Source organism: Tamandua tetradactyla, chromosome X, assembly GCF_023851605.1.
Source record: "Tamandua tetradactyla isolate mTamTet1 chromosome X, mTamTet1.pri, whole genome shotgun sequence".
NCBI lineage: Eukaryota > Metazoa > Chordata > Mammalia > Pilosa > Myrmecophagidae > Tamandua > Tamandua tetradactyla.
In genome coordinates, this window is record NC_135353.1 from 6898387 (window position 1) to 7041209 (window position 142823).

Here is a 142823-nt window from a genome sequence, read left to right on the forward strand (position 1 = left end):
CTCCCTGCTCTTCTTGCCTGTTTCTGTACGGCCTCTGAACTTCCGGTCTCCCCACGGAAGATGATTTTCAGATGCACAGAAACCACTACGGGGAAGGCTGGTCGTCTGGCTTTTTCTTTTGTGACTTCAATATGTTCGTGTGTCACTATTTCTCCCTCTGATCATTCGGATTTGCTGGCACCACCATGCTTTAAATCAGTGGCTCTGCCCCCAATCTTGGGGTTTGTTCACATGAAACTTAACCCCACAAAAGATACATCAGGTCTACTTAAAATTTAGGCCTTAGAGTCACCCCCAAGAGAGCCTCTTTTGTTGCTCAGATGTGGCCTCTCTCTCCAGCCAACACAACGAGCAGTCTCACCACCCTCCCCCTCTCTGTGTGGGACATGACTCCCAGGGGTGTGGACCTTCCTGGCAACGTGGGACAGAAATCCTAGAATGAGCTGAGACTCAGCATCGAGGGATTGAGAAAACCTTCTCGATCAAAAGGGGGAAGAGCAAAATGAGACAAAATAAAGTGCCAACGGCTGAGAAGTTCCAGAGTCAAGAGGTTATCCTGGAGGTTATTCTTATGCATAATATAGTTATCACCTTTTTAGTTAAGGTGTAATGGAGAGGCTGGAGGGAACTGCCTGAAAATGTGGAGCTGTGTTCCAGTAGCCATGTTTCTTGAAGATGATTGTATAATGATATAGCTTTCACAGTGTGACTGTGTGATTGTGAAAACCTTGTGTCTGATGCTCCTTCTATCTACCTTATCAACAGACGAGTAAAACATATGGAATAAAGATGAATAACAGGAGAAACAAATGTTAAAACAAATTTAGTAGATTGAAATACTAGTGATCAATGAAAGGGAGGGGTAAGGGGTATGGAATGTACGAATTTTTTCTGTTTTCTTTTTATTTCTTTTTCTGAATTGATACAAATGTTCTAAGAAATTATCACGATGATGAATATACAACTATGTGATGATATTGTGAATTATTGATTGTATATGTAGAATGGAAAAACAATTTTTAAAAAACCTGTAGAGAGCAAACTAAATAAATTAAAAAAAAAATCAGTGGCTCTGTTCCCTGGACTTAATCTCTCCCATGGCGGGTAATGGGGTTCAGCAGACTTTCTGCTCTCAGATAAATTGCTTTTGCTGTGACGTGTGTGGCTTCATGTCTCCCAGCCACGTGTCTGCTCCTCCTCAGACAATACACTGGCTCTGACTGCCATCGTCTTGCCAATCTGAAGAGATGTCTTTCCATCTATTTTGTCAGACTTATTTAAGCACTGTGTGTCACTGTCAGTTTGCACTATGCAGCTGGCTGTCTCGTTACTGCTTTGAGCTGTTTGTCGGCATGAAAGTGGGTCAGGAAATGAAAAGTTCTTTGTGGGCTGGGGAGATTTCTGCTCTGCACTGAAACCCCCAAGGCTTGAGATGGCTGACATTTGGTGGCCCCTAAAGATTGCTGCTGGTTGAAAAAATCTTGACATGGCTGTCCCCAAGTTAATTCCTGCCTGCACGGCAACCCTTTCCCTGTCTTCATCTTTCAGTTCACCTTTTATTCCCACACTATCTTGGGAGTAGCCGCGTCTTCTCCATTTGAGTCTCACAGTCAATCTTCAGTTGTTGCATCCAGCTCCTCTGTGTTTGTGGGAAACTGTTCAATACGAGTTTGGACATGCTCAAGTCACTTTGAATGTTCCTGGTTTTGAGTTTGAGCCCTCTTTTCTGATTCACATATTTCCTTCCGGTATTTCTTTACTTTTACACACTTTAGCTTAACTCAGCATTTATCAGGCTGGTTATATTCATAAAGTTTCCTTTCCAGGTCCAATCTCTTCCTTTCACTGCCCCGCGGCCTGTGGTGGAGGGGGCCCAGCTTCTCCCCGTGGGCCCAGCTTCTCCCCGTGGACCCAGCTTCTCCCCGTGGACCCAGCTCCCCAGGGATGTGGACGGTGTGAAGGCCTGGGGCGGCCACATGACCCGCTTGTCCGAGGCAATGCAGCCATCATGCACCGTGGATCTATCTTTTTATTTTTTATCTATATATTTTTACTCATTTGTCCATACCCTGGACAAAGGGAGCATCAGACACAAGGTTTTCACAACCACACACTCACATTGTAAAAGCTATATCTTTATGCAGTCATCTTCAAGAAACATGGCTACTGGAACACAGCTCTAGAGTTCCAGGTACTTCCCTCCAGCCTCTCCACTACACCATAAACTAAACAGAGCTATCTGTACAATGCATAAGAATAACCACCCATAGCCTCTTGACTCTGTTTGAAATCTCTCTTTATTTTGTCTCCTTTCTCTCTTCCCCTTTTGGTCAAGAAGGCTTTCTCAATCCCGTGATGCTGGGTCCCGGCTCATCCCATGAGTCAGGTACCACGCTGGCAGGGAGATTTACACCCCCGGGAGTCATATCCCACGTAGCGGGGAGGGCAGTGAGTTCAGCTGCCGAGTTGGCTTGGAGAGAGCGGCCCCATCTGAGCAACAAAGGAGGTTCTCTGGGGGTGACTCTTAGGTATAATTATAAGTAGGCTTAGCTTCTCCTTTTCAGGAATAAGTTGTGTAGGGGCCAAACCCAAGATCAAGGGCTCAGCCTATTGAATAGCTTGTCCGCACTGCTTGCAAGAATATCAGGAATTCCCCAGACGGGGAAGTTGAATATTTCCTCCTTTCTCCCCAGTCTCCCAAGGCTACTCGGCAAATACACTTTTTATTTTCTGCCCAAATCACTCTGGGATGTAACAGGACATCACGGTAACTGGTACAAACCAACAAGATCTCACTCCCTATTCAAGATTCCATGTAATTATGGTGTTCAAGTAAACTGGCCATACAAGTTCAATTAGGTATTGTGATACCCAATGTATAAATTTCGCACAGAGGTTGAAGTTTGAAAATATGAACGATATCATCCTTTACCCTGTAGTCTGATTTACCTTAGTCCTGTCCAGATCAGCTTCATTCGTATCTCTAGATCAAGTCTGATCATTTTCTTTTTGCTCTGAGCTGTATTTTATTATAATCTTACAAAATATCTTAAAGCAATATCCTCCCTCTCCCTCATAGAAGAAAAAAAGTCATTTTTGAGACCACCTTAAGGAAACCCAAGCAAGACTCCACTTCAAATTTACAAGCATGTACTTAAGAGCCTTTGTCCACTCTCACTGCTACATCCAGGATCGTCCCTTAAGCCGTTCTTCACACTGATCCTGTCGAGCAAATAGAGACCCAACTCCCCTTTCTCGGCCTCTTCCTTGAACTGTTGCATACAGTCCAAGAAAGTCATCATTGCATAATCAAATTTATCATCCAAGAAAACACTCTTCCCCCTGTAACAGAATAATGGCAGTTCAATGGAGTCATCTGTTAACAACCTCAGATAAGAATGGTTTCCACAAGGGACAAGTCGGTACCTCTGAAATTCCAGTCCATTTTTTTTTTTTGGACAGGGCAAGGAGCGGCACAGCTCTCTTTCCCTAAGCAGCATTAATCTCATTCCAGCTCAGAGGGACAGTGGGAAGGCAGCCCAACCTGAAGTTATTGATGGTTCCCAAGGGGCCTTCTTGCTGGATATCAAATGTTGCATTGAAAACATTGGTTTTCTGCCGCCAGTCCAGTTGGGGCTGGGCACAACTTAGCCTGTTGTCCTCACCTGTCTGTGCGTCAAGCATTTCCAGCTGTTGTCACTATAGTCCTTCTGGTGCTGCTTTTCCTGCTGCTCCAGTGCCTTGGTCTCTGCCTGGGCTGCCTTAAGATCTTCTGTTGCTCTCTTACCATTCTTCTCCAGCAACTCCTGCTCTTGGAGCAGTCTGGCTTCCTCCAGTTCCAGGTTCGTCAGCTCCTTCTGCAACATCTCCTTCTCATCTTTCCTCATCAGCTCCATGGTCTCCAAAAAGTATTTGTAGCTCTGATTCTCAAATTCTGTGAAAGCGAGTTGGGTATCCAGTGGTCTAAAAGATTGCTAGTACACTCTTCACACAGGGGGTGATCCACTTCTTTTGTGCCAGTGAGGATGTAAAAAATGTCCCAGCAACTTTCTGGATGCTGCTGAGAGATCGCACAGGGTCAAACTCCCCAAGCAAGGTGAAGCTGTTGGAACTTTCCCAGGAAATCATGCTTTCATCAGGGAGGTATCTGCAAGAAGCACCATCCTGTTGCTTTTCAATATCTGTCTCCTCACTGGAGGTATGACCTACATCCTCTCCTTCTCCTGGTTACCTCTGAACTGAGGCGAGCATTGGAACTGCACATTGTTGGGTGGTGCTGAGGCCCAGGGTCTCCATCAACAGGGGCTGGCTGCAGCGCTGGCACATGAAGCAGATGGAGGATGTGGTGGAAGTTCTGATGCTCCCCTTGATTCTAAGGGTCCCAGTCTGATCACTTTTTGAGCTTTTTAAATGGTTTCTCAGCCATCTGATCTTCTTCTGTGATAGTCTCGCCTTGACCCTGAACTCACAGATGCTTTCCTGACCTCTTCTGCATCCTGTCTGAGGCAGTAGCCTGACATTACAGGGGCACTCTAGGCTATTTTCAGAAATCAGCCCTATCTTCCAGAAGTCAGGCTTGAGTTCTAATACTACTCTCCAACAGAGGAGGCCAGAAGTGCCTGGAATCCACCCATAAATCCTCCCATGCCCTTTGCCAAAAGGTACAAGTTCTGGCTGATGACTAGATAATCAAGCATCTGGGCCTTTAGACCACTCAGCTGGGCAGAGGCACAGGGGGTCAGTGTGGGATGGCTGGATTCACAGCTGGGCATATACCTTCGTGGGGAGTGAAGTCATCTGAGGGCATGTGGCCTCACAAGGACCGCACTACCCATGGCAGTTGGGGTGCTTAATGTGACCACCTTCCCAGCAGGTCAATGAACTTGCAAGCCTGGCACAGTGCTGGTGGAGAAGGTGGACATTTGAAGTTCAGCACAGCTGGGTGCAAGGGAGGGGAGATCAGGGCCATACTTGGTAGGTCTAATTGCAGAAGTTTCTGTGGCTTCTAATGTAAGTGCCCAGCGATGGCCAAGGGAGATGCTTGCAGGGGGATCATAGTGGATTCGGAGGAGCCTCTCTCTTGCCTCTGGCTGGGTCCTTTCTCCACATGAGTCTGAGGTGTCCTGTCCTGACAAGGCCCCTTCTGGGCTTGCAGTTCTCAGGGGGCATACTTGGAGATGAGCTGTGGCAGCATGAGTTTCTGGCCCTCCGTGGGCTGCCCAGAAGCTCACAGAGTGGACGTGGCTGTCTGAAGGTCCGTTTGGGTTGGGCTCCAGCAGGCAATCACATGTGTGGTGTTAGTGCAGCCTCGGTTTGGGGTGTGGAAGAGTTTGGGGCCGGCTAGTACTTTTGACCATAGAACAGGGGTATCCACTGTGGTGGTGGGCTCAGAGGCCTACGAGGGGATTCAGCTGGCTTTTGCTCTAAGTTTGTCAGTGGTAGAGGAAGGAGTGACATGGAAGGGTCTGCCTCGGAACTATGATCACCAGCTTCTTCTTGAGGTGTGAAGTAAACCCCTTGGACAGTGGCTTCGTGGTGGTGGTGGTGAGGTCACTGAGGCTGAGAAGTGAAGCTCTCCACCACCATTACCAAGTGTGGGAAAAGGAGGTGAACTGGGCTGCCTACTTTGGTCAAATGGGGTGGCAGCTCGCATCCTACTGTGGAAAGGACTCCGCTAAAGGTGACATGGGTGTCCACTGGCCAGGGATATCCTACCCTTGCCGTTCTGCTCCCAACCTTCACCGAGTCCACAGGGTGAGCTATGGCTGCTCCTGAGCCCATGGAGTTCCTCTGCTGGAAGCCATATCCATCTTCTCTCGGCCAATCCCAATCCTTTCTTGAAATCCAGCTCAGTTGTTGCGTCTTTCAGGAAGGTTCCCCTGATGCCCCTCCCAGCAGCCCTTACTTCCTCCTGCTCCAGCCCTGACCATGCCAAACGTGAACCAGGCTGCATCCCTGGGTATAAACAGAACCTGGTGGTGCATGGGTCAGGGGTGGTGGGATCCAGAAATATAGTGAAAAGAAAACATTAAATACGCGGTGAGCCCTGGAGCCACCATTTGCCTTTCGGGTATTGTCCCCAAGGCCCTATGGCCTTGAGGAGTACAAGGTGAGAGAAACTGGTGGCATGGGTGTCACAGCAGATAAGAGGCTGCTCTGGGCTTAGAGCTGAGATGCCAACTGACTGTTCTAAGCCTTTACCCAGGGCAGACATCCAGAGCTGAGGTGACACTTGATTTCCCTCAACTGGGTCCTCATGCCTCTCCCTTGGTGTAGATACCCATGGCCGAGGTGCCTCTGACCCAGTGTAGGCACCCACAGCTGAGATGGAAGTTGACTTCCCTCAACTGGGCCCTCATGCCTCGGCCTCGGTGGAGGCACCCAGGGTTGATTTGCCAGTTGACTGTTTTCACCTGGGTTCTCATGTCTCTTTCCCATTTCAGGGAACCGCACTTGGGGTGACACTTTACTGTCCTCACTTGGGCGCTCACACCTCTGTCCCACTGTAGGCACCCAGAGCTGAGGTGACAGCTGACTGCCTTTATTAGAGGCCTTCTGCTCCTACTCCAGTGTAGAACGCAGAGCAGAGGTGATAGTTAACAGACTTCCGTTTGGCTAAGGTGACAGTTGACTGCCATTACTCATGCCTTCATGTTTCTGACCAAGTATAAAAGCCCAGAGTGGAGGGAATATTTGACTGCTCTCATCAGGCGCTTCAGGCTCTGTCCCAGTGTGGTGGCCCAGAGCTGAGATGACAGTTGACTGTCCCCATTGGGGTTGCTGGGCCTCTGCCCCAGTGGAGACATCTAGAGCTCAGTTGCAATTTGACAGCCCTCTCTTAGCCTTTATGGCTCTGCCTCAGCATGAGCACCAAGACCTCAGGGGACACTTGAATGCCCAAAGCAGAGGCCGAGTGCTTCCCCAGTGTAGAAGCTTCTAGGTGCACTGACGAATGCCACTGCTTGCCTGGGCCTCTACCAAGTATAAGCAGTCAGAGTTGCGTGATGATCGAATGTTCTCAAGTGGACCCTCAGACTGCTGCCCCAATGTAAACACCCAGAGTTGAAGTGACAGTTGACTGCCCTCACTTGGGCCTATTGTCTCTGCCCCTGTGTAGGCACTTAGAGCTGAGGTGACATTTGAGTGCCTTCATGTGGCTCCGCAGTATTCTTCCCAGAGTAGATGTATCTACCCCCATAAAAACAGGTTCTTAAATCTAATCCATTCCTGTGGGTTTGATCCCATTGTGAGTGGGACCTTTTGATGAGGCTACTTCGGTTAAGGTGTGGCCCACCTCTCTCAGTTTAGGTCTTAATACTTTTATTGGAGTCCTTTATAAATGAAATGAACAGAGAGGGCAGAGGGAGGTGGGGGGAGGGGGAGAGAGAGAAATAAGAAGTTGACAGCAATGAGACCCAGAAGAGAAGGCAGAGAAGAGCAGATACTGCCATATGCCCTGCCATACGACAGAGGAGCCCAGGATCATGGCAGCTGGTCTTCAGGAAGAAAGCATCACCTTGCTGATGTCTTCATTCGGACATTTTGCCTGTCTCAAAGCTGTTAAGTGAATAAATTCCCATTGTTCAAGCTGAACCATTTCATGGTATTTACTGGAGCAGCCTAGGAAACCTCCCCCAGTGCTTGTGGGGAGCACAGCTGCTGCACAAGCATTTGGAAGGAGTGGAGCTGCCATTCCATCGGGTCCAGGGGACAAAACTTCCATCTATAGATGGCTGTGAGAACTGGAAATCTAATGGAGGGCGCCCTGCAGGGTTTCGGCAGTGTTTTTCCTTTGTCTGTCCCTCCTCTGTATATTGGAAGCAGATAATTTGTTCTGTAGGTTGCACAAGTTCACAGACAGATGGGATTGTGCCTCAGGACAGACCGTACCCATGACCAAATTTCACGAGACTCTGCACTTACTATTATTTATAGAGATGATGTAAAGCTTTTGGGATATTGTGACAATTTTTAAATGTCATTTCTTTCCTGATATATTTTTCAGTTATTTTTTCAGTGGTGGCCCTGGGGATTGCCATTAATATTCTGTTATAAAAAATACAGTTCCAACTAATACCATCTTAATTTCAATGTAAACTTTGCTCCTATGTAGTTCTGTGTCCTCTCTTTAGACCGTTACAGGCACAAATCATATCTTTAATTATTGTGTCCCCATTAACATAGTTTGGTAATTATAGCATTATGCAGCTGTGTTTTAAATCAAATAGGAAAAAAGAGGAGTTATAAGCAAAATATACACCTCTACTGCTTTTTACACTCACCAATGTAGCTACGTTTACCAGTATTGTTTACTTGTTCATATGACTTTGAATTACATTCTAGTGTCTTTTCATTGAAATCTGAAGGACTTGCTTCAGTATTTTTTAAAGGAAGTTCTAGTAGTAACACAATTCTCAGTTTTTGTTTATCTGATAGTGTCTTGTTAATTTCTCATTCAGTTTTACCGGACAGAGCATCCTTTATTTACATTCCCTTTCTCTCTCCCCTGTGAATACGGCATCCCACTGCCTTCTGGCCCCCGGGGGGGCTGCCGGGAGAACTAAGCCGTGGCTCTCAGCTGCCTTACACGGGTTCTGAGCCCTGCTCAGCGCTTCTCTGCCCCGAGTGAGTTCTGATTCAGGCCACTAGACTAGCGCCCTGTCCCTCAGTGGCCCCAGACACTTAGAAGGGACAGACACGGTACAGCTCGAACAAGGGGTGCTCTGCTCCCCGGAACCGGGCCCCGGCCCCCACTGGGACCCGGGCTGCCATCCCCAGTCCTGCTGCCCGCTGGGGAAGGGGTGGGGCCGGGGCAGGTGAGGGCCCCGCTGGGCGCCTCCACCGCTTCTCCCCTGCCTGGTTCTCCATTCGGTTCACTCGGTGGCTGCAAACCTGCGGCTGTTACTGAGAGCTCGGACACTATTTCTCACCGTTTATTCCGTGTGTCTGTGGAAGGGCAGGTGCCTGAGGCTGCCTCCTCAGCCGCTGTGCTGATGTCACTGTTCACCCCAAGTTTTCACAGCAAGAGGGGGCCCCAAAATAATGGTGGTGACAAACCCCCCTTATGTGAGGCCTTGGGAGGGCTGCTGTCACTTCGGGTAGGTGAGCTTTGGGGCCTTCTGATGTGTGTGCGTGCGTGTGTGTGTGTGTGTGTGTGTGTGTGCATGTGTGTGAGCACCACTGTGAGGCAGGGGGCCTGGAAGTTATTTCTTTACCTTATTTTGGGAGTGTGGGGGTGACCCTGCCCCCCTCCCCCACATCACACCTCTCCCCACTTGGGTTCTGGCATCCAAACCCTGATATCATCACACACACACACACACACACACACACACACACACACACATAAAGCCCATTGTCCTCCCAGGCCATGGGTTAAGTTGTTAATCTGGAAATGTGGGGCAGTGACCGTTTCTGACCCATCCTCACCCCCGATGCCTGGCTAACGATGAACCTACAGTCCGGCTCCCAGCTCTCCAGGACCCCACCTTTCTCCCCTCCCTCCCACGGGCCTCCTCCTTTCCTTCCCTCCGTCCCTCTGGTCAGAGACGTGGCAGAGAAACACATATATCTGGACTTGGTGCGATTCAAACTGAGTTTATTCTCATCACCATCTCCTCTTTATCAAGGCTGGCGCGTGCGCGATGGTGGCAGCCTGCATCTGGCTTCAGTTTGAATCTGGCTGCAAGGCTGCGTTGCGGCTGCTCTTTTGACTCAGCTGAGCTTCTGGATTAATTCAGACGCTTCACCTTGGAGACTCATTTCTTGGCACGTGCTGTCTTTCTCTTAGATGTTCCAGGTCGTACTTTCTGTGCCTGGGAGGGAAACAGGATGATTAAGAAAGGTATTGAGTTGGAGGAAGAGAATGGGGACAGGATGAGAAGGGGGTTTCCTGGGAAAGCGCACAGGCTGAGGAGGGGGTTGTGCCAGGAGGGGATAAGGTGGGGGTCCTGCGGGAAGGGGATCCATGGGGTATCAGAGGAAGAGAGGCTATGAGGTGGTCTCACCTTGGCGCCCCGCCTGGATCGGGCCTGGCATGGACGCTTGCTCTTCTTCTTTCCTGCCTTTCTTGATGAGCTTTGCTTTCTGCGGGGGGTTAAGCCGCTTTTGCTCTCTCTACGGAAACGAGCCACGTTGAAGCTGCTGGTGGTCTGGTCAGGGCGCCTGGGCACCCTATATATACCCTCCCAGGGCCCCGCCCTGCAGCTTTGATTGGTCACCTGGGCCCTTACCCCAGCCAATGGGGGCTAAGGGAGGTGCACACGTCACAAAGTTCTATTCCTGACATGCCCTGGGGCTGGGGGTGGGATGTCTCGGAGACCAGGAAGTGGATCTGCCCTTGACATCCCAGCAAGGAGCTTTCCCAAAGTGACCTGCCACCCCTTCTCATCCCGCGTGCACATGCCAGGAGCGGGGTTCCCCCGAGCCCTTCCTCAGGGCCATTCCCATTCTGTGGCTTCTTCTGTTCTCTGCCCCCTTCACCATAACCTGGCATTTTGCATGTTTCACCTAAAATCCCTCCAAGATAATGTGCCCATATAGAAGTTTCTGTGACGTGTGAATCACCCACTGCCCTCCCACACATTGCTCTCACTCATCTTGAACACCACTTGCTTCTCAGCTCCCACCAGGCAGTGTCCCTGTCCATCTCCTTTCCCCACGTGCATGTGGACAGCCCCTGTTTCCATGTTCAGTCTCAGCTGCCTGCCTTTGTCAGGGATCACAACAGAGCTGTCACGGCAGACAGAAAGACAGGGCAACAGAATAGCATTGAAAATCCAGAAAGAAACCCACACGTCTACAGACAATTGATTTTTTTACAAGGGCACCAAGATAATTCCACGGAGGAAAGAATAGTTACTTCAACTAGTGCTGTTTTTACACCTGTATGTGCACAGAGTTTACATAAGGGCTTACTGTTTGTGTTGTACAATTCTATGTTTTCTTAACTTTTATGCTAGTAACATGTATACAACCTAAAATTCTGCCCCCCACCCACCTTTTTTTTTTCTTTTTTAACATTGGCAGGCACCAAAAATTGAACCTGGGTCTCTGGCATGGCAGGTAAGAACTCTGCCACTGAGCCACCATTGCCCACTCTAAAATTTCCCCTTTTAACCACATTCAAGTATATAATTCAGTGGAGCCCTTTACATTTATGGTGTTTTGCTACCATCAGCACCAACCTTTATATGAGCTTTCCCATCACCCCAAACAGAAACTCTGTACCAGTTAAGTATTAACTCCCTGTTCCCCTATCCCCACCCCAGCTCCTGGAACCTGTATTTTAGTTTCTGACTCTTTGAATTTACATATTGTAACTATTTCATTTAAGTGAGATCATACCATAATTGTCCTTTTGCGTCTGACTTATCTCACTCAACATTGTGCCCTCAAGGTTCATCCATGTTGTAGCAAGTATAAGAACTTCATTCCTGTTCAGGACACAATACTATTCCATTGTGTGTGCATAGCACATTTTGTTTAGCCATTCATCTGTTGATAGGCCCTTGGGTTGGATCCATCTTTTAGCAATGCAGATATTGGCACTATGAACATCAGTGTGCAAGTGTCTATTAAAGTCCTTACTTTCAGTTCTTTGGGGTATATGTCTAGAAGTGGGATTGCCAGGTCATGTGGTAATTCTATGCATAAGTTTCTGAGAAAGTGTCAAATTGTTTTCCATAGCAGCTGCACCATGTTGCATTCCCACCAATAATGAACAAGTGTCCCCATTTCTCTACATCCTTGCCAACACTTGTTATTTTCTGTTTCTTTTTAAGAGTAGCCATTCTAGTGGGTGTGAAATGGTATCTCATTGTGGTTTTGATTTGCATTCCCCTATTGGTGAATCACATTGGGCATATTTTCATGTGTTTTGTGGCCACTTGTATGTATTTGGAGAAATGCCTATATGAGTCTTTTCCCATTTTTTTAATTGAGTTGTCTTTTTGTTGTTGGGTTGTAGGATTTCTTCATATATCCTGGATATTAAACCCTTATTGAGCACCTGGTTTCCCAATATTTTCTCCCATTCCATATGTTATCTTTTTATTTTCATGATAAAGTCCTTTGATGCACAAAGGCTTTTAATTTTGACGAGGTCTCGTTTATCTATTTTTTCTTTTGTTCCTCATGCTTTTGGTGTAAAATGCATTACCTAACAGATGGATCTGAAGGTGTTTGTGAGTGTTTTCTTCTGGGAATTTTATGGGTTTGGTTCTCATATTTAGGCCTTTGATCCACTTTGACTTAATTGTCGTATGTGGTGTAATGTAGGATAGCACATCATTCTTTTGCATATGGACATCCAATTTACCCAGCAATGTTTGTTGAAGAGACTACTCTTTTCCCACTGAGTGGACTTGGCACCTGTTTCAGTTTCCCAGATGCTCAAGCAAATTCCATGAAATGGGGTGGGATAAACAATGGAAATTTATATGCTCATGTTTTTTTTTTTTAATTTAAAAATTTTTTAAAAACATAACAACATGCAAACATGAACATTCTTACTATGTGATCATTCCATTCTTGGTATATAATCAGTAACTCTTAATATCATCACATACTTGCATATTCATCATCATAATCATTTCTTAGAGCATTTGCATCAATTCAGAAATAGAAATAAAAAGACAACAGAAAACATTCATACATACTATACCCCTCACCCCTCCCTTTCATTGATCCCTAGAATCTTAATCTACTAAATTTATTTTAACATTTATTCCCTCTATTATTTATTTATTTTTAATCATATGTTTCACTTGTCTGTCGATAAGGTAAATAAAAGGAGCGATAGACACAAGGTTTTCACAATCACACAGTCACGTTGTGAATGTTATATCAGTATACAATCATCTCCAAGAAACATGGCTACTGGAACACAGCTCTACATTTTCAGGCAGTTCCCTCCAGCTTCTCCATTACATCTTGAATAACAAGGTGATATCTACTTAATGCATAAGAATAACCTCCAGGATAACATCTCAACTCTGTTTGGAATCTCTCAGCCATTGACACTTTATTTTGTCTCCTTTCGCTCTTCCTCTTTTGGTGAAGAAGGTTTTCTCAATCCCTTGATGCTGAGTCTCAGCTCATTCTAGGATTTCCGTCCCACGTTGCCAGGAAGGTCCACACCCCTGGGAGTCATGTCCCACGTAAAGAAGGGGAGGGCAGTGAGTTTTCCTATCTTGTTGGCTGAGAGAGAGAGGCCACATCTGAGCCATAAAAGAGGTTCTTTCGGGGGTGACTCTTAGGCCTAATTTTAAGTAGGCTTAGCCTGTCCTTTGTGGGGATAAATTACATATGAACAGACCCCAATAACTGAGGGCTTGGCCTATTGTTTTGGTTGTCCCCACTGCTTGTGAGAATATCAGGAATTCTCCACTTGGGGAAGTTGAAATTTCCCCCTTTCTCGCCATTCCCCCAAGGGAACTTTGCAAATACTTTTTTATTCACTGTTCAAATCACTCTGGGATTTATCGGGGCATCACTCTGGACAAACCTACAAACTCTCACACCCTATTCAAGGTTCCATGTACTTATGGTGTTCAATTAAACTGTCTACATAAGTTACATTAGGAAATGCACTAGTCAAAATATAAATTTTGTATCAAATAAATACTTTTCCTTCAGTCTCACACTAAGTTAAAGTTTTAAAATATGAATTACCATCTACTTTCAACACCCTGCAGTAATGACACTCCTTTGTTTTTCCTCATGCAAAAACAATTTTAAATTTGTATGTTTAGTCACTATCATTATACACTCTAGGCATTCCTGGATTATACCCTCTCAGTCTTTGTCGTCTCTTTTTTGTTCTGATTTCAGTTGTGCCCACCAGGCCTCCTCCCTCTATCATTCTCACATGCAGCTTCACTCAGTGCACTCACATTATTGTATTACACTTAGGTAGTATTGTGCTATCCGTTTCTGAATTTTTGCAATCAGTCCTTTTGCATGATCTGTATCCATTCACCTCCAATTACCCAATATCTGCCCCATTTCTCTCTCCTGATGGTCTCTGTTCTTACCTGAAATTCTCCAAGTTCATTCACTAGTGTTAGTTCATATCAGTGTACGCTCAGGGTTTTGAAGTTAAGAAAAAGGCCCAAATCAAGCATTGTCAATTTGATGCTCTCTCTCCAAAGAGTGGCATTCTGGGGCTGGCTGCTGGCGACCCTGGGTCCTTCGTTTGTCACGACAAGGCACATGGTGGCATCTGCTGATCTCTCCTTTCTCTTCCTGGGTCCATTGATGTCCTGCTTCTGGCAGGTCTGTCTGTGGCTTTCTCTCTGTCTGAATTTCATTCTCTTACAGAGGATTCCAGTAAGAGGATAAAGACCCATCCTGATTGCGGTGGGCCTCACCTTACCTGAAGTAACCGCATCAAAAGGTCCTACTTATAATGGATCCACACCCACAGGAGTAGATTTAAGAACCTGGTTTTCTGGGGGACACCACCACAATTGTCCTCACCTGGGCCTTTCCCCCACTGCAAGTGTCCAATTTTGGTGACCACTGACAGTCCTCATGGCTCCTTGTGCCTCTGCCCCAGTGCAGACCCTCAGAGGTGAGGTGAGAGCTGACTGCCCTCACGCCTCCCCAGTACAGCTATCCAGAACTTAGATGACTGAGAACTGCCCTTACCTGGGCCTTCAGGTCTCTGCCCCAGGGTAGGCCTCCAGGCCCGAGGTGACCATCCTCACCCTGGCCTTCACGACTCTTCCCTACTGTGGCACCTAAAGCTGAGGTCAGTTGGCTTTTGTCACCGGGGTTCTTGTGTCCCATCGATTGTGTAAGCAGATATGAGGTGACAGTTCACTGCCCCCACTAGAGGCCAAGTGCTTGTGGCCCAGTGCATGAACCCAAAATTGAAGTGACAGTCCTCACTTGGGCACTCAATTACCTGACTCATCACAGACACCCAGAGTTGAGGGGACCGCCGACAGTCTTTCCTTGGGCCCTCATGCAGCTGTCCCATAAAGAAACCTACAACTGAGGGAATGGTCGAAAGACTTCCCCTTAGCCCTCATGGTTTGGCCCCAGCATAAGCGCTGAGACCGGAGTGGGCACATGCGCAGTGTAGAAACCTAAAGCTGAAGTGACAAGTTGACTGTCCCCACCTGGACACACTGTTTTGGTCCCAGCGTAGACACTTAGGCTGAGGTGTGAGATGCTTTTCCTCACCTTGGGCCTTCAGGCCTCTGCCGCCTAGCTGTGGCATAGCGGCCATGTTTGAAGCTCCAGCCACTGCTTCTACGTAGCAGCTTCCAGTAGGTCCACCCGGGTGGCGTGCCCTGCCTGTAGGTTCCCCAGGGTCAGGCTGGAGACTGGGTGAACTCTCCCCAGGCAGAAGCTTCTGCTAGATCTACTTGTGGTCCATCAAGGCCGTCGGGGGCTTGGGAGGGTGGCCTTTGAGCCTGCAAGACCCACAGCTGGGTACGGAAAGACCCCCGGGACCCCATTTGGATGTGGTTCTCCGGTGTCTAGGTTTGTCTGTCTGTTCTAATCTTCAGGGTGCTTTCGGTCTTAACCTGGCTCTCGCACGGGGAGCCACCAGAAACATTGGCGAGTGCAGGATTATGGAGGACGCGTCTTCATGGGCCCAGTCGCAGGGCTGATGGCCCGCGGATCAGCCTGAGCCTGTAGCAGAGCCCCATGTGGCCAGCCGCAGTAGGGACAGTGAAAGGAAAGAGCATGTGAAACCACACTGGGCAGCCCCCTGCCTGCCTGCTAGGAGTCTGGGAACAAAGGAGGAAGTCAGTGCCACCCCCTGGGCCACTGCAAGACCCGCTCCATTCATCCTGGGGGGCAGCAGAGGGGGCTGGCCTGGCCACAGGGATCCTTCCATCTTTTTGGGAGCTCCTCCCTCTGCCCTGAGCCTCTGGGGACAAGGGTGCCTAGAGCTGGGGTCACACCCTTGTCCTTCGCACAAAAGTGCCTACTGGCTGAGTCTCCTCGCGCCCTGCGGGTCCCCGGGTGGGCCCTTCCCGGAGGGCTGCCGGCTGCGGGGCCTCTGCGGCCCCTCCAAGCTGTCGCCGCTGTCTCTTTTCCTCCAGGGGGGGCCACCGAGCCTGTGGCTGGGGTCCAGCCTCCAACTTCACTTCCCGGGGAGCCTTCTTGTCTGCTCTGTGCACACCTGGGCTTGGAGAGGCTCACAGGGACAGGGTTCCAGTCCCTCCCGCTCGGTCTAGATGAAGCCCTAGGGGCACCTCCAAACAGGACCCTGGAGTGTGGCCTCAGGCGGGGCCACCTGTCTAATTTATAAGAGGAAATGGGCGAGAAGGGGAAGCAAGCGTGGGGCTGGGGCTGGGGCTGGGCCAGCCCACCCATAGGATGATTCTTTCTCACCCCTTCTATCCAGCGCTTCACCCCCTGTGCCTCTCTTTCCTCACCCAAAACGACAAGCAAGGTGGGAGCGTTGCCATGCCAACTCCGGGGGACCGTGCTCAAGTCCCAGTGGCAGGTGAGGGGAGACCTGTGTGCTTTCAGCCATGAAGCCCTGTACAACTGCCCCTCCTGGGGAGGCTGGGAAACAGAGGGACCACAGGGACTCAGCTGGAGGCCAGGGTCCCCCAGGCCAGGCCAGTGGGGCAGCATACCAGCCAAGGCCGCCCGAGGACCTGGCCAGGTCCCCCTGCCTGAACACCGAGCCCCTGGGACAGCGTGCACCTAGAACACCAAGCCCCTGGGGCCACGTGTCGCTAGAACACTGAGCCCCTGGGACCGTGTCCTCTGTTGGGAACAGTGTGCCCCTCTGCCCCTCCCCAGCTGGAGCTTCTTTCAAGCCCTTTGGTCCCCAGCAGCATGCCCAGCCGCTCCCGGGCCCACCACGCCGTGTCCTGACACCTGTGACACCAGAAGCACCCACTGCTTCTTTGCCCGATACGGCTCAGCTGCCAGAACCCAGGCCCAGGAGGGCAGAGCCCCGTGTGTGGCCCCGCCCCCCTCCAAGGTGCTTAGTTCAGAACTGCCGCTCGGGGAGGGAGGGTGGGTCAGGCGCTGCCTTGAGCCGCTCACGGGGCTGTGGCCTGTGTCGGGAGCAGCGTGCCTGGTTATATGGTGTCCCCTGAATTCAGGTCCACTCAGAACCTCAGGGTGGGGCCTTATTTGGAAAACAGGGTCTTTGTGGGTGAAATCAGCTAAGATGGGGTCATGCTGGAGTAGGATGGCCAGGTGGGGACACAGAGAGCAGGGAGGTCATGTGACAGCGGGTGGTGCAGAGTGGAGTGCCGCGCCTACCAGCCAAGGGGTGGCAAGCGGTGGCCGCAGCCGCCAGCAGCCGGGAGAGAAGCACAGGGTGGAATTCCCACTCAGAGCCTCCTGAAGGGACCAGCCCTGGTGACACCTTGAATTCGGATTTCTGTCTCCAGAAGCGGGAGAGGTGGCATTTCTGCTGTGTCGAGTCTGCAGTACTTGGTTACGGCAGCCGCAGGGAAGGAGAGCAAGTGGGAACCCAGCAAGTTCAGAAATCGGGCCCTGGGATGAAAACTTGGGCAGTGAGAGCTGCAGATGTGGCTGTAGACACTAATAACGGTGCCTGCAGAGCGGACACGTGCATCTCCAAGTGTTATGTGGCCCTGAAGAGGGGGAACCCCCCAAAGCAGCGAGTATCAGTGGAGCAGCTCCCCGTTTATCACACACACCTTCTCCAGTCTACATATGTCGCCAAGACGGCTGGTCGTTTACAGACTTCGTTTCTATCCACGCCAGGACTTGCCTGGTGCCAGGGTGCGCATGTGTTGGTGGAAAATGAATTCAGTCCAATTTGGGAAAAGACGCACATGCTGATCGGAAGAATGTACCTCAAGATTTTCTTCTAGAAACCGGAGTGATTATAGTTTCAGGATTGACAGGCTTGGCTTCGGCCAAGAAAAGGTTCTAGATTTTAAAGAAAAAGGCTTGTCCTCTGGGACTGGCCATTTTAGGAGCAACTGTTCGCCACCCAGTGCAGTCGGTAATCATGGCAAAGGCAGCTGGGGAAAAGAGCCTACCCTGAAAGCCAGCAAATTTACTCAGCCACTAATTCACTGTGGACCAACAATGACAAAGGACAATCTCTCTCTGAATCTAAGGGAAAACCCCCAGAGAGGGAGCTCTACTGAATGGGAAATACCTGTGGTGACAAATGAAGACCCCAAACACTCAGGGCCTCTGCCAAGAGACTTCAGCTCAGAAACAAAGGCCAGGTGCAAGCCCCCTGCCCCCACCCAGGGTGCTGCACAGTTTGTCCTTGACCCCAAGTGTGCAGGTCACAGGCAGTCCCACGTGAAGGGACAGATATGGAGAGCACCGGAGGCCGGGCCAGACTGTGTACAGAATGACAGGATGTGTGAAGATGCAAACGATGTTGGAAAGGTCACAGAACAGACAACTGTGACGTATGGAGCAGACTTAGATTGAGGTTGTCCTTTTCCACCTTCAAATGGCCATCGTGACCAGTTGCACGAGTGACCAACGCCCCAGCTGAGTGCAATCCGAAGGACAGGAAGTGGAGGGAGAAGGGCTGGGAAGCATCTGATGGCTTCTAAGGGCATTTATGGAAGAGTAAAATAGATTAAATGCGTGGCAGACCCTGACAAGATGCAAACCTGAACACGTCTGTTCTTTTATTATATGTATTTAAACTCACGCCCGTGTGTATCTGCTCTAGCTTTTCCGAATTCATGCCAGCTAAGTGGAGAATGGTTTGTGGAAGGGTTCCCTCCATTTTGTGTTGTTAGCATGTCCCAGAGCTGGAATAAACTATGCACATTTTATGGCAAAATAAGAATAATTCTTGACCCATGGCCTTGAAGGAATGGCCTGCCTGGTTCCGGGACACAGCCTCTTCCTTCGGCATGTGCCCCAGGAGCCCCAGGCTAAATGCGTCCCCCTTCTCCTTGCCAAGGTCTCCCCACCCTGGACCGTGATGTCACCCTTCAATGCTGTGCAGGCTGGAAAAGTGGGTGTTGTCTCTGACCATCCCCTCCCCCTTGGCATCTGGCATTGTTCACAAAATCCCGTCACCTCTCCCTAATGACATCTTGCATCTGGACACTGGCAGCCCACATTGATGTCCCACAGCAGGTCCCCTCATGTGCCATGGTGCACAGTGAGAAGAGTCGCGGCCTGCCCTTGTACCCTGAGCTGGTTTCATGACAATGGACATCCGTGGAGCGTGGTGGGTGAAGGGGACGGACGTAAGGGCGATGCATTGAGGGGGTGTGTTCGGAGGGACTTCGCCACAACTGGACGTGGGGGTCAGGGATGAGTGACACCCTGGTCCCTGGCCACCACGTCAGCCGCCTGGGGTCGGAAGCATGGTGGGAGGAAGGACCGCAGAGGGGGCACCGGACCCCAGAGCAGGCGCCGTGGACAATGGATGCTACAGGAGGGATGGGCCGAGACCGGAGACCCCTCCGGCTGGGCCTGAGGTCCAGGGCGCAAGGACAGAAAGGACAGGGCGAGAGGTGAGTTGCTTTGCAGGTTTAATGGCTGGGGTTGAGGTAAAGGGGCGCGGCGGCTGGCTGGGGTTTCCTGTGGCGCGGGTGGCCTTGCCACCCTGGAGTGGCGATGGCCTTGGAGTGGGGAGTGGAGGTGGCTGGGAGAGCTGGTGGGGCAGAGGGCAGACAGGGCAGGGGATGCGGGGAGGGGGGCAGGGTGGCAAGGAGAGGCCTTTCCGGCTGGTGAGCAGGAATGTCAAATGGCGCTCGGGCCTTCTCACAGGGATGTGGGTGCCTCGTGGCCCAGAGTTCCGGGGTGGGGTGGGGCGGGGGGAGCGTGTCTTCGGCCACACGGCTAATTGTGGTGGTGGTGGGGTTTGCCCGCTGCCCCTCCCCATTGTCCCTACTGCCAGTCCTAGGCCGTGCTTAGGGAGGCTGGTCCCCCCACGGCCAGGGAGCCCCAGGAGAGCAGAGGTTGGAGTGAGGAGAGCGGGGTGGCTCAGGTCAGGAAGCCGGGAGCCGGCTCAGAGGAATGTCGCTGGGCTTAGAGCCACATGGCAGCACGGGAGGGGCCCGGGGGGAGCTGGGGAGCCTGGGGGAGCCTGGGGGCGGGGAGGGGGTGCTGGTTGGCCCGAGCCTGGGAATGTGAGGTGGAAGGCCATGGTCCCAAGGTTTTCCCCGAGGGGAGGCGGGGTGCTGTGGGGTCCAAGCAGGGCACGTGGGAAGGGGGGCAGGGGCGGTGGGGAGGGGGCTCAGAGCTTGTGGGGGTTCACCCACTTGTAGGTGCCCTCGTACTGGAAACCCACTTTCTTCATCAGCTCGTCTGCCTCCGTCGGGCCTCGGCTGGAAGGGACGGGCACGGCGTGAGGCCGTGAGGGAGCCTCTCGCCCCCCGCCCCAGTCCCCAAGGCCCCGAGGCCCCGAGGCCCTCACCTGCCGTAAATGTAGGGGATGGGGGTGCGCTTCTCACGCTCGATCTTGTGCAGCAGGGGCGTGAAGATGCGCCAGGCCTCCCGGAGCTCGTCGCTGAGGAGCCGTGGGTGGGTTCAGTGTCGGGATGGGGGACAGGGACCGGAAAGGCGGCTCCCCGTTGCCACCGCCCCGGTGCCCGGGTTGGGTGGGTGGGTGGGCGCCCTCACCTGCGCACGAAGTGCATCTGGCTCCCACAGAAGACGTCCAGGATGAGGCGCTCGTAGGCGTCGGGGAGCTTCACATTCTGGGAGAGAAGCGGGCAGCGGAGGGGCTCGCAGCCACCGCCTCCGTGGACCCTCCCGGCCCCCCGCCCCAACGTCAGCACGGGTGACACCAGCCACTGGTGTCCCCACCCTGCCCGGGCCGGGCACCTTGTATCTGTTGCCATAGGTCAGGTCCAGCTCCGACTCCTCGGGGTTGAAGAACATGCCGGGCTTTTTGGTCATCATCTTCGTGTACACGGCCTCGTTGGGCTGCACGCGGATGACCAGCTCATTCCGCTTGCACTGCTGGTGGAAGATGTCGCCGGCCACGTCGCGGAACTGCAGCCGCACCTCGGCCTTGCGCTCATTCAGAGCCTTGCCGCAGCGCAGGATGAAGGGCACGCCTGGTGCAGGGCGGGGTGCAGGGGGAGGCTGGCCTCAGGATGCTGCACCCCCCACCCCCACCCCCAGTGGCCCTGGCCTCGTCCCGCCCACGCTCCCTCCAGCCCCGCCTGTGCCACCCCGGACCCGCCCTGCCCCTGCCCCACCCCCTGCAGGCCCCCTCAGCAAGAGTCGGAGAGAGTGAGGGCAAGTCGGTTGGAGCTGGCGCGTGTGTGCACACGCGTGAACACACGTGTGAATGTGGGTGCGTGGGGAGTGTGCAAGAGTGAGTGAGCACGTGTGTGGAAGTGAAAGCCTGACTGTGGGAAGGTAAAAGCATCTTTGTGAGTGAATGTGAGCATGCGTGCAAGTGTGTGAGAACGAGGGTGTATGTGCACGAGTGCGTGAGTGAAAGGTGGGTGTGAAGGTGAGAGTATGGAATGAGTGTGTGAATGTGAATGAATGTGAGCAAGATTTAATATGAGTGTGAGATTAGAGACAGCATGTGAGTGAATGTGAGTGACAGCAAGTGTGTGGGTGAGACCATGAGTGTGACAGTGGGTGTGAACGCATGAATGTTGTGACTGTGTGAGGATGAGGATGTACATGTGAATGTGAGTGGATATGTGAGATTGTGAGTGTGAATGGGCAAGAATGCCAGTGCGTAAGTAAGACTGAAAATGTTAACGAGCTGAGTGTGAATGAAATTGTACTGGGAGAACACTTACGAACATGTGAGTGTGTACGTGAATGTGAGTGACAGTGTGAGTGTAAAAGTGTGTGAACGCATGTGAAAGTGAGTGACAGTGTCCTGAGAACATCAGTGAGCATGAGTGAACATAGGTGTGTGAATGAAAGTGAGTGTGAGTGTGTGGGTGAGGGTGAAAGTGAGAGAACACATGTGAAAGTGTGACTGCCATGTGTGAATGGCAGTGAGCAGGAGCGAGTGTGAGCGTGTGAATGAACTTATGTGCATGAGCGTGTGGGTGACTGTGAGATGCCCGTGGAAGTAAGTGTGGCAGTGCATTGTGGGAACAGCAGTGGGTAGGAGGGAGTGTGAGCGTGTAAATGAATGTGTGTGCATGAGTGTGGGTAAGTGTGAGATGCGCGTGCATGTGATTATGACAGCGCAGTGCGGGAACGGCAGCGGGCAGGAGCAGGTGTGGGTGCGAGTGAGCATGTGGGTGTGAGTGTGCCTGGGTGTGCGTGCACGTGGGGAGGCCTCTGCCTGTGGCTCGCTGCCCGGGGTCGGCCCAGCCCTTCCTGAGCGGGGCCCGGGTGTCACCTACCATCCCACCGTTCGTTCTCGACATAGAGGACGGCGGCGGCAAAGGTAGCAGTGAGGGAGCCTCGGGGCACTGTGGGGTCATCCAGGTAGCCCTTCCTGGCTTCACCCTGCCCGTCGGGGTTCCCCACGTACTGCCCCAGGACCACGTTGTCGGCCTGCAACTCTGAGATACACTTCAACACCTTGACCTGGGAGGGGATCGTGGAGGGCCAGGGGGCCCCTGGTTAGGGAAGCAGGTGGCCTGTGTGGGTCGGAGGGCGCCCCCACCTCCTTGGCCACAGCCCCCGGGGCCACCTGCCCTGAGCTCCAGAGGCCCAGAGAGGTCGCCCGCAGACCTGGAACGTGCCCAGGGCTCCCTGACTCCCAGCCCAGTGCTCGGAGCCAGGCACTCCCAGAGAAATAAAGGGTGCCCTCCTGTGCACACCCTCCCCCTGGACTCTTTGTGCCTTGGCCTGGCCCACTTGAGGGTATGGCTGCCTAGTGAGAGGTGGGCCCTGGCAGGGCACACCCGCACCCACCTTTTCGTCACGGACGTCGTCAGAGTCAGTGGAGGCGGGCTTCTCCATGGCGACCAGACACAGCATCTGCAACAGGTGGTTCTGCATCACGTCCCTGGTAGGAAAGCACGTGGAGCTGTGGTCAGCGACCAGGCCCGGAGCGGGAGGGTGGACCCGGCTGGACTAGCCCCGGCCCCTCCTTCCCACCCCAAAGGGCATGAGGTGCCAGAGCTGCTTCCCGATGCACAATGGCTTCCGGGACTCCTTTGGGCAAGGAAGGAAGTCCCATCCAACAGCTCACCAGGCATGTCGCAGGATTCAGACCCTGGGGATGGGAAGGACGTCCCCGCAGGGGGGGCCCTCTCCCCTTGGGCCCCATTTCCCAGCTGCCCCAGGCTCTCACCGGATGATTCCAAATTCATCAAAGTAGCCCCCACGGCCCTCGGTGCCAAAGGGCTCCTTGAAGGTGAGGATGACGCAGGCAATGTTATCCCGATTCCAGATGGGGCCAAAGATCCTGTTGGCAAACCTGGAAGGGTGGGAAGAGAAGGGCTGGTGAGGTGGAGGCAGAGTCCAGGCAGGTGTGCGCAGAGTAGGGCAGAGCCACCCGGGCTCCTCCTTGGCACAGGACCCGCCCCAGGCCGGGGGACTGATGCCCGTCCAAAGGGCAGGATCCCGGCAGCCACCTGAGCACCATGAGGTTTTGCACCATCTCCTTGCCCAGGTAGTGGTCAATGCGGTAGATCTGGTCTTCGCGAAACAGGGAGGAGATGTGGTTGGACAGCTGGTTGGAGCTCTGCAGGTCTTTCCCAAACGGCTTCTCCACGATGATGCGGTTCCAGCCCCTGCCAGGGGACGGGCGCAGGGCTCCAGTCACCTCCCCAGCTCAACCCCACTCCCTGGAGGGCAGGCCCAGGGGCTCTGTACCACTGCCCACCTTAACTTCTTCCCCAGGGAGCAGGGGCCCTGGGCCTTGTGTCGCCTCCCTCTTGACACCCTTCCCAGCGAGCAGGGAGCCTGGGCTCCACCTCTTGCCCCTCCAGCATCTTCCCAGAGGGCAGTGGTCCTGGCTTCACGTCACCCTCTTCCCGGATCTCTCTCCCGGGGGAGGGGGAGGGCCAGGGGGCCGAGGCCTCATGTCACTCGTGCCTTGATGTCTCTTTGGGGCAGGGGTCCCAGGCTGCACATCAGCCCTTCCCCAAGTTCCCTCCCCATCTGCATTCTTGGGGTGACCCAGTGAAGCAGGGCTCTTTGCAGGCCTGGACCCTCGGCTCACAGCACCCTCAGATTTGGAAGCCCTCTCCATCCACACCCCCCCCTCCACTGGCGGGGGCTCAAATTTTCCAGAGGAGCCTTCTGGCCCAGACCAGTAGCCCGCAGTGGGGGTGGGGTGGGGTCAGGGGCGGAGAGGGGTGGGCGCAAAGGCCCCTCTCTCTGCTATTCCCCACGGGGATCTAACAGGGCAGCTAGCTACACTCAACACCAAGACAAAGCGAGGGAGCCGGAAACTGACCCCCGCCCCCACCAGAGACTGAGCCAGCGGCAGTGAGAGTTTGCGCGGAGCGACACCGCCACCTGGTGGTCCAGTTTGGTTAGCGGTTTTCTAGCATATTCCATGGTGAGGCTGGATTTGGCCTACAAATACCCACGGTGGTTTTTTTTTTTTCCCCCAGACAAACCCTCGGGAGGGCTGTCATCCACGTGGCCAGCAAATGGGCTTTGTCTGCCTTTTCAGGCTCCCCAGACCCCCAGCAGTGGCTGGGTGCATCAGGGCAGGGGTGAGGGGCGTGTGGGGGGGTTTGAGGAATGGGGAGGGGGCCAGGCTCACGTCTGGCTCATGCAGCTCTCGTGGATGTTCCTGGTGACAGCCTCGTAGACAGTAGGGGGCAAGGCCAGGTAGAAGAGGCGATTGGCCTGGGGGCCCTGGTGGAGGCTGTTTATGTGGCTGTCCAGGCGCCTGAATGAGGCCACGTCATCGTACTGGCCGGCCACATAGGAGTTCCGGGCAAAGAATGCGTCCAGTTTCGGCTTCTCCTCCGGGGTGGCCTGGAGGGGGGTCGGGTGTGTTTGTGTGTTGGGGGGGAACACAGGGACCGGCGTGGGCCCCTCTGCTGCCGCTCCCTTGGACTCTGGAGGGGGGCAGGTGGGCTCCCTGGGCAGGTGGCCGTGGCTGAGCTCCCGTCCTGGGTTCCGTGCCATCCCCTAGGCTCTGCTGCCCTGGGAGGCAGGTGCCGGCAGCAGGAGCCGTGCAGGGAGGTGGGGAGATGGCACCCGCTGGCCCCAGGAGCAGGGCCGAGGGGTGGGGCCCGGGGATGTGGCCCCGGGGACCTCGTGCCTTAAGCCAGGGGCCCCATTTTGGGGTACTTTCCCCGGGGTGCAGAGCACTGGAGAAAGATTTCTCTCCCGAATCCTGGCATGGGGGACCCTGGGCAGGGCAAGGATAGAGGAGCTGGGGCTTGAGTGGCTCTTGGGGGTGCGGCTGGGGGTGGTGGAAAGGACAGCAGTGGGGGCTGGGGTGCAAGGCCGGGAGCCACTCACTTTGAAGAAGGGCTCGCTCTGTCTGCGGAGGTCGGCCACCGTGAGGGCTGAGCGGGCAAAGCCCACGATGAAGGTGTCTTCGGGCAAAAGGCCATCGCGGAAGAGCCACCTGCCAGTGGAGCATGGGGAGGGCTGAGCGGACCGGGCTGGGCGTGCCCCCCACCCCAAACCGCCTGCTGGGGGTGGGGGAGGAGGCCTTGGGGGTGGGCAGAGGGGGTGGTGGGGGGCGCACTCACCAAATGGTAGGGTAGATCTTCTTCTTCGCCAGGTCACCCTGAGTCAAAGGGAACAAGCGTGGTTAAGGGCAGCTGGAGACGGGAAAGGGGTCCCCCCTCGCCTCTGACCCCGGCCCTGGACGTCATGGAGCTCTAAGCGGATCTATCTCGTCCCCATCTGTAGCCAGAGGGGCCCCGAGGTTAGGGATGGAGCTGGCCCCTGGGGCTGCGTGCCCCCCTGCGCCCGAGCCCACTGCTGTCTCGGACAAAACCAAAGGGCCACCAGCAAACAAAAGGCGACCCCATGCTCCCAATCAACTGCTGAGACAAAGAAGAGCGACCCTAAACGAGCGCCAAGAAACCTACCAGGTAGCAAAATACGTGAGGCATGGCCTTCGAAGTTTAAATTGTAAAGATGCACGGATGACCAGGAAGGGGATAAGGTGAAAAAAATATTAAGAAAATGGAAAACAAACCACCAAATCAGATCGGCCGAACCAAAAGGTGGTGCTTGAAACGGAAGACTCAGAAGAGCGAGCCCTGCAGCAAGAAGGCTTTTTAAAAGGTACACGTAAATAGGATCAGGAAGGAGAAGGGGAGAGAACCACTGACACGCAACCCAGAAGAGGAGCTTATGAACAGCCTTATGCCACGCCCAGCAACCCCACTGAAAGGGATAAGTTTCTAGAAAATTCTGACCTACCAAAATGGACCCCGAGAAGGAGGCGGGGCCCGGGTGTGTTTCACCTATGGGCTCTGCCCAAAAAAAGCAAGGAAGAGAGAATACCAGTGTGCAACAGACTCTTCCTGCAAACAGGAAGGGGAGCAGTCTCTGTTGCAGGTTGAACTGTGCCATCACCCGTCCCCCAAAAAACCAACACCACATAAAGCTATGTTTGAGCTCTAATGCCTGGACCCGTGAATTGTTTGGAAACAGGGCCTTGTGATTTTGGACCTCTGGCCTTCAGGGCTATGACACATGAGAGCGCCATGCAGAGAGTATTGGCAGTGATAGGCGCATTTAAGATGCTTCTGGTGAGGCTCTAGAAGGAAGTGACTGGCGTGACATTCAAGTGGCAGAGAACCTGACTGTATGGGGTCATAGGGTTGGGTTGGGAGTAGAAGCGGGAAGCCATGAACTTCGATGGTTTAGCTGAGGAGCTATCCAAGCAAAGCCGGGACGGCACCTCTGGTTTACTTCTGGCTGCTTCTGGGAAAATGAAAGAAATGAATCGGGGACCGAACCGTCCAACAGAAAGGAGATTTGGAAAATCTCAGCTCAGCTGGGTAGTGTCCCGTGGCGACAGGACTGAGGGGGCGGCTGCATGGCCATCTAACGCAGCAATCGAGGGGTGACTTATCAACCCTATCGACGGCCTCGGCACAAGTCAGGGATTGAGGTGGGGTTATCCAGGAAGGAACTGGGCAGAGAGCCCTCATTTCTAAAGGTGGGTCTTCCATGGAAGGTCGACAAAGTTTTTGAGAATTTTCTACTGGCAGAAACACAGCCAGCTTGGAGTGAAAGGGACAGAGACGGGACAAAATAAAGAAAGGGTGACTCCCGGGCCACCGAGGCCGAGGGGGTGGGCTGCGACCACAGCAGGCTCAGAGGGCAAAGCACGGAGCCATCAAGGACTCTCAGGCCTTGTAATGGAAGCGAATTTGCCCTATGGGGCTGTGAACTTGCTTTCGGCTGCTGACCCCTCCTCCTCCTTCCAGCTCCCCTGTCTCTGAATGGGAATGTCTATCATCTGCCTGACCCACCACTTGTATTTTTGGAAACTTGTTTTCTTAAGTCTTACAGGTTTGTGGACAGGGTGGCGATTTTAGGTCAGCGCTTTACACAATTGAGAAGGTAAACTTTTGGACTGAGCATTGATGGGAGGCCAGGATGGGGTGCATGTATTTGGCACCCAGGAGGGATGTGACTTTTGAGGGGAGGGAGGCTCAGAGAGCAGACTGCTCTGGGTTGGGCCTGTGCCCACTCACCAAATACAAATTCAAGTCCTAAGCCTGGTCCTGCCAACGTGACCTCATTTGGAAATTGGGTCTTTGAAGATGTGGGCAAACTGGACTGCCAGATTGGCCTGGAGCCAATCTGACTGGTGTCCTTATAATAAGAGGAAAATATGGACAAAGAGACAGATAAGACATGAGGGAGAAGACAGCTCTGAGAAGACAGCGGTGGAACTGGGGTGCCACCAAGAGAGCCTTTAGAGGAAGCACCACCCTGCTGACACCTGGATTTCAGACTCGCAGCCTCCAGAATTGAGAGAGAATCTATTTCTGTTGTTTGAAGAATCCCCTCCCCCCAGCCCTGCAAGCTGGTGCCACTTTGTACCTTCAGCCCCAGGAAACTAAAGAAGGCTCCCAATCTTTTTATGTGGCCAGCAGAACTTGGATACTGAAAGCATCGTTCACATGCTCAGATGCAAATGCAAAAATGCCAAAGAAAACATCAGCAGACCCAATCCTGCAATGCTAAAAAATATAATACATCAGAATCCAAGGTGGGTTTATCCTGGAAATAATGGAAGTTATCTTGGAAATACGTTGGCTTGGTATTAAGAAAACAAAAATCAATCTTTGAAAACCACCCCACTGACAGATTAAAGGAGAAAAGAAAACACTAGAAAAAATCTTTGCCTGCTCTATAGGTTGATGTTTTTTTAAACTAGCAACGTTGCTAAACTCAACAGATGTAGAAAAAGTGCTCCAGACAATTAAATATCCAGTCATGATAAAAGCTCTTTTAAATTAGGAAAAAAAAGGAAATTTCCTTAACCGGTTAAAAAAACAAAAAACAAAAAACAACAACCTATGGATGTCATACATAACGTGGAAATGTTGAAATATTTTCTTTTAAGAAACTGGGAACTAGAAAAGAATGCCCACTATTGGCTCTTCTTGTCAATGATGAACTTGTGGTCCTAGCCCGTGCAGTAAGGCAAAAAAATGGAAAAGGTATAGGGATTGGAAAGGAGAAGCCAAACTGGCCTTGATTTGTGGGTGAAAGTCTACCCAAGTGAAAAAACAGAAACTCCCGGCAACCCGCTGATTAATTCACAGAATTAAAGAGAGTTTAGCAAGGTTCTTCCCAGAGGAGAACTAAGTAGAGGGAGCATGTTCTTTCATCTGCCAAAGCTGTAATTAAGAGAGCGTGGGGATTGCGTGGGGGTGAGAAACCCACGCTCCTTTGGAGTGCTTCTAGTCACTGGGGAGAGAATATTCTAAGCAGTGCAGGGGAACTGACAATGATTACCAGAACTTGCATCTTGACTCTTACCAGACCAAAGAACAGACTCCTGGGATTAAGGTCCTGACTATGAAAAGCAAAATTAAGCTTTGAAGCTTCCCTGCAAAGACCTATCTGATTTTAAATGAACCAAACACCCTATCTAACAGGCTATTGTGGAAACAACTTTTCTTTTCCAGGCTTTGAGGCGATTTGGGAGATGTATCTGGCCTGAGCTATCTGATCCTCTCTGAGCTCAAAGGAATGTTCTAGAAGGCAGGTGTAATGACACTCCCCGCCTCAGCCCAGCATTGCCTGTGGAGAGGCTAAGTGCCAACTCATTTCTCCTGCACCCCCACCAGAGGCTTTTAAAAAGTTAAAAGTCACCCTAGACCCCCAAATTAAAATAATGACCTGGCTGGGTCATGGTTTGATGAGTCTACGTCTCTGGGACGGTTGCAAGATGTAGGACCGAAATCAAAAGAATTCCAACCCTGTTAAAATCCCGCCTACCCTGCCCTGCCCGAGATTGGTGGAAAGGTGCTTGGGGGGTTCTCCTGGTGGGGAAGTTTCCACACTGTGCCTCCGCCACACCTGCCAACTACTCACTCTTTCTACCCTGTCTTCAGGCACGAGATGGGTTAGGATGCCCCCGTCAGACCTTCTTGCCCATTGCCTGCCCTCATGGTGGTCCACTGTGGCCAAAGTAGGTGGCCTGCTTTGGGCCTGCTGGGTGGCCCTTGGACTTGCACCTCTGGGGGCACCTCCACCCAGCACATCAGGGGCTGTCCTTGCACCGCCATCCTCTCTGTGTCCCCCAGCACCCGCTGGGGTGCTCCTCAGGACGCACTGGCAGTGTCTGCTGCTGGGGGGCATCTACTCCTATCACGGGGGCTTAGGGTTGTCCCCCCACCCCCAGTTCAGAAAGGACCAGCCCACTGGGAACCAGCACTGTGAACCATGGTCTACAATCATTTCTAAGCCTTACTCACTGTGAGTCTTGTTTGCTTATGATTAAATTCCAATAGGTTGGGAGAAATCAGAAGAGCCTGGGCTATTGCCTGCTGAGTCATAGCCCGCCCCACACCCCGAGCTGTTTGTTCTTGCTGTTCCCTTTGGGATTAACTAGTGATAGAACCTGCTTGCCTTGTTTCGGCTTCAGCCCCTCCAACCCACACCCTGCTTGTCTGCAGTCACCCAACAGAGGAGAGGTAGGATGAGGAGGTGCTGGTGGTGGCGGCGACGGCAGTGGGGGGTGGCCCAGGCAGACCCATACCCCCCTCCTGGCCAGGGGATACAGGGGCCAAGCTGCTCTCCCCAGCCCAGGCTTGGGGGTGTCAGGCCCTCCGCGCTGTCCTGCGCTGACTCTCTCGGGATCCTTTTGGAGGGTCAGACACGGGAAGATGTTAGGAAATCTCACGGCTTGGTTGATAAAATCTTTCTAACCGCAGCCACATGTGGGGGTTGGGGTTAATTGAAGGGTCCATGGTGAGAGGAGGGCGGGAGCTCCCCATCTTTCCCAATCCTCTCATTTTGCCTAAGGACCATGGGGCGGGGGCAGGATATGCCCAAGGCCATGTGGTAAGTTCATGGGAGGACTAGAAGTGATTAGGATGTCAGGCCACATGTTATCTGGCCAGACTGGGGCAAAGGGACCTTGGCCCCCTTTGGTCACTGTTCAAGACTCTGCCTGAGACTTGGCCTCAGCTTCCTGTGGAAGAACCTAAGATAGTTGACCCAAACCACTGCAGATATCTCTCTAGTATTAGGGGTTCAGGGCCCAGAGTGTGGCAGCTAAGAGCCCCAGAGAGCGGCTGCCTGCTGAGACCCATGACCCCTTCCCTCTTTGGGTCATGCAGGTCAGGAAAGAGCCCAGCACTGTGGGGTGGGGCCTTGGCTCAGGCCCAGCTGGCTCCTGATCACCAGGGAGTGAGAACCTGGGGGCTGGCAAGGAAAGTGCCACCCTGGGGCTCGTGAATCACAGGCCTTTGGGGGCGTGCCAACATCATCGTGACACAGCAAGAATTTTATCGGCCCAATGTGTGTGTGTGGGGGGGACTGGCCCAGAAATGTTCCGAGGAAAGGGTGGGGCTGGGGTTGCCAGGGCCATCTCTCCCGGGGCCAGAGTGGGCTGGGTCATGGGCACCCATTCAGTCCTGAGCCCTTGGGATCCAAGTGGGGAAACTGAGGCCCAGAGACGTGAGGAGCTTGTGGAGGAGTTGAACTTGCCCATCCTATTCTCCCCCTCTCCTATTACTCCGTGCCCCACCCCCCTCAATTTGAGGAGGTCCCCTCTAATGGGAAAGGAGGTGCTCTTCAGCCTTGATTAATGTTACTAGTTGGGGGAAGACATAGCCTTCAAGGTCCAGGGTTCTTTCCCCCATGTGGGTCCATAAGGAGAAATAAGCTTCTTCTATTCTAGAGCTTTCTAGACCAGAATCCCTGCCACTGGGACATTTAGCCTCTCTACTCTCACATTGGATTGGGGTGGGGATGGGGAAGGCAGTCCTGAGAAGGGGGGAAGTGGCCACTCGAAGGGGGAACAGCAAGTGGCTCGAAGCCCATTTTGTAACTCATGAGCCGAAGTCAGGCAGTTTCTAGGAAGGAAGCTGGGTAAGCGTTGGGTAAGTGGGGGCAAGGGAGGTGGAAGGGGAAGCTCTTGGCCATGTCGCCGGCCCCCAGGGTGCCTGGCAGCCACCAGCCATCCCTTGCAGCTTGTTCTTGACTTGAGGTTTAGCCTGTGCCCTTGCCTGTCCTCAGGGCACACAATGCTGGGTACAGAAGATGCACTCAGTGGGAGGCCACTGGCGGGATGAATGAGCAGAGAAGTGCTGCTTGCCTAGGGTTGTGGGTTGCAGGAGAACCGGCTCCCAGCACCACTGCAGAGGGAGGAGTGGAGAACGCCCAGGGGTGGGAGCTGTTCTAGGTGCTGCCTGAGCACCGATGCTTTAAGGGAGAGTCCCGCCCATCCTGTTCTGAGAGAGAAAGAGCATAGGCTCCTAGGAGGACCCCGTACCCTTCCCAGGGCTGGGGAGAACAAAGGGAACCTGACTGATGGCTCGAGTCAGAGTTGTGCAATGCCAGGCTGGTCGTGGGAGTCACAAAACTAGCTCGGTGGGGTCCGGGGACCCTTGGTGCTTATTTCAAAAGCCTTCCTCGACTCCCCGGAGATGCTGCGGTTCGAGCAGGGAACACTGCTGGCCCCAGGCCATGTGGCAGGTTTGAGTGCTCTCACTGAGACGTCACAGGGTTGAGGGCCTGGACAAGCCCCAGGACGCTCTCGAGGGGCCCTCAGCTGGTGTCTGGAACCTGGGAGCTCTACTGGGGCATCCGTGTCACCAAGCCAGTATGGGGGCAGGGGATGAGGAGAAAGAATGCCAAGTTACTTTCTCCCTGAACCTGTCTCTTTGACTAAGGGGCTAATGTTTGCAAGCCCCAGTGTTAAGGAGGTGTGGCTCCTTTAAGAAGCCAGAGCCCCAACCCCGCCCAAGCTCCTGGGGTGACAGGGAGTCAGAGGAGAGCACCTGGGGCGGCCCTCCCTTGCCTTTCACTTCCCATCGGTGGAGCCCTTCTCCCTCCCACTGCCTCTTGCCCTGGTTTTTGGCTTGCCTGCCTCCTCCCTTTTGACTCCTGATTCCTGATCAGAAACACACAAGTGGCAGGGAACAGGCTCTGCGGAGGGCAGTGGCAAGTTGTTCTGTGCAAAGAGCCACCAAGTTCCCCCAGCGCCGAGGGGGAAGGAAGCCCGTGACGGAGTTGCAGAGAAATGGCCTCCTGCACCTGCTCGCCGGTTTGGGTCGAAATCTTAATAAATGAACGGTCAAGGCAATTGGTTGACAGTGAACAGGTTCTTGTCACACCTAGGGGTACAAGTGAAAAGGGAAGGGTACTCTGAATTCAAGCAGAAACCCTGGCAGCAGCTCTCAGGCCCTAGGGCTTGCCTCACTGGTCAGCACACCTTGTTTCCATCTGCTCTCAGGGCAAGTAGCTAGGGACAGGGGAGCACGGCTTAACGAGGACTGTACCCCCTGCCTTCCACCTACTTTCAGAGTGCTATGCCTCTGCCTGTGCCTTTATTTTTTGTGGCCTTTCCTATCAAAGCAAAAATGGCAGTTCCCCAAGCAACACGGTCAGGCCAGGCAGGGCTCCTCTGTGGGTTTTAAACGTCGGGGACAAAGAGACCTTAAAACAAACACTAAGCCTTTGTCCCCCAGGAACTTGATGCGGTAGAGGAGAGATGAGGTAGATGTGGGGCCTCAGGTCTCATCTCTGGAACTCATTTACTGGGTGACATCTGTCCAGTCAGTCCCAAACAAGTTTGCAAAACATACCCGGACAGTGAACAGCCTCCCCTGCCCATACTTTTCTCCGTGCAACTAGCCAGTCTCTAAGGACATTCCGGCTACAGGACATGGGTCGACGTCTTACATCTGGGCAAGTGTGTGGAGACTGACTTGTGCTTGGATGGTTGGGTGGCACCTGGGTGAGGCATCACTGGAAAGAACGAAACCTAGCAGAGCCCCCCTGAGGTGCCACCAATCAGCCCAGGAATTTGAGCCACCAAGCGGGAAAGAAAACACCTTGTGGCGATGTCACAGGGTCAACCTGGCTTTTATTCTGTAGGGCCTGGGGGGTGGGGAGAGACTCACCGAGGCACCCATGATGATGAATATGTGCGTGTCCGCCTGGTGGAAGGCATTGCCCTGGTACAGCTCTTCCCGTAGGATCCCGCACACTTGGGTTCGGCTCAGGGCCACCTGCTCTGCCATGGTGCTCTCTGGTGGAAGAAAAGCTCGTTGGCGTGGTGCAGGGACCGAGAAGCCCGGTGATGGGGACCTCTGGGCTCTCACCAGGGTGATGCCTGCTCAATGGAGCCACTGGCTGCAAAGGTGCTACCAGGGGAGGGTGGGTGGGGCTGGTTGGGTTAGAAACTGAGGGCTCTGGCCGTACTCTCCCAGGCTGCTCTCTTGCAGGGAGTACAAGTCTCCCAAAGAATTCGTGGGTGCCAGCTAGAGCCTCAGTCTTGGACCGGCAGAGTTAACTCCGCTGGGTCATCCCACGGCAGAATCAGGACCGTTTTACTCTTAACAACCTGACTCGGACGGAAACTCCGGGTGGAGTTGGGGTTTGCAGATGATGGGAGCGGCAGCTCCAGCTCGACCCCTGCCGCCCTGGGGCGGCCTCCCGGGGGAATCTCAGTGTCCTCGGCGGCCCAAAGGTGGGGGTGGGGGGCTGGGCGGGGAGACCCTTTGGTCTGTTCGGACCCTCCCCATCGTGGCCCGCTTCGAAGTCTGACAAACAAGGCACATGGAAAGCGCGCCGCGCGCGGTGGCGGGTAGCACGCTCTCCGCTCTTCCCGCCGGGTGTGCTCCGCCCGCGCCCCGTTACCTGCGCCGCGCCGCCGCCTGCTGTGCTCGCCACCCCGGAGCGCGCGGCCGTTTCCGGGGGCTGCAACCCGCCGGCCCATTTAACCGGCGGGGCGGGGGCGGGCACCCGGGCTGAGCCGACCGGCCGGGAGGGGGGATGGGCGGGGCCTCGGGCGGCCCCTCCCGCGCAGGGGGCGGGGCGGCGGGAGAGAGACGGCAGGTGCGCGCGCAGCCGCGGCCTACCTCGCCCCGCCCCGCAGGCACCTGTGTCACCCGCCATCTTTTCGGGGCCCGTGCTCGGCGGGCCCACCCAGGTCCCCCCTCCGCGGCGGTTATCCTAGTCCCTGTCTCCCGGCCCGTCTAGTCCCGACTCCCCGGCTGCCCACCCCCCTCCCCCCCGCCCCCAGGCGGCCGTGCGCTCTCGCGGTGGACTCGACTTCCGGCCGGCGGCGAGGCCACGCCTCCTCGGGCGCTGGCCCTTCCCCCTCTCCCAACCCTCCTGGAGCCCCGCCCCCTCTCCGGGTCCGTCGCCCGCTCTCGGGTCAAGCCGGTCCTACTGGGCAGCCTCGCCTTGGCTCCTCCCCCGACAAGGGCGGGGCGGCGGGCGCTCCGAGATTAGATGTGGGCGGGAGGGGGTGCGTAGCCGCGCCGGCCCGGAAAGTAGCGGGTGACGCTAGTCGCTCGGGGAGTGGCCTGCAGGGACCGACGGGCTCGGGCTCCTTCGGGAGCAGGCCGCAGCCTGGGGATGCCCGCGCGCCTCTCGCCATCCTCGGGGTTCCCGGGGGCGGGGCTTGCCTGGTTCACTTCCGGATCCCACGACTGTGACACAGGAAGTCGGAAGTTGGCGGTTTCAGCCGCTGGAGGGAGGAAGGGCGACCGCCGAACCGGGATTTTCTCGGATTGCCGGGGACCTGGGAGTGCCCGTGGCCCGCCGCTCCCGCCCGTCTCACGTCAGACCGCCTCTGCTGACAGGTGTGGTCCTCTTTCCCGAAGTCGGGGTACCATCGGCGGGCCCTTGGCAGCCTCTCGGAGGCTCCCTGGAACGTCCGGGCTCCACCCCTCTCTAGTTGGGCCAGGCCGGTTCCTGCCCCGCGCTGCTGGAGCCCCGGCCAAGGCGGGCCAATTCAGGACCCAGGGGACTGTTTCAGCTCCCCCTCTCCGCTGCCGCCGGTGGTGCGAGGGGGACTTTTCTAGTTTGCCGTACATCAAACTTGAATTTATGTGGGGTTGTTAGATTCTTTTAAAAAGCCTCAAATACAGCTCGGCAGCTAAATCTCTCATCTCACGTGCCTCAGTTTGCCCACATTGCAAAGCCGTTATTATCTACCGGATCTCATACCGTTTCTGTGAGCTGAGGATTAATTAGGTGTGCCTGGCATGTTCGCGCAACAGCAGGGGTGTCATTGTAGCTGGAGCAGAGTGAGCGAGGGAGAGAAGAGTCGTAGGGGAAGGAATGGAGGTGGTGGTGGTGCGGGGAGCAGAAGGTTCGGGGCTGTTTAGGCCGTTGCGGGGAATGTGGCTTTTACCCTGAGGGCAATGGAGAGCCCTTGAACGGTTCTGAGTAGAGGTAGGTCTTGGTCAGAATTACCTTTTAGTGATGCGCGGTAGGGACAATAGACTGTAGGGGGCGGGGCAGGGGTAGAAACAGGGTGACTTGTTACAAAGTTGTTGTAGTGATCCAGGTGAGAGACTGTGGTGCCTTGAGCATTTTATTATGAAAAATTTCACAAATGGACGAAGGTAGAGAGACTAGTAAACCTATGTACCCATCTCCCAGCCTCAACAATTACCAACTGGTGGCTAATCTTGTTTACTTTATAATCCCTGCTCCATTTCCTCCGGGTATTATTTTTAGCAGCAGCTTTGCTGACATATAATTCGCATACCACACAATTCATGCATTTGAAGTGTACAGGTCTATGGTTTTTAGAACATTCACAGATTTGTACAGTCACTATCACTATCTAATTCCAGAATGTTTTCATCACTCTGAAAAAAGAAATCTCATTAGCTTTTCGTTATCATTCCTCATTTTTTACCTTCTTCCCCCAGCCCCTGGAAACCACTGATTTCCTTTTTACATCTATATATTTGCCTATTCTGGATATCACACATAAATGGAATCGTAGCATCTGTAGTCTTTTGTGTCTGGATTCTTTCACTCCGCATAACATTTTCAAGGTTCATCCATGCTGTTGCGTGTATCAGTACTTCAGTCCCTTTTATGGCCAAATAATAGTCCATTGTCTGGATCTACTAGATTTTGTTTATCCATTCACTTGATGGTCGTTCGGGTTGTTTCCACTCTTTGACCATTATAGTAATGCCACTATGAGAATTTGCGTGTGGAGTTGTTTTCATTTCTCTTGGGAATATACCTAGGAGTTCCTCATTATTTTAAAGCAAATTCCAGGCATAATGTAATTTCATGTTTATAAAAGAACTTCGTGTCATCCACAGGATTCTGGGGTATGTTTTGACAAGATTTCCTGATGGGTTTGATAGATTAGATGGGAGATTTTAGAGAAAGAGAGGAGTGGCTCCAAGGTTCTTCCCCTGATAACTGGAAGGACGCATTCCCCAACAGCTGCTAATGGGGAAGGCTGAGGGTGGAACCAGCTTTTGGGGCCTATCTGGAGGGCAGTTGGGGATAGGTTGAGTTTGAGAGGACTCTTTAGATAGGCAAGTAGAGTTTTGAGACTTAATCTGGAGTTCAGGAGACAAGTCTGGGCTGCCTTGCTGCCTCAGGCTGAGGCCCCAGGTCTCACGTTTCAGATTCCTCTCCACGTGTCAGACACCAGGGATCCTCTCTGCCCTACCTCCCCACCCCAACTCCAGGAGACAGGCTCTGAGCAGTCTCACCTTGAAACTCCTTTTAGTAGTTATATTCATTTCCTAGGGACTGCCGTAACAGATGACCACAAATTAGGTGGTTTTAAACAGAAATGCATTCTCTCACAGCTCTGGAGTCCAGAAGCCTGAAAACAAGGTATCAGCAGGACTGCGCTCCCTCCAAAGGATGTAGGGGAGAATCCTTCCTTGTTTCTTCCAGCTTCTGGGGGCTGCAGAGGTTCTTTACTCAGGATCCCTGCTGTCTGTTTCCACATGGCCCCTCCTCTTCCCTGTCTGTATTCTCCTCCCCGGGTCTCTTATAAGGATGCTTGCATTGGATTTGGGGCCCATCCATATAATCCAGGATGATCTGCTCTTGAGATCCTTAATTTTGTTACATCTCCAAAGATCCTTTGTTAGAATGAGGGCACGATCACAGGTTCTGGGTTTAGGACATGGACATATGTTTGGAGGGGGAGGGCTGCCATTCAGCCCACTGTACTCGATGAGGGGCAAGCACTTACCATTCCTGCTTGTGTGTGTTTGTGTGTGTGTGTGTGTGTATGTGTGCTGGTGTGTGTTTGTGGGTGGGTGAGAGTCCCAGCACACTGACACCTCCCTCCAAAGGTAATTCTCTCCCTAATTTCTTATCTCAGGCAAAATTCTTAACTTTATTTTATAGCTCGGAGGTCAGTGCCACGCGGAGAGCTTAGAACCAGTGCTGAACCTGGCCTTTCCCAGTCTTCCATAGGCCTGCTAGGACCTTCCTGGCTTTGGGTGTACTTGCTATCTCTTGTCTTGGGCCTCAGCCTTAACTAGATAAGGTGATCAGCATTCTGCTTAAAATGTGGCCCCAGGGGAAAAAAAAAACAAAAACTCCTTGTCTTGTTGCATAAGTAAATTCTGAAAGGGTCTCATGTGTAAAGCACTTGCCGCCTTTCTCTTCCAGTCTTGGACTTGAATGAGCAGGCATCCTTGGAAGGACCAGCTTTGTGAGATGGTGCAGCCCAGTGGCGGTCCAGCAGGGGACCAGGACGTGCTGGGGGAAGAATCTTCTCTGGGGAAGCCAGCCATGCTCCACCTTCCTTCTGAGCAGGGTACTCCTGAGACCCTCCAGCGGTGTCTGGAGGAGAATCAAGAGCTCCGAGGTGAGAAGGAGAGGGTGGGTGGGTTACAGAAGGATGGTTACCAGAAGGACGCTGGTGGGTGGGTTACAAAGCCAGGGAAGCCAGCCTTGCTGAGGGAAAGGTTTATTCAGCTTATTTCAGCCTCTGCATTTGTGGCACATGGGGCATGGGCAGCTGCCCAGGAGCCAGCCAGCATTTCAGGCTTGGCCAGTCTTTCTCTTTGTTTCACTCTGTGCTTCCCAGAAGTAGACTCCGAGATGAAGAGATGCAGATTAGCAAGTAGGAAGTTTATGTAGAGTGCACCTGGGGAAGGAAGCTAGGAAGGGGAAGGGGAAGGGGAGGGAAAGGGAAAGGAGGGCCGTGCCTGACAACAGCCTTGCCAGCCCTACCCTATAGGGAGTTCTGGAGCTGAAATGACTCTTCCCAGCTGTCCAAGGTAGGGCCAGCCCAACCAGACCTGTATATCTGGGCCTTGATCCGTTATGGGTGTGGGCTGCCATGGGTGTGGGTGGGGCCGCCCTGGGAAGAGTGGCAGATGGCTGTGGGAGGGGTCGTGCCCTGGGAGAGGGTGGAGCTGCCCTGGAAAGAGGCGTGGCCTTCACTGGAAACAGCCTGGCCTTGGGTGAGGTGGCTCTCTGCAGCTGAAGGCTGTCTTCCTACAGTCCTCCCAGCAGCTTGGGGCAAAGTACATTTTTCTTCTTTCCCAGTCCACCTCTTCATATGTGCTCAGGGAGCAGCTTCTCCCAGATTCCAGGGGCCCTTGGTTCCTGCGGGGAGCAGTGAAGAGGCAGGTGGGTGGGACAGCCTGCAGCTCGGCCACTGTAGCCTGGCTTGGGGCCTCCACTAATGTTCACCCGCCCCCTCCTCTCCATCTATTCTGGATTCCCCCCCCCCCAGCTGCACTTCTGCTGGTCTTGTTGGCTTACCTGGTAGTGTGACCCAGACCCTCGTCCCTGAGGGACCTGAGCAGCTGGTTGCCGTGCCCTCTCAACCTGGGGTGCTGCTCTTCCCTTCTCCCTGGTCCCCATGTGTGACAGCTCTCCTCTCTCTTCCTCACGACCATGTCACCACGAGGATCCCCGCTTCTCTCCTGCTCCTTCTTCGGCATGTGTAGCCCTAAGTGTCCACCTGGCAGCTGCAGCTTATACTTCAAGGAACTCTTGCTGTGTTCCCTGGGAGCAGCGTTTCCAGTTTGGGGACCAGGCCTTCCAAACTGCCAAGCCCAGAATTGTGGACGGGAGAGGCACAGATTCCCCAGGCGGGTCAGCAGGAATGATGGGGTCAGGACCACTTGGGCTCCTGTTGGGAGGGGGCACCTTATTAAGTTACATGCCAGTGCTAGTGGATGGACTTCTCCCTGAGCTGGTGCCTCAGTTGGGTCTTCTGTTGTCCCTTCCCTTATTCTAGAAGGGCCTGGGCAGGGTGGCTGTGCCGTATGTGTGGAGGCCCACTCCCCCACCTGCTTCGTCTGCCAGAGGGCTGGTAGAGCAGCCCTGGGCAGGCAGTAAGGCCCATTGGGACCTGGCGAGTCGCAGTCCCTCCTAGAGTGGATGGGATGCTGTGTAGTTACCTTGGCCCCGGAGGGCTGCTTGGACCCTAGAGGTCCGGTGCTAGGTTGGAGACAGTCCTGATTAGAGCATAAGGACTCAACAGGACCCACCTGCCTCTCCTTTGGGGCTGGAGAGTTCTCTGGAGTGGGGGCTGGACCAGGCATTGTAGGATGTTTACCTCTAGTTGCTGAATGTCCCCTGGGGTGAGACCTGCCATGTGGGGATCTTCAAAACACTGATGTATACCTGGGCAGGCAGCCAGGACCGGTGGGAGCATCTGTCTACTCATGTGGCCTCAGGCCAGCCCCAGGTGAACACCTTGGGGCCTGGCTGTTTGGGATGCCATGTGGGGGAAGCGCAGAGACCCTAGCATTGCAGATGGTGCCTCTGACTCTCTGCAGATGTGCGCCCCTGTCCCCACTGAGTGCAGAAGGATGAGGCCTCGAAGCTGTCTTGCTTCCACCCATATTACCTGACCAGACTCACCTCATTTCTGTCAGATGGGTGCTATGTGTGGGGCCCCTTGCTAAGCCCCCTGCGGGCCCTGGAAGTGAGGGTCCAAAGATGCCTGTGATGGTGGGGGTGGGGGATAAGGGAGTGGGGAGAGGCTGCACCAGCTAGGCAGGAGGAGTGAGCAGTCTTGGCTTGGAATGTTCGGGGGAAAAACTTCATAGAGGAAGCTGTATGTACATAGTGTGTGATTCCATTTATGTGAACTGTCCAGTTTAGGTAAACCCGTAGAGGCAAGTCCACCAGTGGCTGCCAGGGGGTGGGGTTGGAGGGTAGGGAAGTGGGGAATGACTGCCGATGGGGCTAAATGGTTTCTTCTTGGGGGGATGGAAACATTCCGTACTGAAATAGCGGCAGTGGTTACACAGCATCGTGAATGTACTAAAAGCTGCTGAATGGGACACCTTAAAATGGTGGAAATGGTGACTTTTATGTTCTGTGAATTTTATCTCAATAGGAAAAAATTAAAAACGAAGCACAAAGAAGTGGCATGTGTGCTGAGCCTTGCTGGCCAGGCGGGTTCCCGCAGGGTGGAGATGGGTGCGCGAGCGTGCCCGGCAGAGGGAGTAGCACGCACAGAGGCACGGAGGCTGAGAGGGCCCATACAAGGTTTTTGATTCGAAGTGACCATGTACTCCTGCTTCATTTGGCTCTGTAGCCCAGAGAGTCCCTCCATGTTGCTGATCATTTTTGTCACCCTGTTCATCTTGGCCTCTTCGGAGCTGGGACTGTTCTTTCTGTCCCTGGGAAGGGGTGGTCCCTGGGTCTGTGACTCTACCCTCCTCTGGCCCCTGCTGACTTCTTGAGATTTGCACGTGCTTGGCCCGGCGAGAGAAGAAGGGGCTTTTCTGTGACTGTGTGCTCTGCTCTGGGCACCTGGCCTGCTTCTTCTCTTGACCCTGCTCATCCTGCAAGATGCGGGATGGGTAATGGTCCCTGTCGAGTATGCAGGCCAGCAGCATCGAGGCCCAGGGAGGCAGGAACTTGCCCACAGGCACCTAAGGACTGTGTGATCACGGAGGTGGGGTCCAGGTTCAAGGCTTCTGGCCCTCCCGGGCTGCAGCCAGCTGTGTTGCAGTGAAGCTGGCCCCGGTGGCCGTCCCTGCAAGTCTGCGGGCTGGTTTTGGGGGACTTCCCAAGCCTGATGCAGCCCTGCCTCAGACCCGACCAGAATCTAGATGAATTCCAGAGTCACTTAAAAAGAAAGTGCCGTCGGTACATCCTTTTCAGTGAAGCTGAAGCGTTCAGTGTCTCATGGGAGATATTTGGGGGCACATCATTTGTGTAATTTATTTTGAAAGTATTAAAGGAGTAGAAAGAAATGCTCAAAAGCCATCTGTCTGGAAGAGGTGCCACGAGGTATTGTGGGCTGAGCACTGTGGTGGTGGCCTGGCTTCTGGCCTCTGACTTCTCAGGCCTCAGGCCCCCACGGGCCCCAGGAGGGGCTGACGGGACAGGCTCCACGCAGCCTGCTAGGGCTCACCTCCTCTTTGCTGTGTCCTCTGCCACCAGATGCCATCCGGCAGAGCAACCAGATGCTACGGGAGCGCTGTGAGGAGCTGCTGCATTTCCAGGCCAGCCAGCGTGAGGAGAAGGCGTTCCTCATGCAGAAATTCCAGGAGGCCAGGAAACTGGTGGAGAGGCTGAGTCTGGAGAAGCTGGACCTGAAGAGGCAGAGGGAGCAGGCCGTGCAGGAGGTGGAGCACCTGAAGAGATGCCAGCAGGTTAGTGGGGGGGGGGGGCTCCTTCCCAGCAGTGGGTAAGCGGGGGTCTCCAGCACCAACCTGTGCCCGAATTTTTAAAGCCACCAGGGATGCCAGTGTTTCCAGAGAGAACGTGTGTTCAGGGGTCCCCAAGGGTACCCTCAGGCTCCATGATTTGCTAGATGTCGCAGGACTTAACAAAGCAATCAGGCTGGCAGTTCTGGTTTGTGACAGCACAAGTATGCAGATTAGAATCTGCAAGGGGAAAAAGCTGCCTAGGGCAGGATCCGGGGGGCCCATTTGTCCCCTTCTGGTGGGGTGGTGCAGCAACCCCCTACTGGCTGCTGTGCATGACAACCCTCACAGGGTCAGGCCACCCAGGGCCACTCACCCAAGCCTCGGTGGCCTGGGTTTGCTGGGGGCGGGCACGTAGGTGGGGGGCTCCAGCCTGGCTGACCTGAGTGACCCAGCCTCTGGCCCCTGCGGGGTCCCAGCTGACCCGGCCTGGCCCAGGGCCCCCACCGGGCATCACGTCCTTGGCCTGGGCTCTCAGGCTGGCCCTGGGCCCCAGGTGTACAGTGAGATTCTTATCAGGCAGGACTGTCCGAGGGCTCAGAGGTCGCCTCCCAGGGCTGGACAAGGGCTGGGTTCTTTGAAACCTTCAGGGTATGGACACCCCAGACCTGCTCTGTTAACCCTTTGCTGCCCAGAACCCCCTCCTCCCCAAGGGGAAGTGTGGTTAGGGCTTGCTGAAGGAGGGCCCTGCTCCCCAGAAGGCAGTGCACTGCCCATTAGGGTCATGGCGGCAGGTGGGTGGAGAGGAACGTCTGCTGTGGGTGCTGGAACCTGCCCCTGCCAGGCTCCACTCCCTTGACGACATGCTTCATCTGTGGAGGGGGATGGGGGCACATCTACGGGCGTGGGGCAGCGGCCTGACTCTCTGGTTAGGAGCTCTTGGCTCAAGGTGTTTGTTTCCCTTTGAGGGAGGATGTGACGCCGGGACTCGACTACAGAGTGGGGTGATGGCTTCGAAGGTCCCCCTTAGTGGTTTGGGGTGGGGCGGTGGGCAGTGTCTGTGCTTCCACAAGCGCATACCCTAGGTTCCTGTGCAGGGCGGGGTGTGGGCATTGCTGTTGGCGAGAGTCTGGCTCGGCTTGCAGAGCCATGTAGGAAGGAGAAGGTGGGGTTTTGGCTCCCGCTGCCTTTGGGGACTTCTTTGCATACATTCTATTTTTGAAGACTTTTTCTATTCAAACAACCACGTGCTAACAGAAGTTGCCAGGAGAGTACAAAGAAGGTTCCCCCACCCCAGAATCGAGGGAGGGTAAGTTGCCGAGGTGATGCTTCACCAGGAGCACTTGAGTTGGTGACTCCTCCAGACAAGGATGTTCTCCTATGCCACCGGGCTGCCAGCATCACAGTCCACACCTAACCCTGGTCGTGGTGTGTTCCAGCTGCTCAGGTCCTCAGACCCCCACGCAGGTGCCACCACCCTCTCCGTCACATCCTTCATGGCAAAAGGCTCCAACGGGACCCACGTTGCGTGTTTCAGCACCACAACTTTTGGCTCCTGCAGTCTAAAACTGTCCTTTAGTCTGTGTACCAGTCTTCTTGTGGATGCCCCTGGGGAGATTTTGTTTTTGGGAGCTGAACTCACAGAGACCGAATGTCATGCATAAGTGATGACAAACCTGGGATGCCATGATCGGGAGCTTAGCCTTGTAATGGCCAATGACACTTGTGCTGGCCGTAGCGCTGGGCAGTGGGGCTCCCTGGGCAGTCCCCCCTGTGTGCTGTGGGCCTTGCTCCCCAAGTATGGGGTGGACAAACCTCCTAGCTCCATCCCCTTGGGGCCTGGAGACAGGGGGCCTGCAGCATAGACCTAAGGGTGGGGTGGCTGGGTCTCAGGACAGACATGCATCACATGTCACTAAAGGCAGTCTCCCATTAGCAACCCTGGAGGGCTGTGTCTCCCCACATTGAGGAGTAAAGTGAAAACTGAGTTTTCTGCTCCTCTGCAAGATGGGCCCACCATTGGGATATCTGCCTGAAAAATGCCCTTTAATATCCTTTGCCCATTTTCGCATTTTCCTATTGGTTTTCTTGTCCTTTTTTTTTTCTGGGTCGGAGGTAAGTTTAAGATGTAGGAATTCTTGGTCTTTTTGGGATATTAATCTATCATGTGTTTTCAGCATTGCAAACATCTCCTACTGGGCTGTCACTGTGGTTGGTGCCCTTGGCTGCCCCCAAATCGTTGCTTTGCACGTGGTCTTGTTGCAGACCTTCCCCCCTCTGTGGGGTCTCACATCTTCCCCACGTGGGTCTGTAATCCAGCTGGACTGTGCCTTGACCTACCAGGACATAGCTTGTGTGCTCTTCGGGTCGTGAGTCTTACAAGCACCGTCTCCCTAACGGTACGTCTTCTCCCCACCAACAGTGAGGTCACATGTTATGTGGTGCAGAGCCACTGTCCGTATCCTTCCAGAGCCGGCCTTTCCTCTCAGGGCCATGCTGCGTGCTGTGCTTGTGGCCTCTGCCTTTCTGTTCTGCAGGGCAGGCCTCCTTTCTTTGCTTTTTGAAAATCAGTGTTGCGCTCTCTGGCCTTTTACTCTTCCATGCACATTTTAGAATATTTTCCTGGGTGCCTCAACAAACAACCGTGCTGGAATCTTTGTTGGAATTGCTTTGAACTCTTCTAGGAGGGAGAATCCACTATTTGTTGCATGAGTCATCCTCTGTGCAAGCAGGCATGTGTCATCTTTCCCTGAGGTCTCGTTAGGGTAACACCTGGGTGCCTCCCGGGGAGTGTTGCCATTGTGGATGATTTAGTTTAGTTATTTCCGCCACTGGAAGAGTGCTGTCGATGTCTGTAAATTGCTTTTGTACCTGGCAGTTTTGCTGAACTCACTTTCGTAAGGGTTCTTTTTTTGCTGAATTTAAAATGTTTATTCTTAAAAAAATTAGTTGCCTTTTATACAGCTATACAAAGTTCTTAAATTTTCTTTAGTGATGGGATATAATAGAATTTTGCAACTATATACAAAAGTTACCGTTACCTAAGAAACAGTGTTTACCTCTTGTACGTAGTTGTCTGAAAATTCTCTACCATCTAACACAACTAAATAATTGACAAAATAAGCTACCTCAAAAGGGAAATTACAGAATTTCCAAAACAAAGACACATACACACAGAAACACACAACCGCCTGTGGCTCAAAACACACCAGCATGGCCCCATCTGTAGGCAACTTCCAATAATTGCCAGTTACAGTTTAGTGATAAGAACAATCTGTTGCTTCCTATTGAAACAGAGCTCGAAGGATATTAAGGAATGATGAGGAAAAAAAGAAAGGAAGAAAGAAAGAAAGATACAGACGGGCTCAGGGGGTCTGAAGCTTGAGTTTACTTCAGACAGACTTCAGACAACTTTATTCTCAACCAGATCCTAGTTATATACCACAGGATGTCAATAGATATGCAGGCATTTCCTGAGGGAGCAAGATTCTTATCTCACAGTGTTCTTCATACTTAACGTAACTGTTTGGGGTAAACATTCTCTTCCTCCCAGACTGCTCTACATAACAATCTCCACAGTTTACCGACGCCATCCTGAGGCCAGCAGTTCCAACAAATTCTGTAGGTCTTGCTTTAAACTCTTGGCTTCTACATTTCCCCCTTTTTATTTTATAAGCTGAGGAAAACAAGAATCACCTTTTTAGGGTGACTATAAGCAGAGGTGACCACGCCTGTCTTAGGTTGCCCTTAGGCTCTGAAGGGTCTTACCCGTCATTGGCTGCCAGTCAAGCTCTCTGACTTTGATTCAGGAGGGAGCCACGAGTTTTTGCAAGAATCACCTTTTTCTTTGTTGTTAAACACAGCTGAGGAGGAAGCGAAGTATAAACAGCCCCAAACCTAAGATTTTTTAGCTCTTGGGTAAGTGATTGTGTAACATTACCTCCATAGGCTACATGTAGATTATTCTAATTTACATTCTAATACCCCTTATTTGTAATTCTAAGATATCAGGACTTAAACTATCTGAAAGCCTTAAAAGATGCCTTTTCCCTTTTCCCATTCTATTTCAGACAGGCCATATGTTAAAAGAGGGTAATACAAAAACTGCTCTCATTCCTTTTACACTTTAAACTTTGTAAAAAATTTAAATTATACATTTGATCTCCAATATGAACCAATGTCATTTCTATATCATTTAGTCTATTATTAGTTTGCTCATCAATGAGATTGTCTATGCCACAGTTCATTGGTGTTTTTCTAACAATGCTGCATCTGTATAGTTTGTTGCAATGCTGTTCCAGCGACTGCAGCCACTGTGATGCTTCCAATGATTCCAATGACAGATGCAATAATGAATCCAATTAGTCTATTAGTCCTTTTTAGATATTCTTTTGCCAAATGGATCAGTATATGTGTTTCTGGAGAGGATTGCAAAGATCTTGACATTTGCACCGGCAGCCAAATACCTCTTCTGCTTGCTGCTATAATTGTCTCATTTTCCTGCAACATAAATGCTTGGGGACAAGTGAATAGAGAATAATTTTCACAATTAGAAGTTTGATTTCTTATATGCATATGAACTTTAACAAGTATATATGGATCTCTAATACATATTTGTATATAGTGTTTATGGCTGCTAAAGAGAAGTTATAGTTACTAGAATTCACTACAAAAATTGGTCCCAGTCCTAGGAAAATTCCCCATAAATTTCTTTGAATAATATATTTATCATCCCAAATCATGGCACAAATTATCCTCCATGAATTAAACCCTGATTTAGCTTGCCTGTCCATATAGTCTCAGTTATCTTCAAGTTAGAGATGAGAGACCCCACAGGGGCTGCATCTCTTACAGTTCCATAGGAATCATTAATTATGATAACTGCTCAATCCATATGACATAACTGTCATCCATTCCAACTTTCTTTCCCATCTAACAGGCAAGTATCCTTTGTATCCATAGAGTTATGCATATAGGTCTTTCTAAAAATGGAATTAAATTTGACACCAGTTTTCTTTTTATTGGACCTAGGAATCTTAAACTTGTATTCAGATTATTTTGGTAAGGTTGAATTGGCCCATGTTAGGGCCCACAGCAGAGGTGGGTTAGGAATATAAACACAATAAGTATGACTATGTCCCTGTCCTTCAGCAATTAAAGTTATATGTCCTATAGTATACATTACCGATTTAGTTATTTTTGTCCGGGTTGACATGTCTGGGTTTTATTCTCTTCGAAGGAATCCAAGCCGAGGTTCCGTCGTCTGCAATGACAAGAGCAAATCCCCTACCCCACACCTTTACCATTCCTGGTTTCCATAAATCATCTTTAACATCTTTCCAATAGATTGGCTGCAGCTGCAGTTCTGTTTGGGATATATCATTTTTCTTTTCCAAATTGCTAAAATGTTGTTCTACTGGAGTCTGTGATGAATTATGATAAATGTTTAAAAAATTTAGAGTAAACAATGCCTTTGCTAATTGATCTTTAGGAGTACTTATTTTCATAACATCATCCTCCTGATCATCGTCTCCCCCTTTTTGTTTTAAAAGCATAGACTTTAGCGTCCGGTTTGCTCGTTCAATAATTCCTTGCCCTGAGGGATTGTGTGGAATTCCTGTAATATGAGTAATATTAAAAGTAGTACAAAATTTATGAAATTGTTTTCCTGTATAAGCAGGACCATTGTCTGTTTTAATAGATTGAGGGCATCCCATAACAGCAAAAGCATTAAGTAAATGTGATCGAACATGGGAGAAACGCTCTCCAGATTGTGCAGTAGCCCAGATGAAATGAGAACAAGTGTCTATGATAACATGTACATATTGCATTTTACCAAAATGTGAAATATGAGTAACATCCATTTGCCATAATTCATTTGCTTTTTGACCTCGAGGATTAACCCCTGATGCAAAGGGGCGTGCATTTAAAGGTCCACAGGTTGGACAAGTCCTAACAATGTCCTGAGCTTGCTGTTTAGATAAAGATGGAAATTTCTTTCGCAGCCCTTTGCTATTGATATGGGTTAATTTGTGAAGTGTTGTGGGATCTTGCAGTACCCCTACAAGAGTATCTGCTTGCTGATTTTGTAATGACAAAGGACCCGGAAGATTGGTATGAGCTCTTATGTGCATGATAAAAAGAGGATTGATTCGACTTCTGACTATTGTTTGTAAATGTAAAAACATTCGGGACAAGTCATCTCTTTCAAACAAAGAAGCTGTCTCAATGTGAGTAACTGTTTTGCAAACATATTCAGAATCAGAAACAATATTAAGAGATTGTGGAAAATTTTGTAAAACTTGAATTACAGCTGCTAATTCAGTACGCTGGGCTGAGGTATAAGGCGTTTTCCAACTTTTTTTTTCCCCTGGGGTGACATACGCAGCCTGTCCATTGCTACTACCGTCAGTGGACAGTAATAGCTCCCTCCAACGGGGAAGCCCTAACTATTTTAGGCAAGATCCATTGTGTTCTTTTTAGAAATTGCAGAAGTTTCGACATAGGCAAATGATTATCAATTTGTCCTTTGAAGTCACTTAATACTATTTGCCAAGAGGTATTGAAAATATGTAGACTTTGAACTTCTTCCTTTGTGAGATCACACACTATGCGATTAGGATCGCAACCTCTTAATTGAAAATATCTTTGGCAACCTCTGGCTATTAAAGAAATGATTTTTTGCAGATATGTATGTAAGCGTTTTTGTTTATTGTTTGGTAAAAAAATCCATTCTAAAACACCATCTTGCCAAAATAGGCCTGTAGAAGATTGTAAGGTAAAGAAAATAATAAAATCAACAGGCTTTTCTATATCTATTTGAACAAGCTGTCCTTCTTGGATGCGTTGTTCAATTAATTGTAACTCTCATTCAGCTGCAGCTGTTAACTGCCTTTTGCTTAATAAATCAGAATCTCCTTGTAAAATATCAAACAAGTTTTGTAACATATAATTAGGAATCCCTAAAGTGGCAGGTAGCAAAAATGAAAGCAGTGTGTCAATAGTGACGTGTACCCATAGTAAATGACCAGATTTTTAAAATTGAATTCATTGGATTGATTGAAAAAGAATGCAAGAATGTGGATTCTTTATACTTGGTTGTGCATTTTTGCTAATTTTAAATTTATTTCATGCAGTTTTTATGATATTTTCTCACAATAGTGGCCAAATTCTGATTTGCTTACATGACCGGGCCCAGTTGGGTCCTCTGGGAACTGGCTAGGGACCAAGAGGAGCTTCCTGGGAACTAGATTATCTTTATTAAAGTACACCTCCTTCTGGGGGGATAGCCAGTCCTCCCAGCTAGAGTGTACATTTAAACTATTTCTTACCAAGGTCATGTGATAGCAATATCAGTTGCATGTAATGGCAACATCAGGTGAACAAAAAAGACTCCACAAGTATATTTTTTCCTTGCATTCAACCCTCAAATCTGATCTGCTTCCAATATAAGCCATGGTTACCTTGGGATAAGTTTAGTTTATACATATATAGTTTATATAAACACTGGACAAAGCATTAAAGTATTTTGGCTTAAAGGAATTTAGGTATTTAAATGATTTGAATATTATTTAGTCAGTAATAGATTCATTTATAGTAATAGTACTTAGATTAATAGATTAAGCCACCTGGTTTAGGGCAAGAAGCAGTTTTTGCCAGTATGATGATACCCAGGAGAAAATCAGTATTTTTTATGCAGATAACAACATGATAAAAGTTAACATAAGTTATTTTGATAAAACACAGACTCTTTGCTTTCTAACTAATTATTTAGAAAAAAATTTTTTTTATATCTTTTCATTAGAATAGCCTAAGAGTCCAAGAAAACATTGTCATTTAAACTCATTAAATCTTTCTTGATTTTAACCAGAATTCATTTTTACAAACCCTCAGCACTTATTATATTAGTTTAGGCTTTGTCCCATATTTTTCTCATTTAGTAACAGTTATTCATTTTAGGATAAAACTATTCTGTTTTCCTATTAATAAAAATACATCTTTCATATTTTTCATACTTAAATCATTACTTTGAACAAATATTTTACCACATATGTAATTACCATCAAAATTAAATTTGTTAGAATGTTAAATACTTAAAATACTTTAGTTAATGTTTCAAATATGCATTAACTATCAATATATAGTTTTTAACAAGAATTTTTAGTTTTAAAGTTCTTAAAATATATTTCTTTTTAAAATATGAATAGGAGCTAAACTCATGGCCAGTTTCCAAACCACTGCCTGTTGAAAATTTAAGCCAACAAAAGAAGATGGGGCTACCATTCCCACTCTCCGTCACAAGACTTTACCTGTAGCATTGGTATAAATCTCATAGAATAATCATTCAGACTAAACAAAGGTAACCTAACAGAATACCTTGAGTCAGAACTACAATCTCGAACTGCACACCCCGTTGGGGACCAACCTGCCGCAGGAACCATCAATGAGCACTGACCCCCGTTTGGTATGGCACCTTTCTCACTGAATACTTTCTGACTCAGGTGTACATGAATCCCTATATAAAGGCAGCCCATCAAGAACAAGCCCAGAAACCAATCTTTCTTTATCCTGCTCTGCCAAAGGCATGGCAAAGAAGCAATTTTTAAAATCTATCATAATAAAGCAGTTCTTAGAAATTACAACTGGTGTGGGCAAGCCAGGCTGCAATGACTCCATAGGCTGAACCACAGTATCAACTTTTATCAAATCAGTCAATATTCTCCATTTTCCTGACCTCCCTCCTGCAATAAATATTGGAGAATTCCAAGAACCACGAGACTCCTCTAAACATCCTGCTCCAAACTGTTCCCAAATCAACCGAGTCAGAGCCTCAAACCTCTCTACAGATAAGGGCCACTGCTCAACTCAAAAAGGCCCGCCTGTAGTATTTGTAGTGGATGTCCCTGGAGCATCTCCTCACTTTATGCTTTAAGAGTTCCCTTATTAGATCCCTGTTCGGGCGCCAATTGCCGAGTCTGGCTCAAGCAACTGTCGAAACAGGGTAAGAAGTGGTAGTGGGAGATTGAGAAGAAACACAACTTAGAGTTTAAGACAAAGCATGAGCCAGGTAGTTCATTGCCTGACTGAACACAATAACCAAATAGAAACAGGAATATTTTCCCCGTTTTGTTATGTTCACTGCAAAGCCTTCATAACCAATTTCCATTACTTAAGATTTAAAACATTATGGCCTTAAGGCTGAAACCAACAACAATGTTTTTGAATGAGATCAAATAAGCTTACTAATTCAGATGTTTTAACAGGCACCCCAGTGGCTTTAACACACACACATACTCCTCCAGCCGCCTATTATGATTACCCGTTACCCTGATGATCCAAGGAAAATGCTTACTTTACCAATATGACTCGAGTCCTCTTCTATCGGCTGGACACACGTGCCTCTAATGAGACTTTTCCTTGGTTCCTTAATATTGATTTGGAGTCTTCTTCTTTGAGCCCCACGTTGGGCGCCAAATGTTGCTTCCTATTGAAACGGAGCTCGAAGGATATTAAGGAATGATGAGAAAGAAAGAAAGGAAGAAAGAAAGAAAGACACAGATGGGCTCAGGGGGTCTGAAGCTTGAGTTTACTTCAGACAGACTTCAGACAACTTTATTCTCAACCAGATCCTAGTTATATACCACAGGATGTCAATAGATATGCAGGCATTTCCTGAGGGAGCAAGATTCTTATCTTACAGTGTTCTTCATACTTAACATAACTGTTTGGGGTAAACATTCTCTTCCTCCCAGACTGCTCTACATAACAATCTCCACAGTTTACCGCCGCCATCCTGAGGCCAGCAGCTTGCAACAAATTCTGTAGGTCTTGCTTTAAACTCTTGGCTTCTACAACAATCCTCTTGGTGTGATGAAAAAATGCGTGTAAGTCCCACTGAAGTATGGCTTTAGGTTAACTGTACATAAGAAATTACTTAACCGTCTGCTATTCCAGATACGTTTAATGCTCATTTTTAAAAACGAGTCCCCCACCCATCCACCTCCAAATAACTGCATTATATCTTTGAAATTAAGCAAAAAAAAAAAAAAACAATAAAAATAAAACCCAGTGTTGGTGACAAATATATAGTGAATTCTTGTTTTCATTCTTTGCAAAGACTAAAACTGATTTCGGGACCATGAAGAGCTAGAAGTTCACCTAGGCTCTTGTTGTCTTTCTTATATTCAAAATCTACAAACTCTCTGCTGCTGCATCCTCCTCTAAATCCGACACAAAATCCTCAAAGGGTGGTAAAGATCCCATTTCTGCCACCACCACGCCCTCTCCCGCAACAGAAACAGAGACCTCCTCTGCCTCTGTACCCACCATGGCCATGGTTGGACAAAGCAGGATTCCAAAGGTTCCAGCATTTAACCTTTCTTCAGCCCAGGTTGGTCTCCGTTCTCTATTATCATCACAAGAAATATTATCAAAGAAGCCTTTAGTTTTGTCATAATAGCAATTAGGTCCAAATGCTTCTTCTTCTTCAGCATTTCCTTCACTGTTTTGGGTATCAACTCCTGAGTCTCCTTTATCTCCACATTTATAGACTTCTCCTGTGTCTCAAGTTTATCTTCTTTTTTTTTTTTCATGGGCAGGCACCAGGAAATGAACCCGGGTCTCCGGCATGGTAGGCAAGAACTCTGCCACTGAGCTACCATGGCTTGCCCAAGTGTATCTTTTAATCTAAGTTTATTATGAAATTCTCTGTCGATTTCCTCCTTATTAAATTGTGCACTCAGTTTCAAAGTCAAAGTCCTTCTCAAATTTCATTGGACCATCTCACTGAATACCGGATCTTCCTCTGCCACCTCGATGACCCCTACATCCTCTCCTTGGAGCTGGAGACGCACCTAGAACTCCTTGCCTCCTATCATTCCTGAGTGGCTCATTTTCTGGCCTTGAGACTTTGTGTGCTTCAGCTCATGTGTGCTCTTGATTCTCTATTACTTTTTGGCTGGTAGATGGCACAGGCCTGGTTGATATAGGGCTCCTTCCAACATGCTGGAGCAGGTAAGTGGGCCAAGGCGACTGTACTGCTTGTTGCATGGTTTGGCTTTTTCTCAAAGGGTCTAACCGAGGGCTTGAACGACCTTGAGATAACTGTTTTTAGAGATCTTGTATCCTGTGTAAAGGCAGAACTGACAGCACTGCTTTGGAATAGGACACCGCTATCTGATGCTTCTGTTCCAAAGGATGTCAAGGAGCTCCCACCAGCACCAACAGCACCCAGTTGCTGCCTGACTTATGAACTTGGCCTGAACTGGCTGTCCGTTGACAGCCTGCCTTTATGCCCTAGGAACCCACTGAGTTGGGATGAAGAAGTAGGTGAGCCTAGTGAAGACTGAGCAATAGCTGGGTCCTGAGGCAAAGAACATTGTAGATTTGGCAGCTCACACACTGTGAGGTCTTTAATATCAATCACTCCCGCAGAATATATATAACATTTTCAAAGACTTCATCTCAAGGTGGTATTGGACTATCTGTTGGTCTGCTCTCTGTACCAAAGGACCGAACTTTGGCAAGAGCTACGCTGGAGTTCTCGGTGTCGATGGTGTAAAAGATGCCCTTCAGGGTTCTTACTTGATTGTGCTGGGTTTTTCATGTGGATAATTATATGATCAGCAAATAATGGCAGTTCCTTCTCAGTCTTCCCCTGCTTGTCACCACCGCTGTCTTCTGTCTCACTGTTTGTCCGGTACTGCTGGACTCCAGTGGGGAAAGGGACACCCTCACCCTAGTCCAGATTTTAACGGAACTTAAGTGCCTTCAATAAGTGGGGTACACATTTGTATGTATTTGGTATTTTGCTTTTATCGTATGTGCTGGTTTGAGATTGTAATGTACCTCAGAAAAGCCATGTTCTTTTGATCTTAATCCAGTCTCATGGGGGCAGGCCCACTGTAGGGCAGGATCGTTTGATTAGATTACTTCTATTGTGGGTGTGGCCTTTTGATGAGATGGAGATGTGACTCCACCCATTCAAAGTGGGTCTTGATTCATTTACTGGAGTCTTTAAGAGAGCTCATGGAGTGAGAAAGCTCAGAACCAGGCATTTGGAGATGCTTGGAGTGCTGACACAGATGTTTTGAGAGCCATTAGAAACCAGAGCCCAGTAGACGTGTGCCTTGCCATGAGATGCTAATCAAGCCAGAAACTGGAGAGAGCCAATACAGAGAAGCTAAGTGAGAGCCCACAGATGCTTGGAGAGGAAGTTACTGGAATCAGAAGCACAAAGCAATGAACCTGGAGCAAGAACCTCAGATGCCAGCCATGTGCCTTCCTGACTGACAGAGAAATCCCAGACACCATTTGGCCTTTCTTTGGAGTACAAATATCTTTCTCTGATGCCTTAGTTTGGACGTTTTTATGGCCTTAGAGCGGTAAACTTGTAACTCAATAAATCCTTTTATAAAAGCTGATCAATTTCTGGTATATTGCATTCCAGCAGTATTAGTAAGCTGAAACACAGGGTAAGGCTATTCCCTATTTTTTTAAACATTTTTTTATTGTGAAATACAACATATATACAAAAAAGCATTAATTTTCAAAGTACATTTTAACAAATAGTTACAGAACAGGTTTGAAAGTTTAGTATGAGTTAACCATTAACATTTTCAGGTTTTTCCCAGTCCACATTTTAATAATTTTCCTTCTAGGTGCTCCAAATCACTGGAAGCTAAAAGCAATATCATTCTATTTATTTAGCAGTCATACTCATTTGTTAAATCCTATGTTCTCTGTTATAATACCTCCTTCTCCCTTGATACTACTCCCATTCTCTAGGAATATTTGGGCTATGCCCATTCTATGCCCATTTTTCAGGTTGGAAAGGGTGTCAACAGTACAGGATAAGGGACTAGAATTAATTGATATTTTTGGAGAGGCTGGCCCCTCTGGGTTTCAGGATTTGTCTGGACTAGAAACCCTCTGGAGGTTATAGATTTCAGGAATGCAAACTTAATGTGTGAAACTTTTGTAGAATCTCAGAGCCCTAAGTGTTTAAGGTTAATGAAAATGCTGTTAGCTGGGGTATGGCAAACCATGGCAATTAGCAATGTCTGCTTGAGGCTTGCATAAGAGTAGCCTGCAGAATAAGCTCTTAGTTCCAACTGAACTAACTCCACTTATTTTGTTACATTTCTCTCCCCCTTTTTAGTCTTGACGGCATTGTCGATCCCATGGTGCTAGGGCCAGGCTCGTCCTTGGACGTCTTGTACCCCATCGTCAGGAAGATTTTCAGCCCTGAGTGCCACGTCCCACGTAGGGGAGAGGGTAATAATTTTCCTTGCAGAGTTTGGCTGAGAGAGAGAGAGAGAGAGAGACACCACATTCTATATGGTGTACAATCAGTGGCTCACAATATTCATCACCATGATTATTTTTTTGAACATTTGTATCTCCAGCAAAAGAAATAAAAAGGAATAAAGAAAAAGCTCACACCTACCAAACCCCTTACCCCGCCCTCTCATTGGCCTCTAGTATTTCAGTCTACTCAGTTTATTTTAACATTTGTTCCCCCATTATTTGTTTATTTTTTATCCATATTTTTTTTACTCATCTTTCCATACCCTAGATAAAAGGAGCATAAGACACAAGGTTTTCACAATCCCACAGTCACATTGTAAAACCTGTATAATTATACAGTCATCTTCAAGAAACATGGCTACTGGAACACAGCTCTGCAGGTTCAGGAACTTCCCTCTAGCCACTCTAATGCACCATAAACTAAAAAGGGGATAGCTGTATAATGTGTAATGATAACCTTCACGATAACCTCTGGACTCTGTTTGAAGTCTCTCAGTCACTGACACTTTATTTTGTCTCATTTTTCTCTTCCCCCTTTTGGCCGAGAAGATTTTCTCAATCCCTTGATGCCGAGTCTTAGCTCATGCCAGGATTTCTGTCCCATGTTGCCAGGGAGGTTTACACCCTTGGGAGTCATGTCCCACGTAGGGTGGGGGAGGGCAGTGAGTTCATTTGCCATGTTGGCTTAGAGAGCGGTCACATCTGAGCCACAAAAGAGATTCTCTGGGGGTGACTCTTAGGCCTAATTTTAAGTAGGCATAGCCTGTCCTTTGCAGGTGTAAGTTTCATAGGGATGAACCCCAAGATCGAGGGCTTGGCCTATTGATTTGATTGTCCCCACTGCTTGCGAGAATATCAGAAATTCTCCACATGGGGAAGTTGAAATTTTCCCCCTTTCTCCCCATTCCCCCAAGGGGACTTTGCAAATACTTCTTTATTCGCTGTTGAAATCACTCTGGGTTTTATCAGGGCATCACACTAACCTGGACAAACCAACAAAACCTCATGCCCTAGGGTTCCATGTAGTTATTCTACCAATACCTTAAAATTATTAGCCTACCATAGTCTGGGATGTCTCTGGGTGTCACATTAAGCTATGCAGAATTACAAGGCCTCGTTCCCATTCTGGGCTTTGTGTGTTTGGGGTTGTCTAAATGAGCTATCCAGACTGGTTGATTTAGGTTGTGTGTTACACAAAATTTAGGTTCTAGTCACAATAAACCTTTCTGCCTTTGGTCTAATACAGTAGATGAAGCTGTAGTGTACATACGTTATCATCTTTTACCTGTGTTCTGGTTTACCTTAGTCCCAACCAGATCAGCTTCATTTTTTGTCTCTAAATGAAGCCTGATCTCTTTTTGATTACTTTAACTTTTATTGTATGTAGCAGTGCTGACTTTCAAACCTGAAGAACTCCAGCTCTGAATCTTAGGTGTCACAAAGGTACTTGAAATTTCAGGGAAATACCAGCTTATATATGCATAGCTCAGTGTCTCAGAATCTAGAAATACACTTACAGTTTTGGACTAAGTATGACTGCTATAAAAGCTTACAATCTAGGCTCCAATTATAAGTATTTTCTGCAAGAGACCATACCATATTTGTTCTTTTGTTCCTGGCTTATTTTGCACAACCCAGTGCCCCAAGCTTTGTTCAGTTTGTTGCATGCCTCATGATATCATCCCTATTTGTAGCCGCACAGTATTCCATCATGCATACACATGCACACACATAGCACGGTTCGCTTTTCAGCTTCTCAATCACTGAACCCTTCGGCCTCCTCCATCCATTGTCATCAAGGATAATGTCCCGAATAAACAAACCATGTCTTATAGTGTCCCACTTGTTATACAAACAGCTGCACTTTCAGTTTTAGACAGTTTTCATTGATCCAGAGAGACAAAGAACCAATAAACATAGCCTCATCAAATATCAAATCAAAACCTCCTCTAATCTCTTGTCCCTTCCCTTCAATTATTTACCTCTGGTAGTGCTTTGGTACTGTTGGCGTCCTCCTGTTAGCTATAGGCCATAGCTTGCAACGTTAGCTTTCACCCTATACCCCTCTATTATTGACTCTTTGCATAAGATCAGATCTTTGAAGGAGTGCATGCAAAAACTTATATATAGACTTAATCAGTGGAATACATGACACTATTCAACCCCTTTCAATCATTTTTACCTTTAATATGGCACTGTTGCTCAAAACCCCACTAATTGGCTACCATCACTTCTAGCCATTCCTTTACACTTAAGTTCAACCTCCTTAGGTAACGTTTCCCCTGTCTCTAGCTTCTGTGTACCTCTAGGTCCCGTTTTCTACAGTGTAAACCTCTGAGATTACCTTTGACAGAGTCATATTAGCAAAATCATACAGTATCTGTCCTTTTGTGTCTGGCTTATTTCATTCAGCATTATATCTTCAAGACTCATCCATCACTTCAGGATATCATTTTGTGTTACTGCTGCATAATATTCCATCGTGTGTGTATATACCACATTTTGTTTATCTACTTATCTGTTTTGGTGGGCATTTGGATTGTTTCTATCTTTTGGAAATTGTGAATAATGCTGCTATGAACATCCGTAAGCAAATGTCTCTGTGCCACTGCTTTCAGCTCTTGTGAGTATCTACTGAGTAGTGGTGTTACCAGGTTATAGGGCAACTTGATACTTAGTTTTTTGAAGAACTGCTAAACTGTCTTCCATTGTGGCTACACCATTATACATTCCCACCAGCAGTGCATAAGTGTCCCAGTTCTCCACATCCTCTCCAGTATCTGCAGTTTTTTGTTTGCTTAATAGTAGCTATTCTTAGAGGTGTGAGGTGACATCTCATTGTAGTCTTGATGTGCATTTCCCTCGTAGCTAATGAAGATGAGCATCTCTTCATATGCTTTTTTAGCCATTTGTATTTGTTCTTTGGAAAAATGTCTATTCATATCTTTTTTTTTGTATGGTGTATGGTAAGGGATCACATTTCATTCTTTTTCCATGTGACTATCCTGTTATTACAGCACCATTTGTTGATTTTGTTTTTTTTTGGGGGGGGGGAGTGCATTGGCTGGAAATCAAACCCAGGCCCCCTGCATGGCAGGTGAGAATTCTACCACTGAACTTCCCTTGCACCCCCTATTCATATCTTTAAATTTTTTTTTTTTACCACACTGAGATACCATATCTTTTTTATAATTGGGTCATTTGTTCTTTTGTTCTTGAGTTGTATGATTTCTTTAAGTATACAGGATATCAAGTCTCTATCTGATATGTGGTTTCCAAATATTTTCTCCCATTGAGTTGGCTACCTCTTCACATTTTTGACAAAGTCCCTTCAGGCGCAGAAACTTTTGATTTTAGGGAGTTCCCATTTATCAATTTTTCTTTTGTTGCTTATGCTTTGGGTATAAAGTTTAAGGAGCTACCTCCTATTATTAGGTCTTGAGGACGTTTCCCTATATATTCTAGGTATTTTGTGATGCTGTCTCTTATATTTAGGGCTTTAATCCATTTTGAATTAATTTTTGCTTAGGGTGTAAGGAAGGGGTCCTCTTTCATTCTTTGGGTTTTTGATATCCAGGTCCCCCATGCCTATTTATTGAAAAGACTATTTTTTCCGAGCTCAGTGGGTGTGGGGGTCTTGTCGAAGATCAGTTGACCATAGATTTGGGGGTCTGTCTCTGTTCTCTTGATTTGATTCCATTGGTTGATACCTCTGTCTTTGTGTCAGTACCATGCTGTTTTGACCACTGTGGCTTTATAGTAAGCTCTAAGTCAGGAACTGTTGCTCTCCCACTTCACTCTTCTTTTTTAGGATACATTAGCTATTCATGGTCTCTTTCCCTTCCGAATAAATTTGATAACTAGCTTTTCCAAGTCTTCAAAGCAGGTTGTTGGAATTGTGATTGGTATTACATTGAATCTGTAGATCAACTTGGGTAAAATTGACATCTTAGTGACATTCAACCTTCCTATCCATGAGTAGGGAATGTCTTTGCATCTATTTAGGTCTTCTTTGATTTGTTTTAGCAATGTTTTCTAGTTTTCTGTGTACAAGTCCTTGACATCCAGGTTAAGCTTATTCCTAGAAACTTGATCCTTTTGGTTGCTATTTTGAGTGGATTTATTCTCGTGTCTGTTTAATTAGGTCATTGCTTGTGTATAGAAACATTACTGATTTTTGTACATTAATCTTGTATCCCTCCACTTTGCTGAATTTGTTTATTAGCTCAGATAGCTTTGCGGTAGATTTCTCAGGGTTTTCCAAGTATAGAATTGTTTTGTCTGCAAATACTGAAAGTTTTACTTCTTCCTTTCCTATTTAGGTGCGTTTTTTATCTTTTTTCCTGCCTGATCACTTTGCTAGCACTCTAGTATAATGTTGAATAATAGTGGTGACACTGGGCATTCTTGTCTCGTTCCTGATTTCAGGGGAAAGGCTTTCAGTCTTTCACTGTTAAGTATGATGCTGCCTGTGGGTTTTACATATATGCCTTTTATGACATTGAGGAAGTTTCCTTTGATTACTACCTTTTGAAGTATTTTAATCAGGAAGGGATGCTGAATTTTGTCAGATGCTTTCTCAGCATCAATTGATGTGATCATGTAATTTTTCCCTTTCGATTTGTTAATGTGCTGTATTACATTGATTGTTGATGGATTTTCTTGTGTTGATCCACCCTTCCTTTCCTGGTATAAACCCCACTTCGTTGTGATGTATAATTCTTTTAATGTGTCATTGGATTCGATAATAGCTAGTATTTTGTTGGGAATTTTTGCATCTATGTTCATTAGGGAGATTGGTCTGTAGTTTTCCTTTGTTATAGCATCTTTTTCTTGTTTTGCTATTAGAGTGATGTTAGCTTCATAAAATGAGTTAGGTAGCATTCCGTTTTCCTCAGTTTTTTTTTGAAGAATTTGAGTAGGTTGGTGTTAGTTCTTTTTTGGAACGTTTGATAAATTTCCCTGTGAAACCATATCTTCCAGGGCCTTTCTTTGTAGGAAGATTTTTGATGACTGATTGAATCTCTTTACTTGAAATTGGTTTGCTGAGATCTTCTATTTCTTCTCCTCAGTGTAGGTAGTTCGTGTGTTTCTAGGAGTTTGTCCATTTCATCTAAGTTGTCTAGTTTATTGGTGTATAGTTGTTCATAGTTTCCTTTGATGATTTTTAAAATTTCTTCAGGACCATGGTAACTATCCCCCTCTCATTTCTGATTTTGTTTATTTGTGTCCTCTCTCTTTTTTTCTTTGTCAGCCGAGCTAGGGTTCAATCAATTTTATTGACTTTCTCAAAGAACCAACTTTTGTTTATTTGAGTCTTTCTATTGTTTGTTTGTTTTTTCCAGTTCGTTTATTTCTGATTCAATCTTTGTTATTTTTCTTCATGTATTCGCTTTGGGCTTAGTTTACTCTTTTCCTTGGTTTCTCCAGATGAGCAGTTAAGTCCTTGATTTTTGCTTGTCCTTTTTTATTTTTTTAAAAAATTTTTTAGTATGTAAAATAAAATATATAAAGAAAAGCAATACATTTCAAAGCACACCACAACAATTAGTTATAGAACAGATTTCAGAGTTTGGTATGGGTTACAATTTACAATTTTTGGTTTTTTCTTCTGTTTGTCTCAAGACACTGGAGACTAAAAGAAATATCAATATGATTCAGCAGTCATATTCATTTGTTAAATCTTATCTTCCCTCTTATAACTCCACCACCTCCTTTGATCTTTCTCCCAATCTTTAGGGGTATTTGGGCTATGCCCATTCTAACTTTTTCATGTTGGAAAGGGGTGACAATAATATGGAATAGGGGGATAGAACTAATGGAGGTTCTGGAGAGGCTGGCCCCTCTGGGTTTCAGGACTTATCTGGCCTAGGTTATGTTTCTGGAAAGTAAGCATAGTACATGGAACCTTTGTAGAATCTCAGATAAAGCCCTCGTATTCTTTAGGGTTAGCAGGAATGGTTTGGTTAGAGTTTGGCATACCATGATAAATAGCAATATCTAGCTGAAGCCTGTGTCAGAGCAGCCTCTTGACTCTATTTGAACTCTCTCAGCCACTGATACCTTATTTGTTACACTTCCCCCTTTTGATCAGAATGGAATTATTGATCCCATGGTGCCAGGGCCAGACTCATCCCTGGGAGTCACCTCCCATGCTGTCAGGGAAACTTTCACCCCTGGGTGTCGTGTCCCACATAGGGGAGAGGGCTATGATTTCACTTACAGGGTTGGGCTTAGAGAGAGTAAGGCCACATCTGAGCAACAAAAGAGGTCCTCCAGAAGTAAATCTTAGGCATAGCTATAGGTAAGTTAAGCTTTTCCACTATATGCATAAACTTCACAAGAGTAAGCCTCAAGATCAAGGGCTTGGCTTATTGATTTGGGTGTCCCTAATGTTTGACCCAGATTCAGGGGTTTCCTCAGTGGTAAACTTTAATAGTGCAATATTTTTTCTCCCATCCTCAAGGGACTTTGCCAATACTTTTTATCTACTCAACATTCTCTTGGATGTATCTAGGCATTTCATTAAGCTATCCAGAATTACAGGCCCTCATTCCCATTCTGGGCTCCACATATTGGGTTGTTTAAATGATCTATCCAGATTGGTTGAGTTAGATTTTGTGCTGTAGAAAATTTAGGTTTTGTACAAAAACCTCTCCCCTTGGTCTTAGGTGAAGTTCTGAAATACAGACAATGTCCTCCTTATGGCTGTATTCTGATTTACTTTTTTCTGAATCCGATGGGCTTCTTCTTTTTTAAAAAATATTTTTATTGTAAAAATTTAACATACAAACATATATTCTTCACATAAAACATTCCATACATGGTGTTCAATCAGTGGCTCACAGTATCATCACATAGTTGTATGTATATTCATCATCATGATCATTTTTTAAACATTTGCATCACTCCAGAGAAAGAATTAAAAAGATTAAAGAAAAAACTCATACATCCCATACCCCTTACCCCTCCCTCTCATTGATCACTAGTGATTCCACTTTCCCAATTTATTTTACACTTTGGCCCCTCTATTATTTATTTATTTATTTTTACCCATATTTTTTACTCATCTGTCCATACCCTGGATGTAAGAGGCATCAGACACAAGGTTCTCATAATCACACAGTCACATTGTAAATGTTATATCTTTATAAAATTGTCTTCAAGAATCCAAGCTACTGGAACACAGCTCAGCAGTTTCAGGTACTTCCTTCTAGCCACTCCAGTACACCATAAACTAAAAAGGCATATCTATATAGTGCATAAAAATAACCTCCAGGATAACCTCTCGATTCTGTTTGAAATCTCTCAGTCACTGAAACTTTATTTTGTCTCATTTCTCTCTTCCCCCTTTTGCTTAAGAAGGCTTTCTCAATCTCTTGATGCCAGGTCCTGGCTTATCCCTGGCTTTCTGTCCCACGTTGCCAGGGAGGTTTACACCCCTTGGAGTCATGTTCCACATAGTGGGGAAGGCAGGGAGTTCACATGCTAAGTTGGCTTAGAGAAAGAGGCCACATCTGAGCAACAAAAGAGGTTCTCTGCAGGTGACTCTTAGGACTAATTTTAAGTAGGCTTAGCCTGTCCTTTGCAGGAATAAGTTTCATAGGGGCAAACCCCAAGATTGAGGACTTGGCCTGTTGATTTGGTTGTCCCCATTGCGTACAAGAATATCAGGAGTTCTCCAAATGGAGAAGTTGAATTTTCCCCCTTCCTCCCCATTCCCCAAAGTAGACTTTGCAAATACTTCTTTATTCACTGTTCAAATCATGCTGGGATTTATTGGGGGCATCAACTAACCTGGAAAAACCTACAAAATCTCATGCCCTGTTCAAGATTCCATGTACATATGGTGTTCAATTAAACTGTCCATGTATGTTAAATTAGGAAATGCAGTAGTCAAAATATAAATTTTATAACAAATAAATATTTCTCACACAGAAGTTGAAGTTTTAAAATATGAATGACCATCTATTTTCAATACCCTGCAATATTGACATTATTTTGTTCTTCCTCATGAAAAAACATTTTTAAATTTGTACATTTAGTCGCTATCATTGTACACTCTAGGCATTCCTAGATTATACCATCTCAGTCTTTCTTGTCTATCTTTCCTTCAGGTTTAATATGTGCCTCTAGCCCTTCTCCCTCTATCAATCTCACATTTAGCTTCATTCAGTGTATTTACGGTATTGTGCTACAGTCAGGTAGTATTGTGCTATCCATTTCTAAATTTTTACAATCAGTCCTGTTGTACAATCTGTATCCCTTCAGTTCCAGTTACCCTATATCTACCCTATTTCTATCTCCTGATGACCTCAATTCTTAACTGAAATTCTCCAGGTTCACTCATTAATGTCAGTTCATATCAATGAAACCCTAAGGTATTTGTCCTTTTGTTTCTGGCTAATCTCACTCAGCATAATGTCCTCTAGGTCTGTCCATGTTGTTACATACTTCATAATTTTATTCCGTCTTGCAGCTGCATAATATTCCATCGTATGTACATGTAAAAACTTGTTTAGCCACTCGTCTGTTGATGGACATTTTGGCTGTTTCCATCTCTTCACAGTTGTAAATAATGCTGCTGTAAACATTGGTGTACAAATGTCGGTTTGTGTCCTTTACCTGACGTCCTCTGAGTAAATACCTAGCAGTGGTTTTGCCGGGTCATATGGCAATACTATACTTGGCTTCCCGGGACCGCCAAACTGCCTTCCACAGTGTTTGTACCATTTGACATTCTCGCCAACGGTGGATAAGTGTGCGTCTTTCTCCACATCCTCTCCAGCACTTGATGTCTTCTCTTTTACTGATAATGCCATTCTGATGGGTGTGAGATGGTATCTCATTGTGGTTTTGATTTGCATTTCCCTAATAGCCAGGGAAGTTGAGCATCTGTTCAAGCACCTTTTAGCCACTTATATTTCCGCTTCTGAGAAATGTCTCTTCATTTCTTTTGCCCATTTTGTAATTGGGTTGTCTTTTTGTTGTTGAGTTGAACAATCTGTTTATATATTCTGAATAGCAGATCCTTATCTGATATGTGACTTCCAAATGTTGTCTCCCTTTGCGTAAGTTGCCTTTTTACTTTCTTTTTTTTTATGCATTCTCTACTCATGGAATTTATTTGTTTTTTTTAAAACATAGCAGTATACAAACCTGAACACTCTTAGCATATGATCATTCCACCCTTGCTGTATAAACAATAACTCATAATATCATCACATAGTTTGTGTATTCATCACACGATCACCTGTCAGAACATTTGCATCAATACAGAAAAAGAAATACGAAAAAAAAATTCGTATATACCATACCCCCTACCCTTCCCCCTCACCGATCACCAGCATTTCAATCTACTAAATTTATTTTAACATATGTGGCTGCCAATGTTTATTTACTTTGAATCCATATGTTTACTTGTCTGTCGATAAGGTAGATTAAAAAAATATGGAATATGAAGTTTCCATGATCACACAGTGACATTGTGACAGCTATGTCATTATGCAGTCATCTTCAAGCAGCATGGCTACTGGAATGCAGCTCTACGTTTTCAGGCAGTTCTCTCCAGCCTCTCTATTACACCTTAAGTAAAAACGTGTTATCTGTGTAGTGCTTAAGAATAACCTGCAGGATAACCTCTCAACTCTGTTTGAAATCTATCTTGACACTTTATTTTGTCTCATTTTGCTCTTCCCCCTTTTGGTAGAGGTTTCCTCAATCCCTTGATGCTGAGTCCCAGCTCATTCTAATTTTCAGTCCTACATTGCCAGGAAGGTCCACACCCTTGGGGGTCATTTCCCACATAGAGAGGGGGATGGCAGTGAGTTTGCTTGTTGTGTTGGATGAGAGAGAGAGAGGCCATATCTGAGCAGCAAAAGAGGTTCTTTTGGGGTGACTCTTTGGCCTAATTTTAAGTGGGCTCAGGGTAGCTTTTGCAGGGTTAACTTTCACATGAAGAAACCCCAAGATTGACGGCTCAGCCTATTGCTTTGGTTACCCTCACTCCTTGTGAGGATATCAAGAATTCTCCCCTTGGGAAAGTTGAATTTCCCCCTTTGTCACCATTTCCCCCTTTGTCACCATTTCCCCCAGGGGCCTTTGTAAATACTTTTTTACTCAGGGTTCAAATCACTCTGGCGAAACCTACAAAATCTCATGCCCTACTCAAGGTTCCATGGACTTATGGTGTTCAATACAGGTGTCCAAATAAGTTATATTTGGAAGTGCACTAGTCAAAATATAAGGTTTGTACCAAATGAACATTTTTTGCTTGAGTCTCACCCGTAAGTTACAGTTTTAAAATATGAATTACTATCTATTTTCAGCACCCTGCAATATTGACATTCCTTTGTTCTTCGTCATGCAGAAACATTTTTTAATTTGCACGTTTAGTCACTATTGTGATACACTCCAGGCATTCCTAGATTATACCGTCTCAGTCTTCATCGTCTATCTTTCGTTCTGATTTCATGTGCGCCCAGGCCTCCTCCCTCTGTCATTCTCACATTCAGCTTCATTCAGTGTTCTAACCTTATTGTATTACAGTTAGGTAGTATTGTGTTATCCATTTCTGTTTTTTCACGATCAGTCCTGTTGTACAATCTTCATCCCTTCAGTTCCAATTACCCAATATGTACCCTTTTCCTACCTCCTGATGGTGTCTTTTCCCAACTGAAATTCTCCAAGTTCATCCACTAATGTCAGTTCATATCAGTGAGAACACACAGTATTTGTCCTTTTCTTTCTGGCTAATCTTACTCAGCGTAACATCCTCAAGGTCCATCCATGTTGTTACATACTTCATAACTTTATTCCGTCTTCCAGCTGCATAATATTCCATCGCATGTATGTACCACAGCTTGTTTAGCCACTTGTCTGTTGATGGACATTTGGGCTGTTTGCATCACTCCAGAATTGTAAATAAGGCTGCCATAAACATTGGTGTAGAAATGTCCGTTTGTGTCCTTTACCTTCCATCCTTTGAGTAGATACATAGCAGCGGTTTTGCTGGGTTATGTGGCAATTCTACACTTAGCTTCCCGAGGAACCGGCAAAGTGCCTGCCACAGTGGTTGTACCATTTGACATTCCCAGCAACAGTGAACAAGTGTGCGTCTTTCTTCACATCCTCTCCAGCACTTGTCGTTTTCTGTTTTATTGAGGATGGCCATTCTGGTGGGTGTGAGATGTTATCTCATTGTGGTTTTGATTTGCATTTCCCTAATAGCCAGGGAAGTTGAGCATCGGTTCATGCGCCTTTTAGCCATTTGTGTTTTCTCTTCTGAGAAATGTACCTTTGTGTCTTTGTCGATTTTGTGATTGGGTTGTTTGTCTTTTTGTTGTTGAGTTGAACAATCTGTTTATATGTTCTGGATAGTAGACCGTTATCTGATGTGTCGTTTCCAGATATTGTCTTCCTTTGCATAGGCTACCTTTTTACTTTTTTTTCTGTATTCTTTCTGTACTCATGGGATTTATTTTTTTTTAGTTCCTTTATTTTTTAAAAATATAGCAATGTACAAACCTGAACATTCTCAGCATATGATCATTCCACTCTTGGTATATTAACAATAAGTCACGATATCATCACATAGTTGTATATTCGTCACCACGATCACCTGTGAGAACATTTGCATGAACCCAGAAAAAGAACTACAAAGTACAAAACAAAAAAGTTTGTATGTACCATATTCCCTACCCTTCCCCCTCACCGATCTCCAACCTTTTAACCTTGTAAATTTATGTTAACATTTATTCCTCCTATTATTTGTTTACTTTGAATCCATATCTTTTCTTGTCTTTTGATCAGATAGATAAAAAGAGCCTCAGACACAAAGTTTTCACAATCACACAGTCACATTGCCAAAGCTGTATCATTATACAATCATCTTCAAGCAACATGGCTACTGGAACACCTCTCTACGTTTTCAGGCAGTTCCCTCCAGCCTCTCCATTACACCTTAAGTAAAAATGTGTTATCTGTGTAGTGCTTAAGAATAACCTGCAGGATAACCTCTCAACTCTGAAATCTATCTTGACACTTTATTTTGTCTCATTTTGCTCTTCCCCCTTTTGGTAGAGGTTTCCTCAATCCCTTGATGCTGAGTCCCAGCTCATTCTACGATTTCTGTCCCACATTGCCAGGATGGTCCACACCCTTGGGAATCATGTGCCATGTAGAGAGGAGGACAGCAGTGAGTTTGCTTGTCATGTTGGATGAGAGAGAGAGAGGCCACATCTGAGCAACAAAAGAGGTTCTTTTGGGGTGACTCTTCGGCCTAATTTTACGTAGGCTTAGGCTAGCCTTTGCGGGGTTAAGTTTCCTATGAAGAAACCCCAGGATTGACGACTCAGCCTATTGCTTTGGTTGCCCTCACTGCTTGTGAGGATATCAGGAATTCTCCCCTTGGGGAAGTTGAATTTTCCCCCTTTGTCACCATTCCCCAAGGGGGCCTTTGCAAATACTCTTTTATTCAGGGTTCAAATCACTGCGATTTATCAGGGCATCACTCTGGAGAAACCTACAAAATCTCATGCCCTACTCAAGGTTCCACGTACTTATGGTGTTCAGTTCAGCTGTGCACGTACAGCTGCCTAACATTCCATCCTGTGTGCATACTACAGCTTGTTTAGCCAGTCGTCTGTTGATAGATTCTTCGGCTTTTTCCATCTCTTCAGCATTGTCAATAATGCTGCCATAAACATTGGTGTGCATATATGTTTGTTTGTGTCCTTTCCCTCATGTCCTCTGTGTAGATACCTAGCAATGGTTTTGCCGGGTCATGTGGCAATTCTATACTTACTTACCAAGGACCCTACAGACTGCCTTCCACATTGGTTGTACCATTTGACATTCCCACCAACATTGATTAAGTGTGCGTCTTTCTCCACATCCTTTCCAGCGTTTGTCATTTTGGTTTATTGATACTGTCTCTTCTGGTGGGTGTGAAATGATATCTCATTGTGGTTTTGATTTGTATTTCCCTAATCACCAGGGAAGTTGAGCATCTTCTCATGTACCTTTTGCCCATTTGTGTTTCCTCTTCTGTGAAGTGTCTGTTCAAGTCTTTTGCCCTTTTTGTAATTGGTTTGTCTGTCTTTTTGTTGTTGAGTTGAACAATCTCTTTATATATTGTGAATGCTAGACCTTTATCTGATATATTGTTTCCAAATATTGTCTCCCATTGTGTAGCCTGCCTTTTTACTTTTTTGACGAAGTTCTTTTATGCACGAAAGTGTTTAATTTTCAGGAGTTCCCATTTCTTTCTTTCTTTCTTTAGTGCTCTTCCTTTGGATGTAATGTGTAGGAAACCGCCTCCTATTATGAGATTTCTAAGATAATTCCCTATATTTTCTTCTAACAGGTTTATGGTATTAGATCTAATATTTAAATCTTTGTTCTGTTTTGCATTAGTTTTTGATAGGGGGTGAGACATCAGTCCTTTTTATTCTTTTGCATATTGATATCCAGTTTTCTAGGCACCATTTATTGAAGAGACTGTCCTGTCCCAAGTGAGTTGGTTTGACTGCCTTATGAAAGATCAATTGTGCACAGATGGGAGGATCTATATCTGAACACTCTGTTCCATTCCATTGGTCAGTATATCTATCTTTATGTCTTGCCATGTTCTTCTGACCACTGTGGCTTTGTAATATGCCTTAAAGTCAGGTAGCATGAGACCTTCAACTTCATTTTCTTTCTCAGTATACATTTAGCTGTTTGGGGCACCCTGCCCTTCCAGATAAATTCGGTTATTGTTTTTCTATTTCTGAAAAGTAAGTTTTTTTTGGTTTTAATTGGTATTGCATTGAATCTGCAAATCAGTTTAGGTAGAATTGACATCTTAACTATACTTCGTCTTCCAGTCCTTGAACACAGTATGCCCTTCCATTTATTTAGGTCTTCTTTGATTTCTTTTAATAATTTCATGAGTTTTCTTTGTATAGGCATTTTGTCTCTTTAGTTAAATTTATTCCTAAGTATTTTATTCTTTTGGTTGCAGTTGTAAATAGAATTTTTTTTTGATTACCCCCTCAGATTGTTCATTATTAGTGTGTAGAAACACTGCAAATTTTTGAGTGTTGATCTTGTAAACCTTCCACTTTGCTGTACTCATTTATTAGCTCTAGTAGTTTTGCTGTGGATTTTTCGGGATTTTTGACATATGGTATCATATCTGCAGACAGTGAGAGTTTTGCTTATTCCTTTCCAATTTTGATGTCTTGTATTTCTTTTTCTTGTCTAATTGCTCTGGCTAGAACTGCCAATGCAGTGTTGAGTAACTGTGGTGATAGTGGATATCCTTGTCTTGTTCCTGATCTTAGGGGGAAAGTTTTCAGTTTTTCCCCTTTGAGGATGATGTTAGCTGTGGGTTTTTCATATATTCTCTTTATCATGTTGAGGAAGTTCCCTTCTATTTCAATCCTTTGAATTGTTTTCAACAGGAAAGGATGTTGGATTTTGTCAAATGCCTTCTCTGCCTCAATCGAGATGATCATGTGGTTTTTCTGCTTTGATTTGTTGAAATGATGTATTATATTAATTGATTTTCTTATGTTGAACCATCCTTGCATACCTGGGATGAATCCTGCTTGGTCATGGTGTATAATTCTTTTAATGTGCTGCTGGTTTCGATTTGCTAGCATTTTGTTGAGGATTTTTACATCTATATTCATAAGAGAGATTGGTCTGTAGTTTTGTTTTTTTCCAATATCTTTGTCTGGCTTTGGTATGAGGGTGATGTTGGCTTCGTAGGAGGAGTTAGGTAGCTTTCTGTCCTCTTCAATTTTTTTGAAGAGTGTGAGCAAGATTGGTACTAATTCCTTCCTGGATGTTTGGTAGAATTCACATGTGAAGCCATCTGGTCCTTGACTTTTCTTTTTGGGAGCTTCTTAATGATTGCTTCAGTTTCTTTACTTGTGATTGGTTTGTTGAGGTCGTCTATTTCTTCTCGAGTCAATATTGGTTGTTCATGCCTTTCTAGAAAGTTATCCGTTTCATCTACATTGTCGATTTTATTTGCATAAAGTTGTTCATAGTATCCACTCATTACTTCCTTTATTTCTCTGGGGTCAGTGGTTATGTCTTCCCTTCCATTTCTGATTTTATTCATTTGCATCCTCTCTCTTCTTGTATTTGTCAACCTCGCTAAGGGTCTATCAATCTTATTGATTTTCTCATAGAACTGACTTCTGGTTTTGTTGATTTTCTCAATTGTTTTCATGTTCCCATTTTCATTTATTTCTGCTCTAATCTTCATTATTACTTTCCTTTTCTTGCTTTGGGGTTAGTTTGCTGTTCTTCTCTAGTTCTTCCAAGTGGACAATTAATTCCTCGATTTTTATTTACTTTCTTTTTTTTGATATAGGCATTTAGGGCAATAATTTTCCCTATTAGCACCTCCTTTGCTGCATCTCATAAATTTTGATATGTTGTGTTTTCATTTTCATTTGCCTCGAGATATTTACTGACTTCTCTTGTAATTTCTTCTTTGACCCACTGGTTGTTTAAGAGTGTGTTGTTGAGCCTCCATATATTTGTGAATTTTCTGGCACACTGCCTGTTATTGATTTCCAACTTCATTCCTTTATGATCTGAGAAAGTGTTTTGTATGATTTCAAACTTTTAAAATTTATTGAGACTTGCTTTGTGACCCAGCATATGGTCTGTCCTTGAGAATGATCCATGAGCACTTGAGAAAAAGGTGTATCCTGCTGTAGTGGGGTGTAATGTTCTATAAATGTCTGTTACATCTATTTCATTTGTTGTATTATTCAAATTCTCTGTTTCTTTATTGATCCTCTGTCTACATGTTCTGTCCATTGATGAGAGTGGGAAATTGAAGTCTCTGACTGTTATGGTAGATGTGTCTATTTCTCTTTTCAGTGTTTTCCTTATGTGTTTTGGAGCACACTGGCTCTGTGCATAAATATTATGATTGTTATGTCTTCTTGTTGAATTGTTCCTTTTATTAATACACAGTGAACTTCTTTGTCTCTTTTAATTGTTTTACATTTGAAGTCTAATTTGTTGGATATTAGTATAGCTACTCCTGCTCTTTTCTGATTGTTGTTGGCATGATATATCTTTTCCCAACCTCTCACTTTCAACCTATTTTTATACTTGGTTCTAAGATGCATTTCCTGTAGACAGCATATTGATAGGTCCTGTTTTTTAATCCATTCTACCAGTCTATGTCTTTTGATTGGGGAGTTTAATCCATTAACATTCAGTGTTATTATTGTAAGGGCAGTACTTTCTTCTACCATTTTGCCTTCATTAGATAAATTAGATAAAAATATCTAATTTTCCTTCTTTTTACCTTTACTGATAGTCTTCATTTCTACACTCTTCTCCACACCTCTTTCTCCTGGCTTTTCATATCTGTCTCTAGTGCTTCCTTTAGTATTTCTTGCAGAGCCGGTCTCTTGGTCACAAATTCTCTCAGTGATTTTTTTGCCTGAAAATGTTTTAATTTCTCCCTCATTTTTGAAGGACAGTTTTGCTGGATATAGAATTCTTGGTTGGCAGTTTTTCTCTTTTATTAATTTAAATATATCATCCCCCTCTCTTCTTGCCTCCATGGTTTCTGCTGAGAAATCTACGCATAGTTGTATTGGGCTTCCCTTGTATATGATGGATTGCTTTTCTCTTGCTGCTTTCAAGATTCTCTCTTTCTCTTTGACATCTGACATTCTGATTAGTAAGTGTCTTGGAGTACGTCTGTTTGGGGTATGCTGCGCTTCTTGGACCTGCAATTTTAAGTCTTTCATAGGGGTTGGAAAATTTTCTGTGATAATTTCCTCCATTAGTTTTTCTCCTCCTTTTCCCTTCTCTTCTCCTTCTGGAATACCCACACACGTATATTCATGCTTTTCATCTTGTCATTTAATTCCCTGAGTCCCTGCTCGTGTTTTTCCATTCTTTTCCCTATATCTTCTTTTGCTTGTTGGATTTCAGATGTCCTGTCCTCCAGTTCACTAATCCTATCTTCTGCCTCTTGAAATCTGACAGTGTAGATTTCCATTGATTTTTTTCATCTCTTCTACTGTGCCTTTCATTCTCATAAGTTCCATGATTTATTTTTTCAGACTTTCGATTTCTTCTTTTTGTTCATCCCTTGCCTTCTTTATCCTCCCTCAATTCACTGATTTGATTTTTTTTTTTACATGGGCAGGCACTGGGAATCGAACCCAGGTCCTCTGGCATGGATGGCAGGCAAGCATTCTTGCCTGTTGAGCCACCGTGGCCCACTGATTTGATTTTTGATAAGGTTTTTCTGCGTCTGTTTGAACATTCTGAATTAATTGTTTCAGCTCCTGTATCTCATTTGAATTGTTGGTTTGTTCCTTCGACTGGGCCATATCTTCAATTTTCCTAGTATGATTGGTTATTTTTTACTGGTGGCTAGGCATTTCATTACTTAATTAGTTTATTCTGGAGATTGTTTTCACTGTTTTTTACCTTGGATTTTCTTTCTGGATGACTTTGTTGTCTGTCTGTTCTTTGACATTCAGTTCAGCTTATTTTGGACCTCTAGCTTAGGTTTTGTTTAACAGATCAGAATTTTTCAGTTCTTATTTTCTTGTTTCTTGCCCTGCCTTTATGGTGCCTTTTTTCCCCCTTAGGAGTGTCTACTTAGGTATTATAGACCCCAGCCAGATTTTCCTAGAACAAACTGGCCTCCTGTTAGGAGGAAAGAATCACCTGCGTCAGTTTTCCCTGAGGGTGCGACGGAGCAGATTGAAAGGCTTTCCTGTGAAGCCTCTGGGCTCTCAGTTTTTCCTATCCTGCCCTGTATGTGGTGCTTGTCTGCCTGCAGATCCCACCAGCATAAGGTGATGCAGTACCTTTAACTTCAGCTAACTCTCCCTGCTGGGGGCGTGGTGGAGACAGAGAAGAGGTTGTAGTCTGATTTTAATTGCATCACTTTTCCAGACCCAGGGGTCTGAACTCCTTGAGGGAGTGATTCCACCTGAGCTGGGCCCCACCCGTCTCCGGGGGAAGGCACAGGCTCCAGACAAACACTCAACAGACTTAATTCTGCCTATTCCTGGGGCAATGGAGCCTGAGAAGCGTTACAGCCGTATTCAAAGAGCAGTCAAGCTGTAGAAACACAGCCACCAAAATCAAAGGGAAAATCCTTTTCAGAGCAGGACCCCCATTCCTTGGGTTTGCCAATCAAGAGCTTAAGTTGGTATGTTGCTTTGTGTATCTCCAGGTCCCATGTGCCCCTCCTTTCCTTCAGGGCCCAGACCTCTTCAGATCCAAAAAAACCTGTTTTGCTTGTTTATTCCTTTTTCTGTGAGCCCTGCCCCCTCTGCGCCAGGGCAAAAACCAGTGACCTCTACTTTTACTCTAGGTTCAGCTGAGCTGGGGGCCTATTTTTAGTAGTCAGAATTTGTTAATTTCACGATTGGCATTTGATTGCACTCAGTTTCTGCTGCTCGTAAACTCTCCTTTCCCCTCTGGGAAGCAACCTGTGGGGGAAGGGCGCTGGCTGCCGCAGTTTGGGGAACTCATGGCTCTGGGTGCGCTTGCAGCCGGTCCAGCTGGTCCAGACTGGTGTACGCTGTGTGTCTGGTCACTGATGTGGCCCCAGCAGTTGTTCTATACTGTTCCTGGCTATTTATTAGCTGCTCTGGGGGATGAACTAAATCCCACACCTTGCTAAGCCGCCACCTTGGCCCCTCCCAGAATGACCTCTTCCTATTTTTTCTTTTGTTGGTTGTGCTTTGGGTGTAAAGTTTAGGAAGCTACCTCATATTACTAGGTCTTGAGAATATTTCCCTACATTTTCTTCTAGAAGCTTTGTGGTGCTAATTCTTATATTTAGGTGTTTGAACCACTTTGAGTTAATTTTTGTGTAGGGTGTAAGAGAGGCGTCCTCTTTCATTCTTTTGGCTATTCATATCCAGTTCTTCCATGCCCAATTATTGAAAAGAGTATTTTGTCCCAGTTTAGAGGATTTAAGGGCTTTGTCAAAAATCAGTTGACCAGGGTGGGCCACAGTGGCTTAGCAGCAGAGTTCCTGCCTGCCATGCCGGAGACCCAGGTTCATTTCCCAGTGCCTGCCCATGCAAAAAAAGAAAAAAGAAAGAAAGAAAGAAAAATCAGTTGACCATAGATTTGGTGGTCTATTTCTGTACTCTCAATTCATTTCCATTGGTCAGTGCTTCTGTCTTTGTGTCAGTACCATGCTCTTTTGACCACTGTGGCTTTATAATAGGTTTTAAAGTCAGGGAGTGTTAATCCTCCCACTTCGTTCCTCTTTTTTAGGATGCTTTTAGCTACTTGGGGTCTCTTTCTCTTCCAGATGAATTTGGTAATTAGCTTTTCCAGATCTTCAAAGTAGGCTGTTGGAATTTTGATTGATACTGTGTTGAATCTGTAGATCAGTTTGGGGAGAATTGACATCTTAACTATATTTAGTCTTCCTATCCATGAGCAGGGAATGTCTTTCCACCTATTTAGAACTCCTTTGATTTCTTTCAGCAGTATCATGTAGTTTTCTGTTTACAAATCCTTTACACCCCTAGTTAAGTTCATTCCTCAGTATTTGATTCTTTTAGTTGCTGTTTTGAATGGAATTTTTTCCTTAACTGACTCCTCAGCTAGCTCATTGCTTGTGTATAGAAATGTTACTGATTTTTGCACATTGATTTTATATCCCACCACCTTGCTGAATTTGTTTATTAGCTCAAGTAACTTTGCTGTAGATTTCTCAGGATCTTTGAAGTATAGTGTCATATCATCTGCAAATAATGAGAGTTTTACATCTTCTTTTCCAATTTGGATGTCTTTTATTTCTTTGTCCTGCCTGATTGCTCTAGCTAGAACTTATAGCACAATGTTGAATAATAGTGGTGGCATTGGGCATCTTGGCTTGTATCTGATCTTAGGTGGGGGGGCTTTCAGTCTCTCTGCATTGAATACAATGTTGTTTATTGGTTTTTCACATATTCCCTTTATCATATTGAGGTAGTTACCTTTGATTCCTATCTTTCGGAGTGTTTTTATCAGAAAATGATGCTGCATTTTGTCAAATGCTTTTTCAGCATCAGTCGAGATGATCATATGATTTTTCCTGTTTGATTTGTTAATGTGCTGTATTACATTAATTGATTTTCTTATGTTGAACCATCCTTGCATTCCTGGTATAAACCCCACTTGGTCATGGTGTATAATTCTTTTAATGCATTGTTGGGATTCGATTTGCTAATATTTTATTGAGAATTTTTGCATCTATGTTCATTAGGGAGATTGGCCTGTAGTTTTCCTTTCTTATAGCATCTTTACCCGGTTTTGGTGTTAAAGTGATATTAGCTTCATAAAATGAGTTAGGTAGACTTCCTTTTTCCTCAATTTTTTGGAAAAGTTTGAGCAGGATTAGTGTTAGTTCTTTATGGAATGTTTTGATAAAATTCCTCTGTGAAGCCTTCTGGCCCTGAGCTTTTCTTTGTAGGAAGATTTTTGATGACTGATTGAATCTCTTTACATTTGATTGGTTTGTTGAGATCTATTTCTTCCTGAGTCACTGTAGTTTGTTTGTGTGTCTCCAGGAATTTGTCTAGGTCATCTAAGTTGTCTAGTTGTTGTTGTATATTTGTTCATTGTATCCTCTTATGATTTCTTTTATTTCTTCAGGGTCTTTGGTAACGCACCCCTTCTCATTTCTGATTTTGTTTATTTGGATCCTCTCTCATTTTTTCTTTGTCAGTCTTATTAATGGGCCATCAATTTTATTGATTTTCTCAAAGTACCACCTTTTGATTTTATTTTTTTGTATTGTTCTTTGTTCTTCCATTCATTATCTCTGCTTTATTCTTTGCTATTTCCCTTCTCCTGTTTGCTTTGGGGTTAGTTTGCTGTTCTTTCTCAAGTTCCTCCAGGTTTACTGTTAAGTCCTTGATTTTTGCTCTTTCCTGTTTTTTAAGATAGGTATTTAAGTCAATAAATTTCCCTCTCAGCACAGCCTTTGCCACATCCCATAAGTTCTGATAAGTTGTATTCTCATTTTCATTCCTCTCCAAATAGCTGGTGATTTCTCTAGCAATTTCTTCTTTGACACACTGGTTGTTTAAGAGTGTGTTATTTAATCTCCATATATTTATGAATGTTCTCATACTTTGGTGGTTATTGAGATCCACCTTCATCCCATTGTGATCAGAGAAAGTGCTTTGAATCATTTCAATATTTTACAATTTATAGAGACCTGTTTTGTGCCCCAGCATATAATCTATCCTGGAGAATGTTCCATGAGCGCTAGAGAATAATTAATCTTGTGTTTTGGGGTGCAATGACCTATATATGTCTGTTAGGTCTAATTCGTTTATCAAGTTATTTAACTTCTCTGTTTCCTTGTTGATCTTCTGTCTGATTGTTCTATGTATAGAGGAGAATGGTGTATTGAGGTCTCCTACTATTATTGTTGAAACTTCTGTTGCTCCCTTCAGTTTTGCCAGTGTTTGTCTCATGCACTTTGGAGCTCCTTGATTGGGAGCATAAACATTTATGATTGTTATATCTTGTGAACTGACCCTTTAATTAGTATATAGTGTCCTTCGTTGTCTCTTGTGATGTCTTTACATTTAAAGTCTATTTTGTCCGATATTAGTATAGCTACTCCTGCTTTTCTTTTTTGGTTACAACCTGCCTGGAAGATCTTTTTCTATCCTTTCACTTTCAGTCTGTTTGTATCCTTGTGTCTAAGATGAGTCTCTTGTAAGCAGCATATAGCTGGATTATGTTTCTTAATCCTTTCTGCCAATCTGTATCTTTTAATTGATAAATTTAGTCCATTAACATTCAGAGTTTTTACTGAAAAGGCGTTTCTTGATTCTGCCATCTTATCTTTTTAATTTTGTCAGCTCTATATATTGTTTTCCCTCTTACTCTTTGTATTCTTTAAATTACCCTTAGTGGTTCTCTTCAATTCTGTGCCCTCCTCCAGACCTCCCTCTCCTGTCCTTTTTTTCCTCAGCCGACAGTACTCCTTTTAGTATTGTATTATTTCTTGTAGTATTGTTTCTTGTTGACAAATTCTTTCAGAACTGCTTTGTCTATGAAAACTTTAATCCTTCCTTCAATTTTAAAGGACATTTTTGCTGGGTCCAGAATTCTTGGCTAGAAGTCTTTCTCTTTCAGCATCTTGAATATATCATACTACTGCCTTCTTGCCTCCAGTATGATAGTTGAGTAGTCTGAACTCAGTCTTATTTGATTTCCATTTTATGTAGTAGATTGTTTTTCTCTTGCCGCTTTCAAGGTTTTCTGCTTCTCTTCAGCAGCTGACAGGCTGATTAGTATGTGCCTTGGGAAGGCCTATTTGGATTTATTCTGTTTGGAGTTCTTTGGGCTTCTTTGACTTGTGTATTTATGTCCTTTATGAGGGTTGAGAAGTTTACCCCCATTATATCCTCAACTACTCTTCTTAGCCCTTTACTCCTCTCTTCTTCTGGGACACCGGTGATTCTTATATTTGTGCACTTTGTTTTGAGTATCATTTCCCTGAGTTCCCATTCAGTTTTTCCCATCTTTTTTGCCATTTGCTGTTTTGAGTCTTTGAAGTCAATTATCCTGTCCTCTATTCTTTCTTATCTCTCTTCAAATTTGGTGCTGTGTACCTCTAGTATGTTTTTCATTTGGTCAGCAGAGTCTTTAATCTCTATGATTTTTGCTATTTTTCTATTTATTCTATCAAATTCCTCTGTGCTCTTCTACTGTCTTCTTGATCTCCTTTATGTCATTTGCTATCCTGCTTATTTTATTAAGTAGAGTTGTATGAACATCTTTGATTAGTTCCAACAACTAATCTGTGTTAGTCTGTGTCTCTTCAGGTATTTTAATTTGGTAATTAGGCAGGGCTATATCTGTCTGCATTGTGACATGCTTAGTGATCTTCTGCTGTCTTTGTTGCATGTAAATATCTTGATTGATTTACTTTGGGAGTTGATTTTTTTTTAGTAATCTAAGGCCTTATGTTTGTGGATAGTTGTACAGTAGGGAGCAGGACATGGGGTGGAACACACAGTATAGTGATTTGTTTCAGGGCAGGTATGGGCACAGGCTGGGGATGTCATGGAGCTGTGCTGATGAGGGTAGTGTGCCCAAGGAATGCAGCCTGGCTTACTTCCTAGTCCCGTGTACCCGTCCATTCACTCCTGTGGGCTCCACAGCTTCCTGCCTCCACACCAGGCTCCAACTTTCTACCTCTCTGTTCCTTGGCATCTGCAACCAGGGCTGCCGCATGTGGTGCAGAAGGCTTTCCCAGGTCAGCTGCATTCCCGAATCACTGCTTCAGTTGTTTTCCTGTCCCTTCTCTAACTTTTCCATGGAGCAGGGCTAATCTCAAGCTGCTGTAGTCGGCCATCTTCCCGGAAGTTCCGGTCACCTGTTCTAAGGGTTTTGTAATTTCCATTAGGGCTTTCCCTTTACCCATAGGTTATATTTATGAGTATTTTTTTTTTTTTTAGTTTTTAGACAGAGGAGTTTTTTTTTAAAGATATCCTTTTAAGGTTTTTTTTTAATTGTGAAATATATATGCAAAAAAGTGATACATTTCCAAGTACATTTTAACAAGTAACTCTGAAACAGATTTCAAAGTTTTGTATGTGTTACAGTTCCACAATTTCAGTTTTTTCCTTCTACCTGCGCCATGATACTGGAGACTGAAAAAATATCAATATAATGATTCAGCAGTCATACTCATTTGTTAAATCCTATCTTCTCTGTTGTAAGTCCCCCTTTTATGCTTCTCCCAGTATTTAGGGGTATTTGAATTATGCCTATTCTAACTTTTTCATGTTGAAAAGATGTGTCGACAGTATGGGGTTGGGGGATGGAACTGGCAAAAAGATACTCTTTTAAAAATTGATTTGTCATATTATTTAACCATGGTCAGAGGACAAAGTTGTACAATGTTGATTCTTTGGGATTTGTTGAGTTTCCTTTGTGGCCTTTTTCATGGGCTGTGTTCTAGTTTGCAAGCTGCTGGAACATGATTACCAGAACTGGAACAGCTTTGAAAAAGGCAAATTTAATAAGTTATACGTTTACAGTTCTAAGCCTATGAAAATGTCCAAACTAAGGCATCCAGGGATAGATACCTTAATTCAAAAAGACTGATGCATCTAAACACCTCTGTCACCTGGGAAGGCATGCTGGTCCTTTGCTCCTGGGCTTTGTGTTTTCAGCCTCTGTTCCTGTGGGGGTTCCTCACTTTGCTTCTCTGGGGCTAGCTTTCACCTCTTGGCTTCCCTTGGCTCTCTCCAGGTTCTGGCTTGCTTAACACCTCATGGTGATGTCTGTTGGGCTCCAAACATCTCCAAGCATCTGTGTCTCTGCCCTCTCTGTTATCTCTGAAGTTTCTGTAGCCTCCTATTATTTCTCCAAAAATATTTCTCTTTTAAAGCATTCCAGTAAACTAATCAGGACCCACCTGGAATGGGTGGAATCACATCTCCATCTAATCAAAGGGTCACACCCACAATTGGGCAGGCCATGTCTCCCTGGAGATAATGCAATAAAAAGTTCCCGTCCTACAATATTTAATCAGGATTAAAAGAAACAACTGCCTCCTACAGGATTGTATCAGGATTAAAACATGGCTCTTTGGGGGGGTACAAAATATTTTCAAACCAGCACAGGCTCTTTTGTGACTGTTCCACATGTACTTAAGAAAAAAAAAGATGTAGTCTCAGGGGCAGATTTCTAAGACCTATTCATGCTTCTTAAACGTGTTATTCAAATCTGTTCTTTGCTTGTGTTTTGTTGGCTCTGTTAGTTTCTGTGGCAGGCTGTTAAGATGTCTGTGGTGGTTTGGAGCTGTATGTACCACAGAAGAAAAACAGTCTTAAAGCTAATCCCCTTCCTGTGGTGTGAACTCATTTTAAGTAGGACCTTTTGAGGAGGCTACTTCAGTTAAGGGGTGGCCCTCCTCAATCAGGATGGATCTTAATCCTATTGATGGAGTCCTTTATAAAGGGAATGAATTCAGATAGACAGAGAAAGCCAAGGAAGCAGGAAACTGAAATCAGTGAAACCCGGAAGAAAAGAGAGAGACCAGCAGACACTACATATGCCTTGCCACGTGGCAGAGGAGCCCAGGGTCGCTGGTAGCTGGTCTTTAGGGAGAAAGTCTTGCCTTGATGATGCCTTGATTTGGACATTTTCCTGGCCTCAAAACCACAGGCAAATAAATTCCCATTATTCAACCTGACCCATTTTGTGGTATTTGCATTGAGTAACCTAGAAAATGAAAACAGTCTCTAATGGCAGGAGTTGATTTCCCAATTTCTCCCGGAGTTGTTGTTTCCTGGAATTCTGGTTGTTCCTTTCCACACTGTGAACTTCTCTTGTAGGCATATTGGTCTGTCCTTAATTCCTCCTCCGCTTGATCTTTTTTATTCTTAAACTTTGTATTTCAGAATAGTGTCACACGTCCAGGACAGTTGCAAAAATAATACAAACCCCATACAAGGTACCACAGCATAACTCCCCCACCAGATGCCCAGATTCACCAAGGTTAACATTTTGCCATATTTGCTGTATCATCTTATCTGTTTGCCCTCTTTTTTTTTTTTTTTTTTTTTCATTGGCAGGCACTGGGAATTGAACCTGGGTCCTCTGGCATGGCAGGCAAGTGCCCTTGCCTGCTGAGCCACCGTGGCCTGCCCTTGTTTGCCCTCTTGATCTTTCTTTTTTCCTTGATGCTGACTCTTTCCTTCCACTTACTTTGATTGGTGTGGAGACTCAGAGCTCTCTACCCTAGTAAAGCATGTTCTTAAACTTAATCTTTTCCCGTGGGACCTTTTGATTTTTTTTTTTAAACAGGACCTTTCCATGGGGGTTACTTCAGTTAGGTTGTAGCCCAGCTAACTCAGGATTAGTCTTAATCCCATTACTGAAGGACTCATAGGGACAATCACAGAGGGAGAAAGCCAGAAGCTGGAAATCAGCGGAAGCAGGTGCCGTGCCTCCTGGCTTCAACACCGTGTACCAGTAAATCCCCATTGTTTAAGCCAGCTCACTGCCTGGTATTGGAGTTAGCAGCCAGGAAACTCAAGCAATCGGTCTGAGAGTTCATCCTCAGGAAGTTGGTGTGTGGCTGCTGCCAGGCACACCCAGCCATGGTTCTGTGGCTTCCCTCCAGCTTTGCAGCAGGACTGGCTCAGCCTTGCACCCTGCCCAGGCTCCACTCTGGCAGGCATAGCTATCCTGGCCTCTTAGGGGCTTTGGAGGGGCTGGTGGGCAGCCCTGACTGGGTTATGCTGTTGAGTGAGCTAGCCCAGCAGTCCCAGGCGCTGCATGCACAAAAGTCTTGCTTCCCATTCAGGTCGGGCCACCACAGGCTGTAGAGGGGAGGCTCCAAGGACCCAGCCAGTGGCAGGCTGCTGGTCCTGGTAGCAGAGGAGAGAGCCGCTCTCCTGTGCTTTGGCTGGGAAATGGCACCCATTCCTTTAGCCCATTGGTTAGAAGGCATCTCACATGCCACTGATTACAGTAGGGTGGGGCTGTGGGCAGGAGCAGATGGGGTGTTTAAGGAGCCCTTCTGTCTGTCCTAAGGGGCTTGTCAGCGAAGGCTCCCTGCCTCACCTGTGGGGCCCTGCTCTGGGGGTCCTCTGGGGGTGGACTGCAGTCCCTGCTGTGCTGGCAGGCACGCTGAGTGGGGCCCAGGGACCCAGGCTTGGACTGGGATTGAGGACAGCAAAGGTGCCATGCCACCGAAGGCCATTCCCTTCCCTGGGAGCAGGGTGAGGCTCAGTTGGGTGAAGCCTTTGCTGGGTGGCTCCCTCTCCATGGCTGGTGGTTCCTGGTTTTCCACATGGTGCAGCCTCACTGGGGGGCTCTTGGGGGTGCAGCTGGGCCCAGGCTCTTTCTGGAACAAAGTAGCAGTTCTGTCAGTCTGCTGCCTTGACCCCTCTGCACCTTTTACCAGGGTCTGGCCTCTGCAGTCCCCCATGGGACCACTGCTTTCTGACTGCCAGTCTGCCTATGCCCTGAACTGAGACTGGCCTGCTTGTGGCCACAGTGGCATCTTTAAACCAACTCTTTCTGGCTTTCCTGGCTTCCAGCACACTCCTGCCTCAATCTCACAGCCAGCTTGGGCTGATTTAGTTTCCCAGGGCTGCCATAATAAATGACCACAAAACAGGGGGCTTAAAATGACAAAACTGTGTTCTCTCCCAGTCGTGAGTCCGGAAGTCCAAAGTCATGGTGTGAATGGGGCTACATGCCCTTTGGAGGCTCCAGGGGAGAAGGCATCCTTGCCTCTTCGAGCTTCTGACATCTGACAGCACTCCTAGGCTTGTGGCCACATAACTTCACGCTCTGCTTCTGTCTTCACGGGTCTCTTATGAGGACACTTGTCATTGGATTTCACACCCATCTAGATAACTCAGGGTGATTGCATCTTGAGGTCCTTGTCTCAATTCCATCTGCCGAGATGCTTTTTCCAAATTAAGTCACACTCACAGGTTCTAGGAGTGAAGGCACAGACATCTTTTTGGGGGGCCACCTTTCAGTCCACAGTCCCAGGTGCTCCATATCTGTCTGCCTCATGGACTGCTCCCCACTTAGTGGCTATGTGACTGAATGCCTGGTTACACATCTGTGACCAGGGCCACTGCGACAGGCCATTGCTAGTTATTCTGTTGGTAGAAGTCAGCAAGTGTGATGGGAGCAGCTGTTGGGGAGATTGTGTCTTCCCATTGCCGTTGAAGTTGAATTTCCTGAGCCCCGTGACCCAGCACCGTCACTCCTAGGCACACACCTAAGAGAGATTCTTGTTACATGCACCCCAGGGGATGGGTGTAAGATGCTGCTCCCAGCCCGAACTGGGACGGGACCTCAGCTCCTTTCAGCAGGAGAGTGGCCAAGGACCCTGTGGTATGGGCCACAGATTGGGCTTTTTTTTTTGTAACAACTTCATTGTAAAATAATCCACATATTACCTAGGGCACAATTCCCTTTTTTTTTTTTTTTTTAGTTTTTAGTTTTTATGGTTCAGTGTGAAGTGTACACGTCAGTGACTGGTAGTATCTTCAAAGTTGCTCACCCATCGCCACTCCCCATGTTTAGAACATTTTCATCACCCCCTAAAAGAGACCCTGTCCCTATGAGCTATCAGCCTCCACCCCCTTCCCCAGACCTTGACAACCACTAATCTGCTTTCTTTCTCTATGGAGTCACCTCTGCTAGGCATTTCATAGAAATGGAATTGTATAACAGATGATCATTTCTTTTTTATCTTTTTAAAATTGAAACAGTTGTAGGTTTAGAGAAAAACCAGGCAGAAAATAGAGTTCCCATTTACCACACTCCCCCCCACCATTTTCCTTCTTAATAATGTTTTGCATTAGTGGGTACCTTTGTTCCAACCGATGAATAATACAGCTATGCTATTAACTATAGTCCATAGTTTACCTTAGGGTTCACTCTTATGTTTTATTTTTTTTAAGACAATTCTTATTCTAGAAGCATATATGCATCCTAAGATTTCCCATTTTAACCACAATCAGATATATAGTTCAGTGGCATAAATTACGTTCACCACGTTGTACCATCATCACCACCCTCCATTACCAGAACTCTCCCATCACCCCAAACAGAAACTCTGTACCAATTAAAAATTAATTCCTCCTTCCCCAACCTTACCCCAGCCCCTGGTAAACTGTATTCTAGTTTCTGACTGTTGTAGTTTGTAAGCTGCCAGAGTGCAATATACCAAATACAGAACGGCTTTTAAGAAGGGAATTTATTAAGTTGCAAGTTTAAAGTTCTAAGGCTGTGAAAAATGTCCAAATTAAGGCATCCGGAGAAAGATACCCAACTCCAGAGAAAGGGCTGATGAAATTTGGGGCTTCTCTCTTACCTGGGAGGGCACATGGTGACATCTGCAAGCTTTCTCCCCTCATGTCATGAGGCTTCCCTGGGGGCTTTCCATATCTGCATCTCCAAACGTCTCTGGCTGTGTGGGCTCTAATGGCCCTGAAGCTTTTTCCAAAATGGTTCCCTCTTAAAGGGCTCCAATATACCCCACCTTGAATGGGTGGAGACACATCTCCATGGAAATCATCTAATCAAAAGTTACCACCCACAACTGGGTGGGTCACATCTCCATGGAAACAATCAGAAACCTCCCACCCAGCAATATTGAGGGAGGATTAAAGAACTTGGCTTTTCTAGGGTACACAATAGATTCAAACTAGCACACCGACTGTATGCATTTACTTATGGTAATTATTTCATGTCAGTGAGATCATATAATATTTGTCCTTTTGTGTCTGACTTATTTCACATAACCCAAAATAAGTGTGTCCATGTTGTTGCATGCATTAGGACCTCGTTCCTTTTTATGGCTGAATAACATCCTGTCATGTGTGTGTATCACAACTTGTTTATTCTTCAGTCGATGGACATTTGGGTTGTTTGCGTTCTTTGGCTGTTATAAGTAATGCTTCTGTGAACGTGGTTGTGTGCACATGAAGACAGGAAAAGCATGTACTAAGGTCCTAAGGCCAACATGGCTGGAGCCGAGTGGGCAGGGATGGGGGAAGGTATAGGTAATGGTGAGGCAGGTCTTTCCAGGCTAGTAGAAGCCCTTTGGCCTTGACTTGTAGAGTGACGGGGACCATGGAGGGGTATTGAACAGGGAGAGGCATGATCTGGCTTCCTGTGGAGAATAGACCATGGTGAATGGAAGGGGGAGGCAGGCATGGAAGGGGGAACCCAGCTGGAAGCTTGTTGCAGCTCACCAGGAGGTGATGTGAGCAGCCAGATGCTGGATTCATTTGGAAGCTCTTGTGGACAAGACTTGCTGATGGGTCAGCTCTTTGGTTTATGGGAAGCTGTTAACCGAGCTATGAGAAGATGGCTGGAGGAGCGATTTCTGGGGGGGCTATCAGGAGATCAGCATGAGATACCTGTGAGACACAGACATAGACGTGGAGGTTTGGAGTACACAGTTGGCTATCTGAGTTGAGGTTCAGGGGAGGAGTCTGTGCTGGAGGCACGAATTTGGAGGTTATCAGCCATAGGTGGTATGGAGAGCCTTGGGACAGGACACATCACCACGGATGAGAACGTCGGAGAAGAAAAGAGGTCCAGGGACTGTACTTGGAAAGAGCTGGGAAGCTTGGGTGTGGAAGGGCAGGTGTCAGCTGTGGTTGAATGGACGGGTCCCTGCGGGATTGAGTGCTATGGTCGGAGAGCAGGGAACAGAGAGTTAGGACAAAACTCTTGAGTTTCATTGCTGGCTTAGGTCTTCCAGAAATGAAGCATCAGCTCACCTCCTCTGTTGAGGCCCTGTGCCTATGGAGCAGAGCATAGACTTTCCCCACTGTCTTTCTATCTTGCCTCCCTTGGCACCAAGTCTCTGAGGCGCCCGATAGAATCCCTTCCTCAGCCACAAGGCTGCTGGACTTGTTGCTGGGGTGACAGCCGGCTGTGGGCCATGTCCCCCTGCCTCCCGTTAGCTCACTCGGCTCTCCTGGCACCTGTGGGCTCTTGCTTTCCCTCGGGGGCTTGGGGTGCTGTGTCGCCAGAGATGAGGGGCTTGGAGATGGCCTGATGGGACCCGTTCCATTTTCTGCACCCACATTGCCTTTCTGAGGTTGGGGGGCTGCTGGAGGAGACAGATGAGTGTGTGAGAGGATGGAGAGGGCTGGGGTGTTTGGTTCTGGAAAATGCATCTCAGCCGGCGGTCAAAGTACAGGGGAAGTCCTCGGGAAAGGTGAAGGCAGTCACTGGGCCGGTGAGGTGCCAGGACACCCGAGTTTGGGGGTGCCGAAGGCAGGAGAGGACCTCAGGGTGCACACATCTCAGCCTCTTGCCGGGGCTTGGGAGCCAGCAGTGGGCAGCTGGGGAGAAAGTGGGGCTGACAGAAAATGGCTTTTCCTCATGTAGCAGATGGCCGAGGACAAGGCCTCGGTGAAGGCCCAGGTGACGTCGTTGTTGGGGGAGCTGCAGGAGAGCCAGAGTCGCTTGGAGGTCGCCAACAAGGACCGTCAAGCCTTGGAGGGCAGGTGAGTTGGCAGGGAAAGCCTACCCCCAGAGGCTCGAGGAGAATGAGGTTGAGTTTTGGGGCCTTTGGGGGTTCTTCTGTGTGGGAACAGACTGAAGGATGCTGTGAGAGCAGCCATCTCATGAGCTGTGTGAACACATTGGGGGGTGTGGGCGGGAAGAACACAGGGCTCAGCATCTGGCACCTGGGACACCCCGTGCTTTGCTGCTTCTGGGCCCTCCTTTTCCTGGACTTCAGATATTTTCCTTAGGGGGACACTTTCGTGCTCCCTGGGAGCACTCCCATGATGGCTGATTCAATGGGACTTGCTGATTCAGCACAGAGTTGTCCTCCCAGAGCAGGTTCAATACAGCAAAAGGCTCCATGACAGGGTCAGCTAGCGAAGGACCCTGTGGAGCCTAGAGAAATTCATGTGTGGGTTTCCCCGTCCCTCCCTCGCGTGAAGGGCACACTGAGCCAGCTCCTTCCTCCAGCAGTGAAAGATGCTGTCACATATGGTTGTGTTTCTGCCCAGAGAAACCTGTTAGGGACTCAGCGTCCAAGGTTTTTATTGGAGTGTGCTCGTGGGGGCACCCTCTGCCTGGCGAGGACCCAAAGCCCAGACTCCCGGAGGGAAAGCAGGGCTTCCCATAAACTTGTTTGCATAAACAGCCCAGGCACAGGGGCCCCCCTTATCAATAGGGAAAGTTTCACCTCTGGGTAGGGAACCTCCTACCAGCCAAGCTACTGCCTTATGAGCTGGCCCTTCTGAAGGTGGCAGCCTTGGGCCTGCTGCCATGAAGGGATCCCCAAACACTCAAAACCAATGAATGACACAACAGAGTCACCACAGCCCCAGGCCTGTAAGGGCAGAGTTGGGGTGACTGTGTCTGAAGCAAGAGGCCACCCCAGGCGCCATCCTGAGCCCCAGGCGAGGCCTGGTTCACCTCCTCCTAAGAGCCTCCCCTTCTCTTCTTCTCTCTGCGGTGTCGGGGACATCAATGGATCGGACTAGAGATGCAGGCAGGAGCTTTCAAATGTCCCTAAAGAAGGTCTTAGCCAGCCCCCTCCTCATTTTGAGAATCGGGCACGATGGGGCATGGATGTGCTAGTATGTGGGAAGAAAAGGCACTGAAAGGGAACCTCAGCTGGCTCCTGCTCCTTGGATTCTGGGGATTTCTCCTGTCTGCCCCTCTGTATATTGCATATTTCCAAAGTGAACCTGCATCATTTCTAGAATAATTTGGCATATTCTTTTGTTTTCCTTTTCCTCTGCACTTGAAAGCAACTATTTTGAGTGTGGCACCATCCGTGCAGTTTTGCAGCTGATACTTTCTGGCAAATGATGCGGCAGTAATAGAGTCTTGGAAAACAGCCTTTCCTGTCCCTCTGTCCCCGTGTTGTTCAACAGTTCAGTCAGTTCCATTTGTTGACTGTATAAATGCTGAGGTGGACAAACAGCCCTGTGCTGTGCCTTTCAGGTGATTTGGTGGGGCGGGGGGCACTTAAATAGCTTCTGATCACATGCCATGGTCCCCCTCCCAGCCCCTGACCATGTCGGACTGGCAGCCCTGCCCTCACCTGTGCTCAGGCCCCCTGGCAGGCAGAGAGCTCACTTCTGGCCAGGAGGTTGACAGCAGCTAAGCTTTCTCTTTGTGCACACGGCAATGCATGTTCCCTATCCACAGGGAGGTGCTGGGTGACAGGGAGGCAAATGATCCCACCACCCGGAAACCCACTGTTTCCACTTTGAGGAGTAGTACTCAGGGGCCTGCTCCTGGAATGAGACCCTTCCACTGAGGACAGCAGGTTGACATGGCCACAGCTGGAGGAAAACATCAGGGGGCTGTGTGGGTGATCTGGGGCCTAGAGTCTCAGGATAAGAGGGTTGCAGGGTGAGAGGGTCCTTGACAGGGGGTAGATCATAAGGCCTGGGCCGGTGATGGGGGCGAGAAGAGGTGAACAAGTTCTTGCAGCACGTTTGTCGATGGAGGGAGCAATTCCCTGCCACAGCCATCGACCTCACACCCATCCCCACAAACCCCTGTGAGCACTGGGACCCCAGCTGAGTTGTGGGCAGCTTAGCTTGTCCTTTGACTCCCAGGTGCTGTGTGTCCCTGCCAGGACCTGAACCCTGGTCCCCCGACTTGTACCTGCAGCTGAGGTAGCCTTGCCTTGGCTGCAGCCTCTGCATGGATGCTCCTTACCTGGTCCCCCGCAGTTGTCCCCATCTCCCATGACAATGCCTCCATCCCGTGGCTCAGGCCTGACCCCCAGAGCCATCTTCGATTCCATCCTTTTTCTCACCCCACAGCCAGTCCGGCGGCCAGTCTCATTGCTGTATCTTCAGACTCCGTCCAGACTCTCGCCCCGCCCCCACCCCGCCCCGTTACCTCTCCCACCTGCTGTCCCGCTCCTGTCCTCTTCCTGCCTGCCCCTCTCTTGCCAGCCACTGCGGGGATCCTGCTGCAGAGCCCAGTGCCATCCTGGGCAAGCCCCCCATCCCACCGGGTGCCTTCCTCTCCCCACTGCCAGGGCCCGGGCAGCCAGCGAGCAGCTCCGGCAGCTGGAGAGTGAGCGGGAGGCGCTGCAGCAGCAGCACAGCGTGCAGGTGGACCAGCTGCGCATGCAGAGCCAGAGCATGGAGGCCGCGCTGCGCATGGAGCGCCAGGCCGCCTCGGAGGAGAAGTGAGTAGGGCTCGGGTGGGCCTCGGGCTGCCAGCGGGGGACAGGGTGGGAGCCCAGAGTGTCTTAAGGTTCCTCTGCCTCTCTTGGGAGCCAATTACAGGGAATGGCAGTGGGTGAGGAGCAGACTCTGTCCCACAGTGAGTTGCAGAACTGAAAGGTTCAAGGCCAGAGGCTGGGGAGCTCATCTGGGTGCTGCATGCTTGCACCGGGCTCCCAGGTGGCTTTGAGTGGGGGGGTTCAAGTGGACTTGGTTCCTGTACCAGCTGGTGGCTGTCCTGAGACGGCTTTAGCTCAGCTTTCTTTCCAGGTCCTGGAGAGAGATGGGTGATGGGCTCTCTCCCCAGCCCAGCAGCACTCACGGGTTTCTACTGACTTTTCTTTTTTAATTTAAATTGCATTTTTTTTTGAAGAGGTAATTCATTTACCTGGCTCACCATTCAAATTTCACAAGGGTATTGAGTGATGCCTAGCTCTCCTCTTCCTGGCCAGAGACCTTCCCTAGAAACACCCATGGGTGTGTGCATGCAAACATGCATTATTTCTATAGTCTATGTTTATTATACATAAATATCATCTATGTCTGTTATACATAAAGCTCATCTCCCTACTCCTTTACCCAAATAGGGGCACTTTAGTATTCTTCTATATGTTGTTTTTTCCCTTAGCTTTGTCCTGAAGGTTGTCCACATCAATATGTACACTCCATTTTATAGCTCAATACTTTGAATTAGTTGAGTTGGAATTGACGTTTGAATGAGGGCAGAGGTCAGGTCGCTACTGATGGGAAAATGAGGCCATCACGAACGAGAAAAGATGATTTCTAGCTCACAGGCCCCGGGGAGAGAGGGGTACCAGCGGGTGGGGAGAACACAGCAGCACAAGAGGGACCCGTGGGCTGGGGCCTTTATCGTGGTGCAGGGGTGGGGATTAGGAAGTTTCCTGTGGGAGTCATGGTTGGATACCTTAAAGGAAACGTATGCAGAAAAGGAAAGGGGGCTGGGGGTCTGCAGGTGGCGAGGGTAGTGAGCATATCATGTGGGACCAGCTGTGGGTTCTGTGAGAGTTGTGAGGTTAAGCTGCTTCTTAACTGGGCCAAAGGCCTGTGTGGACGCAGGTGGCTCAGCTGAAGTGAGATGTGTGCAGACGTGGTACCAGGGGGAGTGTTGGCAGTTATGATATGATGTAGCTTTCCATTCAGTGGGGCTCGGGGGCATCCTCATGTTGGTCCCAGCCTTGGGAACAGCTCTCAACCCGCCTTGGGGTTTCCTGAGGCATGATGATTTTATTATTATTATTAATATTTAATAATAAATAAGCAATTATCAACTAAAATAATTACTAATGTTTATTATTATTTAATACTAAATACTTTATTTTCTGTCGTGGTAACATGTAAGACATAAAAATTACCCTTTTAACCATTTTTTAAGCATACAATTTAGTGGGGTTAATTATATTGACAGTGTTGTGCTGCCATCACCATCCAAGACCTAAACTTTTTCATCTCCCTAAACAGAAACTCTGTCTCCATTCAACAAGAACTCCCCATTCCCTCCCCCCAGCCCCTAGCAACTTCTCAGGTCTTTTTCTGTCTCTATGAATTTGCTTATTCTAGATATCTCATAGAAGTGGAATCATATGATGTTTGTCCTTTTGTTTCCAGCTTCTGTCACTTAGCATAGTGTTTCTTCAAGGTCCATCCGTGTAGTCACATGAAAGTCACAAATTTCATCCCTTTCTATGGCTGAATACTATTCCACTGTATGGATGTACCATGTTTTCTTTATCCATGCATGTTTCTTTATCCACTTGGGTTGCTTCCACCTTTTGGTAATTGTGAACAATGTTTCTGTGAACATTGCTGTACAAGTTTCTGTTTCAGTCCCTGCTCTAAGAGTGGAATTGCCAAGTCATATGGTAATTCTGTGTTTAACTTTTTGAGGACCCATCAAACTGTTTTCCCCCGCCACTGCCCAATTTTCCATTCATGCCAACAATTCACGAGGGTTCCAATTTCTCCACAGCCTCTCAATACTTACTTTCTGTTTTTTAATTAATAGCCATTCTAGTGGGTGTCAAGTGATCTCGTGTTTTTATTTGCTTTTCCCTAATTGCTAATCATGTTGAACTTCTTTTCATGGGCTTGTTGTCCACTTGTAAATTGTCTTTGGAAAAATGTCTGTTCAAATCCTTTGCCCATTTTTAAATTGGGCTGTTTTGTTCTTTTGCTGTTGAGTTGTAGTAGATCTTTATATATTCTGGAAATTAAACTCTTGATGATTTGATTTCAAAATACTTTCTCCCATGCTGGAGGTTGTTTTTTCACTTTCTTGATAATGCCCTTTGATGCACAAAAGTTTTAAATTTTGATGAAGGCCAGTTTGTCTGTTGGTTCTTCTGTTTGGCTGCTTATTTTTTATTTTTATATTTTTATTGTAAAATCTTAACAACAGACATACATACTTGACATGCAAACATTATCTACATGGTGTACAATCAGTGGTTCACAATATCATCACATAGTTGTGTGTTCATCACGATGATCATTTCTTAGAACATTTGCGTCACTCCAGAAAAAGAAATAAAAAGAAACCCCATCCATCCCATACCCCTTACCCCTCCCTCTCATTGACCACTGGTATTTCAATCTACCCAATTTATTTTAACCTTTGTTCCCCCCTATAATTTGTTTATATATTTATTTATTTTTATAAATATTTTTATTGATAAGTCTTAACAGACAAAAATATAAACATTCTTAGCATACAGACTCTCTGTACATGGTGGTATACAATCATTGGCTCATAGTATCATCACATAGTTGTGTATTCAACACCATGATCCGTTTTTTGAATGTTTGCATCACTCTGGAAAAGAAATAAAGAAGAAAAAAGAAACAGCTCATACATGCCATACCCCAAAAAAGAAAAAAGAAACAGTTCATACATGCCATACCCCTTCCCCTTCCCTCTCATTGACTGCTAGTATTTCCATCTACCCAATTTATTTTAACCTTTGTCCTCCCTATAATTTGATTATTTTTATCCATATTTTTTACTCATCTGCCCATACCATAGATGAAAGGAGCATTAGACACAAGGTTTTCACAATCACACAGTCACACTATAAAAGCTATATCATTATACAATCATATTCAAGAAGCAAGGATACAGGAACACAGCTCTACATTTCCAGGTACTTCCCTCCAGCCACTCCAATGCACCATAAACTAAAAAGGGATAGCTATATAATATGTAAGGATAACCTCTCGACTCTGTTTGAAAATCTCACAGCCACTGACATTTTATTTTTTCTCATTTCTCTCTTCCCCCTTTTGGTCAAGAAGATTTTCTCAATCCTTGATGCTGGGTCCTGGCTCATCCCAGTATTTCTGTCTTACATTGCCAGGGAGATTTACACCCCTGGGAGTTATTTCCCATGTGGCGGTAGGGAGTAGGGCAGTGGGTTCCCTTGCCATGTTGGCTTAGAGAGGGAGGCCACATCTGAGCAACAAAAGAGGTTCTCTGGGGGTGACTCTTAATTTTAAGTAGCTAATTTTAAGTAGGCTTAGCCTATCCTTTGCAGGAATAAGTTTAATAGGGGCAAATTTCAAGATCGAAGGCTTGGCCTATTGATTTGGTTGTCCCCATTGCTTGCAAGAATATCAGGAATTCTCCAAATGGAGAAGTTGAATATTTCCTCCTTTCTCCCCAGTGCCCTAAGGGGACCTTGCAAATACTTCTTTATTCACTGCCCAGATTACTCTGGGATGTATCAGGGCAGCACACTAACCTGAACAAACCAACAAAGCCTCATGCCCTATTCACGATTCCATGTACTTATGGTGTTCAGCTAAACTGACCATACAAGTTAAATTAGGAAATGCACCACCCAAAATATAAATTTTGTACCAAATATCTCTCCCTTTGGTCTCACACAGAAGTTGAAAGTTTAAAATAAGGATGTTCTCTTCCTTTACCCAGACTTCTGATATACCTTATTCCTTTCCAGATCAGCTTCATTCCAATCTCAATTCGATGTCTCATCTCTTTTTCAACTTTTTAAACAGTTCCTGTGTTGGGTACTGCTGACTTTCATAGCTTCAGAGCTCTAACTCTCAGGTGTCACATAAATACCTGAAGTTTCTGGGAAAGACCAGGTTATATACAAACAGCTCAGTATCTGAGAATTCAGAATGAACAGGTACACCTCCTGATTAGATGGAACTGCTATAAGAGCTTGCGGTCTAGGACCCTTTTACAGTATTTGTTTGAGTGCTTTTAAGATCATTGCATTATCTTTGCTTTTCATTAATTTTACCATGATACAATCGTCCTGCAGAAAAGTTGAAAAAATAATACAGCGACATCTGTCTCTCCTTCATTTTTCTTGTTTTTTTCTGTCTGCTGATACAGACACACAAACTCACACAGAGTTTTCTTTTGTTTTGGGGGTGGGGGTATGGCCACCTGAAAGACAGTTGCAGGCGTTGTGCCCCCCACTCCCGAGTGTTCCGGCCACAACACCCTTACCTCACGTGAGCAAGTCATTTTAGATACCATAATGTTATTCATTATACAGTCCCCATTCAGATTTCCCAGTATCCCAAATGTATCCTTTTTTTTTGAACTTTTTTATTGTATAATATAGCATATGCACAAAGCAAAGAAAGAAAAAAGCAATCGTTTTCAAAGCGTTCTTCGATGAATAGTTACAGGACAAATCCCAGAGTTTGTCATGGGCTACCATTTTTCCTTCTAGCTGCTCCAGAACATTGGAGACTAGGAGGAATATATATATTTTTTATCATCACTTTTTTTATCATCAAAAATATATTTTTATCATTAAAAAGATGATAATTTTTTTTCTTTTTCTCTTTTTTTGTGAAAAATAACATACAAAATGATGAATTTCAAAGCACATCACAACAATTAGTTGTAGAACAGATTTCAGAGTTTGGTATGGGTTACAGTTGCACAATTTTAGATTTTAACTCCTAGCTGCTCTAAGATACTGGAGACTAAAAGAAATATCAGTATAATGATTCAGCAATCATACTTGTTTGTTAAACCCTACCTTCTCTGTATAACTCCACCATCACCTTTGATCTTTCTATCCCACTCTTTAGGGGTGTTTGTACTATGCACATTCTAACTTTTTCATGTTGGAAGGAGCTGTCACTAATAAGGGGTAGGGAGATGGAACCAGCTGATGCTGTGTAAAGGCTGGCCTCTCTAGGTTTCAGGACTTATCTGTTCCAGGGACCCATCTGGAGGTTGTAGGTTTCTGGAAAGTTACCCTAGTGCCTGGAACCTTTGTAGAATCTTATATATTGCCCTGGGTGTTCTTTAGGATTGGCTGGAATGTTTTTGGTTGAGGTTTGGCAAGTTATGCTAGGTAGCACTGTCTAACTGAAATATGTGTAAGAGTGACCTCTAGAGTAGCTTCTTGAATCTATTTGAACTCTCACAGCTACTGATACCATATTTGTTACACTTCTTTTCTCCCTTTTGGTCAGGATGGCATTGTTGATCCCATGGTTCCAGGGTCAGGCTCATCCCTGGGAGACATCTCTCACGCCGCCAGGGAGACTTTCACCCCTGGATGTCATGTCCCACGTAGGGGGGAGGGCAATGATTTCACTTACAGAGTTGGGCTTAGAGAGACTGAGGCCACATCTGAGCAACAACAGAGGTCCTCCAGAAGTAACTCTTAGGCATGCCTATAGTATTCTAAGCTTCTCCGCTACCTACATAAGCTTCACAAGAGTAAGCCTCATGATTGAGGGCATGGCCTGTTGATTTGGGTGTCCCTAATGTTTGATACAGTATCAGGGGTTTCCTGGTGGTAAAGTTTAATAGTTCCATAGTTTTTCTTCCATCCTTCAAGGAACTTTCCCAATACTTTTTTTTTTTTAAGACTAGTCAAGTGAAGCAGTGGGAGTGGAGAATGAACAAAGTAATCTGTAACTGATTGTAATCAATTAGTTGTAACTTCCACTGCACTCGGACCAGCCCCCAATACTTTTTGATAATCTACTTAATATATTCTGGAATATATCTAGGCATCACATTAAGCTATAGAGGATTAAAGGCCCTCATTCTTGAAAACCTTTTACTGGGATCCGATTCAGGCTCACACATTTCTTTTGTTCCCTTTAGTCTCCTTGAATCTAGAATATTCCCCCCTGCCTTTCTGTTTTTGGTGAAGCTGACATTTTTCCTGAGTGCAGGACAGTTCTGTTTTTTTTTTTAACATTTAAAAAATTGTGAAATATAGCATATATACAAAAAAGCAATAAATTTCAAAGCACAGTACAACAATTAGTTATAGAACAGATTTCAGTTTGGTGTGGGTTACAGTTCCACAATTTCAGCTTCTTTTTTTTTTTTCCTTCTATCTGCCCCAAGACACTGGAGACTGCAGTCATACTCATTTGTTAAATCCTGTCTTCTCTGTATAACTGCACCTTCTCCTTTGATCCTTCTCCCACTCTTTAGGGGTACTTCGACTAGGCCCATTCTAACTTTTTCATGTTGGAAAGGGCTGTTGATAATATAGGATAAGGGGATGAAACTAGTTGATGTTCTTAGAGAGGCTGGCCCCTCTGCATTTCAGGATTTACCTAGCCTAAGAACCCATCTGGAGGTTTTAGGTTTCTGGAAAGTAACCTCAGTGCATGATACTTTTGTAGAATCTCAGCTAGAGCCCTAGGTGTTCTTTAAGGGTTGGCAGGAATGGTTTTGATTGGAATTTGGCAAACTGTGGCAATTAGCAATATACAGCTGAGGCTTGATAAGAGTAGCCTCCAGAATGGTCTCACCGCTCGATTTGATCTCTCTAAGCCACTGATCCCTTATTTTGTTACATCTCTTTTCCCCCTTTTAGTCAGGAAGCTGCTGTCAATCCCTGGTGCCAGGGCCAGGCTCATCCCTGGGAGCCATATCCTCCATTTTGTTTTATGATAAGCATTTTCCTCACTCTTTAAAATGCCAGCTTTCCTAAGGAAAATTAGATTAAATGTCATGCAGCCAATTTGGTTTGCGACAATACTTGTAGTCAGCAAAACTGGCCCCGGAATCGATGGCCTTAAAAGTATCGTGCATCCTTGGCATCCCCCATTCAAGGTATGTTACCCAACACCGAAGGAAGAGGGTAGAAGTTTAAACAGTAGAAGTTGTGGTCAGCTAGAAAAAAGTTGCTTCTCAATTAAAAGCTCCTTTCTCCTAGGCGGAAGCTGGCACAGTTACAGGTAGCTTATCACCAGCTTTTCCAGGACTATGACAACCACATCAAGAACAGCATGGCTAGCAGCGAGCGCAACCGAGTGAGTATGAGCAGGAGGCCAGTTGCTGGTCGGTTGGAGCACCCGAGCCCCAACAGAAATATCCCCAGAGCTGTCGAGCACCAGACTGTGCCCTGGTCCCTCTCCTCGCCCCCTGGGAAAGATCATGGGCCTAACCCACCAGACTCAGGAATATTGGAGCTCAAGGCGTGACAGAGCTGGCTTTGGGGAGGGATACTTAACTTCGTTTAGAATGCTGTGGAAGGCCAGAGCAGGCCAGGCTCCCGGACCCGGATGCTCTCCCCTGGGACCAGGTTGGTGCTTGTTCCCATTTCTGTTTCCTCCCAGCTCAACTCCTGGCACAATTTTCCCAGATCCCAAGGGAAACCCTGGCAACATTTCCCTTCCAGCATTGAAAGGGACTGATTGCCTTTGGCCATTTTGTCCTGATTGGAGCATTCCTAAACTGGGTGCAGTCTAGGGATCCCATCTTAAGAAGGACATTGGCAAACCCGAGTACATCCAGAAGAGACTTAGAAGGATGCAGCCTGAAAACCAGGTCTGATGAAAAAGAATTAGGAAGCCGTAGCCATTAAACCTCCAGAGTGGAGGCTTGGTGGAGGCGATGGGGGTCTGTGTGCACCAAGTAGAACTTTGATGTGGAGGGCAGAGGCCAGGGACCAGTGGGTCCCAGTCTAGCTGGCCGCGGGATGGCATGTAAGCAATGGCAAGCGTTAGCCCATCAGACCAGCTCCCTGTGGAGCAGGTGACCTCGGGACAGAGTGCGGCCCCTGTCCCTTGGGGGCTTGGAGGAGGGCTGTCTGGATGGGGATTATAAAGTGATCTGATAGCACGGCAGCCTTCTCCAGCAAGGACATGCAGTTACATCTCGTCATAAGCCCCCAGGCCAAAGGGCCTGGCATCGCCCCATGTTGGGGCAGCCTGGTGCCACCCTTTCGTTCCTGTCCGTCCTTCCCCAGGGGAGCAGCCTGCCTGGCTGTGGGGAGCAGGGGACAGGCTCGGCTCATGCCCCGGCTCCCACAAGGCTTCCATCAGCTCCCACCTGCCCCCGTCCAGGGCACCCAGCTGGAGGATCTGAAGCAGCAGCTCCAGCAGGCCGAGGAGGCCCTGGTGGCCAAGCAGGAGCTCATCGATAAGCTCAAGGAGGAAGCTGAGCAGCACAAGACCGTGATGGAGACCGTCCCAGTGCTGAAGGCCCAGGTAAGCACTCTGCTCTGAGGGTGCCTTGAGGGCCAGTAGCCGGGGCCCGCTCCTTACCTTGGCACTGGCGTTTCCTTGTGACGTCAGCTTTGCCATGGCCTCTCGTGAGCTCTCTTGGCCCCTTGCACTGTTCCTTGAACCCTGCATGTGCTCTCATAATTCTTTGTCTACTCACCCAATCTCCCCATGTTCCCGTGAGCTTGGGGAGGGCCGGACAGTTGGCTGTTTTGTCCCCCGGTGTCTGGCAGTCTGCGTGTGTGGGGACTGATGACGGGCTCCCTCTCTTGGGTTTCCCAGGCGGATATCTACAAGGCAGACTTCCTGGCTGAGAGGCAGGCCCGGGAGAACCTGGCCGAGAAGAAGGAGTTTCTGCAGGAGCAGCTGGAGCAGCTGCAGAGGGAGTACAGCAAGCTGAAGGCCAGCTGTCAGGAGTCCTCCAGGTGGGCCCCTCACCACCGTGTGCCTGCACCCTGCCCGCACCCTAGGCCAGGATTGCCCTGCACACCCCTTCCCTTTCACCATCCCAACAGCCTTTTATGGTAGTTGAGCTCAGAGGTTTCTGTGCACACTTTGATGGACAGGTTTCTGTTTTCAAAGGGCTCTGATTGAGGATATGCGAAAGCGACACGTAGAGGGCCCCCAGCCTCCTCTGCCCCCGGGTCCACGTGAGTGATGTGCAGGGGATAGGGGTGGGGAGAGGTGGAGGGCAAAAAGGAGGTGGGGAGAGGACGGGGTGGGGAGGGTCTCCTGTTTGGTGACCAGGGGCTCGGGTCTCTGGGCTATCTGATTATTCCCTGGCAAAGGCAGCTGTGAATGTGGCAATGTGACGCTGTGGCTGAGACTTTACTGCTTGGAGCTTGTAGGCTGGTCCCTCTAAATCAGTAACCCCCAACCCAGGAGGCTAGAGGGAAAGGACACCCTGGGAGATCCTGGTCACACTTGGGCGGGGACCCTTGTGGTCGAATCAGATGGTCCCATTTCGGTGTTTTCCCCTCCCTCCCCCAACCTGTACCCAGAATGCACATGATGCCACAAAAACTGATGCGTGTTTTCTTTCCCTGTAGCGCACCACTCCTTCCCCCTGGCCCTGCTCAGGGGAGAAGCACCGAGGAGAAGTCCCCCTGAAGAGCCACCTGATTTCTGTTGTCCCAAGTGTCAGTATCAGGCTCCCGACATCGATACCCTGCAGATACACGTCATGGAGTGCATTGAGTAGGCCCCACCTGCAGAGGCCGCCTGCGGACTGCGAGCCTGGAGCAGCACCAGCTATCCTTTCCCTGCCCGCCCGTCCAGCCCGAGTTGGGGGCTAGTTCCCAAACAGCAGCCCTGCAAGCTCACCCGCAGCACCCTGGGCTCCAGCTCTCTGTGCCTTGCTGCCGGTTCTCCTCTTGCAGGGCATATCAGCCCCCCTTTCTCATTTCATTTTTGCTCGAACTGCTTGCCTCTGGGGGCTGCTCCCTTCCCTCTTCCACCCCCAGCCAGGGCATCAAGAAGGCAGGCCTGGGGCTCTCAGGGAGAATTGCTTCCCTGAGCGGGGAGGGCAGCAGCTGTTCCCCCTACCAGCCCACTGACCCCTGCTACCCTGAGCTCCAGGCCCGCAGCCCTGTGTCTGGCCGCCTCACCCTCCAGCCTGGGGTAGATTTAGCCAGTTACTCTCCAGGGTTGTTTGGAGTGTTTCGCTGGCATGAATGATGCAGGGGAAATCCCCACTTCGAGATCCTGGGTCTCTTTGGGCCCGACTCTGAGAAGTGGGACCTCCGAGCATCCGTGAACGTGGGAGTTGGTGCCCAGTGGTCCCCCCACCTGGTCCCACAGCCAAGAGGGAGTGTGGTGGAACTGCGGGCCTCTCCCCCCGGTTAGATGTGCTGTTCTCTAGTTAAGAGGGAGCTGGAACCACTTTTCAGAGGTGTGAGGGCCGTTTTTATTCTTCTCTGAACTTCCTCTTCATACCTGCTGCTCGTTTTTCTCTCAGGTTCTTGGCTTCCCGTCCTGTGGATTTTTAGGAGCTCTTTGCTTATTAGCGGGCTTAGTGCTCGTTTGCGATGTCAGTTGCCACTATCTTTCCCCAGTTTAACTTTGCTACTAGTGTTTTTGGCCTGGAAGTGTTGATTTTTGTGTTGTCCCATATATCAGTCTTCCTTTTCTTTGCAGTGGGTGTTGAGTTGTGGGGACTACCTCGGGGCCCGATGGCAGGAAGCTTTGGACACTTTCCATTTCTAACATCAGAAGGCATCCTGTGGTCTCAGGCCCACCTGGGAGAGCCGCTGTACATCACCATGGGCCCCAAGGGTGTGATGCCATTCCCCGCGGCAGCACCACGGGCCCTGGCTCGCTCACGGAAGCCACTTGGCACTGATTGGGAGATGGAGAATGACAGAGGACTCCTCGCCCTGGTGTTGTTTCACAAGGTTCTGAACATTTCCCAGCCACCTCGGAGCCACGGGCATTCACCTGACAGTTGCGGAAGGAAGGAAGTTGGAGGTTAGGAAAGAATGCAACATGTCCACCTCACTTCCTCCTTCCTGCCCTCCTCTTGGTCTCCCCTGGTTGGGAAGGGGGTGCTGTGTCCCCTTCCGCGGACTTTTCTTGCAGGGCCACCTTCCTTGCATACTGAGAGGTCTGTCTGGGCTTAGGGCATGGAGACCACCCAGCCCATGGCCCGTTGTAAAAGTAAGCCTGGCGGGTTGTGGGGGGAGGCTGCCTCAAGCATCTTCAGGGGGTTGTGAGCCGCTAGTTCTGTCTCCTAAAGCCCAGAGAGCTGATCCCAGTGTGTCCTCTGGGAAACCAGTTAAAGGCGCAGACAGGGTCACTGTTGACAGTTGTGGCATTTAAAGCCCAACTTCACCTTTTTCTACGAGAGCACTTCTAGACCTTAGTTTCCTGGGGCTGCTGTAACAAATGACCAAAAACTTGGTGACTTCAAAGGACAGAAATGTTTCCTCTCCCAGTTCCGGAGGCTGGAAGCCTGATGTGAAGGAGTTGGCTGGGGTGCGCTCCTTCCAGAGGCTCTAAGGGAGAAGGCTTCCTGGCCTCTTCCGGCTTCTGGTAGCTCCCTGTGATCCTTGACTAATGGCTGCCTCCTCCAATCTCAGCCTCTGTCTTCACGTGGCCTCCTCCTCCATGTGTCTCTTGTAGAGACGCTTGTCATTGAATCAGGGCCCACCCAGGTAACCCAGGAAGAGCACATCTTGGGATCCTTAATTACATCTACAAAAGCTCCTTTTTCCCAAGAAAGGTCACATTGTCAGGTGCTGGGGTTAGCATGCCATCGCATCTTTTTGGAGGCCGTCACACAGTCCAGTACAGGGGTGCCTTCTAGACAGCCCCCAGGTCAAGGGAAATGCAGCCTGAAGGCAGATACCTCCAGGATCTGTGGCTCTACTGGAGGGATTGGTCCATGGTTGGATGGTAGCTGCTGGATGCAGGGGAACAGGGCATGGAAAGCTGGAGTTTGGTTGCAGGGCAGGGCCTTGGCAGGTGTGGGGCATGTTCATCGGGAGATCTCGTCTCCATCTGGACCCTGTGGCAGGGCCATTGGGATGTGCAGTGGGAGAGGGGACGGGATATAGGTGGGCCGGTGTGGTGGGCCTTTCCGAGCCCTGCATTGTGGGCTGCAGGTTTGTGGAGATGGACTTGGGGTTTCTCTGGAGGGGAACAGAAGCAGGCAGGATCCCTTCTCTGACCAGCTTCGTCTTCTGAAAGATGGGCAAAAAGGAAGATGTTGAGAACCTACTGTTCACTGCAAAGGAGAAATCCATATGACCAGTGAACAGTCAGATAGCATTTTATCCTCACTAACGACTAAAATGTGAAATCAAAGGGTAAGCAAAAAGGATGGTGAAAGAACAACGATGCCCAGTTGGCAAAGTGCAGGAATCAGGCCACGGATTGTCCCCCTTCAGTGGAGGCCAGTTTTGGTGCCTGGAACAAGAGACTCAGGAAATGTCCTTACCCTCCTAACCCTGTGACTATCGGACACACACACGAATGTGCCTTGCATAGGTGCTTGCAGCATCTTTATTGGTAGCAGCTGAAAGGCGGTGCCGAGAGACGAGCTTAGGGATCTGGGCACTGGGGGCCCACCCAGCCATCATTTTGAGCTTCCTGTTACCCGGGAGCATGTACGTTGAATGAAAAAGCCAGTAGACAAAATTATGAGTATGTTTGTGTCTTTCTATGTAAAAGCTGTAAGTGCACACACTGCTAACGTTTGGATGTGTATGAGTGGTAATTAAAAGTTTTCTTCACTTGTTTATGTATTTCCTAAATGCGATAACTTGTGTGGATTCCTTACATACATAGAAAAATAAGTTATTGCAAAGTCTGCCTGAGGTTAAAACAGCCCCAGATTTCGTCTGTGCCAGTGGCTGGGAAGAGCTCACGGTTCTTGTGACGATGCATCAGAGAAGGTGTGAGGGAGCAGGAGGCGCCTCGGTGGGTGGCCCTGCTTTACTGGAGACCTGAAACACTGCCGTGAGTGTCTTTTCTTTTAAATTCAAAAAGGGCGTCTGTAGCTCCAATCTTCATTACAGACGGGGAGGCCTTAAAATACAAGCAGAGCACTGGCGCACCAGTACGCTGATGGCGCTGAGCTGGCTTTCTCTGCTGACGACTAGGCAGGCCCTGGGGCCAGGGCACCGTGGGTAGAAATGGAGCGAGAACTGCGCGGCCCCCCTCTGTGGCTTCTCCTGAGTGCAGAGCGTGGCCGTGGCAAACACTGGGGAAGAGACCTGAGTGGGCAGAGGAGGTCTCTCTGGGCCCTGCCTGCCTTTCCCAGCCTCATCTTCCTTATTGATAAAACGGGAGCATCTGCCTTGGGGTGATCCACGTAAGGTGGCACTGAGCCGGCTGTCGGGCGGCAGATGCAAGAAGCAATATGAAAGTGGTTAGCAAGGCCATGGTCACGGGGACTTTTTGGTGGACCATCTCGGGCCTCCATGTGAGTTGATTTCTGGAGCTGGCTGTAGTTGCGCAGTTGGCCAAAACAGTAGATGGTAAAGGAGAGGGGAAAATCAAGTAGGATGGTAGCAGCAATGCTTGGGGGTATTTGGGTAGTTCTCTGGGAGGGGCTACCCCATGGCTCCTTTGGTCTCAACACTTCCCAGTGTGCTTCACCCTTTAAGGAGGACGAAGCCGATGGGAAGGGCTCCCCTTCAACAACCTTGACCCAGGCAGGGCTGGGAACCTCAAATGCCAAGTACTGCAGTGAGTTCAATTTGAGGATTTCAGAGTCGAGCAAGAGAAAGACTGACCACTAGATGGCAGTAACACAAGCTATTATGAGTGAGACTTTGCCATGGAACCACCAGAAGGGAAAGCAGGGTTAGTGAAGTCTCAGGAAAGGGGGAACATGGGGGTGGGGCTGGGGATGTTATATGAGTGATGTCGTGGAATCTGCATGGCAGGAGCCTGTGTGCCAGCGACCTCCAAGAAGTAGTTTAAGGCCTTATAACTGCAGGGCTTTTTTTCCTCTATGGCTAGCAGATGTTGGGCACAGTTTTGTGGGGTATGCACAGCAGGTCAGTTCCAAATGTTTTAAAATTGCCTATTTGGGTTATTTTTAAACCAAGTGGATTCATAAGAATTTGAGTTTGGTGCTGGTGGACTTCTCTAAGGCACCCAGCCTGCTACGAAGTTTCAACCACACAAGGTTAAGGCAGAGAGGCTATTTCTGGCTCATTTACGTAACACCAAGGTAAAAGCTACAGGTCGTTAAAGCAGAGCTCTCAACCTGCAGGTGAACACGCTGTTGCAGCATAACGGGGAGGGGCATCCAAAAAATTAGGCCTTTTAAGTTGGGAGCACGTTATTGTGAGGTCAGTGATGTGACCCAGTAGTCTAGCTGCAGTGGATGGGACTCTGGTGGCTGACAACTGCATCTGTATTATTTGGGGGCGAGCTAGCATGGGGCTTCACTGTGTTTTCTCATTTACTGGCAAATACTTCTTTAGCCCTGCCACAGGTTAGGAGTGTCTTAGATGTTCAGACACACACATTGAGAAATGTACTATTCGGCCACAGTGACTTGTACTTGGAGAGGCCCCTTCGTCAGCCTGTTCCTGCTTTTTGCACTCCCCAGGCAGCCCTAAGATCCGAGAGCAACTAAAATCTCAGCAGAGTGAATATAGGATGGAAAGCAAAAGTTATTTCATAAGAGTTGAGTGGGCCTTTTTGTCTGACCCAGATATAAACAATAAGATTTTATTTCAGAAGTTTCAGGGTGGCAAGTCCTGTGTTTCATTGAGATGATGAGATCAGAAAGAAGCCAAGAAGTGTCATGGCTGAGGCAAGGGTGTAAATGTTTGTGTTGCTCAGTCATTGGTGGGCGCTGGTAGCAACCTGGGTTCCTGACAGCTTGTTTATATAAACAACGTCCCCAGAGATTGCAACGTCTCACCCCCCAAAACCACAGACACACACAAAATAAATTAGTACTGTCCTGTTAACTGCCCTTTAATCCCTCGTCTGCCCAAATGAGATTACGTGATTTTCTAAGCAGAGACAGGGGTCCTTCGAGGCCCCTCGATCCCCCCCCCATTTGGGGCTGTACTGTATTTTGTCACCCTCTCCTGGTGAACTGGACCTTGAGATGGCGTGCTCCCAAACCATCTGTTCAAGGGTAACTGCTACTCTTTGTGTTAACTTAAACGGAAAGTGCTTTTTGTGTTTGGTCTTTAATGCAATTGTATTGAGATATATTCACACAGCACAGAAACCCGAAGTATACAACCACTGGCTCACGGTATCGTCACATAGTTGTGCATACAGCCCCATGATCAAAGTTAGAACACTTTTATTATTCCAAAATAAAAGAAAAGAAGAAAACCCAAATCCTCCCATTTCCCCCCCACCATTATTGACCCCCGTCAGCATCCTAGGACTGGTGTAGTACATTTACTATTGATGCAAAAAGAAAAGATGAGCATTTACACTCTCTCACCCCAAACCATTTGGTAGATGATCTTTGACTGACTCTTGGCAGTGTTTCCGTTAACTGCATAAGGGCAACAGAACTGGAGTGAGAAGAGTGGGTAAGATCACCTCTTTTTTCCCAAAGACCCAGGCTTAGTACCAACCAGAAGACCAGCGGCTGTTCCTGTTGGGCAGGTGCTGCTTTCTATGGTCGTAGAAAAGCTCCCCCAGGGACCTGTATCTGGAGGGGGTTGGGCAACTGTGGGTCAACATTGCATCCGTGGATGAATAGAACCTAGTGGGAAAGTGGGACAGGCTTTAGTGAGTCAGGATACAAGGTGACCCGGGATCAGGGTTTCTCATGTACTCATGTACTTGGTTCAGAGTTTTGCAGGCACCGGGTAGGGGTGAGGATCGGATGACTTTTTTTCCTAAATCTAGCTGAGCCACAGTAGGTGAATGTCTGCCACATCTGGAAATAACACTTCTACTGGCATCCAAGGGGATCTGTCTGTACAGAGGTCAATCTGTACATCCTAAAAAGTATTGCAGCACAGGACAGCTGTTTCTGGCAATAGTGGTATTTTGGTTAGCTAAAGCTGCCAGAATGCAGTATACCAGAAGCAGACTGGCTTCTACAATGGGGATTTATTTACTTACAATTTACAGTTCTTAGGCCATGAAAATGTCCCAACTGAGGCATAAACAGGACAAACCTGGACTCTGAAGACAGGCTGCTGTGATTCGGGACACCTTTGTCACATGGGAAGGCATATGGCCAACTTCTGCTGGGCCTTAGCTCCTGGCTTTCATTACTATCAGCTTCTAGTACCAATGAACTCCTCTGTGGGTCCTCTGGTAGCTTCTCTGGGACTTTTCTCTAAAAGAGAGAAGACTCAAATTACTAAAATCAGAAATGAAAGTGGGGCATTACTATACTGTAAACAATTTTATGCCAATAAATTAGATAACATGGACTAATTTTTAGAAATAAACAAATAATAAACCTGATTCAAGAAGAAATAGAAAACATGAACAGATCTATAACAAGAGATTGAATCCATAATTAAAAAGCTTTACCACAAAGAGTCCTGAACCATATGGCTTCAATGATGAATTCTACCACACATTTACAGGAAAATGAACATCAATCCTTCTCAAACCCTTCCAAAAAGCAGAGGAAAAGGAACCTCTTCATAACTCATTTTATGAGGGCAGCATTACCCTGTTAACAAAGCTAGACAAAGCATCACCCCTGAGTTAGGGTTATGCTTCAACTGGGTCTGTTTTCTGAAAATAAATGCTTTATTTACAAAAGTTTTATTTTTACAGAAAAGTTGTAAAGATAGTGTGGTAGTTTGGAGCTGTTATGTGCCCCAGAAAAGGCCATATTCTTTTTTGTTTTAACTTTTATATTGTATAATCATATGTATACAAAGTAAAGAAAGAGAAAAACAATAGTTTTCAAAGCACTCTTCGTCAAGTAGTTACAGGACAGATCCCAGAGTTTGTCATGGGCTACCATTCCATCAGCTCAGATTTTTCTTTCTAGTTGCTCCAGAACATTGGAAGCTAGAAGGAATAAACATATATTTTTTATCATCACAATGGACTTTTCCCCCTTTTTTGGGGGACAAATGGCACATTCAAAACAATAAATCTCAAAGCACAGTGCAACAATCAGCTGCAGAAGAGATTTCAGAGTTTGTTATGGGTTACAATTCCAAGTAGGTTTTTACTTCTAGCTGCTCTAAGATACCAGAAACTAAAAGAAATATCAATATAATGATTCAGCAATCATTGTTTGTTAAATCGTACATTCTCTATAACTCCACCAACACCTTTGATTTTACCCCCACTCTTTAGAGGTATTTGGGCTATGCCCATTCTAATTTTTTTCATGTTGGGGAGGGCTGTCAATAATATAGGGTAGAGAGATGGAACTAGCTGATATCTGGAGAGGCTGGGCCCTGTAGATTTTAGGACTTATCTGGTCCAGGGACACATCTGGACGTTGTAGGTTTCTGGAAAGTTACCCCAGTGCATGGAACCTTTGTAAAATCTTATATATTGCCATAGGTGTTCTTAGGATTGGCTGGAATGATTTTGGTTGGTATGCCAGTTTGAATCTGTCGTGGACCCCAGAAAAGCTACGTCCTTTAATCCTCATTAAATATTGCTGGCTGGGAGCTTTTTGATTGTTTCCATGGAGATGTGACCCATCCAATTGTGGCTGGTAACTTTTGATTAGATGGCTTCCATGAAGTTGTAACTCCACCTGTTTCAGGTGGGTCTTGATTAATTTACTGGAATCCTTTAAAGGAAGAAACATTTGGGAGAGAGCCATGACAGAGCCATGAGAACCACAAGAGCCCATGAAGCCAGAGACCATTGGAGATGAAGAAGGAAAATGCCCCCGGGAATGCTTCATGAAACAAGAAGCCTGAAGAGAAAGCTAGCAGATGTCGCCATGTTTGCCATGTGCCTTTCCAGTTGAGAGAGAAACCTTGAACTTCATCAGCCTTTCTTTTTTAAAACACTTGTATTAATAAAACATAAAAACATACAAACATTCCATACATGGTATACAATCAATAGCTTACAATATCATCACATAGTTGTGTATTCATCACCATAATAATTTTTTGAACATTTGCATTGCCCCAGAAAAAAAGAAGAAAAAAGAAAAACTCATACATACCATAAGCCTCACGCCTGCCCCTCATTGATCATTAGTATTTCAATCTACACAATTTATTTTAACATTTGCTCTCCTTATTTATTTTTTTATCCATATTTTTTACTCATCTGTCCATACTGTAGATAAAAAGAGAATCAGACACAAGGTTTTCACACTCATACAGTCAAATTGCAAAAGCTTTACAATTATACAATCATCTTCAAGAAACATGGCTACTGGGACACAGCTCTACAGTTTCAGGCACTTCCCTCTAGCCTCTCTAATACACCTTAAACTAAAAAGAAAATATCTATATAATGCATAAGAATAAGCTCCAGGATAACCTCTTGAGTCTGTTTGAAATCCCTTAGCCATTGACACTTTATTTTGTTTCATTTCTCTCTTCCCCCTTTTGGTCGAGAAGGTTTTCTCAATCCCTTGATGCTGAGTCTCAGCTCATTCTAGGATTCCTGTCCCACGTTGTCACAGAGGTTTACACCCCTTCTCCAGGCTTCTTGTTTCATGAAGGTCCCCTGGGGGCATATTCCTTCTCCATTTCCAAAGGTCCCTGGCTGCCTGGGCTCTCGTGGTTCTCCTGGCTCTGTTGCTCTCAGCTTTTTTTTCCTGATAAAATCTCCTCTTTTAAAGGATTCCAGAAAAGTAATGAAGATCCACCTGGAATGGGTGGAGTCACATCTCCCTCCAATCAAAGTTTAATACTGACAATTGGGGAAGTCATATCTCCGTGGAGATAATCTAAACAAAGTCCTACCCAGCAATATTGAGTGAGGATTAAATGACATGTCTTTCTGGTGTACATCACAGGTTCAAATGGCACACCTTCTCACCAACAGGTGGCACTTCCAGGTACCTCGTCCCCTCAGGCCTGCCCTTCCCGCCTCTGCAGTGTCTGGCCTGTTCTTAGCACTTTTCACCAGCAGGTGGCACACCTGAGGCACCTCCTCTCGTCAGGCCCTACCGCCCCTAACAGAGTGGCTGGGCTGTACTTACTCCTTGTCATCATGAGGGGGCACTCCTGAGACACCTCCACCCCTCAGGCCTGCCCCTCCCCTTCTGCAGTGATTGGCCTTCTCTACACCTTCTCACCAGCAGGTGGCACTTCTGAGCAACTGGTCCTTTCATGTTCTCCTTCCCCACTGCAGCAGCTGGCCTGCACTTACTCTTATCACCAGGAGGTGGCACTACTGAGGCACGTCCTCCTCTCAGGTCCCCCTCCCAGCCCTGCTTACTGCAGTTACTGGCCTGCATTTCTTTCACCAAGTGTTGACAGTCCTGTGGCTCCTCGTCTTCTCAGGCCAGCCTCTCCTGCTCTCCAGTGCCTGACCTACACTTATTCTCTCTTACCAGCAAGTGGTTTCGGGTATGCAAATGAAGGATTCAACATACCCCAACCTCGGATTGGCCAGAAACGACGCTTACCTGATTGGCCCCCTTTCAGGAAGTGCAGTCGGGCATGCAAATGAAGAATGCAATATACCCTAATCTGTCCTTGGTCAAAAGTAAATGAATAATTGTGATAATAATGTGTCAAAACCTCAGTTTTTGATCGACTAGTTCCTGAGACAAGCTTGAAACTTCTAAGTAGCCAGCCAAACAGGAACCGAGGGAGGGACTCCTTTGCATTAGGGACTAATGTAAAAGGGGCATGTGCGCTGCCATACCTGGCACCTGTTTGTTCCTATGAGTTCCATTCCTCATGAGAAATTTGGAATTGTCATAGACCGAACACCCCTAAAGGGAGGGACGGAAAGCTCAAAGGTGATGGTGGAGTTATACAGAGAAGATAAGATTTAACAAATGCACACGGATGATGAATCATTAAATTGATAACTCGTTTAGTCTCCAGTATCTTAGAACAGCTAGAAGTAAAAACCTAAAATGGTGGAATTATAACCCAGGTCATACGCTGAAATACGTTCTACAACTAATTGTGGTGCTGTGCTTCAAAATTTATAGCTTTTCTGTATATATTTTATTTTTCACAAAAAAAGAAGGAAAAATGTCGATTGTGACAATAAAAAAAAGTGCCTTGTAGCCTCCTATATTCTGGAGCAGCTAGAAGGAATAATATGAGAGGATCACATGGTAGCCGGTGGTAAACTCTGGGATCTGTCGTATAACTACTTGTTGAAGAGTGCTTTGAAAACTTGCTTTTTTTTTATTTCTTTGCTCTGTATATACGTTATACTACACACTAAAAAGTTAAAAATCAAGAAAAAGAACAGGAGGGAATGGACTTGGTTTTTGAAGTCGGAAGAAAAAGAAAGCTGGTCCTGACCTTGCATTTTACAGCAAAATAAACTCCCAGAAGAATCTAAGGTCTAAAATGGGGGGAAATGAAAGCATACAGTTAAGCAAAAAAATGTGAAATCATAAAAATAATGGAAGACAATATTGATGTAACAATTTTTTATGTGATACAACATTCAGAAGCCATGCATGATTGATTAAAAAATAATAAGTGACTGATTAAAAAGAAATATTAGGCTTATTTATGACAGAAAGCACCATGAAAAATGTCAAATCAGAAACTAGGAAAATTATTTGTGAGTCAAATTTTAAACAAAAAGCCAAAAGAAAAAAGAAACAACCAATGTCTAATTACATAATAATAAAACTCCATTACGGAAGACAACACCATGCATAAAATGAAAAGACAAACAATAAGTTAAGGGAAAAATTTTTAACATAAATAAGAAACCAAAAGCAGTATCTCTAAAGTGTAAACAACTCTTGAAAACCAATACATGAAGACAGAAAAACTCAGTGAAAAGGTATATAACTGACAGGAACATGCATTTCAGGGACCAGAGATTTTTTTTTTAATTGACTTACTTCGTATGTTTCATTTTTGGCATTTTAAACAAAACACATTGCTACGCTTGTGTTTGTAAATTACACAATCCAGGTTAAAATGAAGGCAAATAAGAAAAAATCTACAGATACAGATATCAGCATTTCTTGAATTTTTAGTGTTACACTAACTTAACTACCATTTGATTAGCTACCAGAGCTGTGAAAACTCTCAGAATATAAAGCAGAAAGTTATTAAAAACAACTATGCTGTAGTAATAATCTACGGTACCGAACGTTTTCCAGTTTATGTCAGGAAAATATAAACATACAAACATTTTCCCAATTAGCATATGAAAATCTTTATCTCTTATGATATCACAACATTTAAAACCTATTTTATCTTGTATTACAATACCTACTTGGGCTTCCTTTTGAAAAGAACTTACATAGAATATCTATTTTCATCCTTACACTTTCAATCTCTTTGTATCCTTCGGTCTAAAATAGATCTCTTAGGAGCACCATATACCTATATCACATTCTTTATTCCGTCAACCTGTGTCTTTTAATCAGTTAGTGGGTTTAGTCCGTTAACATTCAACTTTACCAGTGTAAAAGCAATTCTTGGGTCTAGCGTTTTATCCCATAGTTTCATCATCAGATCTATATATTCTTTCCCCCTTCTCACTGTTTGTCCTTTAAGTTACCCTTGCTAATATGCTTCAATTCTGTACTCTCCTCCAGACCTCCCTTTCTAGTCTTTTCTCAGTCAACAGAGCTCCCTTCAAAATTTCTTGTTGAGCACGTCTCTTGTTTGCAAATTCTTGCAGCCACTGCTTATCTATGAAGATTTTACTCTCTCCCTTAATTTTGCAGGACAACTTGGCAGGAGAAAGGATTCTTCGCTGGAAGGCTTTCTCATTCAGAATCTTCAGTATATCATACCCCTGCCTTCTCCTGTTCAGTAGCCTGAGCTCAGTCTTATGTGGTTTCCCCTTTATGGCATAACTCTCTTTCCTCCTGCTGTTTTCGTGTCTTTCTGCTTCTCTTCAGGTTTGACCTTCTGATAAGTACACGTCTCGGAACAAGCTTATTTGGGTTTATCCTTTTTGGGATTAGCCGGACTTGCTTAGTTTGGATGTTTACGTCTTTTATAACAGTTGGGAAGTTTTCCCCCGTTCTGTCTTCAACTAGCCTTCCTATCCCTTTACTTTACTCTTCTCCCCCGGGACAGCAGTAATGCTTGCATTTGTACACTTTGTGTTGTCTGTCACTTCCCTGAAATCAAAGTGCATTTTTCCCCGTCTTTCTTGCCATCTGTTCTTTTGAACATTCAAGTTCATTTGTCCTGCCTTCTGATTTGCTTATTCTTTCTTCTGTTTCAAAATCCACTATTGTGCATCTCTAATACGTTTCTAATTTGATCTACAGTATCTTTCAGTCCCTAGAATGTCTGACATTTTTCTTCTTTCAAATTGTTCTTTACGCTTCCCTAGTATCTTCTTGATATGTTTCATACCATTATGAGTAACCTTAATTAGCTGCTCTGAATTCTTCGCCCCCTCAATAATTTTTAACTTGGTCATTCGGTCGAGCCATAATATCTGCCTCTTCTTCAGGCTTCTCCAGTACTTTCGTGATACCCTTTGCTTCTTTCTGAACAAGCTTGACACCTGTTTCGTATTCTGGGGTCCCCTTACATGATTTTATTTGGTCATTGGGCTCAGCCATGTCTGTCTGCCTGGACCTTCACATGCTTTATAACCTTCTGCTATGGATGTGGCATTTTAATGTCTTAATAAGGTTAATTTGCAGGTTTGTTTCCCTCCCACATCCGAAATTTTGTATCTGGACTCCAGCCAGGGCTGCTGACCTCAGCATGCACCAAAATCCGCCAACTCTAGGACAGGGGTACAAGGGATGGTAGAGTCCTTCCACTCACATAAGGAAGTAACGTAAGTCTCCACCTCTTAACCTGGCCCACATTTCCCCAAAACCACGTTAACATATGCTAATGAAGGATTAAGTTTACCAGAATATGATAGGCGCCTAAGGTATGACGTTTACGTGATTGTTTCCTTCTACGGAAGGGCAGTCGAGTATGCAAATGAAGGATTCAACGTACCCTAACCTCTGATTGGCCAAGTACAACGCCTACCTGATTGGCCCCATCTACGGAAGGCAGTCGGGTATGCAAAGGAAGGATTCAACCTACCCCAACCTCTGATTGGCCAAGAAGGACGGTCACCTGATTGGCCCCCTCTACGGAAGGGCAGTCGGGCATGCAAATGAAGGATTCAACGTACCCAACCTCTGATTGGCCAAGAACGACGCTTACCTGATTGGTCCCCTCTTTGGGAGGTCAGTCGGGCATGCAAATGAAGGATTCAACATACCCCAACCTCTGATTGGCCAGGAACGACGCTTACCTGATTGGCCCCCTTTCAGGAAGTGCAGTCGGGCATGCAAATGAAGAATGCAATATACCCTAATCTGTCCTTGGTCAAAAGTAAATGAATAATTGTGATAATAATGTGTCAAAAACTCAGTTTTGATCGACTAGTTCCTGAGACAAGTTTGAAACTTCTAAGTAGCCAGCCAAACGGGAACCGAGGGAGGGACTCCTTTGCATTAGGGACTAATGCAAAAGGAGCATGTGCGCTGCCATACCTGGCACCTGTTTGTTCCTATGAGTTCCATTCCTCATGAGAAATTTAGAATTGTCATAGACCGAACACCCCTAAAGGGAGGGACGGAAAGCTCAAAGGTGATGGTGGAGTTATACAGAGAAGGTAAGATTTAAAAAATGCACACGGATGATGAATCATGATTTTATTTGGTCATTTGTCTCAGCCATGTCTGCCTGCCTGGACCTTCACATGCTTTATAACCTTCTGCTATGGATGTGGCATTTTAATGTCTTTAATAAGGTTAATTTGCAGGTTTGTTTCCCTCCCACATCCGAAATTTTGAATCTGGACTCCACACAGGGCTGCTGACCTCAGCATGCACCAAAATCCGCCAACTCTAGGACAGGGGTACAAGGGATGGTAGAGTCCTTCCACTCGCGTAAGGAAGTAACGTAAGTCTCCACCTCCTAACCTGGCCCACATTTCCCCAAGACCACGTTAACATATGCTAATGAAGGATTAAGTTTACCAGAATATGACAGGTGCCTAAGATATGACGTTTACGTGATTGTTTCTTTCTATGGAAGGGCAGTTGGGGATGCAAATGAAGGATTCAACATACCCTAACCTCTGATTGGCCCCATCTATGGAAGGCAGTCCGGTATGTAAAGGAAGGATTCAACCTACCCCAACCTCTGATTGGCCAAGAAGGACGGGCACCTGATTGGCCCCCTCTACGGAAGGGCAGTCGGGCATGCAAATGAAGGATTCAACATACCCAACCTCTGATTGGCCAAGAACGACGCTTACCTGATTGGTCCCCTCTTTGGAAGGTCAGTCAGGCATGCAAATAAAGGATTCAACATATCCCAACCTCTGATTGGCCAGGAACGGCGGTCACCTGATTGGCCCCCTCTATGGAAGGGCACTCCGGCTTGCAAATGAAGAATATACGCTAATTAGCAATACATGCTAATCTGTCGTTGGTCAAAAGTAAATGAATAATTGTGATAATAAGGTGTCAAAAACTCACTTTTTGATTGACTAGTTCCTGAGACAAGCTTGAAACTTCTAAGTAGCCAGCCAAACGGGAACCGAGGGAGGGACTCCTTTGCATTTGGGACTAACACAAAAGGAGCCTGGCGCTGCCATACTGGGCACATGTTTGTTCCTATGAGGGCCATTCCTCATGAGAAAGTAATAGAAGAGCACCTGCCGTATACGTGAGCATCTGAAGAACTCTCTGGAGTTAATAACTCTGAGCCAATAACCCTGCTCCGTAATGGGGGATGAATGCCTCACACCACAATGAGGACTCCTCTTGTGTCGCTGATGCATCTAATGACCCCCATAATCGCACATCCCCACCCCCAACCCCCAGTCCCGGGTGGCGTTGGGTCTTGGAACCCGGCTTTTCACGTTCATACACCTGTAGTCTTCAGGATTCCACGGTGGGGAGGGAAGCAGCCCTGGACCCTAATAGGTCTCTTCCACAGGTTGGATGTCAAAGACGGACACTGTCCATGTCTCCCCTGTCTCCCCTTCGTCTCCCCAAGCAGGGCCCTACAGTCCTCACCAAAACAGAACAGCAAAAACAATAACAAGGCTCTCACAGCAGCGCCTCAGAAGAGCAGAGAGCAGGCACTTTACATTGCCCAAGTGAAGTCCGTGCACAGAAGAAGCTGGTCTGCCGCCTTCCAAGTTCGCCCCAGGCACTGCCAGCTACAAAGCCAAAGGGAAAATCATCCCAAGCCAGCTGCGTGGGCAGGCGGAGTCGTGACTGAGCACATTCACCCGTTTGTCGGAACTTCGCCCAGGGCCTCTCTATGGAAAGCAGAAGACCCTCCATGATCACTCGCACCTTGGACCCACGGACCTCGCACCCTGGACCTCCGTGTTACACGGAGCGGGAGCGACCCCGGTCTCCCCTACTCCGCCATCTTACCAGAAGGATGTGGACCAGGGATGATAAATGGCTAATTTGGTGTGTGATATGATCCTATTTATGTAAAAAATTATTAAAAGTGCATGTTAATAGATTCTAATAAAAAATCTGGAGGAGTAAGCATAAAAATGTTAGTGGTTCGTGCAGGGGCTGGGGTTATGAGAAATCTTGCTTTCTAACTCACACGTTTGTGTAAAGTATGTTTTTACTATAAGTGTATGTTACTGTTGTAAGAGAAAATTAAATTTTATAAGCATACGGAACTGTAAGTACATCATGACTCCAATTTTGTCTTCATGCTTTCAATATATTTGCACAAACATTTGTGGTTTACTAGGACACTTGAAGGAAAACCATCAAGATACCAACAATTTTCTACTCTGGGTAGTGAGGGTGTTTTTGTCATTTTATAAGATTTTGTCATTATATATCTTATCAAGTGAGCTTGTAATATTTTCATAAGGAGAAAGCAATAACAATAAACAATGTTTTAGACCCAAGAATGTAACAGAAATATTTGATCCTGGCATACAAAATAAGTTTTACCAAATGGATCTTGTAAAATTAAATTTCAAATTCATGTATGATTGGATTCGCATCCAAAGCGTCGGCGTTAGCCAGCGTCACTAAGGAGGAGTGTGCCTTTAGATTAACGTGACTGGTATCTAGGAGGCACTTTCTTTCCAACTGCCTTGGACAAGGCCCTCTTCACCTCCTTGTATCTCCTGCTGTAGATGATGGGGTTCAGCATGGGCATGAGGACCACGTAGAGCACAGCAAGCACCCGATCTCGCAAGCCAGAGTATGCAGAGCTGGGAAAGATGTAGCAGACGACAGAAGTGAGGCAGAAGATATAGATCATAGTGATGTGAGCACCACGGGTGGAGAAGGCTTTTCTCCGTCCCTGGGCAGAGCGAATCCTGAGAACAGCAGCCATGACGTGGATATATGAGATCACCACGAGGACACAGGGTACAAGAGCTACCACAAAGCTGAAGAAGAGGGCAAGTTCGTTGGCACGTGTACCAGAGCAAGAGAGTTTGAGGAGTGGTCGGAGATCACAGAAGAAGTGGGTGATGAAGTGAGGCCCACAGAACTTGAGTAGAGCTGCAAGGATGGTGTGGGTGAGTGCATTGGTCAAGGCAAGCAGGCAGGAGATTGGCCCAAGTCCTATCTGGGTCTGGCGGCCCATGAGGACAAGGTAGTGCAGTGGCTGGCAGGTGGCTGCATAACGGTCATAAGCCATAGCTGTGAGCAAGAAGCACTCCCAGGATGCCAGGAAATGGAGAAAGAATATCTGGGTAAGACAAGCACTATAGAACATTGTCGGCACTGGAGCCAGCAGATGTGCCAGAACCTGAGGCACAGTGTTGGAGATATAGGCAGCATCGAGCAGTGAGAGGTTGGCTAAGAAGTACATGGGAGTGTGGAGTCGAGAGTCTATTACAGTAAGACTTTCGAGGCCCAGGTTCCCACCCAGAGCTACTATGTAGACCAGCAGAAAGATGATGAAGAGAAGGGGCCTCAACTCCTCTGTGTCAGTTAGGCCTTTCAGAAGAAAGTGGGACAGTAGGGTCTCGTTGTCCTGCTGCATGGAGATTGAACTCTGACCATGCACAGAAACTTGCAGCTGTAGGGTCAAACAGAGGCAGATGAGGGTCTAGGGTGGGAGTACCACCTGAGAAGGAGGAGTGGGGCTGAGGGAGAACCAAAGTCAAAGAAGGCAGATTTCAGGCTTAAATGAATCAGATTCAGAACTGCAGGACTGAGTTTAGGGTCATGAGGCCAGTGTTAAGGAAGAGACTTGGAGAAGAAAAATGGTAGTAACATAAACCTGCAAACCGAGAGGGAGTTCACGGACCTTGAAGACACAGTGCGTGTAACCCCCCTGTAGAAATATCAGAGTCAATCCTTCAGCAAACCTTACGTGAATAAGTAACCTCAGACATGACAACTATTTGACACATCCCATTGTTTCACCATTTCCAACTTAGCAGAACTCCAACTCAGGGTGAGTGATGAGACGTCAGTCAGTGCCATCCTTCTCCTGCTCTGAACCTTTCAGATGCTCCTGTCTCACTCAGAGTCAAATCCAAAGTCCTCCCAAGGCCCTCTGTGATGTGCCCCACCTGACCTCTCTGCTCACAAGGCAAGAAGTCTGTCAGCTTCCTACCCCAAACCACACCTTTAAATGTGTGTAACTCAGCAAACATTCTCGCCTACTTCCTCACTCAGTGGGAGAAGACTCCTCCTTCTTATCTAACATCAACTTCATAATATGCTCTCTCAATCGCATCATTTTATTTATGTCTTCTTTATGAATTGACCCCTTTAACTTTAGGGAATTTCCTTCATGTCCTCATATTCCTTGCCTGAAGCACATGACAAGATGGATGAGCCTAGAGGACATAGTGGTGAGTGAAATTAGCCAGACACGAAAGGATAGATATTGTATGATTCCACTTTTATGACCATGGTAAGGATAAAATTGGAGGTTTATGATAAAGAATATAGGGGACCTAGAGATACACAGGAGCTTGAAGTGGATGAACAGTTAGCTAAGGAGGCTGAACTTCATTGTAAGGGAATAGACAGAAGTGAAGGCGGCTCACTAGTGAGTCTATAAGTAATATTACCAGGTTGAAGATGAACATGATTGAAAGGGGTTGTATAGACTCACGTGTCCCATGGATTAACACTACAAGTATAAATAAGTCCTTGCATGAGCTACTGCAAAGGTATGACTCTTGTACAAAGAGTGTATGATTTCAGGGTATAGGGGGGAAATGCTATTGCATGTTATGGCTATGTTTAACAGGAAAGCATCAACAGGACTGCAGCAATACCACGGGTACATAACGGGGGAGGGACAAGAGTTAGAGGGAGGTCTGAATTTTCTATTTGGGGAGGTTGTGCTTATTGGCTATCTTTCTCTTGGGAACAATGAAATTATCTAAAATGGAGAGTGTTAATAGACTTTGGACTTTGGACGTTATACATGAGTCCCAGTAGATGGAGGTGGCTGAAAAGTGCATGACTGAGAAGTAGATCGGCAAACGATGGTGTATGCATAGAATTGAACACTGCGCGGCTACAAAAAAGAATGAATTTTTGAGGCATGCAATAATATGAATGAACCTGTGGGACATTTGGTGAGGCAGAATAAGCCAGAAACAAAAGAGCAAATATTGTGTGATCTCATTTAGAAAATACTTGTAAGAAAACAGGGGCCTAGATTGTAATCTCCTATAAAACCAGTTACATTTCGTCCAGAGTGGTAATTGTTATTTCTGGATTTTGAGGGGCTGTTTTATATACGTGTATCCTGGTATTTAGAGATAAGAATGAAGCCAACCAGGTCAGGATTAAGTTAATTCAGAATACAGGGTAAAGGAAGACATAGTCTGCATTTTAGAACTTCACCTATTCTTTGAGACCAAAGGAAGAAAGGTTTATTTTGTCCAAAACCTAAATTTTCTGTATCATATAATCTAACTCAAGCTGTCCACATAGATCATTTAAGCAATTCAAAGAACATGGAGCCCAGAATAAGAATGAGAGCCTTTAATTAACCTATATAGTTTCATGGAACGCCTGGATACGTTCCAGAGTATATTTAGCATATCATCAAAAAGTACTGGCAAAGTCCCTTGAGAGATGGGGAAAAAATATGGAACTATTAAACTGTACCACTGGGGAAACCCCGGATACTGTTTCAAACATTAGGGACCCCCAAATCAATAGACCAAGCCCTTGGTCATGAGGCTTGCTCTTGTGAAGCTTATGTCTATACCGGAGAAGCTTAGCCTGCCTGTAGGTACGCCTAAGAGTCACCTCCAGAGGACCGCTTTTGCTACTCAGATGTGGCCTCTCTCTCTAAGCCCAACCCTGCAAGTGAAACCATTTCCCTCACTCTTACGTAAGCTTCAGTTAGACATTGCTACTTAGTATAACTTGTCAAACCCCAACCAAAACCATTCCTGCCAATCCTAATGAATACCTAGGGCAATGTATAATATCCTACAACATTTCCATGCACTAGGGTAACTTTCCAGAAACCTACAACGTCCAGATGGGTCCCTGGTCCAGATAAGTCCTGAAATACAGAGGGCCCAGCCTTTCCAGAACATCAACTAGTTCCATCCCCTTATCCCATATTACTGACAGCCGCTTCCAACTTGAAAAAGTTAGAATGGGCAAAGCCTAAATACCCATAAAAAGTGGGAGAAAAACCAAAGGTAAAACACTGTAGAGAGAAATTACCTAAATAGAGATATATACTAGGTCCATAGATCAGAAGACTCAATTTGTTAAGATGTTAATTCTAACCTAATTAACTATAAATTCAACACAAGCCCCATCACATTCCCAGCAGACATTTTCATACAAGCTGAAAAACTGATTTTAATATTTATATAGAGATGGAAATTACCTATGATAGTATACATAGTCCTGATTCTAGGATTTACCATAAAGGTACAGTAAGCAGTACAGTGTGCTATTTGGCATAAACATAGGCAAATAGACCAATGGACAGAGTAAAGTGCCTAGAAATAGACCCACACTTGTACGGTCACTTAATTTTTGTTTTGCAAAGGTGTCAAAGGCAATCTAATTGGGAAGGAAAAGTCATTCCAACAACTGTTGCTGGAACAACAGGATATCCATGTGGAACAAGATAAAGCCCAACCCTTATCCCAAATCATACATGAAAATCAATTCGAGGGATAATAGATTTAAATGTAAAAGTTAAAACTATCAAGTTTTTGCACGAAAACATAGAACAAATATCTTTGCATTTTAAGGGGAGACAAAGCTCTCATAGACAAGACATAGAATGCAATGGCCGTTAAATAACAAATTGACAAGTCTTCATCAAAATTTCAAACTTCTACTCAACCACAAGCACCGTCAAGAAAATGAATAGCCAAGCCACAGACTGGGAGAAAATATTTGCAAAACATAATTCAACAAAGCACTTGCACCCAGAAAGAATTTCTAGAACTCCATTACAAAAGACCAACCACCCAATTTTAAAAATGGATAAAATGCTGAACTGACACATCACAAAAGATGACATACAAAGGGCCAGTAAGCCCATGCAAAAAAAAAAAAAGTGCTCCACACAAGTAGTCATCGGAAAAATGCAAATTAAAGTCACAAGATACAGCTAATCACCCTCCAGAGCAGCTAAATTGTAAAGGGGTGATAATACTAAATGTTGGTGAAGATGTGAAACATCTGGGACCCTCAAAACTTGGTGGGAGTGTAAAATTATACTACTACTTTTGAAAAAATTCTGGCAGTTTCTTATAAAGCAAAACAGATACCTAACCAATGACCCGGAAATTCCACTTTTAGGTATTCATTCAAACAAAATGTCCATAATTCATGATCGCCCAAAACTGGCGACAGCAGAATGGACAAACTGTTGTATACTCACACCACAGAATACAACAGCAGTAGAGAGGAATGAATATGCAACAAAATGAATAAATGTTAAAATATTATGCCCAGTCAAAGAAGCCTTCCATCAAAGATCACACGCAGCAGGATGCCAGTTATATGGAGTTCTAGAACAGGGGCAAAACTAATCTATGGCTAAAATCTTCTAAATAGTGGCTGCCGCTGTAATGGGGATAGGCCCAGGGATGCCGATGTTGTACGTCTTGATAGATTTGGTTACATGGGAGTAAACACCTGTCAAGGCTCATCTGTTGGCACATTTAAGATTTCTATATTTTGCTGTATGCAAATTTTACCTCAAAAGGAAACCTCAATAAAAAAAATATATCGAACTGTAGTTAATGACATGCTTGCTGAAGTGGGGAGGGGTTCAGCGTTTTGATGCCTGCTAATGAATCAAAAAATAAGATAGAGAGATGGATAGATGTGTGATCAAACAAACAGAAAAATGTAAATGGTAGAAACCAGTGATGCATATACAGGTGTTCACTGTACAAGTTTTTCAACATTCTTCTAATCCTGAGAATTTTCATAATAAAACGTGGGGAAAACAGTAAACTAAAAATTACAAGTTATACATCAAAGAAGAAATCATAATAGAAAGTAGGCAATGCTTAAAGCTAAGTGACAATAGGAATGCAATATATGAAAGCTTGTTGAATGTAGCATAAATGATGCATGGAGGGAAATTCAAAGCTTTGAATGCTTAAAGTAAAACTAACAATGACTATAAATGAATGTGCTAAGCCTCACTGAAATTGAAAGCATATTAGCTGGACACTGTGTGAGGAAATTATAACTGGCTCAAGTAATAGAAAACCTGAACAAATTTAGATATTTTAATGAAATGGAATCAGTACTTTCAAATCTACCCTCACCCATATGGAATCCACTAGGGCCAAACAGTTTGCCTAAGTGTTTAAGGAGCAGATATTCCTAATCTTACACAAACTCTGCCAAAGAATAGAAGAATGCTGAATGCTGCCTCAACTCGCCTTATAAGGCATCTTATCATTTCATTTATAAACACAACAGTAGGTATCTCTAAGGTAGGATCCTTTCTTTTGAAACACATAGCCATAATCCCATTTACCCACCTAACATATTAACCCTGACCCCTTCCTGTGACCATCAGTGCTCGCATTGCCCCAATTGTCACAGAAATGTCCTTTTACAATCAGTTTGTTTGGATCAGGACCCAAACAAGGCATGCACACTGCATTGGGTTGAAATGTCTCTTAAGTCCCTTTTAATTTGGCATAGGGTCCCCTTCCCTCTCCCTGTCCCCTTGCCTTTTATTTGTTGACAAATCGAAGTCACCTGTCTGGTAGCCTTTCCCACCAGTGGGACTTGGCTGATAGCACCCCGTGGTGTCCTCTTCAGGGCTTCCCTGTCTTTTGCCTTTCCTGTAAACTGGTAGTTACAGTAACAGCCTGATCACATTCGGGTTCAACCTTTTGGGAGGAGATGAGTCCCCAGGCGGTGCTGTGCGCTCCATGACACCACAAGGCACATGTGTCTGGGTGCCACTCTCAGGCTGGTTACGGTTGACCAGAAGATTCAGGTGGTGTCAATCTGATCATTTAGCAAAATGCTAAACCCAGTAGATGAAAAGCTGATGGGAAACTTCATGATGGATCAAACCTGAACCCACCAATTATTGAAAGGGAAATAAACACCATGATTTCTCACTGACATTGCCAGATAACTTTAAGATCCCTTAAATTTGGTAATTTTATAATGGTATTTTTTTCCCCTTGGGTTGAAAGTCTTGGTTCTTAATGGCATTAACATAGTGACATTTTTGCTGTATTCTATCGTATGTTCTGTATGTATGTATATACACGCACATACCGATACAGGTTTTCAAAGTAGCAACGCCAATATGATTTCTGAATATATTTGAAGTTTTCTGTGCAGTCCTTTATATCTCTAGGCAGAATTCCACTGGAGATGTATCATCAGAATATTCTATTTCAAAGTCACTTGAAATCCTTTTTGTCTATGTGGTTAAGGCAGCAACTTGTTAAACAGGTTCATTGGTTCCATTCTGTTTTCACTTTTTAGGAAGACTTTGCTTTTCAGCTTGACTTGTTTTCATACCTATTTTAAAGCATACACGGCATAATAACTATTTAAAACTATAAAAAAGGTATGTTCAGAGAAATCCAGCTTCCACACCTATTCTAGTTACCCTGTTTTCTTCCTCCCTTTATCGGTAACTAGTTCATTCTTTTTCAGTTTATCCTTCCATTGGTTTTTTTCCCCCCAGGTTTTAAAACTTTTTATTTGCATATTAAAAGAATTGTTCATTCCGATAATTAAAATCATTTGAACAACAACAAAAAATGGCACTCTGATCAAACTGCATTTTGCAGCCTGTAGGACATCTTGGACCAGCTTTGCTTTCACTCTAGATTTACTGTTGTCCCTCCCAGCTCCTTCCTTCACCAAAATGCAAGTTCTTTTCCTACCCTGTGGGTCAGACAGGCAGCTGGGAGTGGCAAGGCGCGGCCTTCCTTGTCAGTAGTTCTCAATTCTGTGATGTGAAAAGGGGCAGCACAGTCATGTAACTTGATCCAACCTCTTTGCGTCTTACTAAGTTAACAGCTAAAAGAAGTAAAACAAGAAGGCAATGCGCGCGGCATGGACAGGGCATGTTGGCGGCGCACGCCTCGTTACGATTCGCCCGCTTGCTTCTCCTGTTCGATCGTTTCTTTGGAAGGCAGTGGATTTTTCTCTTGCGTTTCTGTCTCCTTCCATTTCGACTTATCGAACTTCTCCATCTCAGCCACATCAGGTTGGTCAGACAGGGTTGCAGATGGAGCCGAGCGAGGCCCGCAAGCAAGGAATGTCCGACCTGCACGGTGGCCGCCGACGAGTGCCCTTCCTCTGGCTTTAAAAAATAAACGCGTACCCATGTGTATTTCTATCTCCCCTTTTTTACAAAAGCTGTAGTGTACTAACACACTGGTCTGCACCTTGCTTTCTTTTCACTTGGCAATATATGCTGGAGCTCACTCCAGAGCAGCATGTACGGGGCTTCTTCATTCCCTTTTACAGCTGCGTCCCCATTTACAGCTCAGTTTTGTGGATGCTCAGAGCTTCCTCACCCGTCTCCCACTGACAGAAGTTTGGTCTGTTTGCAGTCTTTTGCTGTTACAAACACTGCTGCAAAGAACAGCCTTGTGCATACATTATTTTGTCGTTTTTTCTCGGTATATCTTTGTGATAGATTCTTAGAAGTGGGATTCCTGGCTCAAGGAGTAAAACGTACATATAATTTAGAAGATATTGCCAAACTGTCTTCCACAGGTGTTTTGTTGTTGGGGGGCTGTTTTGTTTTGGTTCTGCATTCCCTCAAGCAACATTTGAAAGTGCCTGTTTCTCCACAATCTCGCTAGCACAGTACATCGTGAAACTTTTGAATTTTTGACAATCTAATAAATGAGAAATGGCATCTTAAAGCACTTTGCATTTGCATTTCTCTTATGAATGAGATTAAACACCTTGTCATATGTTTGCACTTCTGACTCTGTGAACTGTCTGTTCATATCTCTTGCCCTTTTACTCCTTTCTCTTTTCAAAGTCTCGCAGCTTTTTATACCTTAGCAAAATTGACTCTTTGGTTGTCATACTGTGGCAAAAACATTTTCCCAGTTTCTCATTTCTTTTTTTAATTTTGCTTATGTTTTCACATCCAAGCTGTTTTAGTGATAACCAAATCCATTGATACTTTTTTTATCCAGTTCATTATTTTTTAATTTAAAAAACTCATTAAAGCCATTTAACGAACAAGGAGCCATGGGCATTCTGAAAAAGGACAATAACGGCTAGAAAATAGCTCTATGACTCATCAAAATAGACAGCAACACTAATTTTTAAAAGTATGGTTGTGACAGCATTACAGTGTGTTCTCCATAGAGAAATTTCCAGGTCAATTTAGAAATTTAGAGTCAGATAGGCACTGGAGGACTTTTGCCTCTCTGAGGAAAAGTAATTAAATATGGGCAAAATTGTTGAAAGTAAAACGATGCCCAAAAGGGGCATCAGAATCTCATCTAGATGATTCAGGCATCCTCTCTGAATTCTGAAAAAGGCAAGACATGACAGGTAGACACAACCCACACTCCACTAAATAAAACAGAAAACAACTCAAAGATTCTCATATTCTCAAGAGACCTTCACCTATTTCCTTCCTTTGTTCTGAAAACCACACTATAGTGAAGGGAGAAGATCCCACCGTTTCCATGGAATATGCTAGAAAGAAATTGAGAGAAATGGGCAGACGATAAGGTTGACTCACTGGAGAAACATCTAGAAAGTATATGATTGCATGTAGAGCTAACAGAAACCCCAATGTAAGAAAGAAAGCTGTTAAGAAAGAAATACCAAGGAACAGGAAGAAGACAAAGATGATAATGAAAATGAGGAAGAGGCTGAGAATAAGGAGAACAAAACTGATGGTTTTGTGTCTAAAGCATTTAACTCCCCAATACAAACCTTATGACTTTTAAAGGAAAGAATAATAAAATTCAAGACCTTAGATGATTTGTTCTCAAGCTTTATAAACCTCTTGTGTGCTGAATGTGCTACCGTATCTGTCTTCAGCCAGTCTTGTCCTTATGTGGTGTTTTCAGTAGCCACTCGCCATGCTTGTTATAGTCCAGGGGCTGTACCCCGGCCGGGAAAGATGCAGCAACTTCTTGTTGGTCTTGGAAGGTGGTGGGTGGTGTGGTTCAGATGAATTTGAGGCTGCTTTGATGGCAAAATTGTTGTTCTGCTAACTAAGTATCACCCTGTATTTGCAAAATTAATTGTTCTGTTGACATGTATGAATATTTTTCAGTAAGTAATTTTGTAAAGAAAGAAATGAAGTGCTGGCATGGTCAAATTTAAACACATCAATAGACTTAAAAACATGAGTCCAGAAATTGACTCAAGCATATATGGGCATTTATTATATAATAAATGTGATACAGAAAATCTATCAACTCAGGATGACTTGTTTAAACACACATTTTGCAGAGTCAATTGTTACAAACACATTCCTTACACCAAAAGGTATTTCAGAAGGATCAGCATTCTAATGTAAACACACACCCTCAACCAAACTCCAATCTCAATGTCCCTCTACCTCTGCCTTGTCATTCCAGGGCGTGGGTTAAAGACCTACAAACTAGGAAACACAGAAGGAAAGAACTGAAAGAAAATTTATGATAATATTTCAATAATCTTGAGTTGGAGAAGGCCTTTCCAAACATGGTGAGAGGAGCGAAGAGGGACCTGAAGCTGTAAAGGAAAAGTTGACAGACTTACTATATAACAACTTAAAGCTGATGCAATCAAAAATCCACAAAAAGCAAAGTTACATACAAACAAGATTAGTCATTAGGAAAATGAACTCACAATGATGTACCACATCAAGCCCTCTAGGACGGCTAAACAAAAAAGAGAAAACTGCTTTAGAAAAAAACAGAAAATATCAAGTGTTGGTGAGATGTGGTGAAATTTGAACCGTCATATATTGCTGGTGGGAACATAAAATGGTGGAACTGCAATCAAAAACAGTTTGGCAGCTCCTCAGGAAGTTAAACATAAAATTGACATATGACCCGAGAATTTGAGTGAAAACAGGGACTCAAATAGGTACTTGGACACCAATGTCCATATCAGCTTTATCCACAACAGCCAAAAGGTGGAAGTAACCCAAGCGCCCATCAAGAGATGAATGGACAAACAAATTGTGCTATAAATATACAACGGGATTCTTGCAGCTGTGAAAAGGATTGAAGTATTGGCACAGGGTATGACACCTACGACCCTTAAAAACATTCTGTTGAGGGAAAGAAGCCAAACAGAAAAGGTCGCATATTATAAGATTCCATTTACATGAAATCTCCACCATAGGCAAGTCAATAAAGATGGAGCCGGGGAGGAAGAAAGGGCAATGGCTGTTGAATGGGTATGGGGTTTCCTTTGGGGTGGATGAAAAGGTTTTGGAACTAGATAGGGATCGTGGCTGCACATCACAAACGCACTAAATGCCACCGAATTGTACACTTTAAGATGGCTAAAATGGGGAATTTTATGTTATGTGATTTTTACCTCCATGAAAAAAATACAAGCGACTGTTGGGAAACATTGTGTCACTCATCGGATATACAAAGGACTGATGTCTCTGATGTACAAGAACTGTCACACGTCACTTAGGAACAGGCACCCAATCCAGATAATGACACAAACAGACAATTCTCAGGAGAAATGCAGAAGTAACAAAGTGCAATAAAGAAAGGAAAGGCTGCTTGATGTCACTAATAATCAAAGAAACGCACATTAAAGAGTGAAGATTCCTTTTCCCAGCTCACATGAGCAAACGCAATGAAGATTAACACCCACCCTGTTAGTGAGAAGGACATTGGTGCCACCTTTTTGGTACACCATTCTGCCATGCCTCTCACAGTTTAAAAATGCATGACTTTTGTCCCAGCAGCTCTATTTCGCCACCACAGCCCACACAAAGATGAGTGCACAAGAAAGCTCTTGGCAACGCTGTTTAGAAACCATTAAAATCAGAGGCAATAAAGGGACATTGTAAGATAAACTCTGACACGTCTGTATAATGGGGCATTGGAAGAATGAGGTAGTGGTATGGACACACTGAGAAGAAAGATGCCACCGTATACTTTAATTACCAAAAGCAAGCTGCAGGCAACGTGTGTCACATGATGTCATCTGTGTAAAATAAACAGACTACCTATGAGGCACAGACTCGGGCTGCCAACAGTGATTTTTGCCTGTGTGTGTGTGTGTGTGTGTGTGTGTAAACTTTCACTCCATGTCTTTCATTTCTGCAGTGTTTGAATGTTTTTATTCCAGGTAAGATTATTTTGTTAATCAGAAAAAAAAAAAACAAACAGTCAAGTTGTGCACCAGGAAAAGGACAAAAGGATGCGGGCTTAGCCTGGCGCCTCTCAGCGTACGTCCTGACCCAGGGCAAGCTGCCCCTGTAGCTTTGCTTCTGCTCCTTGACTGCGGGCTCTCCCGGTATGAGCTGAGAGTCTGCAGCTGCCTTGCGAGTGGAAGGGGTCACGGATGGGATGGAAGCATCGCAGCCCCAGCTTCATGCTCCCCTTGTGATTTTGTCCAATGAGATACTAAGTCAAGCAACGACCATTCCAGACACTGGCCACCCTCTTGAGTCAACACCATCACCACGACAAGGCAGGTTTGGCCTCACCCTCCTGGTTTCTGGAGGCAGCCATAATTAGAGACACTTAAGGAGGGAGGGACTCACGCACACAGAGGCGCACACTTCCACACACCCGGGGCTCACTGTGTTGATGCTCGTGTGGGGGAAGGCGCTGCTCCTCCCCTCCCTGCAGCCCAGGGACTCACCTCTCTGCGCGTGCGCCCTCTCGGGGCCAGCGGCCATGCCCCTCCTCACACACTGCGGCCTTGCAGGCAGCCCCACTTGGACGCTAAAAAGAAGGCAGAAGACGAGAATTTCTTCATCTCCTCTCAGCCCCACCTCAGGGAGACCTCCTCCCCTCTGCCTTTTCCACAGGGACCCCAGTGTGACCTCAGGGAAGAAGGCGGCAGCATAACAAATTAGGGAACCCCTTTTGGGCTGGATGACGCAAGAGATGTGCCCAACGAAAGAGGGGCTCCTGGGACCTCAGGGAACCGGGCCTCAGATGACAGCTGGGTGTCGTGGGTGGAGGCGGGGGGGGCAGGGGCAGGTCCCATGCAAAGTCAACATTTCAGACGAGTGGGGATTACATGCAAAGCAACTCAAGTTAAAGGAGGGCCACCCTCTGAGACAGGCCATTGCGTCTCTCCAGGGTCGCTAAAGTGCCGGTGACATTTCCATCACAGCCACCCACTAACGAGTCTGCCTGACTGTTGCTTCTCTCGCTGCAATTAGTATTTGCCGCCTGGGCTTTCGCCTTCAGTGCCCATGAGCCTGGGGACACGAGACAGCTGCTCAGAGTCTGGGCGCCCCTTTCTGGGTGCAGTGACACAGCTGGGATGCAGCTGGACCTCGGGACCGGCACGGCTGAGGACCAGGCCCTGGTCATGGCCACCACGTTGGGTGCTGCTCCCTGTGTGGGCATCTGTTGGACGCGGGGCCACTTGGACCTCGGCCTCTTCATTTCCCCTTGTGGCAAACACTCTAACCACGATTGAAGATCGTTCTACCTGCTTGATAAGACACAGCTTAAGTGGACTCTGAAGTAACTGACTTCGAGTGATAGAATCTTGGTGTTGGAAGGAGCCATTAGAAACATCTACGTCTGGTGTTTGAATTTCTTCAACCACGAACCTTGCTTACTGCCCTCCCAGGCTGTGAATGAGCCCCCGGGGGTGAGGCGCTCCCAGCCTCCCCAGGAGGCCTGCTCGGACCCTACAGAGGTCTTCTTGTTGTTGACCTTTCCCTCTCGGGTTCTCCGCTCTGCAGTCTGAGCAGAACCAGAGTGAGTTCACTAACTCCCAACACTCACTGCCACCTTCCCAGAGCCCACCTCAGCCTCTTCTCTCAGCTTTATCCTTCTCTGACCTTGGCAAAACCCGGCTGTCGCCTGAGGACATCAACAGGTGCTCTGGGGGAGAAACTGCTCACGGTCTCCAGCACCCTCCTTGCTTCCCCTTGTCACTCCCAGACATGCCTCCAGTTTCTCGTGTGAGATCACTGCCCCTCTGAGATGGACCCGGCTGGAGAGACACCTGGGGAGCCCATGCTCTCTCTCTGCTTCTCCTCATCAGAGCTCTTGGTTATAGGAAATAGACACCTTTATCAATAACTTAATTAAAAGGAGATGTTTACTGGAAGATTAAAAAACTCAACCTCTGAAACATCTGTGCTAAGAAACAGGACCTCCAGCCTTCGTGGAACCTGGTCTGAAATAGGACCGAAATAGGTGGGCAATCGCTAAGGTCCTACTTGATCTACAGCCCTGAAAGAACGCTAGACCCAGGCAGCAGAGACCTGAAATAAGGGCTGTCACAGTGCAGGTCAGATAGAAGCTCCTGCAGCTCCTCTTCTCATAGCCTAAAGGAGAGGCTTCCCTGCGAGAGTCCCAGAGACAGAGCCAGCAGCAAAGCCCCTAAAGCTGCAGGGACGCTGATTCCCGACGTGCCACCCCCCCGCATTTGCACGGTGAACAGGCCAGACCATGCAGGGAGGATGGCAGTGTATCACGCTGGCTTAATCAGACGCTGACGCCGCCTGCAGGTGCTCTTAGCGCGGTCTCACATATGGTGCCCTGGGCAAGTGCTTTCTCCTCCGTTCCGGTTGGCCAGGAGGGCTGCCACTCAGAAGCTCTTCTCCCTCCCCTCACTCTGGGACGCTCAGGGTGCTTCCTCGGTGAAGTAAGTGTGCATTTTTAGCTGAAAAATAACTTACAGTAACTCTGCATATCTCAAATGTGCAGCCTGATGAATTTGAACCAACTCAGGAGAGTCGTGTGCCCAGCTCACTGGTCGAGGAGTGGAGCACAGGCAGAACACCAGAAGCTCCCCAGACCCTTCCCAGTCACTGCCCCCACCCAAGGGGAAGTGCTGTCTGCCTTATGACACCACAGGGTAGCGTTTGCCGGCTCTTCATTTACAGAAATGGAATCATCTAGTAAGTGCTTCTCCATGCCCTGCTCTTGCATTCTACATTTTCTCTGTGGGATTCACCTGCGCTGCTCCATGGGGCAGTAGTTCTTCCATCTCGTTGCTGTGCAGCGCTCCATTTTACGCATCACGCTAGTCCCCCGTGCTCCTCTGATTAAGGATTTGGTCACTGTGAATAGTACTGCTTGGCACGAACATTCCCGTTTGTGTTACTATCTGTTGCTGCTTAACAACTCACCCCCAAATTTAGCAGCTTAAAACACTAAACATATATTGTTCCTTTTTTTCTTTAACTTCACCATCAATCCACTTTAATCCTTTGTGTATTACTTTCTCGATTCTCAATGTACTTTTTTCTGTGCGTGTGGGTGCATGGTCGGGAATCAAACTCGGGTCTCCCACATGGAAAGTGAGCATTCTACCTCTAAACCACCCATGCACCCTCTTGATGTACTTTTTAATTAAAGAAGTTGTGACTTTACAGAAAGATCTTGTATAAAATAGAAGGTTCCCCTATATCAACCTATTACGAACATTTTGATTGGTGTGGTACATTTGTAACTATTAGCTAAAGCACAATTTTAATAATTGTACTATTAAATATAGTCCGTGGTTTAGCTTAGGGTTTGTGACAGTTTTGAGGCCATTATGTACTCCAGAAAAGGCCACTCATGTGGGTGCAGACCTGTTGCGTGTGGATGTTTGGGTAGGTCATTGCAATTGAGATGTGACCCACCCCATTCAAAATGGTTCTTGATCCTTTTCTTCAAGTACTTTTTGAGAGCTCTGAGCGAAACACCCAGAGAGAGAGAGCTTCCAGAAAAGGCACTGATGCACCTGAGAAACACAAGCACTGGCTATGCTAAGAGAGGACCCACAGAAACTGAGAGTGGGGCCACTGGAATGAGAAGCTGGAAGCGATAGGACCCAGGAGTGAAGGACCAGAAGACACCAGCCCTGTGCCTTCCCATTTGTTAGACTTGTCCTGGATGCTGGTGGCCTTAATTCAGAGTCTAGGTATCATCATGTTGATGCCTTAATTGGTTCATTTCACAGCCTTAGAACTGTATATTGTAAGCTAATAAATCCCCATTGTAAAAGTCAACCCATTTCCAGTATATTGCATTCCATCAACATTAACACACTGAAATAGGGTTCAATAGTTGTTTTGCAGTTCCACGGATTTTTAAAAAAATTTTATTCTAGTAACATATTTACAACCTAAAAATTTCCCTTTTTCACCACATTTAAATATATAGTTCAATGCTCTTAACTACATTCACAACGTTGTGCTACCATCACCACTGTCTATTATCAAAACTTTTCCATTGTCCCACCAGTTCTTATCATTTTAAACCTTAACTACCTAATCCCTACCTCCACTGTGTCCCCTGGTAATCTATATTCTAGATTCTGACTGCATGAATCTGATTATTCTAATTGTCTCATCTCAGTGAGAGCATATATTATTTGTCCTTTTGTGTCTGGCTTATTTCACTCAACATGATGTCTTCAAGATGTATCCACACCGTCACAAGGATCAGAACTTCATTCCATTTTACAGCTGAATATCCGTTGTGTGTATATACCATATTTTGTTTATCCAGTCATCAGTCGATGTACACTTGGGTTGTGTCTAGTTTGCTAGCTGCCAGAATGCAATATACCAGAAACGGAATGGCTTTTAAAAAGGGGAATTTAATAAGTTGCTACTTTACAGTTCTAAGGCTGTGAAAGTGTCCCAATTAAAGCAAGTCTATAGAAATGTCCAATGTAAGGCATCCAGGGAAAGATACCTTGGTTCAAGAAGGCCCATGGCATTCAGGGTTTCCCTCAGCTGGAAGGGCATATGGCGAACATGGTGGCATCTGCTGGCTTTCTCTCCACGCCTGTTGCTTCATGAAGCTCCCCTGGAGGTCTTTTCCTTCTTCATCTCCAAAGGTTGCGGTCTGGTGGACTCTGTGGTTCTCTTCTCCTTCTGTTGTGGTTCTTTGGCTCTCTCCTCATTCTCAAAAGGAACTCTCTCCAGAATGTCTCCTCCCACAAGACTGATTAGGATTAAAACATGACTTTTCTAGGGTCCATAAATCCTGTCAAACCGGCACAGGTGGCTTACATCTCATAGCTATTGTGAATAATGCTGCTATGGATACTGGTGTGCAAATATCTGTTTGAGGCACTCCTTTCAATTATTTTGGGTATATAGCTAGAAGGTGGATTGCTGGGTCACATGGTATTTCTATACTTAACTTTCTGAGGAACTGTCAAACTGTCTTCTACAGAAGCTGCACCATTTTACATCCCTCCCGGCAATCCACACCAACTCTTGGAATTTCCTATGTTTTAAAAGAGTAGCCACACAGTGGGTGCGAAATGATACCTCATTGTGGTTTAGTTTGTATTTCTCTAATAACTAGTAACTCTGAGCATCTTTTTACATGCTTTCTGGCCATTTGTATTCTTCTTTAAGACTTTTTAAGTGGTTAAATATAAAATACATGCAAACAAAAGAAAAAACAAACAAACAATGGTTTTCATGACTTGCAGTGGTCCACGGAGAGGACATGCAGGTGAAGAGCAGGGCAGGGCTTCCGGGTGGCAGCAGACTCAGGGGTCGATGGCAGGACCTGGTGAGAGGTGAGGCAGAGGGACCAGGTACTCCTGCCCCCACCTGCTCACCAGCGAGGGGCGGGGCTGTGGCTTGGATGCATCTGTGGGACCCCTTACCTGCTGCCCTACAATGGGGGGTGGGGCAAAGCGAAGGAGAGGGCAGCAGCCTGGGAGAGGTGGAGGAAGCCAGCTCACCTCCACTGCACCTGCAGAGCCCCTGCCGAGGGCCCCTAGGAGGTGATGGGAGAGGAAACCACCAGCTACGACCCTGAGCCCCTGGCCGTTGGGCTCCTGCACAGACCTGTCCGGACACAGCCTCTTCCTGATCACTAAGAAAAAGGAAGCTGGGTCCCAGCGTCCTCACCACACTCCAGCTTCTCTGGCCTGCGGTGCAGATGAGCAGAAAGGGCTGTAGGTGAAGGTGGCCCAAGAACACGGAAGCCTCGGGGCATGGGTAGGCTCCAAGGCCACCCACCGGAGGCAGGGTGTGGGTGGCCGTTTCTATTTGCTTCTTTCCATCTCCAGACACAGAGGTTTCTCATCTTCCCCAATGCAATGCCCCGTTCATGGCTCATCAGCACCGGCCTCTGCAAAGCACTTCTCTTGTTTGTTATTTTCTTCCCTTTTTTCGCCATCACTCAGCCCCATACTCCTCCCCCCGCCCAACAGACAACCACCAATATATCTGACATGCGTCCTTGAAGGTTTACTACTTTGGGGTTCTCTCTTTAAATCTTTTGTGTCATTTTGTGGGGGAGGTGTGGGTGGGCATTAAAGATCTCGTGTTTTTTTTTTTATTTTGCACTCACCACGATGTTTTAAAAATCTACTCATGTCAGGCTGCCACCGTGGCTCAGTAGGCAGCGTTCTCGCCTGCCATGCTGGAGACCTGGGTTCAATTCCTGGTGCCTGCCTATGCAAAATAATAATAATAACAGATAAAATCTGCTCACATTGCCAGGAACACATCTAGTTCATTGCCTCCAAGTTTTCCGATTGCATTCAATACTGTTATAAAATCTTAATGAACAGATTCTAAAAACCAAGTCTCATCCAATTAGAGAGCAAGCATGGATCAATGTCTGACTCAGGTCCTTTATGACGAACCGAGGAAGGACAGAGCTGGTTTGGAAGGGGACCTGAAGAACCAGGAGTGTATGGTTCGTGTTGGAAAAGGACACCAAAGTAAGACACCGAGTTAAGTTGACAAACTGGTTCAAGTCCTGCAGGGCAATAAAATCTTAACCTTTTATTCAGACAGAATCGAAACAGTCCTCAAGTTCTTATAAGTCAACATCTAAACTTTACAGAGAGTAAACATCTGGTCTCTGAACAACTGCTAATCAAACCCAGTTTTCTTTTCCAATAGTCAAGTAGGATAATTTTAAAAATGCTCTAGTTTGGTGAACCTTCAAAAAGTTAAACATAGAATTACCTTATGACCCAGAAGTACCGAAAGGAGCTGAGAGCGGGACTCAGACAGATACTTGTACACCGACGGCCACAGAAGCCTGATTCAAACGGCCAAGAGGTAGAAACAGCTGAGTGTCCATCGGCGGGTGACGGATAAACAAAATGTGGATTCTCCAGACAGTGGAACGTTACTCAGCCATAAGAAGGAATGAAGTTCTGATCCACGCTACAGCATAGATGAACCTTGAAGTGACATCTACCTTGGAGATTGCTTTCCTTCAGCCTGAAGTCCTTCCTTTGAAATTTCCTTTAGTGGAGTTCTGCTGGCAGTAAATGCAATTTTTGTGTTTGAAAATGTTTCTTGAAATGTAATTTCGCTGAGTGTGGACTTCAAGGGTAATGACTACCTTGTCTCAGCCAGTGAAAGCATCATTGCGCTGTCTCATGGCCTCTGGGGTTGCTAACGGCAGTTTCTCTGTCGGTAACTTGTTTTCTACTCAGCAAGAGCAAGCATACATTTCTTTTATTCACACTGGTTAGGATTTGCTGGGATCCCTGGATATGAGAATTACTGTTTTAGACAATCCTGGGAATTTGTAAACCAGTATGCCTTCATAGATGACCCTTCCTTCCTAAGATGGAAGCGTTTCAATATTAGTGTTGTGATGCAATTAATTCCACTGAATTGCTTACTTTAAAAAACAGCTTAACCATCACCATCACCCGCAAATGCTAACCCATTGCTACCCTTTCCAAGGTACATAGATCAGACAAAATGTGAAAAACAGACTTCTTGTTGAAAACCAAGATATTGCTGTTTCAAATGTTCAGGCCCAAACCTCAGATTGTGCTCCTTCTGGTGCTAATATGCAGTATCAAGGACAACAAATCAGTCAAGGACAGAACACTGCCTCCGAGTCAAACCCGGCATCTCACAAAGTACTACAAGTAAAACCTGCTGACATGGAGGAATTGCCACCCTCCACCCGGCTGCTGGAGTGGCATCAATACCAGGCCCCAGGAAGTAAAGCCTGGAGTGAAAAGGACTGTCAGGCAGCGGGCAGACAGTGGGAATGAAGAAGGGACACACATCAGCTCCAAAGTCAGGCCTGGTAAGTTTAGTTTTATGAGCGCCTTTTCATTTTGTGTTTCATTTAAATTATCTTAATTCCCAGAGAATGTTACTGGAAACAGAATTAAAAATTGCTGCTCTTGCAATCATGTGATCCAACTTCTGTTCCCTTGAAGTTGGTGTAAGAATTGTCATTTAAATACTTCTTCCAAATGGGAGCCTGGAGGCTGACCAATAGTCCCCCCAGGGGGCCAGGTTTCGGGGTGGGGGGAATAGCCGGCCCCACATCGGAATAGCCACCCTGCAGACGCGGTATCTGGCAGAACCCCCAGCACTATGGATCAGCTGATCCCCCCCCCCCCCGCCGCTGGTTGGGTCCCCAGCCCCGCCTGTGGGGACCAGCAGTCCTGCCACCCCAGGAGGGAGCAGCCCCCTGCCAAACATGCCCTCTTAGAGCCGCTGCAGGCTGGGTGTGTGCGTGTGTGTGCATGTGTGTGTGTGTGTGTGGCTGAAGAAGTAAGCGCTCCATGGGGGGGGGGGCGGGGGTGTAGCCTGAGGAAAAGAGATGACTCAGGATCTCCACTTGCTGGGCAGAAGGAGTAAATGCAGGCAGCGAACTCTTATCTGTCTAGGTTTTTATTTTTTATTTTATTTTACTTTACTTTTTTCTCAAGACTTCCCCCCCCATTTTAAAATATATTATTTCTATACATTTTTGGTATGCTGTATGGAGGGGTCACATTTCATTCTTTTTCCATGTGAGTATCCCATTATTGCAGCACCATTTGTTGAATTTTGGTAGTGTTGTTGTTGTTGTATTTTGTTTGCTTGTTTTGCTTGTTTTGGGGGAAGTGCATGGACTGGGAATCGAACCCAGGTCTCCTGCATGGCAGGTGAAAATTCTGCCGCTGAACTTTTCTTGCACACCCTCTATACATTTTTTTAGTAGTATAATTATTTTTCATTATCTTAAATTTTATGTTCATAGATATTTTATATTTTTGATTCTTCATTTTCTATTTCTTATTTCATAATTATTATTATTCCACTTCAATTATTATTATTATCATTGTATTTCTCTTAAAATTTCTCTCCCTTTGATGAGCACCAGTCTAATTTCACTCCCAGTATATCTTGAGCTGTCTCCTTTTCATTCTGGGACCTACTATTGTTGAGGTGTGTTCCTCTGTTGTTGTTCTTGTTGTTTTTTCATATTTTTTATTATATTCTTATTTTATATTATTATTATAATCTTTTTTTTTTTTGGCTGCATGGGCCAGGAGTCAAGCCTGGGTCTCTCATGTGGTGGGTAGTCAGTCATTCTGCCACTGCAGTAACCATGCACCCAAGCCTAGTTTCTAATAGACTCTAAAGTTGAACTGTATCCCATACATGAGATCCAGATCATGATTTGGTGGAGAATAACCAACAAACCGGTAGTCCCCGCAGGGGGCCAGGTCTCGGGACTGGGGTAGTGATCACCCAGCTGGTTGTGGGATTAGCTGGTCCCATGTAGGAATAGCCAGCCCGCAGATGTGGTGTCTGGCAGAACCCCCACGACTTGTGGATCAGCTGATTCCCCAGCCTCCGGTCAGGGAAATCTGCAGTGAAAACCAAGTAAATGCAAAACTTTAGAAAAGTGAAGGAAGCCAACTTACAAAGTAACCATACGGAGATAATCAAATATTCTGAATGCAACAGAAAATTACAAAGCACATGAAGATCCAAGCAGAGATGGCACAGCCAAACAACCAATTCAAAATTCCAGAGGGAACACAGAATATGGAACAATGACTCAAGGGGATTTTTAAAAATATAAAGGATATCAGGAAGACACTAGAAGAGCATAACGAAGAACTTAGAACATTAAATAGAAGATTGACAGATTTCACAGAAATGAAGGGTACAGTAGACAAAATTAGAAATATATTAGAGACACACAATAGTAGACTGGAAGAAGCAGAAGGAAAAATAAGTGAGCTAGAAGACAGAAAAATTGAAATAGAGTGCACCAAAGAACAATGACAAAAAAGATGAAAAAATGCTACTAGATGTTATGGAAATGATGGACAACAAGAGGCACGCAAATATAAGAATCATTAGTGTCCCAGAAGGAGAAGAGAAGAATAAAGGGATGAGAAAGTTAGTTGAACATATAATGGAGGAAAACTTTCCAAACCTTATAAAAGACATAAATATGTAAATCAAAGAGGCCCAACAAGCTCCAAATAGAATAAATCCAAACCGGCTGTGTTAGTTAGATTCAGTTGTCAACTTGGCCAGGTGAGAATAGCTAGTTTTGTTGCTGTGGACATAAGCCAATGGTGTGTGAACCTCATCTGTTGCTAATTACATCTGCAGTCCGCTAGGAGGCGTGTCTGCTGCAATGAGTGACGTTTGACTTAGATGGCTGGTGCTTAAATGAGAGAGCACAATGTAGCACAGCCTAAGCAGCTCGGCATTCCTCATCTCAGCACTCGCAGCTCGGCCCAGGCCTTTGGAGATGCAGAAAGAAGTCACCCCAGGCAAAGTTGTTGGAACCCAGGGGCCTGGAGAGAAGACCAGCAGAGGCCATCCTGTGCCTTCCACACAAGAAAGAGCCTCAGTGGAAAGTTAGCTGCCTTTCCTCTGAAGAACTAACAAAATAAATGCCCTTTTATTAAAAGCCAATCCGTCTCTGGTGTGTTGCATTCTGGCAGCTAGCAAACTAGAACACAGGCCTACTCCAAGACACGTACTATTCAAACTGTCAGGTGTTGAAGAGAAACATGAACTCCTGAAAGCAGCATGAGAAAAGCAATCTACCACATACAAGGGAAAACACACAAGACTGAGTTCAGACTACTCAACAGGCACTATGGAAGCAAGAAGGCAGTGGGATGATATATTTAAGATCCTGAAAGAGAAACGCTGCTGGCCAATAATTCTTTATCCAGGCAAGTTATCTTCCAAAATTGAGGGAGAGATTAAAATTTTCTAAGACAAAGACTGAGAGAAATAGTCAATAAGGGATCTGCCCTACAAGGAATAAATACTAAAGGGAGTCCTATCAGCTGGAAAAAAAAAAAAAAACAGGAGAGAAAGATCTGGAGGAAAGCACAGAATCAAATATGATTAATAGTAATTTAAAAGATAAAAATAGAGAAAAAAATATAGATCTGACAAATAAAAATTAAAGGGAAGATGGTAGAGTCAAGAACCACTTTTATGATTACTTTGAATGTTAATGGACTAAACTCACCAACTAAAAGATACAGACAGGCAAAATGGATTAAAAATATAATCCATCTATATGCTGTGTACAAGAGATGAGTCTTAGACTCAAGGATACAGTTAGATTGAAAATGAAAGGATGGAAAAAGATCCTCTATATAAGCTGTAAACAAAAATAAGCAGGAGTAGCAATACTAATATCAGATAAAACAGACTTTAAATGTAGACTCCATAAGAGACAAAGAACACTACATATTAATAAAAGGGACAATTCACCAAAAAATAACAATCATTAATATGTATGCTCCCAATCAAGGAGCTCTAAAGTACATGAGACACACCTTTGAAAAACTGAAGGGAGCAATAGACATAGCAACATTAATAATGGAAGACTTCAATACACCACTCTCCACTCTACATAGAACAATAAACAGGATCAACAAGGAAATAGAGATCCTAAACAATGGGATAAGTGAATTAGATCTAATAGATATATATAGATCATTACACCCCCAAATACCAGGATATACATTCTTCTCTAGCACACATGGAACTTTCTCCAGGATAGATCATATGCTGGAACACAAACTGAGTCTTCATAGATTCAGTAAGATTGACATTATCCAAACCACTTTCTCTGATCACAATGGAATAAAGCAGGAAATTAATAATCATCAAAGAACCAGAGCTTTCACAAATATCTGGAGATTAAACAACATACTCTTAAATAATCAGTGGGTTAAGGAAGAAATTGCTAGAGGAATTGGCAAATCTCTGGAGATGAATGATAATGAGAATACAACTGTTCCAGTTTGCTGGCCGCCTGAATGCAATATACCAGAAACAGAATGGCATTTAGGAAGGGGGATTTATTAAGTCGCAAGTTTACATGTTCTAAGGTGTGAAAATGTCTAAATTAAAGCAAGTCTACAGAAATTTCCAGTCTAAGGCATCCAGGGAAAGACACCACCTTGGTTCAAAAAGGCCAATGACGGTCAGGGTTTCTCTCTCAATTGGAAAGGCACATGGCAAACATGGAGGCTCTGCTAGCTTTCTCTCCCAGCTTCTTGTTTCATAAAGTTCCCCTAGGGGCATTTTGCTTCTTCATCTTCAAAAGTCTCTAGCTGCATGGGCTCTGTGGCTCTTTCTAAAATGGTTCCCTCTTAAAGGGCTCCAGTAAGCAACCCCACCTTAAATGGGTGGAGACACACCTCCATGAAAATAATCTAGTCAGGTGGGTCACGTCTCTATGGGAACAATCAAAAAGCTCCCAGCCAGCAATAATTTTTTTATAAACCCTGGCTAAATAGAAGTTCATACTGTGAAGCACTATGGGTGGTATGTTTTTTTTTAATTTTTAAATTTATTTATTTATTTATTAAAAAATTAAGAACAAACAAACAAAAACATTAACATACCAGCCAGCAATATTGAATGAGGATGAAAGGACATGGATTTTCTGGGGTCAACCACAGATTCAAACCGGCACAACAACATATAAAAAATTATGGGATGCAGCAAGAGCAGTGCTGAAAGGGAAATTTATTGCAGTAAATGCCTATATTATTAAAACAAGAATGAGCAAAACTTGAGAATTTAACAGCTCACCTGCATAATTTAGAGACAGAGCAGCAAACTAACCTCAAAGCCAATAAAAGAACAGAAATTATAAAGATTAAAGTAGAAATAAACACATTGGAGAACAATAAAACAATGGAAAGAATCAACAAAACCGTAAGTTGTTTCTTTGAGAAAATCAATAAAACTGATAGACCCCTAGTTAGACTAACAAAGAAAAAAGGAGGATACAAATAAACAAAATCAGAAAGGAAGGGGGGTTTTCATTACCAGAGGTCATGAAGAAGTTTAAGAAATCATAAGAATATTATGAACAACTCTATGCCAACAAACTAGTCAACTAAGGTGAAATGAACAAATTCCTAGAAACACGTGAATTACCAATATGACTATAGAAAAAAACAGGAGATTTCAACAGACCAATTACAAGTAAATATATTCAATCAGTCATTAAAAATCTCCCCACAAGGAAAATCCCAGGAATAGACAGCTTCAGAGGAGAATTTAAACAAACATTCCAAAAAGAACTAACACCAATCCTGCTGAAACTCTTGCAAAAAATATGAGGAAAAAGGAACACTATCTAACTCATTTTATGATGCTAACATTACTCTAATACCAAAATCAGATAAAGACAATACAAGAAAAGAAAACTACCGACCCATCTGCCTAATCAACATAGATGCAAAAATTATTAACAAAATACTAGCAAATCGAATCCAATGCTATATTAAAAGAATTATACATCATGACCAAGTGGGATTCATACAAGGAATGCAAGGGTGGTTCAACATAAGAAAATCAATCACTGTAATACAGCATATTAACAAATCAAAAAGGAAAAATCATATGATCATATCGATTGATGCTGAAAAAGCATTCGAAAAAATCCACCATCATTTCCTGATAAAAACACTTTAAAAGCTAGGAATAGAAGGAAACTTCCTCAATATCATAAAGGGCATATATGAAAAAAAAAAACAGCATCATACTTAACAGTGAAAAATTGAAAGGATTCCTCCTAAGATCGGGAATGAGACAGAGTTGCCCATTGTCACTACTATTATTCAACATTCCAAGCTGAAGTGATTAGATAGGAGAAAGAAATAAAAGGCATCCAAACAGGAAAGGAAGAAGTAAAACTTCCATTGTTTGTAGATGACATGATCCTATACTTAGAAAACCCTGAGAAATCTATGGCAAAGCTACTTGACCTAATAAACAAATTCAACAAAGTGGCGGGATACAAGATTAGTGTACAGAAATCAGTAACGTTTCTATACACACGCAATGACCTATCTGAGGTGACAACTAAGGAAAAAATTCCATTCAAAATAGTCACCAGAAGAATCAGGTATTTATAAATAAGCCTAACCAGGGTTGTCAATTTCAAATATTTCCTCCTACTGAGTTGACTGCCTCTTCACCTTCTTAACAAAGTCCTTGGACTTTGTTATTATACCCAGAAAATTACAAAACATTGCTAAAATAAATTTTAAAATAACCTAAATAAATGGAAAAACATTCCATACTCATGGATAGGAAGGCTGAATGTCGTTAAGATGTCAATTCTATCCAAACTGATCTACAGATTCTATGCAATACCTATCAAAATCCCAACAACCTGCTTTGAAGACTTGGAAAAGCTAGTTATAAAATTTATATGGAAGGGAAAGAGACCTGAATAGCTAAAGATATCCTTAAAAAAGAAGAGTGAAATGGGAGGGCTAACACTTCCTGATTTTAAAACTTACTATAAAACTAATGTGGTCAAAAGAGCATGGTACTGTCAGAAAGACAGAAGTATTGACCAGTGGAGTGTGAGTGCAGATGTAGACCACCAAATCTATGGTCTACTGAGTTTTGATAAGGCCCCTAAATCCACTGAACTTGGACAGAATAGCCGTTTCAATAAATGGGCATGAGAGAACTGGATTTCAATAACCAAAAGGATGAAAGAGGACCTCTATCTTACATTCTATACAAAAATTAATTCAAAATGGATTAAAGGCCTAAAGTAAGAGCCAGTACCATAACGCTTCTAGAGGAAAGTGTAGGGAAACATCTTGAAGATCTAGTAACAGGAGGTAGCTTCTTAAACTTTACACCTAAAGCACGAGCTGTGGAAGAAAAACTAGACAAATAGGGACTCTTGGAGATCAGGCTCTTCTGTGCTTCAAAGAACTTTGTTAAAAAGGTGAAGAGGCAGTCAACTCAATGGGAGAAAATATTTGAAAACCACTTATTGAATAAAAGCTTGATATCCGCTGTACATAAAGAAATTATACAGCTCAACAACAAAAGAATAAACAACAAAAGCTCAACAACCAAAGAATGACCCAGTTATAAAATGGGCAGAGTATAAGAATAAACACTTTTCTGAATAGCAAATAAAAACTGCTAAAAAGCGTATGAAGAGCTGCTCATTTTCATCAGCTATAAGGGAGATGCAAATTATGACAACAATGAGGCATCACTTCATACCTATAAGAATGGCTTCTATTAAACAAGCAGAATACTATAAATGTTGGAGAGGCTGTGGAGAAATTGGAACACTTGTTCACTGCTGGTGGGAAGGCATAATGGTTCAGCTGCTGGGGAAGTCAGTGTGCAATACACCAGAAACAGAATGGCTTTTAAAAAGGGGAATTTATTAAGTTGCAAGTTTATGGTTCTAAGGTCGTGAAAATGTCCAAATTAAAGCAAGTCCATAAAAATGTCCAAATTAAGACACCAACAAGAGGTTATCTTCACTCAAGAGAGGCCAATGAAGTTCGAGGTTTCTCTCAACTGGTAAGGCACATGGTGAATCTGGCAATGTCTGCTAGCTTTCTCTCCAGGCTTCTTGACACCCCAGGGCATTTCTGTCTCCAAAGCTCTCTAGCTGCGTGGGATCTGTGATTCTTGTGGTCCTGGTGGCTCTCTAGCTTTCTCCAAATTGTTTCCTCTTTTGAAGGATTCTAGTAAACTAATAAAAAAAGATCTACCTGGAATGGGTGGAGTCACATCTGTAATCAAAGGTTAATACCCACAATTGGGTGTGTCACTTCTCTCTGGAGATAATCAAGTTTCCAACCTACAGTGCTGAATATGGATCAAAAGAAATAGCTGCCTCTAGAAAATGGATCAGGATTAAAAAATGGCTTTTCTAGGGCACATAATCCTTTCAAACTGGCATTTTCTTGGTGATTCCTCAGAAAACCAAATATTGAGTTGCCCTATGACTTGGCAATATCAATGCTTGGTATATACCCAGAAGAGCTGAGGGCAGTGACACAAACACACACATCAATGTTCATATCAACACTATTCGTAATTGCCAAGAGATAGAAACAATCCAAGTGCTCATCAGCAGATGACTGGATAAACAAAATCTCGTCTATACATATGATGGAATATTATGCAGCATTTAGACAAAATGATGTCCCCAAACATACGACAATGTGGATGAACCTTGAGGAAATAATGCGAGTAAAATAAGTCAGACAGAAAAGGAC

At 46.1% G+C, this 142823-nt stretch overlaps 4 protein-coding genes and 1 pseudogene across 6 annotated transcripts; 1 reads left to right on the top strand and 4 right to left on the bottom strand.

The window, feature by feature from the left end:
- The window catches only part of LOC143671665 (centrosomal protein kizuna-like), a 5913-nt pseudogene extending 2017 nt beyond the window's left edge, over positions 1–3896 (bottom strand).
- A 15562-nt stretch (positions 3897–19458) lies between these two features.
- On the bottom strand, positions 19459–34260 carry G6PD (glucose-6-phosphate dehydrogenase). Its single transcript, XM_077146832.1, has 13 exons — positions 34147–34260; positions 33408–33535; positions 25545–25582; positions 25309–25417; positions 24599–24816; positions 23457–23615; positions 23174–23299; positions 22792–22885; positions 22275–22461; positions 20773–21008; positions 20569–20645; positions 20363–20455; positions 19459–20273 (listed from the first exon to the last, which is right to left on the bottom strand). The coding sequence occupies exons 1-13, from the start codon at positions 34223–34225 to the stop codon at positions 20183–20185; spliced, it is 1635 nt and encodes a 544-aa protein (XP_077002947.1). The 5' UTR covers positions 34226–34260; the 3' UTR covers positions 19459–20182.
- On the top strand, positions 29856–102726 carry IKBKG (inhibitor of nuclear factor kappa B kinase regulatory subunit gamma). 3 transcript variants are annotated; one of them, XM_077146835.1, is made up of 10 exons: positions 29856–29969; positions 37906–38104; positions 41656–41867; positions 86079–86197; positions 88711–88863; positions 96094–96190; positions 97226–97369; positions 97667–97809; positions 97967–98034; positions 98434–102726. In XM_077146835.1, exons 2-10 carry the CDS (start codon positions 37918–37920, stop codon positions 98583–98585), a joined length of 1275 nt encoding a protein of 424 aa, XP_077002950.1. In that variant the 5' UTR covers positions 29856–29969; positions 37906–37917; the 3' UTR covers positions 98586–102726. The 3 variants fall into 3 exon arrangements, with proteins under 3 accessions (XP_077002950.1, XP_077002951.1, XP_077002949.1); XM_077146836.1 differs by lacking the exon at positions 29856–29969 and adding an exon at positions 34789–35096 and having other exon boundaries at positions 86082–86197; XM_077146834.1 differs by lacking the exon at positions 29856–29969 and adding an exon at positions 34789–35096 and having other exon boundaries at positions 98434–102725.
- Positions 102727–115002: 12276 nt separating this feature from the next.
- LOC143671666 (olfactory receptor 3A3-like) lies at positions 115003–115947 on the bottom strand. Its single transcript, XM_077146904.1, has one exon. The coding sequence runs from the start codon at positions 115945–115947 to the stop codon at positions 115003–115005; it is 945 nt and encodes a 314-aa protein (XP_077003019.1).
- A 6529-nt stretch (positions 115948–122476) lies between these two features.
- LOC143671667 (thymosin beta-4-like) lies at positions 122477–127254 on the bottom strand. The gene is made up of 2 exons (XM_077146905.1): positions 127218–127254; positions 122477–122679 (listed from the first exon to the last, which is right to left on the bottom strand). Exons 1-2 carry the CDS (start codon positions 127252–127254, stop codon positions 122498–122500), a joined length of 219 nt encoding a protein of 72 aa, XP_077003020.1. The 3' UTR covers positions 122477–122497.
- Between the last annotated feature and the right edge of the window lie 15569 nt (positions 127255–142823).

Excerpts from the sequence above, each read along its gene's own strand:
- LOC143671666 (XM_077146904.1), bottom strand. The coding sequence starts at position 115,947 with ATGCAGCAGGACAACGAGACCCTACTGTCCCACTTTCTTCTGAAAGGC.
- G6PD (XM_077146832.1), bottom strand. The coding sequence starts at position 34,225 with ATGGGCCGGCGGGTTGCAGCCCCCGGAAACGGCCGCGCGCTCCGGGGT. Across the intron at positions 24,817-25,308 it reads AGAGCGAGCCCTTCTTCAAA|GCCACCCCGGAGGAGAAGCC; the intron begins GTGAGTGGCTCC and ends ACCCCCCTCCAG. Across the intron at positions 21,009-22,274 it reads CGAGAACGAACGGTGGGATG|GCGTGCCCTTCATCCTGCGC; the intron begins GTAGGTGACACC and ends GCCCTGCACCAG.
- IKBKG (XM_077146835.1), top strand. The coding sequence starts at position 37,918 with ATGAGCAGGCATCCTTGGAAGGACCAGCTTTGTGAGATGGTGCAGCCC. Across the intron at positions 38,105-41,655 it reads GGAGAATCAAGAGCTCCGAG|ATGCCATCCGGCAGAGCAAC; the intron begins GTGAGAAGGAGA and ends CTCTGCCACCAG. Across the intron at positions 96,191-97,225 it reads CTAGCAGCGAGCGCAACCGA|GGCACCCAGCTGGAGGATCT; the intron begins GTGAGTATGAGC and ends GCCCCCGTCCAG.
- LOC143671667 (XM_077146905.1), bottom strand. The coding sequence starts at position 127,254 with ATGGCCGCTGGCCCCGAGAGGGCGCACGCGCAGAGAG. Across the intron at positions 122,680-127,217 it reads GAGGGCGCACGCGCAGAGAG|GTCGGACATTCCTTGCTTGC; the intron begins GTGAGTCCCTGG and ends GCCACCGTGCAG.